Raw genomic sequence first — 104290 nt, 5'->3', positions numbered from 1 at the left:
TTATACTTCTAATGGTTACCAACAAACTACTATCATTATTGCGTATTGCAAATACAAGCGTAACAATAGTTTACTTATGCTATTTTAATTTTATAAATACTTTGAAATTTTATGATATCTAAAGTCACTATAGCAAGCTTGTAAATGAAAAAATTGACCCTTAAAAAGTTCGATATTACTTCGATGTTTGCGTTTGTAAATATTGGTTATTTGCGTAATAAGAAAAATAGTAATTTTATGCTGCAGCTTTAAGTTTTGGTATATAGGGTTAGAGTATTTAAATACTTGTTTCAAAGAACCGTAAGAATATTAAGAAATTTGGCTAGAAAACCATACGTTTTTAATCTCGAAGATTGACACTAAATACAATAAAAATGTTATTACCTAATAATTAATGATTACTTAACTTTGACAAACGAAATTAAGTCCTGTTCACACGACAAGGTAACGTTGCGCTGCGTTGCTAACTTTACGAGTTCTAGGAATTTTCTTTTTAATTTCAATAAAAAATATCTAATAAAAGTATACAGCTTACGAAATCCTGCGTAAATTTCGTTTTAGCTACAAAACTTTACGAAATCTTACGTAACTTTCGTACGTGTGAACGACTGTGTTCATTTTAAATGGTTGCGAAATCTTACAATATGTTACGTTGCGTTGCGTACGCCGTGTGACTTTACCAATTAAAAATTCCTTCATTCTTCTTTTTTTCGCCATATCTGCCACGTGCCACACACTGCAGCTTTTTTATTAATATATCTAAAACGTGTTACAAGTAATAAACATTTCGGTATTTATTTATAAAACAAGTACATAAACTTGATAAACGAGTTTAAGCTAAAAACAAACGATGTGTGAAGAATGTAAACCTCCACCTTAGCTCAAAAAATACAGCAAAAACACAGACTTGACTTAAAAAAAATTTAAATAATAATAATAATGATAACACAATAACAATATAAAAAATTAAAGATTTTGCACAATAAGTAAAAAAAGACAGTTTTTAAAAACACGTAAGAACTAATAAATCAGTATCAGTAAAGCATGTAGAAAATGAACAAGAATAAAATAAAAAAGTGCGTCATACCAATTAAAATTGTTACTACAAAATTTACTCAATTTTTATTTCTAACACTGTCCAATCAAAGTATATGTACCCACGAAGGGCAGATTTTAGTAAGTCTGTGAATGCCTTGAAGAATTCGGAAAAAAATTATATAAATGAATTTAATTTCATTTTGTAAAAATAACTGATTTGGTATGTATGCTAAAGTGAATATAACGTCATAGTCACTACCTTTAGTATACTACACAAGTAAGTACCTATAAGCATGAGATCAGTAAAAATATGTATGTTAAAGGAGTTTTTAAAAAAAATTAAAAGAAAAGGGCAGATTTTATCTCTATTTTTAGACTAAAAAAAAATTGAAAATCACTTCATTAAACCCTTACATCATTATCAAAACCTTCATCATCTTGTATATCAAATATAACTCCATTTCTGTTGATCAACTCTGGTGAAGAACTTGAACTGTCTGTTATTTTACAACCTTTTGTATGATTTTTGGGTCCTATTGGCAGTAGAAACAGGACAGCAGAGGCCATTAAAATATGCCACATACTATGAACAATATAGTAGTTGTCATTTGTCTCAACAAAAGCAAATAATGACAAGCCAGTACCTGCACAAATAACCCCTGGAAGAACTGAAAAGAGGGATTTCTTTTTACCAGGGTAGCATACTTTTCTTTTCCTGCATTTAAAAATCCAAGTCAAAAGAACAAGTATGACACCGAGTGCAGCAGGAACAATCGTAGTCCAAACATTAAATCTATCAAGTGAAACACCCACTGCTAGCCCTAAACATCCGATTACATGACAAAAAGATTCCACTCTATAACTAAACTTAGCTAAGGCTATAAGTGTGACCCAAATTGCAGTGATGGATCCCAGAAAGTCGGAAAATTGAAGAGTATTGTACGGCATAATACAATAAACAGCAACTCCAGGTTGGTCACAAGCATGGTAAAAAGTCGACATAAAAAACACAAAGAAATAAACAAGTGCCTCGGTGTAGAATTTTCGATAGATAGCTAGGACCACGCAGGCAATAAACAAAAGATTACTCAAAGTAAGTAAAAGGGTATGTAATAGCTGCTCTGAATAACTCAAAGCTTCAGTGCCATCAGTACAACCTATTCCCCTCCATCCCACCTTACAAGCACAAGCACTAAATAAAATGTCATCTGTTCTGTACAAACCGCATGAACCTTGTTTTTTAGATGATTGGCAGCCTTCAATACAAGATTGAAGTGAGACTGACAGTGTAATGGTTTGATATATATTAGAGCATAGAGTAGAATTAATGCCTTCACACTGCAATTCAAAATTTATTCTCCAGCGTCCAGATATTGGAAAAGGAATAAATCGAGTTACTGTTAATCCCTTTTCAGTGTTATTGAATAACTCAATATGAAAGCATGTGGAGCTGTTAATTTCATTTTCAGGTGATTTTAAGCAGCTTAAAATGGTCAAGTTTGCACCGGGAGCATCCAGTTTTGCTTTAAAGTTAAGATTTATCATCATAGTGCCTCCTGAGTCAGTGACAGATACAATGTCCCAATAAAATCTTGGTTTTAAGTGTTCAGTTAAATTCTGAGTGTTTTCCTTATAGTTAACGTTAAACAAATTATTAACTTTTCTTTCAAGAAAAAAATTTGTGTGGTTTTCAGGGGAATCTATTAATAAACCTGTTTGAACATTTTCTTCTGTGGTGTTTGTCAAATTTGGCGATAACCGGTAAACCTTTAAGTTCGAATAATACCTACAGTCTTGTGTTAAGCCTTGTACACTTATCTGCTCCTGTCTTTTTGGTAAAAACGCAGAAGTAAAATACTCACTGGATACTAAAGGAGGTGGAATTGTAATATTATGATTAAATTCTTTTTTAGGTGATAATTTATAACTTCCAAAATAAAGATTGTCGGTAAAGTTGACTAAAGTACCTTCTGGAATTGAGGCATTAAGGGGATTTGGTATAGGAATGCCATTTTTTCTTACAATTAAGTGAACGAATTCGTCAGGGCAGTTCACTGCAATTCCTTCAGTTGTTGAATTAACAGTTCCACTCCAGTGCAAAAGCATTGCGCTGTCTGTATTCCAGTGCAATACTTCTTGGCTTCCTATACCTTTAAAGTTAGCTAGTCTTTTATGCCCAAATTCGACTAACAATTCCATTGAAATTGATTTTTCGATAAAACATACTATAAAGCCGAAGCTAAAAAGAGCAATATCCATTTTTCTGACAGAATATATTTATTGATGGTTCGTCTCAGTTAACAACTTCTTTTACTTAATTTTGCTCTTTACTAGAATAGGAGAACTTTTAGCGAAAAATTAGGTAATTTTTTATACACAAAAAAATGACTTTGTTTTCGTTGGGGAAGACTTATAACTTAATATGTTTGGGTCATATGAGCAAAGTTGATTAATAGCATAATTTTTTATTATTTGGTATCTCTTTATCCCCAATATAAAAAAAACTGCGTTTGAGCATTAACATAGTTATTATTCGGTATCCCAACTCGGTCTAAATTTTAATTTTTTAGTTTGAAACATTATTTATTGCAAATACCCGAAAATTAACCTGTCGATTTTTTTCCAGTGTTCATGAAATTACAGCACCCAATGGTTGTATGATCTTTGCAGCACTGGCACTATCAGCATGCATAAAATACTGAGAAAACTATCAGCATGAAATACTGGGAGTCAAACCAACGAGCTTACGTAGTGAGGCCCAGTGTTAAAGATTGGTTTTAAAATAAAGTAATTTTGTGTTATTTTAATTTCAATTAAACGACATGCACACGGAACTAGGATTTTAGGATTGAAAAGATAAAAATTTCGAAAAAAATGTGAATTTTGTACAGTTAAACCAGAAAAACGAGAACTGGTATGGCATTGAATCTGTTAACAATTGTATGCTTACACCAAATGTTTATAAGTTTTTTTTATACTGCTAATTTACGCCTGTCGGTAAGTAATGTTGTTTTTTAAATAACAGAAAAAATATATATAATAACAATTATACATTATACTTCATTACAGAATAAGTTTATGAGTAGTTTTTGGAGGCATTCGTAGCGGGAGAATCGACAGGTAAAATGTACATATAATTTGACTGAACTCCCGGGACCACGTCTTCCAACAAAACATCAGGGCTTTTACATCCACGAAAATTAGGTGATGGCTTAGGCCGATTTGGTGCCCGAATGCAGTCAATCGGGTCGGTATAGTCGTCATCATTATTATTAATTTGAACGTTGATCTTTGATTTGTTCAGAGAATGTGGAGATTCGTGGATGATTTTTACAGGAAGCTCACTACCAAATTGACTTTTGGTGCTTTGAGAGGTTTTATCATTAGAATAAGCTTGCCCGGTTTTAAAACCTTTACCTGTTTTTGATTGGCTTTGTATATCCTGGGCACAATCGTAAATATGGCTTTTAATTTCTAAAGGCCGATTTAGTGTTGGAGAATTGCCATCATCCAGCATTGTTCTGGAAGAATCTTGCGTAATTTGATCATAATCTCGACTTGAAATGTGTGTGTTTTGATAAGTGGGCTTCCCATGAGCTGTGTTGGAACCGGATATTTGGGTTTCGGGACTGTTTCTATGCTTGGTGTAATTTTTCGTCTGTGGTCTTGAAATTCGGCTTCCCCAATGATAAATTGAATTCCATTGAGAATTGGATGGTGAATAAATCCGAGATTGGTCTTCATATTGATTTGCATTAAATTCGAAATTACTTAAAATGTTTGGCGGCGAAGGGGTTAAAGGGGTTTCTGGTAAAGGGTAAGGTAAACGCGAGGAAAATTCTTTTTCTCTCGTTAATATTTCAGCAGTAGTGTCCAAAATGTCCCTGTCTCTGTTAATAAGACTTTGTTGTCGGCGCCTTGAAAACCTTAAGAAAAAATGTTATTAAGATTAAGTGCACAATTTTTTAAACTTTAAAAAATGCCTTTTTTACCTGGTGTTTCGATTATCTGTATTTTTAATACTTCTTGTTCTGGTTTTGTCGAAATCAAAAATACTGCTATGATTTTGGGGACCTAGTAAATTAATATATGTCGTCAAAAAAAAGTTTAAGCAAAAACCCTAAATAAATAAATGATGGTTTTGTTGTAACTAAACCTAAGTACAGCAGCTTAGCCTTGGACAGTTTTATTTAATGATAAATATAATTATTAAAATTTTATTTAATGATAAATATAAACTTGTGAATAGGATTAAACATTTATTCTACTATAAAACTCTTTCAAACAAAGTGCGACATGCTTTAAAGTAAAATTGAAGATCACAATGGGAATAAAAAAAATATCTTTTGTGTAAGTTTAGATATAAAAAGTCGTTTTTACCTTGGGCATAATGTGACGCGTTTGAATAATCCGATGCATCAGACAACCGCCTTGTGACTAGGTTTGGTGAATTAAAATAAGACCTTGGATGGAAGTAATTTCCAGGTACAATCTTGGATTGGTTTCCGTGTGGGCGTTTATGCTCACTGTTTTGGTTCACTCGACTATGAACAAAAAATATAGCGCTTAGGAATTTAATTTTACAAGCTTTTTTGCCCTTGAATGTAGTATTGACTTACATTGACTTGAACTCCCCGTTTTTGCAAACACTTCTAACGGATGTACCGCGCGAGGAGAGAGTGGGAAAAGGAGAAAGGGAAGAAAGAGAATGGCCCTCGTTTTCTCCACCAGTTCTCATACTTGAATTCCAAAAATATTTTTGGCTATCTGTTCTATACCGATGATTCGTTTCGAACGTGTTGAGATTAACAGGTTGAGTGTTTTCGTTGACGGTTAGCTTTTTATTTCTTTCCAGCATGGCGCTGCGTTCTTCGTCGGTGTGTGCATATACCGGTTTAAAACAAGGAGTTTTGTGTTTTTCTGGGGTTGAATTTTCGAATGCTAGGTTAACTTCACCATGCAAACAAGGGTCGTCAAAGCCTGAACTACGCGACTCTTTAAATTTCGGTGATTCTTGTAACCCATAAAAAGGTATTTTTGAAGTGTTTAAAGGCGAGGTCTCGTTGTTGAAAGACTTTTGGTTTAGCTTAGGCGACGAGTTTGCACTACCTTGTGGACGAACAATCTGGACCTTATTTACAATAACCTCTTTTTTAGGAAAGCCTGTCAAAAATATTAAATTATTTCTATGTTAAATATTACAGCGCCATGTTGTCAGTTTAATTGTGCAAAAACGGAAAATTACAAATAACTTATAAATTAAATTGCGTGGTTAGTTAACAAAACCTACTCATCCATACCATCATGTAGCTTTGGATATGTCCTGTTTATATTTTCTGAAAATCGACTCTTAGGTTTAACCGTTGATATCGGACGATTCGGTAAACGTATTTCATGATCGCGTGGGCGTTGACTGTTAATATCTCTTTCGTCGTCTTTAACAGAAATTTATGGGTATGTATTAAATTAAAGGTCAACCGAACTGAACAAAAAAGGTATGTAACGCTGTCGACAGGTTGGTGCCAAAACGTATATTACCTTAAGTGGCGTCATAAAAGAACGCAGTTAGTTTACTTAGGCCATGTTTATAAATTCGGCACCTTTTATATGATTAAAGGAGATAGCCGATTTTTTAAGTTGGCTTCCCCTTTAAGCCTAACATTACTATAAATATAATAACCTCCATGTATCATAGAGTTCCAATTTGTTCCTCGTTCCTGGTGTATGACTAGATCTTGCTGTCTAGTAGATTGACTTATCTGGATTCTAAACACACAATTTTAATTTATTTTGTTTTTATTTTTGTGTTTAACAAAACAATAAAAATATATCAAAAACACAAAAGATAAACTCATTGCGTTTTTTTATTTTAAAATTTATCGATTTTATCAAGTAAAAATTATGTATTTGATTGTAAAGGTTAAAATTTCATATAATTTTGCTTACGCGGATTGACTTTTTACTCCCCTTCCACAGAAAGAACAAAATACGAACCAAGTAATAGAGGTAGCAATCATTGCCAATAATATAACGCCAAATCCCAACCATTGCGAAAGTTGATTAATTGAATCGAAAATCATCATTTAAATACGAAGCCTTGTCAAGTCATTAACACATCCGGTTGCCCTATATACTCCTAAGCGAAACTGAACACAACTTAACGAATTTCTATAAGTTAATTAATGCCAATGGCCTCTTAATAAACTGTTTAAAAATAATATAATATTTATTTAATATCTGAATATAAATTGTATTTTTTATCGTTGCTGTTTGTCTATCTAAACTAAAATAACTTACACGTAAATAAAAGACTAGTTATTTCCTATAGTATATGGTTTGCAACACCTGGAAAGAAAACAAGGAAATTGCGTCATGCGAATTGAGATTGCGTATAAATACATTTTAAACATTGCACCACCTACTCCTAAAGCATTACTTAGTTCTTTAGAGTTCATTATTTAATTTTAAGCTAAAAAAATAATTACGATAATTATACTAACATTCAATTAAAAACAGTTGCTCATAATAAAACAAATGTTAATTGCAAATTCGAAATAAAATTTTAATTAAGGCTATAAATTTTTGAATTACATTGTTGTAAAATTTGCCAATTTAGTCTTGCGGTTAATGTTGCGGTATTATTAATCATCTTTTATGCCATAAGCGTCTGGATTTAATTGGCGAATCACAAAATTGTTAATTCTAGATAAATAAAATTGGTAATAACTTTTTGGTCGTAATATCTACCGCCCATTAATTTAAAAACAAAATAAATTTCCATTAATTTAAAACAAGATATATGTTTAATTTTTTTACTAAGGTTCAATTTTTTTTATTATGCACACTTCCTGCTTGTAAAAAACTAAGATACTTTGTGCTAGTGAAAAGTTAAAAACCCTATTTTGACACAAATATGCCAAAATCACGTTTAAGTTGTTATGAAAATGTTTAGGGGGAATTTTTTAATAACAATTTTAGTTTGGTTAGTTACCAATTGACGGGTGCCTGCATTTCACTGACTTTGCTGTTCATTTTGAATTGCGGCCAGACTTATTCATAAACTGATTGTAGTACATTATAAATTATGGAATATGCAATGCTAGGAGCTAACGCCTCATGTCCAGGTTAGTAAAGTTCAAGTAAAATTGTCATAGCATAAAAGGTCAGAACAGAAAGTTGTATATTAAGGATTAAGGAAAGTGTTAATAATTGTAAGGCAATAATTTTTTTATAACCAATTTGATTTTAAGGTTTTATAAGTTGAAATAAAAAAGTATATACAATTTTAACCGATATCAGAATATTATGTAATTATTCAGACTTTTAACTTTAGTGATCTGATAATGGTATACAGATTAGATTTTAGCCTTAACAGTTTAATAACTTATGTTGGAGTAAGCTAGCACAAGTTTGCTCTTAATTTATGTTAAATAATTAAACGAAAGGTACAATGATAGTACTTATCTACTGAGCAATGCCACAAAACACCTGGCTTATTTCAATAATATTTTTAAATTTTGTAATGCTTTAAGCATTAGTAAATCTTATAAGATACATTGTAATTAGTTATGTCGAATGATTTAGTGGCAACGTGGGAAGTTGCCCTTAGTGATGGAATTCACAAAATCGAATTTGAACATGGAACCACTACTGGAAAAAGATTGGTGTTAATTGATGGAAAAGTACAATTTCCTTTTTTATAAGACATGAATTATGTTAAACAGTTTAGAAAAACAAACTCTAAAAATTACAAAATGTTTATTTTTTAGGTAGTTTTAAGAAAAGATTGGATGTTTAAACTAGTGGGCCGCGAAGAAATTACTATCGGAAAACAAAAAATCAAAGGTATATTTTATGATATCTGCTCATATTATTGAAAACCATATAACTAAATAAACATTCCTTTTAAAAATCAAAATTTTGAAAACATCATTTTACCAGTATTAAGGTCAACATTTATTTTAAAATTTAAGGCACTTTTTAGGGGAGGGTAAGGTAAGTTAAGCAAGGATTATTAAAAATGCATATGATTTCAGTCAAATGTCTGTTCAATAAAATGTTTTTTCGATAATAAGACTGTTATCCATATATAGTGGTTTTATTTAAACTATATATGCTAATATTCATTATTGTTTTTTAGGTACTATAAATATTGAAGCATGTAGTGGATTTGCTTATGAGTACACATTAGATATTCAGGGAAAAAGTTTGAAAAAATTTGTAGAGAATAAAAACAAAACAAGCAAGGCATGGGCCTTGCAATTATCTGGATGTGATACCAGGATTGTTTTGGGTATGGTGTTGTTAAATATTTTCACTTGAAATAAATTGGAAGATTTATGTCTAAAATTGCTAATTAATTTTTTCACAGAAAAAGATACAATGGATGTTTGGTGTAATGGAAATAAACTTGAAACTACAGTAAGCTAAATTTCCTTTTTTAATTATTTTAAACAATTAATATTTAAAAAAAATAAAACCTTGTGCAGGGTGAATTTACTGATGAAGGAACAGAAACACATTTTGAAATTGGTGATCATTCTTGCTTTATTAAAGCAATTTCAAGTGGGAATAGAAAAAGTGGCATAATACATACATTACATATTGATGAACGTCTTATTCCAGAAAAATAATTCTACCAAAATGTTTTTTAAAACATTAATTAGTTGAGCACAGTATTTCCTTGCCAAAGTTTTTAAATTCAAATATTAAAAATGGTGCACATAGATTTCTTACATTTTTATATTGTTCTTATTAGACTTTTTTTGGAGAATATATGAAAATATTTTAATGGCAATTTATTTTTTAAATCAGTATTTTGGTTGTTATCGTGATACACTGTGTTTACTTTTTTAAATCGTGAAATCATAAAGAAGTTTTCTTCATATAACTAAACAAGTTTTTCTTATTTTAATTTAAAGTTTGAAATAAAAGCATTTGTATGGTCAAGTGTATATTCAGAAAAAAATTCAAAACAAGCTGTAACTTAAGGAAATTAAAAATATTCAAAATACGTTAGGCTTAAAATGTGTAAAATAGTAAGTAAATTTAACAAAAAAAACAGAGTCTAAAAAAGATTAAATTATAGGGACCTTTTCTTTATTATTCTTATATCGTTGATCAGGTACACTGTTCAGTTGTATGTTCGTAAACGATAAGTAGGACAAACAAAATTTAAAAAAAGTTGACTGAGAATGGCCAAATTTAATTTGGTCCCCATGTTACTTACTAAACAACTAAAGGCCTACTATTAAGGTTAAGAAAATCTTTGTTACCTGGTTGGGTCTTGAAACAGTTGTATTATTTTCAATCTTATAATGTTGATCATTGCAGATTAAATGTATAGTCTTAGCACCTGCAGATCAAATGTATAGTCTTAGCAATTGTCAAAATCATTCGCATACAAAGCATAACACCAGCAGTCTTAGTGTACCCAAGGTCCGTGGATTGTGATATAAAGTTTTAAATTACAGCACCACAATGCTGGTTAAATATAAAATCTAAACCAAAAACATTTTATTATGATAATATTTATCAACCTATTATCTGAATTAAATTTAGGCTAGTCTAGAAACCGAGCTTTGGACTTTTTACAAATTGGCATAACCGAAGTGTGGGATGTTCCCACCTAATGTGTTTAAAGGATGTTGCTACCTAATGTGTACCTTTCAGTTTGAAATGTAAGTAGGATAGCATTAAATGCCACTAAAGTGCACTCCTTATACTGGTTCATATTTAAACTGTACACAACTATACCTACATATGTAACTTACCAGCAGCATCGTGTCACGGTAAGAACACTTCCTACACCACCATGAGGTCATGGGTTTAATCCCCACTACTCTCATGCTGCAGCACCCTCGAGTAAGGCGCTAAAACTGGTATGAACTCCTGCTGAGCCAGCACTCAATCAGCAGCATAATTATCATGCAATTATAATCTATAATATCTCAAACTGCTAAAGCAATTCAAGACTGGTTTGGAGTAACTGATGTTACTCAATGTTTAGGTCGCGCATTTGGCATTCCCATGTTGAGATAAAGATATATACAAAAAAAAACTTACATTAAGGAACTTAATTTAAAAATAAAAAAGAATCCTAGTTATTGATCTTCCTGTAATTAAATTGTTGAAAAGCATGTAATTATACTAAAAGATTTGTAGTAATTTAAAATATTATAAGATTCTGATAATTTTTTTAGTTTAAAATCCAGTTATCATTAGCTACTACGCCTTGTTAAAGTTGTATGCAGACAAATTTCAATTACCATATTGCGCCACAAACTGCAACGAGGATAAACGAAAATACTCATTTGAATAGGTTTGTTGCAGGCTTTTTAAATAAAAAAATCGATGTTTTTAATAAGATAAATTGCAAAAAAGTTTAAAAACGTAAATTATTTTATTTTTTAATGTCCAATTATTGTTAGAACTGTATAACAAACTTTGCATTTCAGGGAGGTGAAACGCTGAAAAGAAGGGCGTTAGCCAATCACAGGCTTTATATGGAGCGATCACGAGGTCAGTCGTACTGCTATCGTTTTATGTCGCCATTATTTCATCGCTTGCCTGAGAACAACAAAATTAGAATTTTGTAGTTAGCCTAAATGTGTAAATTAGACAAAGATACTCTAACAGGGCGTAGTTGTTAAGTTTATAGCGGATATTAAGATATTTTCAAGTAAAATAGACCGTTAAAACACCATAAAGGTGCGAATATTGTACAGCAAGGTTAAATTAAAGGCGCAGTCAAAATGATGCAACATACGAGACGTGGCTTGAAACTCGCGTACTAAAGTCACGTGATTCCAAGGTTTTTTGTAGAAAATTAGGGAGTGAAATGGCATTTCTATTACGTTTTACAATCATAATAACTAACATGCCATTTCCATGCGGTTTTTGTTGAACCAATCTATTATAAACAATTTATATTATTCAATTAAATAAAATTAGCAATTACACATATAAATTGTTGGGTAATAAAACCTAACATATTTTACGCCAGTAACTCCGCACTTGACACTTAAGATTTAAACTGCTATCGTAACTTTTTTAAAACATTCTTATTGACATTAAAAAGGTTGTCCCGCACCGTTAGTTTTTAAAACAAACAAATAAATAAAAAATCATTGTTTAAGTAATTTATTTGTGCAAAATTAGGTCGTTTATTTGTTGGCGTAATGTATATTTAGCTTGTTTATTAAGTTGAGTTAAAAAATAAAGTTAAAAGAAGTAGTTGTAGTAGTTTGTACCAAAAAAGATTTAGTTCAATAAAAATAAATTTTATAATTTTAAAATATAGAGAGACAAGCTGACAAGACAAGCTGACTATTTAGGGCTTTTATCTGCTTAAAATACAAGATATTTGTTAGTATACTAGTTTGTTTATATTAAAAGCAATAAAGAAAACTGTAATGGCCTTCTGAATAGCTACTACTACGAAGGTTAGTTTCTGTTATTTAACAACCAGATAGGATTTTTTATTTTAGGCCATATTGTATTTTTTGTTGTCGACTGGCGGACATTAAGTTAACTAAAAACTGTACCAAAAACTAACATTTGTTTTGTTGAATACTACAGGCTGTCCTTTTAGTTTTCTTTGTGTTATGGACGAATGGACAATAGTCTAGATGAAAGAATGGCCCCGGCCCTTCATACGAGCGAACATGAAAGAACAGATGTGACAATGAAGGACACCTATCAGCTGAAGGATTCAACTTCGAATTTGGACAAAAAAAATGGACTTCTCTTTAGTGAGGTAATTTTATGTAACGTAACTGGTCGATTGCCCGCCTACTAGTTGCATTTTAATTAATGTAATATGTGTACATAAAAAATTTCCCATGTGCACAAACTACAGTGTTTAAATTAAAAATTATACCTACAAATATATATGGTCTACTAAGCTTTGTTATACATAAGTTGGACCTTGAGTTGTTGCAGTACAATAAAATAACTATTTTGTTGTTGGCTTATTTATTTTATTTATTTATATTTAAATATGTTTTATTGAATAGGCGATTTATAATTTTTCATTCCTTTAAGATTGATGGACCATTTTCAAACACTTTGCCGGAAAACAATCATCACAACAAAAACTTTGAATCCAAACTTAATTCTGTTAATAAATGTTTGAAAGATTATAATCAAAGGGGGCCAACTGGGGATCATCAAATCACAAGTAAGCTGTTTTATGGACTATGTTAGTGAAAATTTGGTTTTAATGGCTGTAATAAATTAGTTTTGTAAACATTAAAATGTATTTCTTTAAGTAAGTTGTTGACATCCTATGTTTCAGATTTAAAGCAAAGTCAGCAGTTGTCCACTGATGGGTCAGGGGATTTTAAAGTTCCTAGGACAAATGGTTGGTCTAATATGGACCACAGCATTAACGAATCTAACTGCTTTAAACAACCAAATGATAGTCAAACACAAACAAAATCTAATGGAACAGGATTACATAAATTGGATTTAGATACAGAAACTTTATTGCCACCTAGTCTTCATTTAGATTTTAATGAAAAATCTAAAACATTTTTAATTAATAGTACAATACCAACAGATACTCAATCAGCAACTACAATAAGCACACTAATAAATTCAATTTCACCAAGTATGTCCTGCCCTGTAATTAGCTCCCAGACTAGCATCAGCATGTCTTCATTTTCAACTAAGACAGTAGAACCAAAGTCAGTAAATAATAATGTTGGCATTGAGGAAAAAGTATTAAAACCATGTGAAAAAGATGCGGTTCAATCTGTTAAACAAGTTAATCTGTCCAGTAAAAATCAAATTTCACTTCCAACTACTGTTGATTCTCACGTAATCAATTTTGTAAATGGTTTTAGTGACATAACCTTGTCAACAGAATCTAAATCTAATAAAACTGGTCCTCTAAATACCAACAATACACCTGTACAGTTTTTAAAAATGGATACAATTTCCTCTACTGAAAATCAACAAAAAGTTGCCAACAATGGATTATCAGATACTTCTACTGGCCAATCTAGTAACACTGCGAAAACTATTTTAACATTTAATACCACTTCTCCAATAAGTTCTCACTGTGAAGTAGATACTGACCAAAAAGGAAATATTTCACCACCGTTAGAAACCAAAACTTTAAATGTACCAGGTTTTCTTGATCTTGCTCATGGACTAGTTTCAGGTGGGCACATGAAAAATTTGTCTGCAAATTTGACCAATACTTTGCAAGAGCTTGCTGCATCTTTGAAAAGTCAAGCTGCTGCCATTGAAAATGACATCAAGCCTGTTAAAAAATCACCATCACCTGAAAAAGTTTTGAAATTTGATTGTTCAATTTCAAATTTAAAAGAAATTGAGTATCAACATAACCTACAGTTAAAGGAACTTGTTATTAGGGATGCAAAACTCAATTTTCAAGTGGCTGAATTACAAAAACGCTTGAACAAAGTTAGGATTGCTGGATTATCTCGTCATGTAAAAACTGAGCTTACCAATATTGCTGCTAACTGCCAAAATGTAAACATAAATGAATCGTTCAGCAGAAATCGTACTTTATGGAGGAATGTTTTATGTCGAAAATCGAATAACAAAAAGCTACAGAGTTCTCGACTTCAAAAATTAAAAGAAAAAAGTTTTGTGCAAAAGGGAAGCACCAAAACAGGTAATCGTAAAGTTTCATATATTTTTTTGTGCCCCTTAACATATTAGGTTTTTGTATTTTTGTGACTATTGGAAGGTGTTTTTAAGCTATCCCTCAACTCTGGACTGAAGTATAAATAAAGTGACATTGGTACAGGTTGAACCCGAAGATTTTTGGCTTAAAGTCTACTAAATGTAACTTCTTGCTAAATAGTGATATATATATATATATATATATATAGCATTCTAGTACAGAAAAATTCACATAAATCTAATTTAAAACATAATATAATATAATTTTGTTGCAACAAAAGTGTTTGTTTTGATCTTGATATTTAAATTACAATGTATAACATTTGTTTTTAGGTGTTTTAAAGAAAGAATTACACTATGCAAAAACACAAATAGACGAGGATTTAACTGATATTAGTTCTGATGAAGAAAGTGTTCATTTTGTGTACTCATCTGGAACTAGATATTCTGTTCCCAACGAACCTCTCAAGAAACCTAATGAATGGCAAAAAGCTAATTCAAAACCAAAATCTATGTAAGTATGTTTATTGACTAAAAATAATATGAGCTTCATATTTGTTTTATTATAATTACCGGTTGATAGCTTGCCCTATGAACTGCATTATAACTGTAATTCGGTTGCAACTAATATATGTCTATGATTAATTACTGGCACACCACAAACTAGTTTTTTTTCTGGCACTCCACAAACTAGGTTTCTTAAAGACCTTTAAGTTAAACGTATTAGCTCCATTTTATATTTATATATATATAGGCTATAGTTTTACTTATAAAAACAAACGCTAGTCAAATTTTATTTGAATATATTAGTCGAATGCCCGTCTTGCAATTGAAATTTAGTTGTTGTAGTATAAGTGAAACTCTTAACTAATGTTTGCCTCGATAATTTACCTGCGCACCACCAACAACAGTGTTTTTGTTCTGCAGGGTTAAAAGTTGGGCAAGCTCCATTATATATTTATAGATGTTTTATAAACCACTAAAAAGTGCTTACGCTTTTATTATATTTTTAGAAAATAAAATTTAAAAATCAAAACCTATAAATTTTCAGAGACAAAAGTGCTGCATGGAAATGGGCATGTGATCGGGCTGAAGTTGCAAAACGTTGGACATGGTTACAAGCCCAAGTTTCCGAGTTAGAATTTAAAATTCGTCATCACAGCGATTTATACAAACAAATAAGGGCATCTAAAGTAAGTGTTTAATAATCCATACTCCAAAAATATTAACATTTTAGTTAATATGGTATATATTAATAATATAGTTCTTTTATAACAAGAAAACTATATTTAATAGCAATCTTTGAAAATAAAACATTTTTTTTTATCTTTAATTAGTAATTGAAGCTTGTTTATTTTTGTATAAAAAATTTTTTGGCATGATCTGACTCAGTTTTTGTATCTAGTCTTTGTTCTAACCAAAGCATAATACTATGAAAACCTTTCTATTTATTTTTAGGATAAAGTGATATTAGGAAACCTACCAGAATCTTCTGTGACAACTAACAACAAGGTAAAGATATTTTGCAGACCTATATTTTATTATAAAACAGAAGTTTGAACATTTATTAAGGTTTTGGCCTGTTATATTTTGGGAGTTTTTACCCCAAGGTTTTGAAATGTTCTATGCTGTGTTTTTTTTACTTAAACTGTATACAGTACGATTAACCAATTAATTAGGGGAATTATGCTTTCATAAAATAAAATGTCAGACCACAAAATTTATACAATTTTTTTGATTACTCAATAGCCATAAATAGTTAATTAACAACCTTATATATATATATGGACTTTAGTTTAAAATTTGAACTATATTTTTAGGCTTGGGATGTAAAAACGGAACAAACATCACCCTTAAGTAATTCTTCATCCTCACCACAATCGAACATTAAACAACTAGTTAAAAACGTCGAAAAACAAACCAGCAGGTAATTTTTTGCATAGTCATCGATTTATAATGCTTTTGTTAAGCACTTTTTTATAAGCCAGTGTTTAAATGTGTTTATTTATTTATGCTGCCTTGGAAATTGCATATTGTATTTCCGTTGCATGTTTACACACCCCAGGGCTGTGCACATTACTTTTTTGTTTTCTTGTGGAATTGTAGAGCACTGTTTATTTTCATTTTAGTTTTTTGGACACTTTTTTACCATTATCTGGCACCACTTCACCTGTTCCTAAATCTAACTCCTCACCACCAACCAGGTTTTAAGTTATTTTATTTATTTCTTGCTCTGTTTAAGTTTGCAACACTATATGACTGTCTAAAATTCTGTTTAAGTTTGCAATACCATATGCCTGCATGAAAAAGATTATTTGAATAGTTTGGGCATTTTTATAAGTCTTATAATTTTGCTGGGCTGTTGATTAGTTTACGGTTAATCTCGTCAAAGTTTATTTATGGGTAATGATTGACTTGAATATAAAGGGTTGACTGAGACCTTTCTGTAAAAAAGTTAACCAATAAACCGCTTTTTGACAGTAACTTTGCAGATAATTAAAAGATACACATATATACAATTGCATGCTATTTTATGCATGTTTTATACTTATAATAAGCAAGTCACGTTATCGTTATTCTAATGTAAGTGCACATCAGAATAACTATTTAATTCTATTTAGTTTGGGGTCTTCGGCATTAATTCAAGACCCGCAATTTGTTGTTCCATCAAACGTTACTATCGCTTCTGCAGCTCGATGTCGACCACTTCGTTACAGTTTAAGACGCAGAAGATTGGTCAGGGTGTCCGATCTACCTTTCCAAAACAAAAAGGTAAATTTGTTATATTGTGTATGGTCTTATAAAATAAACAAAATCAAATGGGCCGAATGTATATTAAATGGTTATTGAATGGACATGTGTTAAGTTTGTTATGAATGAGTGAGGGTTAGGGTTTAATTTATGTGATCTTTTAGTTCCATTTGGTCCATTCCATATCCATTTACTTATACATTTGATCCATTCTATTTTATATTATTTATATTCACCCGTATTATAGAAATATTATTGTTACTTATTTCATTTTTGTATTTAAACCTTGGTTTTTGTAGTTTAAATTATAACATTTTAGACTTTTATGGGATCTATTTATGTATAATAAGGTCAGGAGTCAAATCACAATCAAATGTGTAATGTTTAAAACTAAATAACAAGCATGTTATCTAATGTGAATAATTTTCATACAATACAGCCATCCACAATATCCAACAATAGCAGCATTATGAAATCACAATGTAACCAACAGACCCCTTTCACCCGGCGTGATGGCAGACATCTCGATAGTTTACAAATGATGAGCGATACAAAGGCAGCCACGCACGACCATTCCTACCACCGAGTTCTTTCATTTGACGAAGGTAAATAAAAAATAAAAAAAAAAATTTATAAAAAAAAAATAAGACTAAAATATTAATCTAAAAACCAGAATAACTAAATTAAATTTAAATACCTAACAACTTTATATTTAATTAAATTGTTTATATTAATTTAATTGCCCTTGGCTAGGTTACTTGAACAAAATAAATAAATTGGTGTGCTTAAGGCATTATCAAATATTGGGTAAAATATGAAAATTTATTATTTATTATATAATTTTGTTAAAACTGATATTTTATGTGTGTTTTTGTAGATGTATCTTTGTCAGTCAGGATGAATGCTTTTATGGGCAGTAATTCTAAATGGTGTAAAGACCACTCAACCAGGCGTCATAACATTAGTGAAAGCAAGTAAGTTAACATTTTGTAAAATTTTACTAAAATAAAATATAAATAATTATAAAGAGTTTTAACGTAATTTTAACTAAATGACATATTTAAGTATTAGATCATAATAACTATATATATAATAATACACCATAATTATTCCTAATACTATAATGGCCACAATAAGATTTTTTTTAAAAAATGTCAAAAATAATATTTTGAAAATTGTTGCTTTAAATAAAGAAATTTAATCTGTTTAATACCCTTTGCAACATAGCAGTAAAACTTAATTACTTTCCCTTCAAGAAATTGTATAGGGTCACATGAGGGGGAATGAGTATAATTTGAAGTTTGATGAATTGTAATTTTTTAAACTGTTGCTATAGAAAATTTTTTTTAGTTTAAAAATGACATTGGGTATGTAGACAATATATATGTGTAATTTTACTTCCTTGCTACAATTAAATTAGGTAGTTTTATTAATTTTTTTTTAAAATATTGAGTATACTCATAGGTTTTAAACTTGGACACATATGCAATAACTTACAGCAGTAAAAAATCATCTGCAGGACATAAGTGTTTCCGGAAAATTAGATTGATTTTTGCATGAAATTTTTTTTTTTTTTTTGTATGTTAAAAAATATTATAGGAAACATATATAAAGAAATAATTATTGTTTATTTATTTTATTATTATAACTTATCGTACACATTGCTAAAAAGAAAAGTTTGTATCAACACAGAAAAAAAATTAAGATAGGTTTTTATGTAACATACTCATATCCCCCATACACTCATCTCACCCTATGTGACCCTATACAAAAAATGTGTTACAACTTGTTTAAGAGATTTGCTAACCTTAAAAATTTTACTTTCAAATAAAAACTTATGTTGCCATTTAAAGCTCTATTACTATGTATAAATATATATGTCTATAAATATATTTATAAATTATTTTTTTTTAGGTTCCGAAGTAAAAAGAAAGAATTGAAGAGAAAATTAGCAAAAGCCGAAAAGCTTATGAGATCAGTCTCAGCTCTCCAGAGGAACAGTTCTGTTGACTCGACTTCCTCCGAGAAGAGAAAAAGAAGAGGAAGTGCACAGGTGATTTGTTTTTCTAATTTTAGGGATGCGAATATTTCAAAAATTGAAATCTGAAATTTTTGTAAAAGAAAATTTTACAATTTTTTTAGATTGGTGATTCCAACAAGAGAAGTAGAATGATGTCTGTTGATTCGGATATTGAAACATCTTCTTTAAACAGGAGTGGATCTTCTGATATGCTAAATAACTCAGGGAACGGTTACACCCATTATCAGGTAAAGTATTCAAATGTTCTAAAATTTTTTTTTCTATTTTTAAAAATAAAATGTTTAGAAAAAAAAACTTTTTCGGGTCCAATTTTACAATATTTACAATTGTTTTTTTGTTCAGGCCATGTTAAAACGCAAGAGACAAGCGGACCAATCTTATGACATTAACAATATAGTTATACCTCTTGGACTCACTGCTACTAGAATAGAGAAACTTCAATATAAAGAAATCTTAACACCTGGGTAATCATTAATAAAATTTTTGTTTACGCCACTTAAAGGTTGTTCACTTTTCCTTTCTATATGGAAAGACCGTTTGTGTTACATAGTGGATGTGAAGTCCTGAACATGGATGTAAAGTCCTGGGTTTATTGCTCCTTATTTAAAGTGCTATAAACCGCATTAACTTCTGCAGTGCCAAAAACCTATCGGCAACTTAATTAATGAGCAATTGTGAATATTAAGATTACTAATTGCCAAAGTTAACTCAATACTGAGTTGAGGTTACAATTGTTATCTTAAGTAAAACATTTCATTTGTGAGTGACCCTTAACACTTAACTTCATTGTGTGAAATACTTTTATTGGGTAACATTTAATAATATTTTTGTATTTGTGAACTGTATTGACATAAAAGAAAATCTTTTGTAAATTTAGTTTTTTTTATTTCAGTTGGAGAACAACCGATGAAGAACCTACAAAAAAGAAATCTCTATCTCCACGTAAGTTAATTTAATCAATCTACCCAAATTTAAATTAATTTCTTTACATTAAACCCATATTTTGTTAACAGTACCTGAATATGTATTGGAAGAACAGAAAAACATGACGGACATGGCATATCAAATACGACACGATAATTACGAGGTTATGGAGAAAAAGAAATATGTGGCTTATATCCAGTGGACCATGAACAAAAAAAACGGGGCGAGGTAAATATAGATTTTTTTAGAATTTATTTTTAGATAAAAAAAAAATTTTGGAGCAAATTTTTAATAATAATTTGACTTCAGATCCATGGGAAGAGCTAATCTTCCTCCCCAGGTGGATGCAATGTTAGCATCCACTGCTTCGAGTCCAACTTTTCTTTCTCCCTCTTCCCCATCCAGTCCTGATCCCTATCCCTCTGCATCCGGGCGCACGCGACGATCGTCCTCCGACCAGTACAACTTCCATGTCCACGCTTCCATCTCGGACGTGGGAAACGTCTCACGTGATCAACACTCGAGGCTGCGCGAGAGACTATCCTCGGAGCAGCATCCAAGTGTCACGTGGGAGTGCCGTAAGTTCCCTTTGAGTGATGCGGATTACGTTGATCTGATGAAGGAGCCTGTCTTGGAGTCCCCCAAACCTAAGTTCCAACCCATTCACACGCACGACACAAACACGGCGCCTAAGTACAAAAACTCGCGATCGTCGGACACCAAGTCGTACATGATCGTATCTCGATCACGTGATGACGACCATTACAGCGACGGATCGACCGCGTCGTCGACGTCACGGCGCAAGTCATCTGCCACGACCAGGACCAATTCTCCGGTGACGTCATCGTTGCTACCTCGACGTCACAAACCGACCGCCACGAAAGACGATTTTTACTACTACAGTGACATAGACACTGAGGACGATTCAGCGACGTCATCGGCTTGTAGTGACGCGATGTTAAACAGCGACGAAGAACGGGCCCGCAAAACTTTCGACCACAGCGATCGCTGGACCTCAAAATCCCTGATCTCCGAGACTTACTCGAAGTCACATGACTCGGAGGCGAACGTCGTTCCTCCACTTCTTCTTAAAATTAAAAAGCGGTAATTTTTTTTTCACTGTCCTGACTTTTTCGTTTTTTTTTTTGTAAAACTGCCATTCGTCTTTTGATAAGCTTGTATACCAATAATCTTTTATATAAAAAATAGGGCGTGTAACCAATTACAGTTTCGATTTTGCATATTTTTGTGTCTTAAAATACTTGATTTGCCATATCATTATATCGTACATATAAATAGCGTTCCGATACTTTAGCTAAAAAAGCGTTTTGTTCAATTTAAAAAAAATGATAGTTAATTATTCTATATAAAAAGCTCTTAAGTAAAACGAAGAAAAAAATTAAAAATTTAGTTAATTTTTGTATCTAGTGTAGAGTTGTTCGTTTTTTAACGTTATTCGATTGTGTTTATTATTTTTCAACGTTAAAATGTTCGTAGTGGTTTTGTTCGCTCGGCAGAAGTAACGCGCTGAGCTTCGAAGAATTTTCTCCCGTTTCAAATTACAACAATTTCATTGGAAAATAAACCGTGTATTTGCTATAAATAGATAAAAACATTCCGAAAATTGATATCATTTCATAATACCGAAACCTATTTACCGAATGAAAAAATCTTAAATTTTGACAGACTTTTTACTTTAAGAATTTAGAATCATTTTAAAAAAAGGCTTAATTTTAAGGGTTTTATTAGAAAATGTGTAATTTTAGGCAAAACGGCTTCTCGGGCATATTGTTTTTGGACATATGTCAGTACCGTAACCTAATACTTACTCTCGGAACGATATATTATTCCTAAACAATTTTTAAATAGTTACGGTGTTACTATTTTTAGATAAATATTAATAACATTCCAAGGCAAAATTTATTGCTATGAGAAAAAACTATTAATAATATTTTGTTTGATTTGGGCCGAAACGGCAGTTTAATTTATCGCCCAATTGTCATCGATTTTATGCTAAATAGTTATTAAACGATACCACATGATATAAAATATAGCAATTTTGTGTGCACTGGGTTGGGTCGAGGCACACCCGAAACTGAAGATAAAACATATCATCAAAATTTTGACTTGTTTATTAATTTAATTTCTTATAGCTTGTTGTCCTTGGACAAATAACGTTAGCGGATCGGTCCACAGTTCGTTTGTAGTGACCAAATTAATCTGTCTTAAAACAGGTCAGTTTAATTTCAATTATACTGGAAGCTTTTTCAGTGTAGTTACTATCAAATATGAACAGGTTTGTGGGTTATGCTTTATTTCCATGGAACGTGTTGTGCTTGTTTTTAAATGTTTTATCAGTTGCAACTGCAAATTGGATTAACTCTGGAACCAGCACGCAAATTTCAATAGGTTTATGGGAAGAGTGCGTAAAAAACGAGTGCACCCCGCACGAAAATGGTTAGTGATTAATTAAAGTAAACTAATATAAAAGTGTTTTTTTTTTGCAAGTTATCATTGCTAGACCTATAATCAGTATAGTTTTATAATTATTACCGCCCGGTGACCAGTCATTTTAAACTGAGGACAGATCTAGCCTAGATAACTAAACTTCAAATTAAAGTTATAAGGTTGATTTGTTGTATGTTTCTTTTTTGTTGTTGGTTTAAATTGCATCTGACTGCCGGTATAACTGACAAGAAATCTAATCGTACAAATATATGTAAAAAATATTACATTTTTACAGATCTACCATATTATCTGCTAACCGTACGTGTTTTAATGGTCATTGGCAGTTGTCTTTTATTTATCTCATCGGCAGTGGCATTTTGGTTGGCTATATCGGTCGAAGAAAATTCAATTCGGGTTAAAATATTAGGAGTTGTATTATTTCTTTCGGGTAAGTGTAGGGCCTATTTTGTGATTCTATTTTTTTGAAAATAATTTTACAATATCTGTATTTTTTTGCTAGTGGTTATCCAAGTTGCTGGAATGTCGTTATTCACTTCAAATGCGATAGTAATATATCCAACCAGGTTTGGTTGGTCCTATATACTTGGATGGGCTGCTACTGCTTGCACTCTTTTGGCATTTTCTGTTTCTCTGTTTATTATCGTATCTAACCATCGAAAAATCTAGAGCAAAACAACAAATGTTAGTTTTCTAGCGTAGGCGTTGGTAACGTGTTAGTTTTGGAAATAAATCAATATAAGAGGGTGGAAATTTCTGTTTTTGCCTAACTAATGAGTTATTTTTGAACAAACCTAGATAGAAAGTACAGTTTTTGACTCGTTTTACCCATTTTTTAGGATTTTTATAAGCTTAAACCGTGTGTACAGCAATTTGATTTTATTAACAATATTATCTTTTTTAGTGATACGCATTTCAAATAAACAATGAACCGTAAGACGATACAAAATCCAAAAAAAAAATATGGACCACAGTACGCTTTTGCTCGTTTCAAGTTAAAGTATAAACTTTTAAGGATTGTTTGTCATAAAAGCAGCATGTAGAATGTACTGTAAAAATAAAGTATTATCCAAATGTAAATTGAACGAAAATTAATGGTAACAGTGTATAGGCACTTAGAGAAAAATGGCGGCCAGAGAGTAAGAACCAAAAATAAAGTTCAATTCAATAATACTTTTAATAAACAAATTAAAATGTGCAACAAACAGAAATAAATAAAACATAAAATTTAACTATTTCATTTAAATTTGTTAAAAAAAAAATTTATAAAAATCTTTGGTTTAAAATATAAGATTGAAGATATATACAACATTGAATTTTAAAAGGTAAAAACTAGTAAGACGGTCTAAAAACGACAAAAAAAACAAAATATTGTATTAAATACTAAAAACATAAAAAAAATAATAAAAGTTTGTTAATAATAATCAACTGGCTCGCCTTTCTTTTTCTTTTTTCGACTTTTCGTGGAGGAATTTTGTTTTTGAAATTGGAGCGATTCCAATTTTCGCGGCCTTCTCGAAACGTCGTCCATCGTGGGGAAGCCCCCGAGGCTCGACAAAGTTTGGTTGGAGTTGGTGCTGTGAGGGTAATGGCCCCCTACGGGTGAAGTCATCCCCCCGTTATGGCTGCTGTATCCGTTTCCGTTGACTAGAGGCGATATTCGTCCAGCACTAGGGCTACTTGCTAAATATTGTGCTAAAATAAATAAAAATGAGTTATAAACGAACCGAAATTTAAAAAAGTGTCCTATATTTCTTTCCTAAAAAAATTAATGAACCTTGTATTTGCTTTTATTTGTTAGGTAAAGATTGTTATTCAATGATTTAAATAAAGTGTTATTACTATAACGCAGTGAAACGAGACGGCAATGAATATTGCCGAAGCTTTTGCCGGAAGCTCTTTGCCAAACACAGCAACGAAATGTAAACAACACAACTCAAGAATATTAACAACGTTAATAAAGGCAATATACCTAAGGCACAGCTATGGATTCTTACACAAATTTAAGTTGTACGGCTTAAAAATCAAGTTAATGTTTGTTACCAATGTATATATGCGTAAAAAATTGCATAAAATAGATTTTTCATGTGCTGTGGGTAAGGTAAATTGCTGAATCGTATAGCGGATAGCGCTTGTAAAAGGTACGCCCACTTTTTGCAACGCACGATTAGTCAAGCATTGACGTGTGCAAAACGACAGTCAACAAAAAATTTCAAGTCATCGCGTGTTGTATCCACTAACGTTACGTTTACTCATTAAAAAAAGCAGTTTGAATTGTTCAAAATGAGAAAATTAATCGAATGCGTGCCCAATTTTTCAGAAGGAAAGGACGAAAAGGTCATACAAGCAATAGCACTAAGTATAAAAGACACTAAAGGCTGTAAATTATTGGACATAGAAAGCGATGGTTCAACTAATAGAACTGTTTACACGTTTATTGGCGATGTTGAATCTGTGGTACATGGTGCAGTTAACGCTGCTAGTGTGGCCTATAACTTAATAGATATGACGAAACACAAGGGTGAACACCCGCGTTTTGGTGCACTGGACGTTTGCCCATTTATACCGCTTTGTGATTCAACAATGGAGGACGCTATTCAGTGTGCAAATCGGTGTGCTAAGTTGATTTCAGAGAAACACGATGTTCCGATTTATTTGTATGGGTTAGCTGCGAGTAAAGACGGTCGAGTTCGTCTTCCAAATATACGTAAAGGGGAATACGAAGGCTTGCCTGAAAAATTGACTAGCGACAAATGGAAACCCGATTACGGGCCTGCTAAATTTGTTCCCAAATGGGGAGCTTCGGCAGTAGGCGCGCGCAAATTCCTGATTGCCGTGAACGTGAACTTACTAAGCACTAAGGAACAAGCGCATAAGATTGCATTAAATATTCGGGAGAGTGGACGCGGGCCGTCTAAACCGGGTCGACTTAAGGCAGTACAGGGCATAGGATGGTACTTAGATGACCATCGAATCGCGCAAGTATCAGCGAATATAGTAGATTGTGACGTCACGAAAGTTCACCAACTTTACGACGAAGTTTCTAAAGACGCTAAAGAGCTTAATTTGCCAGTTATTGGAACTCAAATTGTAGGTCTTGTGCCACTTGATATGATTTTAGATGCTGCTAACTATTACATCAAAAAGGAAGGGTTGTTTATACTGGAAGAATCTGCTAAAGTGCAACTGGCAATTCATCGACTTGGGTTGTCAAACATATGGGGGTTTGATCCCCAAAAAAAGATTATCGAATATCTGATAAAAGATGAAGCAACAGACAGCCCTTTATCTAGCCTACCACTTAATAAATTTATCACGAGTGTTGCAGAAAGGACCCCGACTCCTGGAGGGGGTTCAGTTTCAGCCGCTGTGTCTGCACTTGGGGCAGCTTTATGTGTAATGTCTGGTAATCTGTCATATGGTCGCAAACAATTCGAATCTATCGAAGGAATAATGAGGAAAAATATTCCACCGATATATGATCAGATGACAAAGCTAATACCTTTGATCGACGAAGATGCTAATGCATTTAGTTCGTTTATGAAAGCACTAAAGTTACCGAAAAATACTTCAGAAGAACAAGAGATCAAGAATAAAGCAATGCACACTGGGATTTTAGAAGCAATATCTATTCCGCTGCGTGTAATCGAACTCGCAAACCTAACTTGGCCATATTTAAAGGAAGTTGCTAAGCGGTGTAACATGAACTGTATATCTGATATACAGGTTGGGGCAAAGTGTTTAGAGACTGGAGTATGGGGCGCCTATCAAAACGTAATCATAAATTTAAACCAAATTAAAGATGAAGAAGAAAAAGAAAAGATCAAGACAGATGTAGAGAAAAGTCTTGCACAAGCTGTAGATGAATGCAAGGAAGTTTTAAGACTTATTAAGGAAAGGGAATAGGTGTGAATGGCAGTAATATATTTTTGCCAAAATTTTATAACATTTTAGTTACAGCATAACAATTAGTTTTTTTTCTTTCGATTTACCTGATTTATGAACTACTAAAATATGCAAAAAAAAGTTTTTTTTAATTTTATAGAAGTCAAATTGTTAACCAAGTTTAATGTTGTTTTGTTTTTTGTAAGGATAAATTAATTTCTGGTCAAAATTGCAATTTTAGTTATCTACAAAAATGTTGTCTTACCTCTCATGTTATTGTCAGAATGAGATGATGAAATAATGTGCTTAACTTGTCTTTTTGGCAAGAAGTAGTTGCTGGCAATACTGTCATTGTTGTTTCGATTTAACTTGGCTAAATATTTGTCTTCTTCACTTCTCTGAAAACAAAAATAATGTTTTAAAATAGTGGCAATAACTTGGTTCAGAATAGTATTTATATTTAATGGATCTAAGTAAACAACATATATATGTGTGTATGTTATATTAACATAAGTAAAACTGCCACAAAACATAAGTAAAACTGCCATTTGTGGTACACAGGGTAAATTATCACTTGCATATATTACTTGTGTCCACGTTACGACAAATAAAATCTTGACCATAGAATTAGTTTTTAATAATACTTTAAATTTGGTGTGTATTTTTATAAACTAATATGTTATATTATTGTATTTTTTTGTTATTTAAATATTGTACATTTTAGTAAACAAATTGTTGCAATTTAAGAAAAGGCACTTAGTAATGATGAGCATATAATTAATTGTTTTTACAAAAAACATCTTTGCAATTGTTAAAAAAATAATTTAACGCTAAAAAATAAATGAGTGTATATATATAAATTTTTTTTTAATTAATTAAAACTTGATAATAAAATTATTATTGAAAAAAATAGAATTTTTTTATTTCTAACTTGTGAATAACTTTCTGTACTAGAAGGAGGAGAAAATCCAAAATTTCTGTCTGAAACTTGAGACCGACTTCCATTTTGTGGACCTTGAAAAACAGTTTTCTTTATATAACAATAATTTTAACTTTGTATTCAAGGTTTGCCATTACATGTTAAAAAAAAAAAATATATGGTAACATTTATAATGAATAGAGTATGTACAGGCCTAAATAACACTCATTTAATGAAATTAAGTATATTGAACTAGGTTAGGTGACTATATCATGTTATACTGTAAAATCATGTATAAATATTTAATTATTTAGGCAAGTTTTAGATCATAATTTTAGTTTTGCCAATTTTTTTCCTCACATTAATGTAAAGTTGATTGCATATCTTTTTTCTTATTTAATTAGGCTTACAGTGGGTATTAAGTTCGCGGTGCTATAAGTACAATTACCTGGACTTGGCAAGGTTGTTTTGATAATTAATAATTCAGGTAAAATCCATTGTTCTCTGTCTTCGTCATACTTGGCTTCAGATTTAACTCTATCCAGGTTACTATAGTTACAATCCCTTCTGATGGTTGGTTGAACTTTTAACAACAAACCCTGATATAAAAATACAAATTATTAAAAAAAATTGCAAATCAAAATCTAATAAAAGTAAGAATGGAAAACGTCTTAGTCAGGGGGCTATAAGGCATGAAAGCAATTGGGATCAAACCCAGAACGCCATTATGTAAGCCCAAGTATGTTAATCACTTTACTATGCTTCAATTTTGAAAGAAAGATTTAATATATTTAAATTTAAAGGTTTCCCGATTTAGTTGTTGATCATTTATGTACTTGTAATAATTCTAAATCTCTTTGTTGTCTTCTTATTGTGGCAAGATATTCGCTTCTGTCAGATTCAAACTCATAACTTAAATCCTCTATTTCCATTTTTAAACTCTCGTTCTATATATATAGCAAAAAAATAATATGGCAAATTGAACAAAATATCAAAACTGTTTCAAAATAAAAAACTGGGATAAATTAAAACAATTTTTAACTTACATTTCTTTTTTGTTTATTAATCATTTTGTCTCTTGCTTTTACTTCATCTTGCAAACTGTCATAGACATCTAATATTACTTCATCATCTTCACGCACGGCTGCATCCGCAAGTCTTCGCTTTCTCTCGTCAACGTGTTTTGTCCGAGACTGTTTTTTCTTTTTTGCTTCCTCGTCAGCGGCCTTTTCACCGCCCACCATGTTTTGTTGCAGCATTTGTAAACTGATGATTAAATAAAAGTTTTAACATGACAAATGCATCTTTAAAAATTTCAGGATAATTACTTTAACACCTATTTAGGATGTAAAGACGACCTTTTTACATTAAGGATAAATAAATGTAAAAAATATATGTAAATATTTGCCTTTATAAATCAAGGATAAATAATTGTTTAAAAAAATTAACCTAACAGTCTAAATCACAAGATTGCTGTCATTAATAACAGATATTTTGAAAGACTTATTCCAATGTTAAAAACTATTTGATTTTGTTTTTTACCGTTTTAATGCTTCTTCATGTTGTTTCATAACAGCATCTTCATTTAATTCTTCTTCATTTGGTAGCTCCTCCAATATGGCTGTTGATTTCACCTCTTGTTTACTTCCAATATACTGAGCAATCTAATAAAACAATAAAATTTGAATAACTGATTTGTACTAACTTGATTGCTTGTTAGTATTAATATGTAATGGAACTTGCCTGTTCAGGCTGTTGTCCTTGCGGTATTACTGGTCCTGTGTCAGAAATCTAAAAGAAAAAATAATTTTATAAATGGCTAATTTTAAAAATATAGTACAAAATTTTTTGACATGAATTTTACATGCTAGAACATGCAGTTACACTCAGGGTGGACTATTTATTTTGTTGCATTAAACATTGTAAAGTCACTAATTAAGGCTATTAACTTGGCTTCGAATGACAATAAATATTATAAATTTGTACTGCTTAATTATAACAGAAAAAGGGAAATAAAAGTAAATAATGTTGTAAGGTTTAAATTTCAATAATTTTTTTAAAAATAAATAGAAAAAAATCCAAAATAGAAAGTAAGAAAACACCAAATAACAACAAAGACACAGCGTGCACAAGTATATTTATGCACCTCCACCGATGTTTCAGAAAAGCCCGACGATGACGTTGTAGAAGCAAGCTTGCAAAATAATGGGTAAATAAAAAAGCGGTAATGCTGTTATATTAACTGCAGCATTCATAACAAATTTTAAACCAAAACATTTTATTGAATTTTTAAACAGAATAAAAAGGGTCAAATTTGGTATGTGTAATTCAAAACATCACCAAAATTACTCTTGAAAAGCAAAATTCCATTTATGTTTTAAAAACCTTGCCCAACCAAATAAATTTTTTTATATACACACTGTTGTCAACATAATTGTTTGCTCATGAACCATTTGTCTTCAAAAATTTTTCATTTTGAAAAATCACAAAACACCCACAAAACAACAACAAAGAAACAACATCGAGTTTAAACATACTGAGATTCGATTTGCAGCATTGGCAATACTCGGAAGCTTATGAATGGATCGTCTAACCGAAACCTCAAATGCATGGTTGTAAATTATCTCAGAAAGTTTTAGCATAAAATTTGCGGACTGACGGTAGACCATTAGGTCTGTGTCATTGTTGCTATGACATGGGTCGTTAATGGCAACTTCATTATCGATGATGTCATCGCTTTCGTCAGCAGAAAAGTCCGACAGGGAAGCAGAAGAAGAGGAAAGATCGGATGAAAAGTTTTCAGGAAATGGAGAAATGTGTGACAACTGTTGCCAAGTGGAGATAAATATTCACAAATAAAAAATTAATTTTCATAAATGAAGAAAACTAAAACTTACTCAAAATAAAACTACAACAATTTAAAGAAAAATTACTTACCTCATGAGAAATTCGATCGATGGACAAAGATTTTTCTGTTGCAAGACCTAAAACAACAACAATACTATACTTACATACAAAAATAAAAACAATTTTTAAATTTTTAGAAAAATGTGTCAGTCTTTTATCTGTTTTTATAGTTATTTCGCCAGTTACCCATCCATTGCTTGCAAAAAATGTTTGCAAATAAAATTTGCCTTGTGTAATTTACTGCAAACTACAAACTGCATTTTTTTGTTTTTAAGGGCTGCGTATATATTTTATGTACATGGCCTACAAATATAGATAATTTTTAATTTATATTTTTACCAGCTTGTGACATATGTTGTTCATATTGACTTTTAAGTTTGTTCATGTCTTCCTGCAGTTTGGCATTACTCATTTGTTCAGCTTCATATTGTTGTTTTAATTCTAACAATTTTTCCTCATATTCCTATTTAACCATTAACACAATTTTTTAATTTCATTGCAGATTAAAATGGATAAAAATGTAAAAATCTAAAATAATGTAAAAATAGTTTACTGTTTTAACTTGCTCTGCCGCCATATTATCTATTTCTGAAGCTTTCTTTTTCTCAATGACATCACTCGACTCCGACTTGATTTGGGATGATTTGGGAAGTGGAGATTGGCCTTCAAGAAGTGCTGAATCAAAAATATTACGTAAGTTAGTTACTTATCAATTAAATAAGTATTGAAATAGGTTAACATAAATACAATAGCTTTAAACAATTTTTACCTGTAGAGATATTAATTGTAAAAATGAGCATTATTTATGCGTAAATAGGTTTAAAAAAGCAGTTCTCTTTATTATGTTTAAAGAAAATATAAACCTAAATATTTATTGGCTGTACAACAAGCCTATACAACTACTAAATATGCAAAAAAATTAAGTGTGTCTTAATTTTCACAAGTTGTAATATCTTAATAAGAAGTTCTTTTTACTATAATTTAAAAGCTCTTTTTGCATTTAAAAAGCTATTTAAAGCTTTTTTGGCCTAAATTTTAACCAACCAACAGCATGATCACCATCACCATCTTCTTCACCAAATATTGCTGTGATAATTAGACAAAATAAAAGGTAACGTAAAGTATAAAAATATAGTCTCCAGTAACTGACAAATAATATGCCAGTAATACAGTTTAAGCGTTAACCTGTGATACTTAATTATACAACCTTACCGTTAAGCATATATATTTAAAATGGAAAAAAGGTTAAAAAATGGGTTCAAATTACCTTTAATTCCATCTGGTCCAAGCTGTCCTGCTAAAAGTCCTCTTAGCTTCTTGATTTCTTCTTGGTACTCGCGCAGAAGAGCATCCTTGGGATCCTCATTAATGTGGGGCTTGTTCTTGATGTTCTTCGCTCGATTTGCATATCTGAAAATTTCAAAAAAATATTTTAAGTTGTGTTTACATATACATTATATAAAAACCATGAGACATTTTGTTATGTTAAAAATGATGTAATTTGGGTATTTTCTACATTCAAGTTGCACCTTAAAAATTCCCTTTAAAATTTCTTTAAAAACAACACAATGATAAAATAAGTTTTTTATTTTTCTTATCAAGTTTTTTTTTTGATAAAAATTAAGTTGCTTTTTTTAAATTATACCTTTTTTAAAACTTACACAACAGCATTCTTGTTATTTAACATGCAAAACACCCTTAATTTGATTTACCTTAAGGTGCTTAAAGTTTCATCATAATTATTATCAGCTGGTGATAAGCAAGCGACCATTAAAGTTTTAGTATTCCCACCGAGTGAATCTTGTAGAAGTCTTGTTAATTTTGAATCACGATAAGGAATATGTTTTGATTTTCCATCAACCAGGGCAGATATCACATTACCTAAAATCCAATTTTGTCAGTTTCTAATATTTGTAAAAAATACACAAATTACTATGGTCAATACTATATTTAATCTATAATGGAGCTAAGTGGACAATTATTTGTTTGTCATACTTAAAAGGTTTTAAAAATTGTATTTAAAGGTTTTTAAAATTGCCAAAATTTACCATTAGCATATTAATTGCGAGTTGCAATCATATTACGGAAAACAAAATTTGGCCAATAAGCCTTGGAATTACCTAGTTTAAACAACGACATTATGGCTTAAATTGACAGAACATAAATAAACCTAACAATGTCACATTAACTAAATTAACTGGTTGTTAAAAAGTGTCTAATTAAAGATTTTAATTCAATTAGTCATTTAATTAAGAATCATCCACAACTTACCCAGTGCAGACAGTGAAAGATTAATTTTAGTTGCTTCTTTAAGTCGTTCCCCAGTAGCTCCTGTTTTAGATTGTCTTTCACTTCCAGCTAAATCTACAAGATTTAATTTTCCAGCTCTTATATGATCCCCACCATCAATTCCTATTTAAAAACAACAAAATTTCACTTTAGAATAAGTCAAAGACATTGATATATACAAAATTTCCAATTTTTATATCAGATTTCTGTCTAAAGTAGCAGATAATTAGTGTTATTATGGAACAGTTTTATAAATAATTTAAAAAATAAATAAATGGAATACTTTACACCAAATTCTTGTTTTTATACAATTATAACCATGCAATAAAGAATTAAAATATATTTATAACAAATTTTAGCTTTTAACACCTAAAATAATAGTGAATAATAGGGTTGACATTTAAAAAGACAACAAACCAAAATACAAAAACACCTTAAAAATTACATTTATCATGTAGTAATAACACATAACCATATTTATTTATTTTGCAAGATATCTGTTTGTTCTATCAGTGTGATCTAGTCAGGTGATTTTGTCTGTATTGTTAAACCAATACATCTTGTGTTCTTTGAGGTTTTGTTGAAATAATTGATTTAACAAAGACCTAGCAACCATATTGGTAAACAGCGGGTTTATTGTGTCAACTGTTCACACGTTTTATTACACACCATGACATACATGCTTTTACTTTATTTCTGATTAACTAATACCTGCTAGTATATTTCCTAATCCGAGGTAATAAAATTTACAATAAAGGAGTTAGAAATGTGCTAAACAAAAAAGTAAACCCAAAAATATAATAGTATATACAATATATACATTTACTTTAAATCAATTTTTGTATACTCTTCACAAAAAAATTTGGGACAAGATATTTAAAAAAATTATTTACCTCAATGTGAGTCTCGAGTTGCCATTGGCAGTATGGGATATTATAGATTAAAGTAGCCGATAATTAAGGTAGTGATTAGGTGTTGGGTCAGCACTAGTTTATAGTACCTTACTCAAGGGCGGTACAGCATAAAAGCAGTGGAAATTAAAACCAGGATCATCCTGCTGCCGGTTTAAAATTTTTTTATTCTCACCTGTGTCACAAGCCTCCAGGTAGATTGTAAATATAGAATGAGACCGTGAAGAGTCAGCGTTCATCAAAGTTGATCCCGTTGTTCTATTACTCCAACCCTCTGCCATCATCCTTTCACATTCAGAAACATTACCAACTCTTTTCATGCTGAGATCTTTGACGTAAACTCCTCGATCTGGGTGTTCTTTTAACTAATAAAACACATGGTATATAGGCTTAAAATATAAGACAGAATTTAAAGAAGCTTTTGGCTAAAATTTTTCATTTAAAGAACATATTATTTTTGTCACTTATTGGCTACCTTTTTATAATTTAATTTTTAGAAAATTTGATTTTTACCTCTAGTTTATCTTTAATATTTTTGCTAAGCAGATCCCTTACATCTTCATTATAAATTTCTAGGTAGGAGGCATGTACCAAGTATTTGGTATTTTCGGCAACCTTGAAAAAGAAAACAAATCTCATAGGGAACCTTAATATACAAAATATTGGATGTTTAAAAAACATCCAAGTTTTCATATTGTATTAATATTTCTTTGTGTTTATACTACAGAAAATAAATTATTAATCTGATAACAATTAACTAACAGCAATGCTTTCAAAGATATGCTGAAAAGCTCTTGGAATGATTCCACGTTGACTGACAGGAGTTTCTATTCCCTGCATGCTGAATGACTTTCCACACCCTGTTTGTCCATAAGCAAACACAGTACCATTATATCCTTCTACAACACCCTGAAAAATAAATATACAATATAAACTACGTCTGATACACCAAAAAAGGAATTAAAGGCAAACATATAAAAAAGTATGACTTTTTTAATTTTATGTATATACATTAAACAAAAAGTAAATAGGCCTATGTTGCTAATAGGTCAATTTTAAAAGAAATATTTTTATTTTATCAGCAGATTAAATTTATGTGATTATCATAAAAAATATATTTAATGAAATACACAAATTAATAAAATTTAAATAAAAAAGACAAGTACTATCTTCTTTTAAATAGAGAAGACAACAGAACGCATCAAGTGTGTTTTTCTATTAGTTTACTTACCGCAAAGTTATTGTATTAAAAATTAAATTGATTTTTTCCTCTTACCAGCTGTATGGTGTTTTTATACAAGTGTGCAATAGAGGGCTCTTAATTTGAGGGTACTTATAGGCAAAGGCGTGTTAGAATTTTACAAAAACTTTACTAATTATGATCAATCATTTTTAAGGGATTTAAAACATAAACTAGTATTAATTTGATTTAGGAAATATAATAAAAAAGGCTTGACAATTACATTTCTGTAATGGAGATAATTTAAACGATTATTATTACTTTTGAAGATTGTAGATTTAGTATGTTACAGTATACCTGTTTTACAATATTATTACTTATTAATTGCCCGGGCTACAGGTTTTATTTTAATTGTTGTAATAACTAATAACTTCCATAGCAATTTCCCTGCACGTACTGCAGTTTTTTTTCTTATAAAGGCCATTAAACTATATACAAGTATTTTTATGCATTGTTCACTAAGCTCCATTATATATAGATTTGCTTACCAGCACCAAAGCAATAGCAAATTTGTTGCATAGTTTTTACATAACAGATAACAATTTGTTGCATAGACATTATAATAACAATGACATAGCATAGATCTGTTTAGATAATACCTACCACAAAGTAATTTGAGAAGGAAACTGTTCCTATCACATTTGATAAAATATTAATGACAAAAAGATAATGTCAAACTCAATTGTTTTGCAATTTTGTTACAGGTTAATTACATAAATAATTTAAAAAATTTTAATTCAGTAATATAATTAAAATTTGAAAAATTTAGTTAATGGATCTGCTGCTATAATTTGTAAAAAAACAAGTTGGGCGTTTTTTGCCATATGTTAGCACTAAATTGTGCTTAAATTTAACTAAATTATTGTAAGCAATTATAACATCATTAAAACAGTGTCATGTATTGTCAGAGAAAAGGAATAAACTAAATAAATAATTAAAAGATCTGACTCAAAAAAGATATAGAAACAACCCAATTGCCAAACCGTTTAATCATAAATTTTTTTCGATATTTAATTTAAAAAAAATTTAATAATATAAATTTGATATACGAAATAGTTGATCCAATACTGTCTCTTGAATAAAATAATTTATTCAGTTATGGTTTGGTCACCAATTATCAATATTTAAATAATTTATAATCCGAAAGGTGGTGGACAACAGAATATTTTAAATATTTACAACATTGGTAACAGATTTCATAGATTTTTAGCATAAACAAAAACAACTACATATAAATCTAAAATCTATGTATAAAGAAGCTGAATGGACAATATATTTTATAAATTTATGTGTTAAAAAATAAAAAACAGCCGTTTTTTATAGGCCTGCAATTTAAGATAAACGATTATTTGTTTTGATCATATTGCGGCAAGTAGTTTAATGGGCTAATTAGGTAAAAAATGCAGCCCCTTACATGGGACATTAAACTATATTTTTTTAAAAAGCTACATCTTTACATCATAGACACACATAGGTTAATAAAATAAATAAACTATCCTAAGGCATTAAATTATAAGTAGTCTCTTTTCAATTTGAATTCTAAATATATAACATAAGAAACTCTTTTATTAAAAAATATCAACTAAAAGTTACCTCAACCAACGGATAAGCAATGTCGTTGTATATTTGTTCAGTTGTGGAGTCAACATAGTAAGCTCCATCGAAAGTGAATTGTTTAGGGGGTTGGTCGGGATTCTGGTTTGGTTTTCGAATTGTACACGACCCTCTGTCCTCTTCCATACCAACTATGGTCTAATTTACAAAAATAATGTTTAAAAATTTAGGATGAGCAAATATGTAGCAACAGTATTAACATAACAATTTTAAAATTAGAAATTATTTTATTTAATTTTTTTACACGCTAACAATGACATTAAAATCCTTTAAAATACTAAGAAACTGTGAAACGAAAACCAATTTGTTAATTTAAACGGAAACCTTTTTTTAAGATAGTTAACCATGTCATGTGTTTAAAATGTTGATTTGTTAATTTTTTAAGGCCTTATTTTATTTATATAAACGAGGAAATAAATTAACTGATTTACCTTGCATTTTAAATTCTTTTCCCTATCGTTTAAAGGTCGACATCTTACAATTACTTTAACAGCTTCAGCCATTTTGCTGGAGAAAAACTGGGCAGATTTCTAAAAAAAATCGAATAAAAAATGTTTTAAGATATATATCTTGAATACTGTCGTATCAGTAGATACCTCTAAATTTACATTACAAATGTTTAAGTTTTTAGGCAAATGATACCTTATCAATACCAGATAAAAATAATTCATTTATTTATTGTTTTAAATAAAAATCACACATTTTTATTATACAATTTAGAAATTAAAATTAAATTCTTATACCTCTGAGGGCCTTATATTTAACGACATTTTGCCTCAAATAAATCTGTCCTAGCAAGTAAAATAATATTCTAACAACTTAGTTAATAATCAATAAACAAGTAATCCATATCTCCAACAAAATTTGATTCCATTCTAGCAACTATCATATCAACCCAATTCAATTTATTCTAGATTCAGAACTTATAACTCCATTGGACACATAATAGTTTATACTTTAAAAGGGTTTATTCTTCAAAGATACTTTGTAGTAATAAAAGGCAATTTGCTAGCTTAAGTGACCAGTTTAACAAATTACGAGCTTATCTTTACTCATTAATATTAATTCGCGGCAATAAAGGAATTTAAGCGTCTTATTTTCTTCCAAATTTCTAGTCATTTAGTTAAACTGTGTTTGTATGCGATACTGTTTCTGTGACAACTAATGCTATATTTAAACAGTGATGAAGAAGGGTTAGTTTAATATTTTTTTAACAAATATAATCAGACCCCTACAGATAAATAACTATAGTTACTATTTGTACAATGCCCTCCATCTGTAGACTTTGTACATAGTAGAGTACCACACTTAATTGATTAATAAAATATATTCAAGTGTTTTAAAGTACACTTTGAATTAATAATTGATTGGATATTAATGGCATTAAATAAAACAGTTTTTGTCGAGACAAGTTAGTGTTGAGTATCAAGCAGCAAGCGAAAATATCAATTTCACAACTTTTTAGATTAATAAAAAGGTTTTGTTAGAAGTTCTTGATAATGAGGTTTCTGTTGGTTAATATTACAACAGCCTTATGACCATGAGTGAAATATAATTTAAAAGTGGTGCATGGTGTGGTGGTTAAAACACCATACTTTACCACATAATGTTTTTAGTTCGATCCCTGCTTTATTTTATGCTGTAGCAACCTGGGGTAATGCGCTACAAATGATATAAATTTTTGCTTTTAATTAATAATATCTCAAACTGCTACAGTCAGCATTAGATTGTTTAGGGTAACTAACATTACTCTATGCTTAATTCGTAAAGTCAGCCTTCCCACTGTGTTTCGGCATATATATATACAAAAAAGGTAATAAAATTAATTGTGTTTTAAATAAATATATATGGAAATTAGTAGTTTTTAATTTCAACCAACCTCGTATGATTTATACAGCACTTAAAAATTAACTAATATGGTAAATATAGTTTACATGGGTAAAAATATACAAAACAGAAAATATTTTTGTTTAAGTTGTACAGTTTTTAAAATATCTTACTACATAAAATGTAGATTTCCTTTTAGAGGTAATATTTATAGCCTATAGGCTTGTCATAATTTTTTTTAACCACCCAATCTTTTTTTTTATGTATTTTTAAACATATATACAAAGAAAATACAAAAAAATTGATATACGAAACTAATAAGTTTTTATTCAAAAAACATTTACACATTAACTTATGGTTTGAGACTAAGTAAATAATTTTAGTACCTTTCACATAACTGGGGGCATTTGTCTTCTTGGATTATTAATGGTCGATAATCATTAAAAATTTTATTGTTTAACTACAATGTACTATACTCAACTTACAAAATCAGCTTCTATGATCTGATGATTTTTTTAAATTTTAAAACTTTGTACTTTTTCTTAAATAACCATAATTAGCTTTTTTCTGTCAGTCTTATATCTTTTCTTCAATAAGCCATTTTAATTGATCAGCGTGGAAAAACAATTAAGCCAAATACAGATACTAATTTATTAAAAATTATTTTACTGAATGCGAAATTTAACAAACTTTTTTTAACAGTAAATTAAATTCATTTTTAGTTTTTTTTAAGTTAAGCTGATTAAGTGAAATTACATAAAATGAAAATAAAATATTCTTACCACGTAGTATCTTAAAACAAGTCCATAAATTTGGTGTTCACATATAAAGACAAAAACAAAAGGTTAGAAATGGTTAATCAAATATTTTAAAATTTTTAATGCAACATTTTCGTGGCTTGTGGTTCCCAGCAACAAAATTCCAATTGGAATGTAGAACACGATCACCACCAAGCGGAAAACCACAATAATTAAAAGAAATGGAGGACAAACATTTTGCAATTTAGCGTTTATGGCCTTTGTGGGCAAATAAAATTAGAAATCTATTAGTAAGAAAATATTTGATTAAGTAAAAATTGTGCTCATTTAATAAAATTTACTTCAAAAACGTGTTAAAATAAACTAGTTAATATGCACTATATAAACAATGCACGTTTATCATCTCTTTATTCAAGAACACTTCAGGTAATTAAACGCGATGAGACATAAAGACACATGTGTAATATTAGAAAATATAACGTAAGCTTCGCGCCTGTTTATTCATTTAGCCAGTTGCTGTTAATTGGTAAATAAATCATGAGAAAAAGCATAGCGTTAAGTTTTGTTTGTTTGGCAAAATATTTATGTGTTCTTTTGATCATTTGTCAGGTAAGATTAAGGTAAATTAAGTTAGTAAATTCGCTAGTTCGGAATTAAAAACAAAAATAACTGCAAAGTATTGATATTTAGGAAGTTGAGTCATGTAGACGTTGGGGTTTAAGGGTTAAAGCAATATTTGGTACGGGGTGGGACTCCATAAAGGCAACGTCTAGAAACGAAAATGACCAAACCCATACACGAGGTGGTGCTAAGTTTTTCCATGCAGATGATCATGATCATCCATTTTTCAATTCGTTTTTTAGCATGTACACAGACGAAGGCGGCTGTTACGAAGAAGGTAAAGTATATAATGAGATACCTTATAACGAAAATGCAGCAAGCACAATACTGGCATAAACTTTAAGTAGGTTTGCATTTGCTTTTCAGGTGACTCTATAAATTACAAAGGACGTGTTCACACCACGAATACTGGAATGCAATGTGCTCCATGGACGACATTTACAAAGTGGCTTAGGCAGCGCATAAACTCTTCAATGCAAAAACTAGAAAAAAATCACCAAAATCTTATTTGGGGCAAACCACAACACTACGAACAAGTGGCAAAATTAGAAGCTGAGATCAGGGCAACAAATTATACTTTAATAGAGTTTGAACAAGCAGGTATGTTAAAACATAAACTTTCACTGTATCTTTTATTGTGATATTATTTTTACAGGTTTGATAGATCATTCTTACTGCAGAGACCCTGACCAGTCAGGACGACCCTGGTGCTTTGTAGAAAGTCCAAGTCATATAAACTGGCAAACCTGTGGAGTACCTAAATGTGTAAGTAAAAACAAAAACAAAAAACTCGGTCAAAATGTTAAAAATTGAAAAAAAAGTGACGTTGTAAATTAAACCATTAAGGTTAAAAGTTTGATAATTTTATGTTAATGTTAGACCGCATGTTGGCGTATTCGACAACGTTCGTACAAATACATGATGCTACCTGAAACAACAGAAATTTGGATACCTGAGTGCGATTTTGAAGGCTCATTTAAACGACTCCAGGTAGTTTATAAACTTTTGTTCTTTAGGTGACAAAATCAATTCCAATTTTTTTGTTTTCTGGTACCTGATTCAGATCTATAGACCACTATAGTGGTGTGTTGTTTCTTTTTAAAACTACTAGATTTAAAAAACTCGACATAAAGTATAAAGTTTACTGTGCAAAACGAATTTATGATTGGGAAATTGAAAATTCGTAACTGAAAACCTTTAACCCTTAAAACTTTAAATTTAATTTAACCCCTATTTAAATTTAAATTACGTTTGTTATTAGTGCTGGAGCAAGTATTGTTGGTGCTCTGATAAATTGGGAGGAATTATAAAGGGAACTTTAACCAGAAAAACTGACGGAGTTCCACTATGTAGTAAGAGTTTTTTTTAAAAACTTAACCTCAGGATATCGTTAACGTTTGCCTATTGTTAGCTTTAAAAAATGACAAAAAACGTTTTTGTTTAGACAATATAAAGCCTGGTGGTCGACGATTAAGAAAAAGGCTAAAAGAATCGAAAATGAAGGTTACAACCAAATCAATTGGTGTTGAAAACAAAAAAGACGATAAAATATTACACAATCGTCATGTCAAAAGTGTTGGCAAACAAAATAACAAACAAAATACAAAACTGGGCTTACTTCGGACCTTATTCTTTAAAAAGAAATCAAATTTAGTAAAGCGGTCAACAAATATGCCGATGACAACGCCACCCAAAGTAAAAGCTAGATCCCAAAGCAAGCACATTTACGGCCCTAACTATTTTACAAAATACGGTCACAAGCAATCATATCAAAAATCCAGAAAGTTTAAATCAAGAAATTCAAACTACAACTGCGAGTATCAATATTTGAACGTCGAAACCTTAAAATGTGAAAACGTAAAATCCAGTATTAAAAATAAAAACGGGACGAAACTGCGTCGGTGTTTTGTCGTCCGACGAAAAGTGCTTAAAAGCTGGATGTGTGTACGCAAGCTCGAAAAAGGAAACTGTCACGTGATTCGATTCAACAAATATCTGAAAAATTCCGCAAATAAGTTCGACGTTTTTCGAGGTGTTAAGTATATCTGTCGTCGGGCGGGAATGAAAAATGGAAAAACAGTAATGATGTAAATATTTTTATTTTTTGTTACGTCACTCGAAAATTAATTTCCCTTCATTATTTTTAGGTGTGACCCAGTGCATGCTAATTCTTATATTCTGGTTTACAATGTTATGATCAACGAAAAAAAACACAAATGTTTCGAAACTTGGAAAAATGACAAAATGTTAAAGTCCAAATGTGTTCGAAACAAAAAATAAAAATGTCTTGTCATTTCTATGTAAAAGTAATGCGGGTTTTAGACTAGATTAAATACTAGTAGTTTGTTTGCGTTTATGACCATTTCTAAGATATTTACAATATTTTGAAAGTCATTTACATTTAAAATTTAGTATTTACTTTGCTCAATTCGACAAATTAAGCCTCGCCCTGTTGTATGTACTTTGCTGGATTAGAAGGGAAATCTTAGGTTAAGAAAAGAAAAATACCGTGACGCTTCCAACCTAGCACCGCGCAGTTTCCAAAAACGACTTTACTTTGCGCTTGAATAAGCAACAACGATTCCTGTTGCGCAAAAAACCGCCTGTTGAGCGACTGCAAAACAGCAGGTGATGTTTTTAAGTCAAGAAGTGACGTCAGCAGTCACGTGTCCACTTGTCAGCACTGCGACCTCGTGTCACAGTAGAAAAATAAAAAGTCCACAGCGGCTTGTCATATTGTTTGAGTTTGCTTTTTTCTGCTATTGGGTCATTACATTAAGTCTGTGCTTTACTTAAATGGCTTAAAATACACGTGGTTTGGTGAAAGCTGGTGTCTTGATTTGGAACAGATGTTTTAAAAGGTATATTTCTGATTTTCCATTTGTCATTAAAGCTGTAAAGTAAAAGTAAGCTATTCTCTTAAAATAGGCTTACTTACGTTAATGGGCCTTACAAAATGGCAGATCAATCAACGCTTAATATATAATATTATTGACGTATCATCAGATGTACGTCTGTACTCCATTGTTTATTTTTTTGTAGCGACTTGTTATTAATAAAACACACATTAGTGATTTCATTATGATACTGCGTCATACACTAAAGACATTTAAAAAGAACTCCTGAAATAGCAAGTGACTTTTATACAACTGATCAAATATTTGGCAAAGGTTCTGTTGTCGTAACAGTAATATATATTTGCACAACTAGTGCATACTAACCGCTTTACCTCTTTATACATGAGTGCGGGTTTGCTATCGTCTCTAATATATGTCTTGATATATCATCATGCGTTAACCATTAACTGGCTGTAATTATTGTACAAGCTTTACATAGCAAAGGTATTAAAAAGCGTGTCATATTACCCAAGTATTCTCAACGATAAGACTATTATTTGAGGGGAATTTCCTGAACTTTTTAATAAAATTTCCAGCCTAAAAAGAAGTTTTTTGTTATGTTGTAGTTCGGTTTTATAAAATATTTTCAATATTTCTATAGTACCCAAGTGTAGTTTTAGCGATTTAGTGCTTGCTAGTTTATGTTTTTAAGGGCAAAAGAAATAAAATTTGATCTATGCGGCATCTGTCTTAAGTGGCAGTGTGAATTTTCACGAAATAGACATACGCGTGCCAGCATAGCACTTAGATTAGAATGTTGTTCATATAGCGAAACAAGCGATTCAATGAAGGGCTTACTATCATCTTTCTTTGTCGCAGTTTTGTGCGATTAGAAGTGTCGTCAGGTAACCATGAAATAATTACGGAAATATAAATTGGTAAGCGAAGAACTGTGTTATTTAGACGAATTAGGATTAATTTGTTATTATAACATTTTAAAAGGCTCTTTTAGCAAGTAAAAACAACATGATATTGTTTTTTTATATTACTTCGAGGTTTTGCTGAAACTAGAGTTCGGTCTAAATCTAATTAATGAACCCAGCAGGCTAGAGAGAGTTAGATAATCAAAGGCTATGACGTATTGGCTTTGTACAAATTAACATTAAGGCCGAGACGCAGTCAAATCTCATTAGGGCGACCGTAGGGTACCACGCTTAGTAAACATAAAACAAGTAGTAGTTTTAACGGAGAGCTATATTCAGTTCATGTCCACAAAGCAGTTCTACTAACTACCCGTGTAGTTTTAGCACTTGATATTCGCACTAGATGATTTAAATAAAAAGGGAGGCGAAGTATCGAATAACTTGTCATTTGTTTTTAAAAAACCAAGTCAGTAAGACCCATTTAAAGGTGCATTTAGTTACAATTGAATACAGGCAGACTAGGTTTTAATTCAAAATTTTAACAGCCTTACTATTCAGTTAAATTTAAATTTCAGATTTCACCATTTAACGACATCAGTAACGTCACAGTTATATCAGTTCTGCTTACCAGTAATTTGATTCCACCACAGTAAGCAAGTGTATATTACATTATTTATACGCGTAATCAAATAAAAAAACACGAGTATTTTCTTCAAGGGCATTTTTACAGCACATTTTACAACATGTTTTACAAACTACGGTATATGTCTTAACAGGTATACTTTTCTAATTAAATTTTACGGCACTTTTTAACGACTTAAGACCAGTAAAAAAGACCTTAAATGAGCTATTTTGTTTGTGCAAACTGTAAAAACTCGTACCTTATTACCGGTAACGAATATAAATATTGTGAACCCCCTTAGGTATAATGTGTTAACAAACTATTAGAAAGTCACTTTGGTGTTCAAGCAATTATTTATTTCCTTATATCAGTTTCCTTTTTTGCTTTAGAATGGCTAGGCAACAGGTTTATTTATAAGCTTTCACGTGGGAGATATTGGCATCGATTGGCTCATTAAGTAAATACTGACGAGGTGAATGCGTACATGCTCGAACGAAAATGAGTCGATTCTCAGACGAGCGCTACGGTCGTGACAATGTGGATTATATTCGAAGGTCTAATCAATACGATCGAAGGGACTTGCGCTATGACAACTTCGACCAAAGACCGCGAAGGGTGCCGGGACTTGTTATGGACCCAAACAAAGAAGGCTCCCTTGTGGAATACGCAATATTAAGGGGCCAAAAATCGACATTGGACAGTCAAGCTGGCGACTCGATCGACAGTTCATATTTTACTAGAGGGCCAAATAGAGACAATATAAGTTATGTCACGCGTTGTGATTCAGGGTTGCCTGCGCTGTCACCAGCTTTCCGACCTTCGTCAGGAAGGGATCTTGCCAATATGGAAAAAAGACACTACCAGTTAAATCACGACCTTTTGGCGCTTCTACCAGCCCTTTCAGGCTTGGCATTATTAATAACAGCAATTGTGCTGACAAGTTGGACCTCGGAAGTTATCGTATCAATGCAAACCAATGACGTAACGGTAACTATAGTAACAATATAATCGATTTATTTTTTTATATTCGCGAATATTTAACGGAAAATTTTCCTTTTATGTAGGTAATATATCGAGGTTTATTTAAAGAATGTTGGGAAGTTAAAAACATTGGCTCCGCTAGTCAACCGATAAAGTGCGGCTTTCTTGGTATATCTTCGAAAAAAAGTAAGTCCCTTGTTTAACCACTGTTGCTTTATTTTAAAACCCTGTGTTTATAATATGAAGATAAAAGTAATTAGTTTATTTAAAATGCTACTTTATTATTTTTATAAATACATTTTACCCTAACTTTTTAGTTTAACAAACGCGATATTTCCAAATAAAACGTCTGTAATTATTTTATTTAATTTTTATACAGAAATAAACGATTTAGAGCAAGCGGCACGCGGATTAATCATTATTTCAACAATCATAAGTTTTGCTGCCATTATAACTTGTATATATTTAAGTTTTACGAAACGTTATGCTCACAGAGGTTCCTTAATCAACGCTGCCGTATTTGCTCTTGCGGGTAAGTTCAAATTTTTACGGGTTTAACGGGTCATAGATTTTGCCCTCCGACGTTTTTTTGGTTAAGTTTTTAAGGTAGGTCTGTTAGCAGACAATGTCGGTGTTCTTTACAAAACCACTTACGCAATATATACAATAAACAACTTGAAATATTGTTGGAAAAGCATCCATCACGCAAGCCCAGTGTTTGTGTCAGGTTAAAACTAAAAGGTTGTGGCTTTATAAAGTTTCAAAACTGTCTGACCGTGTTTCTGAATTTTATAAAAACATTGACTTACTGAAGGTGGCAAAGGTTAAAAACGATGATGTAATAAAAATAACGTTGGTTTATTGAAAAATACTTACAAAATTGTTATTTTGAGCCTAGGAAAAATGCTTGGCATAGCTTAAAATTCCAGTGTAGTTAACTTTGCATACAATTTCAATGGAAAACCCATACTTTAAATACACACTTCAGAAAACAGCAGCCAATCAAAACATACCAAAATTGTTTAGTTGTTTACAGTACTATTTTGGTATTATGTAATTGGCTACTTTCCAATTAGAAGTAAATTGTGAGACTTGCAAAACGTAGGGAATTTTACTAGTACTTCACAATTTAACTGAAACATGATATTTCAAAGTAAAGGTTAACAGTTTATCTTTTATTGAATTTAGGTGTGTGTGCGGTTTGTGCATTAGGCTGCTATTCAGCTGCTGTTTCTCAATTAATCCAATCCACAAAAGCCCTAAACGTGTCATCAGCGAGCACTTCGTTTTACTTAGGCTGGATGGGAACTGCTTGTATTTTATTAGCCTCGCTTACTTCGTTTTTAGGCCAATGTGTTAAACAAAAATATGCCAGTTAGAAATTGAATGTTGTTTCCGCTTTCTTGCTTTCAAGTTTTGAATTTAAAAATGACAACTTGTGCTTTTTTTGCTATCTATCCATTTCCACACCTTTTGCACTTCTCTTAAATGTTTTTTTCAGTTTCAGCGAAGCGGCCTTTTTGATATTATTTGCTGATTTAAAGTTGCCATAACTACACAAAACAAAAGATGTATTTTTGCTTGTTGTTGCACGAAAAGAAATAAAGGGCGCTTTTGTGATAAAAATTTTAAGTTAATTAAACGTTTATACACAAGTTTGATCCGACAGCTTGAACTATCTATTTGTCAGCTTATGCGATGCCCATATTTTCTCTTGACGTTAATGTTCACGTGAAACTTGATCTTACAGGTTGTTTAAGTTAGTTTTTTGCCGTTTTACTGTAACAATATTTGCAAATCGCCGTCATATTACAGAATGGACAAATGACCAAAAATCCATATGACCCAAAACGCCATTTTTACCGACAACGAAACATTTTTCGTTACTCTTTTTTTACCCTAACTCTCCGGCCTTCACATTTAAAAAAAAATTGTCGAATTTTTGGTTTTTGGATAGATTTCCATTCGACAAATGGTTTTTGGTAATATGGCTATAGATAACTTATTTCGTAATTAATGAAATTAATTAATTAAAGTGTCCTTTCTTATTTTTATTTTCCTTTTCAAGCGAATAATGACCCTTTATGTTTCATAGGGCGAATACGCGAGTATATGTTAGTGTTTTTTTTTTAAATTACTTTTACAGCTTATTCTTGTTGCATAAAATGCATATCATATATAAAACTTGTACATATATTTCTCTTGTTTCATTTCATACAAAAATACTTCATTAAAAATGTTGTTTATTTTGAAAGAAAAGGGCGTTTTTGTAAGAAAAAAAACAAAGTTGTCAGCTTTTGTGTATTTCAAAATTTTTATATAATTACACAAACAAATTATCGAGGTTGCAAATATAGAAATAATTTCTCATTCACATGGGTAATATGCATTTCCATCTGAAACAACAAAGTAAAAAAAAAGTTTTGTTAATATAGTTGCGTTACTCAAGGATTTTATTAAACGTTTAATGTATCACAAAGTTGCATGGGTCAGATTAGAATGTCTGAAACCACCAAAGACAACCTGAAACTAGGTCGTAAATGCTGTTACTCCATGTTAAGGCCGTGAAGTTGACCTTCCACATCAAGGATGAATAAATTAAAAAAAAGTACGTTTTAATGTGGTCAATTTAAGTATAGTTATAGCATAAACTACCTCTAAAGATGTATCTCTGCTTCTTACATGCATCAGGCCATTATCAAGAGTTTGGTCTGAAACAATAAGTGTGTATGGAACCCCACTAGTGTCCAAATCATTATTAGTTAATTCCATTTGATGGGCATTCCAGCAGGTCACTCCCATATTGCGAGTATATAAGCATAACTCATCTGCTAACTATTAAGTGTAGAAAAAAGATTTAAGGTAAAACATTTAAATTTCAGATAAAACTCGAGGTGGGGGTTAGAGCAATTGGCTTAACTTCATGAGGCCAGGGTTTGATCCCCACTGCTTTTATGCTGTAGTACCTTTGAGTAAGGCGCTATAAGCGGTATAATCTCCTACTAAGCCAAAAACCATGTGCAGTTTAATTATTGGGCAATTATCATCAATAATATCACAAATTGCCAAAGTTACCTTGAGACTGGGTTGGGGTAACTGATGTAACTCTATGTTCATGCTGTAAAGTCGACCTTTCGGCAACAACGATAAATTATTTAAATATATCCAACTTTAACATTTTTGGGGGAAATTCATTCTTTTACCTGAGTAAGTTTTTCTATATTTTCAGAATTAGTTGAGTTAATTTGAACAGCAGTTTTAACAGGGGCAAGAAAGGGATGAATACACATCATTTCATGATGGTAGTTGTCAAATCTAAAAGACACAGAAAAAGTTAATCAACAATTTCTTACTTTTTTAAATGGTAAATCCTAATAGACTATGTATAATTCTGGTAATGTATTTATGTATGCCGAACACTTTGCTTTAATATATAAGGTTCTCGGTTTGATTCCAACTGCTTCTATGTCAGTCCAATGAGTAGGGAGCTATAACTGGTTTCCTATGTTTATTGTAGATAAATAAAGACAAAAAAAGTATGTTATGTATTTAAACTCAGTGTGAAATTGTAACGCTAAATTATTTTAGTTCTAAAAAAAACATTAAAACTTTATTAAATTATATATTACTTACTGAACAATGTGATGCGAGTCAGCAAAAATTGAAGCCAGTAAGTTGTTGACACATATTCTAACCATCAATAAGTTGGGAGTGTAATCAAACATTTTTTTAACATTGTTCTAAAAATACATAAAAGATGTTTCATTAAACAATACAAGGTCAAGTTTAATGTCTTTTATTATTGGCAGTAGATTGCATGACCTGCAGGCTGTATTTTAATTGGTTTAATTTGGACACAAATTGTAACTAGTATATGCTTCTTGCGATAATTCACCCATGCACCACAAACATCAGTTTTTTACACCAAATGCCCTAAAATAGGACATACAAATATGTACATATATTTTTATATAAAATATTTTTTGTTCAACTGTTAATTTAATTGGTATCGGCATAAAAATATAGTACTACCATTTATAACAGCTGTTCTTAAAAATAATTTTATTTTTAACTTACCCAATCAGAACATTTTTCAAGATCATTGGCTTCCATCAGAACAGATTTAAACACACGAAAACTATTATCTTCATATTTATACGAACCAGTTTCACAAATCTTGTTGTCTTTAGAGGATTTTTCTCCAGCAGAAATCAACATCGCAGGCTTTCTAAGGTACTAAAAAGTTAACAAAATAGGTCTATTAGATTATGTAATAAAATATAAACTAGTTTATGTATGCAAAAACACTATATTTCAATGCTAATTTTTCTGAGCTTTAAATCAAAAAGTAATTTATAGAAAAGTTATAAATTGTTTTTTTTTTATAAAAAATTACTTGTTAATTTAGCTTATATTTAAAAAAAGCAAAAAATATTATTTTTAATATTTCTTTTTTTCTGATGCATTAAATTTTTTTATCAACAAACTAACTTTTAACGAAACAGCATTTTACCTTTTTTAACCATTTTAAACAATCTGAATGAAAACTTTCCAAATCAAAATCTGAATTTTTCTTCATAAAAATTCCTAAAACTAATTCATCTTTTTCAAATCTACACAAAAAGTGATTTTTAATTAAAAGAATAAATAATCAACATTGTAATTTAACTTACTGGTGTTTTTTGTTTGTTATAAAATTTTGCAAGAAATTAAATGAAACTGCTTTTGGTATTTTCTCGTTCTTTTTATAATCTTGAAGAAATTGCTGCAATATTTGTATTGAAACGTCTTGATTTTTGTCCAAACTGTAAAGCAAATTAGGTTACTGAAACAAACCGAAAAAAGTAGGCCTTTTATTTAAAACTGTCAAAATTTAATCTAAGCAAATTTATAAAAAAAAGTATTTTAACAGCCCATTTATATTTTTGTATTTATTTATCCTAGATGTGGGGAAAATAAGTATATAGCCTTAACATAAGGGTTACCAAGTTTGATTTGCCTTTTGGAATATTATTTAATATAATTGTCCAATATTTAATCTACTGATTGGTGTTAGACAGGAGTTTATACCATATCTTAAGCCTCATACCCAAGGGCACCACAGCATGAAAGCAGTGGTAGTTGAACCTCGAATCGCATGTAGTAAAGTCAAGTGTTATGTATATTAAAGTTATAGTTTAAATGCCACAAAAACCTCAAAATCTTGTCATCTTTTTCAGGTACTTGCTTTATTTCAACATTTGCATTGTAGTTGTCCAAAATGTGCCTAGTCCACTCTGACTTGCAATTATTTACCAATTCTACACCTAAAAGTCCCCAAGTTGTGTTTTGATTCTGGGTTCCAGAGCAAATAAATTGTCTTTCTTCCAAAATTTGTAAAACCCCCGGTTTAAAAGCTTTAAAAATGTCTTTTGAGATCTCAGGCTTGGGTATGGCAGCTTTTAATTTGTTGTGTTTTTGTGAAAATATACTTATTGATGCTATTGGTATTTGCAATATTTTAAAGGCCGAAAAGTGTAGTACATACCTACTTTTATTACTTAATACAGACATCTAAACAAAGAAAATCAAAATAACAATTTAAAAAATGCAACAGAATATTTTTTATTTCTTTAAAGATCTTGAGACCAAAATTTTGTGCATCTTGTTTTTTTAAAGCTTTATTTTAAATCACTAAAAAAATGTTGTACATAAAATCACAAATGGATTATTTTATCAACAGGTGGTTTGTGTGTTACTTCTGGTAACCCAGAAACGTTAATGGCAATTTTTCCTTTTGTGTGACCCTCGCTCAGTTTCTTAAAAGCGTCAATAACTTTATCATAGCTATAAATATTCTCAGGGTGAAGAACAGGTTTAATAAGACCCGAATCGATAAAACGTGCAACTTCGAGTAAAGCTAATCGGTCGGGCTTAAAAAATCCCCACACGAGGTTGTATTTTCCATAGTCGAAAAGTTTCATTTTTGCAAATAAGGTAGCGGCTGAAGATAACCCTATCACTGTCCCATATTTATCAGTTTGTTCAAGTGCAGGACTTTTTAAAGTAACATAAGTTCCGTTATCGCATAAAAATTCTTTTGCCCAGGTGGGGTAAACAGCACCGACAGCGTCGAATATAATGCTGAATTTTGGCATTTTTGCCACAGAAAGATTAACATCTTCGGTCTTGTAATCGATGCATTCTGCACCGAGCTTGTTGCACAAACCTACACCTTCTGTTGAACAAGTAACAGTGACGGAGTACCCATGAGCCTTTAAATACTGTATGGCAAATGTACCAACGCCCCCACTTCCACCCAAAAGCAATGCATTTTTAACTAACTTTTTATTTTTGTTTCGGGCTAATGTTCCCTTTAAAGAGGACGCAACAGTTAGAGCAACATATGGTATGGTTGCAGCTTGAATGTGACTTAAAGTGGCAGGTTTTTGAACCACATGGTCTAATGTGATTTTAACATATTCGGATAGTGTTCCATTTTGGTATAAGCTCGGTGTCCCATAAACATCATCACCAGGTTCCAAATCGAAAACACCTGTACCAACATCTAAGATGGTTCCAGAAAAATCTCTCCCCAAAATTAAGGGAAATTCGCTGTTTTTACCTATGCCGCCACCCATTGGAAACTTATTAAATGTATTAGTGATTATATCACGCCGAAAATTAAACAACCGAGAACCATAACCTTCGCATATTCTAATGTCAATTGGGTTAAGGCTAGCAGCATGTACTTTTACTAGTATGTCATTCGGATTCCTAACCTGTTGGTCCAGATAATCCCTTCTGGCATCTGATCGTGTCTTCCATCTATCCTCCGGAGTATTCACTGTTTCTAGATTTAAAACCTCTTCCGGAGGTCCATACTCGGTTGTCACCCAGGACCTCATGTACTCCGGTTTGATAAAGCCACGGTTTTCGAATTCTGCCCATGATTGGAAAGAATTGTCATGAACCTCTTTCTTTTTCTTTAGTTTATCTTTTATAAACTTCGATATAAATCGACGTTGACTGTAAAAAATTACTATTTGCCTAAAAGAGGGAGCTTGATAAATGCTTTTCATGGTTTTCTTAAATTTTTTTAAGGATTCTTATGATTTATCTAAAGTAAAAAAAAAATCGGTAATTATTATCAAATTAAAAATTGTCTCATTTTATGTTTTACCAGACTATGTTAAAATTTATTATTATTTAAAGTGTACATAATACTAAGCATGGTAAAACATATGTTTCAGAAATGTTTATTTTACCGCAGAAGTCTATGAAAAAAACAGCAAGTACAATTAAACTCATTACATTCCAAAAAAAAAGTGTTTTATCGTTGGGATTTATCGATAATCGCTTGCAAAGAAATTGGTACAAATGAGTTTCCATTTTTCTGGAAAATAACTCTTTTGTCAATATAAACAACCTCATTTCCGAATCTGTAAAGAGTTTGTCCATCCTGTTTAGGAACCGGGAAAAACAAAATACCACATTCCTCCGCTCGCTTTTGAACAAGGTCCTTAAAGCTAGTAGGTATTGCTGACGAGTGCTGCTTAGATGAAGCTAGTTTTTGGTAATTAAGATTTTGTGGTGGTTGGTTCGGTTGATAGATTTCAGAATCGTCTTCATTTTCAACCTGGATATTTTCTCTGGACAACTTTTGATGGCCATCCACCGCTCTATTCATTATCTCAAGAGCGTGTTTAAATCTATCCTTAACAAATGAATTCTGCAGTAAGGTTGGGGGAAATATTGATTTCCAACCAGTATACCAGGCAGTAACCTCGTCGAAATCTGGGTTTTTGTTCAACCACAACGTTAAGGCCTTCATCCATTTCGGGAAGAAATGTTTCTCTAGCATTGTTACCATGGTCACTGTAGGCATTAGACTCTGCCATGATATTACACACTCAAAATCTTTAATCTCCTGTTGTCTAGGATCAATTATCATCTCCATAAGGCAATTGGAAAGTTTTGGCAAGATAGTTTTGCTTATAAATGCATCCCAACTACCGGTATTGAACACTTTAAACCAGGGTTCGAGTATAATTCGAGCTGAAGGGTCATGTGGGTGCCACATCTGTAAGGCAGCTGTTAATTTATGCCGTATAGGCCCATATAACAGTTCCAAACTATCATTCATATATGGTAACCAAGGGTGAATCCACGAATGAAGGGGGACTGGGTCAGTCAGGGGATTCCAGCGATCTACTTGTTGCTGCAACTGGGGAAGTATTAGTTGGGTAAGGATATTTTCCAGCATCCATGGGGGTAGAAGTGGAGCCCAAAGCTCAATAAACTCCAGGAGGAAATCACAATTATGAGGATCCCACTTCGATATTGTTGTTCGAACAAATGGCATCCATGCATCCCATAATAGATGCTGGTAACAATCCTTATCTTCTCCCACATTTTGCCCTGGGGGATTCCCCTTGCTTGGTTCTAAAATTAGTTTCCACCTTTTTATTTCTAAAATACCGAAACCTGGATTTTTTAGAAGATCCCAGTTCTGAAAGTATTTTTGAAGAAGAGGACTGATCATTACTTTTATTAAATCGTTCAGTTCAAACATTTTGTATTCGGCAAAGTATTTTTCTTGCAGATCTTCCAAAACATCAGCAAAATAATTTAAAAGGTCTTCATAATCATCTTCATGACATTGAGCTAATTTTTCTTCGCAATGAGTGATGGTTCTTAACAAAGTCTCAACCCTGTTTATCTCCTTTGTTTCATTGAGAATTGTTTCCTCGAGTTTTTGCTCTTGATGTTTGAGAGTAACCAACCTATCGCTTTCATACCGCTTTTGGCGATCATTAGACAGGATTTTTTGTTCGGTTTCTTCGATTAAAGTGTCCAGGTTGTGAAGTAATTCTGGACAAGAAAACATCTCGGCTTGTCTCTCATATTCTTCAGGATCAAGTTCGTCTTGATATTGTTCGTTTATATTTGCTGTACGACCCGCAATTGCATGGTAACCTGTAAACACCTTTTTCTCCTTGCCGGTTAAGTCAATCACCTTTATGTTGGACCCCACACCAGATACATCACCACCAGTTTGGGACGTCATTTCAGCTTTTGATTTTGGCACTTTTCCAGATTTTTTTAACTCGTCTAAAGTTTTGTATTTGTACTTGGGTTTTTTTTGTTTAGCTTCGCCACCTTTTCTCCATTGCGATACATGTTCTTCCTGTCCTTCTTCTTTATCACTGTCTTGCGTTGGAAAATGAATAAAAGATTGTTTTGTCCTTTCTGTGCCAGCAGCTCCAAGACCAGCTTTTCTAGTTCGCTTGTGTGCCTCAATTGGGTTAACAATACCCTGACCACTTTTACCCAGACCCTTTCCAAACTGATAACCCATTTTTTGTAGCAGTTTTGTGCCAATGCCTTTAGTGTGACGCTCAAACCCACCAAATGATGAGTCGAGTTTTTCTTTTTTACCACGAGACTGGAGGCTGTAACTTGGACCCTTAGTTGAAACAGAAGTTACATTTGCCATAAGGTTTTTGGATTTGACCATATTAATATTGGTTTCTGTCTGTGTTTTTTCTTCTTCATCTGCCTTTGAAGAACTCCCTTCCTTCACTCCACCACTCACAAAACTAACTGGCTCAGAATATTTGCTTGATTTTTTCTTCTTTAAATTCCCCCATCCGCTCTCTTCTTCTGTAGCCCAAATTCCATACAAGGCATCTTGTTTGGTTTGTTTGTAAGTTGGTCGATTTGGATTAAATTCGTTTATCAAATCCTCATTGCTTAGTTTAAAACTTTCCAAGTCTTCTCCTTCCTCCGAGTCATATACTCCAGACATTGTTTTTGTATTAACCTATTTCTATAAAAATAAGAAACACAAAACTGACTTTAAAAAATAGCCTCACAAGTTTTTTTTTTAATATTTTTATCCTCTTATAGAGTATAACCCGATAATTATGCTGCTGATTAAGTGCTGGCTCAGCAGGAGTTTATACTGTTTATAGCGCCTTCCTCAAGGGCGCTACAGCATGAGAGCAGTGGGGATTGGATTAAACCCACGACCTTATGGTCTAATGGTGGTGTAGCAAGTGTTCTTACCACTACACCACGCTGCCGGTAAAGTTACTTTTGCAGATACTTTTGCAAACTCTGGTTTTGCTGTCAGGCGGTGCTCACCTTTATTAAGATTGCAAGATTGATGATAGACAACTTATCACGTTTTGATTACGTCAATGCGTAAACAAAAGGGGGAACCACCTTCTCGCAATTTTAAAAATTTGGCCAAATTCCAACGCAAGGTACAGGACAAAAATAAAACTACTTTTAACTAAGAAAATACACAAAACCTTATTTTATATTTTTGACATGCCTTTTTACTAAAAAGTTTGATTTATAGGCGTACGTATCTCCCCGAATAGGAATAGCTTGGCGAGGGCAATCATTACGGATATGCACCATTTCGTTCAACTGTTAATTTTCATATACTCCTACGTGTCTTTTAAATAATGTTGGACTTTCTTTGTTGGACTTTCTTTTTATTGTGCAATAACCAAAGTGGATAGTTAAGAAAGCAACAAATATACCCTTTTTATGACATATATTACAAAGCTTGGGGATCGGGACCGGATAGTACCCGGTTACCCTTTTTTAGCGACTTTACCAGTAACTTGATCGTTTGTAAACAGAGTAAGTTAGTTTTCGCGATCTCCTGATCCTACCTTTATTTTTCAAGTCAAGACATTTAAGTAACTTCTTTAAGGCAAAGATTTATTATTTATTTAAATATTATACGATAATTTATTTAACAATTTAGGATCGATTAGTAAATGTATGAATGACTTGTTCGCTTTGCATGAGATAACGTTTTGCTTTTTTGGATGAGTTAAAACAGAACTTCAAAAGAATCGACGCGTTTTTGCGTTAGCTAAAACATGGGAAGTTTAATTTCCAGATGGCGGGTAAATAAGTAGTCCTACAGTTACATTTTAGTTATTTTATTTTTAGGCCAATTAGCCTTTTTTTTAATTTAGTTAATTTCTGTAATAATTAGTTGTTTTTTTTTAATTTATTTCAAACTATTTTGTTTTTTAAGGAAAATAAATCAACAATTGAAATTCTAGAAGAAATTGATAAAGATATATCTCGATTAGAAAAGTTTTCAAGGTCAAATCAAGAACTTCGATCCAGGGTAATAATGAATTTTCTTAACGATTAAATTAAAAATTTTTGGACTGAGATTGTTGCGCTGATATATACCTATAAGGTGTATAAATTAAAATGCCTGTCTTCACAACAGAGGTCATTGGTTTTAACCTTGCTAATATCATGTCAATGCTTAACTCTAACCTAACCGGCAGGATAATTACTATATTTTATGGTCAATAAGCTAAATGCAACCTAAGACTGAGTTAAACAAATGTTATGTTTAGTCTATAAACTTAGCCTTTCAATGTTTACTTTTTCAATGTTTACTTTTTAAATTAATATATATATATTATATGGTTGCAAGTTAAATATAAATTTATATTCCAGGCTTTTAAAAGCATTACTTTTCTGTAACAAAGTAAAGGGCTAATAATTAAATTAACAAACCTTGTTTAAATTCGGTTAAAATGTTTTAAATTAAATTGTTTTTACTATAATCTTGTTTTTTTTTTAAAGCAAGTTAATTATTTTTTGGTATCTGTTTTAGAATTTGGTTACTTGATGAAGAATAAAAAAGGAATAAATTTAAAATTATCTTTTTTTAGGTTATTGGAAACTGGGTTTTGTATTCTGTATTGGCTTATATTATCGCTTGTGTTATGCTATATTTTCTATTTATACCAAAGGATTTAATGCAAAGATGTCTGCAAATTCTTCCATTTTTATGTTTTCCTGTTTTGTAAGTCAAATTTTTTCTGTTTTTAAGTCAAAATGTATAGCCTATAGGCCTATATAATTTATAAAAAAAATTATAATATTTTGCTAAGGCATATTTTATTAAATTTAATGTCTAGTTTAAATTAAAATTACACATAGATTATTAAAACATTTTAACATTTTTTTAGGGTTATACTATTAGGTTTAATATTAACTTATACTTAAAACTTATATAATAATGTAACTAAACGGTAATATTTATGTGTTGGTTAAGTATTTAAAATATTGATTTTTATTTTATTTTTATGGTTAAGCTTAGTTTTGTATTAAACTAATTGTATTGTTTAATTAAGTAAAATTACCAGCAGTTATGTTAAAATAATCACATTAATGTAGGTGTAAAAATTAATTAGTTTTTATTTTAAATAAGGGTCATTACAATTTCCTGTGTAAAAATATGTTATTTAATTTAATGTAACTATGTTTAATCTGTGGTGTTTAATACCTTGTTTTTTTTTGTAACAGAATATATTTAATGAAACGATTTCTTCATTGGTGGTTTGTGCGAAAAATTTCAAGAAATGGTAAGTAAATAAAATTAACTTAACTGTGTATGCAATATTACTATTGAACAATTCTTTCATATAGGCTATAAGTAGTTATTCATCATTTTGTTAAATATATTTTTGTTTAGAATATGAACTAAGGTCTTTGAAAGAACAAAAAAAGGACATAGTAAGTTTAAAATGTGTATACTGTTTGGTTACTAACACAACTCTGTGGTATTTTAAATTTTTGTGAAAAAGGCTGATTTCATAACCTAAAAATAGGGTAACTTGTGTTACCCAGACCTAGTCTCAAATTGCTTGTAGCAGTTTGAAATTTTTGAAAGATTGGGGTGCGGGAGGGGGGGGGGCTTCTGAAGGGGCTACAATATGAAAATATGATAGCAGTGGGAACTAAATCTATTTACTTTTGTTGAGAAGCAAATTGTTAAAACAACTACACCCTGCGACCTTGTTGCTATTACCATTTAAATTATTTTAGTTTTATTTGCTGCTTGTAATCTGTTAAACAAATATTGTCCTGTTTAAAATGGATTTTTATACTGTTTTTTGTTAATGCAGAATTTATATTTTTAGTTGGAAAATGTAATGGAAACTGAGACCTACAAAAAAGCAAAAGAAATTCTGGAGAAATTTGATCCTGAAACAAAAAAGAAGTTAGAAGAGGAAAGGAATCAAAGAATCAATCCAACTTCTCAGCCTTCTCCAGGAACAGGTTGATCAAGTTATACCAGTTTATTTAGTGACACTACACAGCTTTTAATTAAATAAATTAAATCTAAAGCAACTAAAAAAACTTATTTTGTTTTTATCTTGCATTTAACCTTTTCTAAAGTACAAAAGACTTTATTTTAAGTCAATTGTTTTTATATTACAGCATTTAAGTACGATAATATGATTTTTAGCTGCATTTTGACCCATTTTCAAAACAATATCAGTTTAATTAAATGTTTGCATTTTGTTTTAGAAATGCGCAGAAGAGTGCCAATACCTGGACCTTCTATGATGGTACTCCAACCTCCAAATTCCCCCAGGTCACAACAATCTGTTCAGCCTACCCCTCTCTCAACTCCTCATAACAACATGCAACAAGGAGGTAATTTAAACTCTAAATTTTTTTAATTGTAAACATTTTATTGGTAGTGTGTGTATCATTGATAATAATAAAGGTCAATGAAACCCATTTAAAATTAACATAAGTGTAAATTTTTTTTTATAAGAAAATATTTGGAGAATTTTTAAAAAGTAGTTACTAAAATCTAAAAAGTAGTTACTAAACCCAAATCAAAATTTAGCTAACAAGTTAATTTTATTTAAAAATAGTTCCAATAATATTTTTTTTTATTTTTCAAAAAATTATATTTAGGTCGAATTTTAGCAACTCCTTCCCTTCCACGGCCAATACTTCAACAAAATCGTTCAGCTATGGAAAAATTGGTGGAATATTTTGTAGGAGATGGCCCTGGAAACAGGTAAAAAACATGTTCAGAACAACAACAATATTTGATTGACTAACATTGTGTTGTTGATAGTAGATTGTATCAAAATTTTAAGGCTTAATAAAGATGAATACATTTATTATTTTTCTTTCTTTTGTAAATTTAGGTATGCTTTGATTTGTAAAAATTGTTTTTCACACAATGGAATGGCTCTAAAAGAAGAATTTGAATTTATTGGTAAATTTTTCATTTGGTTCAATTTTATAAACCAAGATTCAGTTTTAAAAATATTAACGTACTTTTATTTTATCTCTAAATTAAAACAACTTTTTAAGTAAATAATTAAACTGGCTTAGATTACCAAGAGTTAATAACAGTTTGTTTTTAAGAATATCGATGTGCCTACTGCCAGGCATTTAATGGTGCCCGAAAACAGCGACCTAATGCACCAAAGTTGCCTGAACGCTCGCCACGCCGCAGGCTGTCATCGAAAGACTCTTCTGTTGAACAAGAGCAGGATAGTGGAAATGATGGTTCTGCTACCCCATCTCCATCTTCTAAATCTTCAGAAAATAGTAATTTTTTTATTTTGAAATTTATTTTTTACCTGTTTAACAGTAAAAATATTTAAAAGTGTTACCCTGTTTGTGAGTTTTTTTTTAAAAATTCTAAATAATTTTGTTTTAACTGAAACCGTATTTTGTTAAATTTATCTTCATTGTAAAAAAGTGACATTTTTAGCTAACAATTTTATAAAACCTAGTGTTATAAGTTTTCTTTTTTAGTTAAACTATTACTAATAATACTGTCCCTTAATTAAACTGCTTATTTGGTTTTTTGTTTGGCAAAAGTTCATAATGTTTATTGTGCTTTACTTAAAAATGCCGCAAAACAAAAATGGCGGTAATCGAACCCAAAGTCTCATGTGGTTTATGTCAATTTTACTAAGACTCTACAATGTCATTTTAACTTGCTATTTTGTTGTTCAGATATTATAGCAAATCAATCGGAAGACCCTATAATGGAAGTTGATAATTCGAATCAAAATAATTTGAATCAAAATTACCAACCAAAAAAGCTAGATTTCGCTCAGAGTGACGAAGTACAAGAAAACGACACGGAAACAGAACCAACCGTTGTTGAAAAATCTACAGATCATATTAAGGAAGAATGACAGCTTACTGTTGTTTTTGTCAAAACTATATTGAAGCTAGTACAAAAGTCAAATTTAACACAAGGCTTTATTGAATTAATTGTTGTCATAACGATAAGCTTAAAGCTGCCCGCTGCGTTTTACATAGCATAGCTAGGCTACATTTGTTTCACTGTTTTTTGTTTTTTTTGTTCAACTTTTAAAATAACGACGTTTTTTTCGGTATTTATTTACGTATGTTATTGTTTTGACATATTGTAAAATATTTGCTTGGTGTTCTTTTTTGTTTTTGAGGTTTCTATATATTTGATTATGATTCGTTTATTATATTTTTTCAAATTACAGCACAATATATATTGTTGCAAATTTACTTAAATATTTATGCGTGTATTAAAATTTTTAAAGGTACTATAAGTTAGATAAAACATGAACATGAAAAAATTGATTAAGGTTTGGACTTCGGTTATAAATTTTCCTTAGAAAAGTTTAGCTATTTTTGAAAATTTAAATTAAGTTTTCTGGGAAAAAACAAATTATCTACGATTACTTTTGGTATTATACTTTGCCTAACATATTTAAGTTATTTTAACATTGTTGCAATTCGAATAAACTCGTGAAATCTAATTAAACGTTATTTTATACAAACCAGTGACCAAAGGTGGGCACCAAATCGTTAATGCGTTAAACGTTAAATAACGAAGTTAATTTTTTTGTTAAAATTTAACTTAAGTTAATTTTAAAAATCGTTATCGGACCTGTTAGCTTTCGTTAAATTGTGCTTCCGTTAAATTAAGCCCGTTAACTCAATATTTTACAAGTAAATCCATGGTAATACAAGGAATATATATGTTTAAAATCGCCGTTTATCGGGTTTAATCGTCGCAATTTTTAAACGATGTAAGTAATTACACTGTTATTTGGGCATTAGGCCTATGCCAGTTTTAAAAACTTCTTCTAAACCATTTTCGTCTAGTTAAAACATCGATTACGAAAAAAACTATTTTTTTTAAATCTTTTTTTATAAAAAAGGTAATTTCTTTGTTTGTTTTAATTAAATTTTAACGTTAACGTTTAACGATAACTTCCGTTACACTTGGTTTAATTTACCGAAAAAACGTTAGCGAAGTTACTGTTATGTGTAACAAATAACCATTTAACGAAGTTGCTTATGCCAGTGACCATTAGCCGCAAATAAAAATAACTTGGTTATGATTTTTGTCCTCGCAACACTCGCCGTGTGAATAAGTGTGAATTTAATTTCACGATACATGTTGCTTAAAACATCCGGGTCTTTTCTTTTGACTGTATAGGTAATCAACAGTCATGAGGTAGGCCATGAAACCAATATTTTAAATTTGTTTTTTTGCTCTAATAACCAAATTATTCTTTTATTAACAATGATTATCATTTTTTTTATTGTGCAGTACCCTTCGGTTGCAGAAGCGGCTGGCCGCCACGGTCATGAAATGTGGACAAAATAAAATTTGGCTCGACCCTAATGAAACGTCTATGATTTCAAATGCGAATTCAAGTAGGATAACTTTGTGTTTTTGTTATTTATTTATGTTCCATGAATTTTTATGTTTGTGATTGTGTATTCTTGGATTGGATTTACCTTAAGATTGTATGTGTGACGATACATAAACGGATAATACTAAAATATAAACTACGAAATGCGGAATAGTGCAGAAACACATGTAAACTAAAACAAAAAATTATGAAACGTGTGGACAGAATTTTTGCACTTTGCTGTAAATTATGGGGATTTTTATTTACATAAATTACTAAGGGGTGTTGCGGAAAATTTTCTTTTCTTATTGCGCTGTGTGAATTTTTGTTAATGTTTACATACAGCTCTTCTGTTTAAGATGTTAAGTTTTTGCACAATTCCACAAGTTTCTGCATTCCCTACTTTAGTATAATTCTACTTTAACTATTTCGATAAGTACAATTGTACATGTATATATTGTTGATCACAAAACCACACTGTAGTTACATACTTGGTTTTTCTAGTGGCATAGTACCAAGTACTAAAAATGTAGATGCATAAAAGCTGCTTTTATATCTGAAATTAAATAGGCTATTATTTTTTTTTATATATATACATCGCCTTTAACTTATAATTATTGTTAGGTTTTTAGTTTAAATCTATTACCTCTGTTGTTTTTTTTGATATTTTTGTTAAAGTAATAATCTTTTGCAGGACAAAATGTGCGAAAATTGATAAAGGATGGACTTATTATTCGCAAACCAGTTGCAGTGCATTCTCGAGCAAGAGTACGAAAAAACACCATTGCTAGAAGAAAGGGACGCCACACTGGAAGAGGTATAGTGACTGCTTGTTTTTAATGCTTTCACTAATATTGTGAATGTGAATATATTTTGGGCTATATTTTTTCTCAATTTTGCGAGTTTTCGATTATGTTAAATTGTTTAACCATTTTAACTTATAATTGGTTGTGTAGTGTATAATGATAGTCTTTGACAAAAATCTAAACCCAAGTTAATTTAATATGTGAAAATTTTGTTTAACATGATCTTGTAATTTATGCAAATAGGAAAGAGGTTTCCAGCTTTTTATTATTTATTTTTTTACTTTTTATACCAAAAAGAAATCTTTTACAAATTTTTGACTTAAATTTAAGTTCCCTTGATGTATTTGTTTGGGTTTAATGTTACAAAAGTATCTCTATTTAAATTTACTATAACTAGTTGTCAATTTTTGTGAATGTTTAAATGATCTAGTATATGCCCCCTTATTACCTGTTTGAAATTGAAATATTATTATTATAATGTAAAAAAATCAATCTTTGTGTTATATAATGTATATATATTTGTATATATATTTAACAATTTTTTAAATGCAATATTTATTTAGGGTAACACTAAAAGTCCCTCCTCCCCTCCTTTAAGGGCTTTCCTCCCTCTCTGTCTTCCCTTTAATCCCCTTCTATTCGTATTGCCCATTTATTTGTTAATTGTTTCATCAACCCAAATTAAGCTTAGTACACAAAATTCATTTTGATTAATCAATTTTTTTAGGTAAGCGAAAGGGTACAGCTAACGCTCGTATGCCAGAGAAGATTATCTGGATGAGAAGAATGAGGGTTCTTCGACGATTACTTCGCAAATACCGGGAAGCCAAGAAAATCGACAAACACATGTACCATACTCTTTACCTTAAGGCCAAGGGTAACGGTTTCAAAAATAAGAAAAATCTCATGGAACATATTCACAAACAAAAGGCCAAACAAGCTCGAGCAAAGATGTTCAGGTATAATTTGATATTATTTTGTACTTTATTAAAATGGCTTGGACAAAATGAACCAAGAAATCTATAAAATATCAAAATATTAATGTAGACTTAGTTTTTGAAAATATTTTTTGTGCCTCATTAGATCATGAAAAGATTTAATAACTTATCCTTAACAAAGCATATAATGTTGCATTAGACACATAAATTTAAAATTAATACTAAAAGAATTTTAAATTAATAAAATTAATAGATACATTTTGATATTTAAAATTAAAAAAAAATTAAAACATGTTATTGTTATATTGGTATTTTGGCATCTAAAACTGTAAAATGCTGTCTAGCAGTTATAATATTTTAATCTTTATCTTTTTTGTTTAGTGACCAAGCCAGTGCCCGTCGTCTCAAGAACAAGGAAACTCGTAAGCGCCGTGAAGAAAGAATTGCGCTCAAGAAGAAGGAAATGTTGTCTGCACTTGCGAAAGAAGACGAAGCAGCAAAGAAAGAATAATTTATTCGGAATAAACTTCTTACATTTCCCTGACAGTGTGTTGTCTTTGCTTTGTAACTAGTTAACAATATACCAATTTGGCCCCATAATTTTACTTCCTTATTTATTTGGATTTAAAACTAAAATAAAGTCAGTGTAGAGCAGATTGAAAATGCTGGCTTGGCAGCCTAAACACACTGGTAAAGTTTTTTTTATATCAAATAGTCTTGTTTAGTTACCTTCACCAGTTTTATATAAATCACACTTTGTAAGAAATAGTGCGCACTGTTGGTTTATAGTTCCTGGTTTATTACTTCTAAAATATGGAATTGAACCAACTACTTTAAAGTAGTGAAACCAGGTGTTTCAACTGCCCACTGTATCATTTTGTCTGGTTGAAATTGTTACACTTCCCAGTTGGTTAAACTAATCAATGTACAATGAAGAGCACCAAAAAAGTTCTTTGGTAACACAAGGTGCTAATTTTATCCTCAAAATTTAAAAATTTGGATTTTAAGTTAAGAATAGTTTTAGTTTAAGTTAAAAAATTAAATTTAAGTTAATGTAGGTGGGAGTGTGCAGTTAGTTTTGGTGTAGGCAGTAGAGTTGACTATTGGTTACAGTTTTTGGTTAAAACTAATAATTAGTTTAACTATAAAATTGACGACTCTTGAATTTGTCTTATTCTTATATGTAAATCATTTTTGTGAATGTGTTATATAATAATAGAGAAATAATTCAGTAAATACATAAAAACGAATTGGTGCTCAAAAAAACGATTTGTTTCAATAAAAAAATTCAATTAATATTTATGAATTTATAAGACTTTTAATTAATAGTATATTTTTTAACTGTTCATTTAAAGTTTATTGTGGGGTTTTATCCTATGAATAAAATTTAAAAAACAAAAGGTTAGGTAAATAGAAAAAATAATCAATTTCTATGAAGCGTGCAACCGAATGACGTCATAATTCAGTATTCCCTAATGACTCCAAAAAAGTGTAAGGTACAATAAAGAAGAAATTTTGTTTTTACTGCGCTTCGCAAAATGTTGTTATACAGCAGCATTTAACGACATTTGTTAAACTGTATTGCAAAAGTAGCGATAACACAGCCGTAAAATCTTTTAAGATAGTCAAAAAATTTACAGGCTTTTTTTGCTACTAGGTTGGCAATATTATCTGTTGTAAATAGTTAAGTTAGATGAAAACAAATATATTTATTAATTAAGGTAAATGTCTAGGTAATCAACGCAGGGTATAGCCCTAAGTTGTTAAAGAATAAACAATTACCCATATTACAATTTTATTAAAAATTTTCTGTTTTTTTATAGGTTTTTAAAATGTTTTAGCAATTCAAATTGTCATGTAGCCATTCAAATCCTGTAGAAATTAATTAAGTGACTTTGAAAACAGGAATATGAACCACAATAATGTACAAACACCATCATCAAATAAACCAACCAACAAGGGTCATGCATCTAACAGAGTGGGGTGTTATGATATTGAAAGAACCATTGGCAAAGGAAATTTTGCTGTGGTTAAACTGGCAACACATATTTATACCAGAGCAAAGGTAAATTAAAAATTTAAATATTTTTTGACTTTTTATTTAAACTTAGCCAACACTAAACAATTACAAAATGCATTGAAATGGTGTAAAAATAATAAATGGAGGAAGAAAGCAGGACAATTATTTTTTATTTTTGATATTTTGTCATTTTACTTTTTTTTAAAATTATTTTTACTTAATTTAAAGTTGCTTAAAATGTTAAAAATGTTGAGAGTAATATAAAAATGGTTCTCAGTTTTATTAAATTTGTTTATATTAGTTTTTCTAATTGGTACCACTTTATAACATCTAACTAATTACAAAGAAAGTCTAATGTTTAATATTTGCAAGGAGTTAGTTTTTAAAAAAAAATCGTTAACATTGGCGTATGGAAAACTAATTAGAGTGTGTTGCTCTTTATATTGTAAACATTTTAAGATGACTCAAAACTTCTCTTTAATTTTTTAAACTTTTACTAATTGAACTGAGTCAGTATTTTAGCATGCTTAAGCAGCCAAACAACTAATTAACTTTTTTTTTTTTTTAAATGTATATACATTGAAATTTGTATGTATGTTTATTTAAATAATTTTCTTTTTAGGTTGCAATTAAAATTGTTGACAAGAAGCAACTAGACTCGGATAATTTGTCGAAAATTTATAGAGAAATTGAAATTATGAAAAAGCTGCAGCATCCCCATATCATCAAATTATATCAAGTAAGCCTTTTTTGTATTATTTAAATCGAAACCTATATAATTTTTTGTTAAATAGCCAACAACATTTTTTAAACTAGTTAGCTTTTTATCAAGTGTGGTTATTTAAGAGTTATAAGGGAGATTAGAGGACGATATTTGTTTGTTAATACTTTTATTGTAAGTAGTGCAAAGGTAAGTTATCATGGCATATATACGTTGCAACTATACTGCCACAATTAAAATGCAGTCTGTACGGCTAGCAACCAGCTATTGTGATAAATTTAGTAAAAAATTGTAAATTTTTATGTGTTTTTTTAAAACAAAAATAAACAACATTTTTTTGTGATGATTTTTTTCTTATATTTTATTTTTTTTAAACAGGTTATGCAATCAGATCGAATGCTTTACCTTGTAACAGAATACGCCAGCAGTGGAGAAATATTTGGTAGGGTTTTATTTTAAAAAAAATATATTGATTATTGCTAATTGTCTGATATCTGTCACATTTATTTTACCGGCACAACTAAAATGCAAATTAAAAAAAAACATGTTGCTTGGTAATTAGGCTATGACGTTACTAGCTTTTGTAATTGGTAATCTTGGAAAAAATGTCAACTATTATGAAACATGATATCATGTTATGATAGATTTTCTTTTAAAAACCCATTGTAAACAAAATGATGACCTTAATGCAAAAAATGTAAATAAAAGATAACTTTAAATTACTTACTTTAAAAAAATTATATCTATAGTTTTTGTTTGTAAATTAAATATTTTAAGTATTTAATAAAACTTAGTGGACAATGTTTACGTGTATGTATGTCTAATTTATGGGCCTACAAAATAAATAAAACTGCTGTTTGTGGTGTGTGGATAAATTATCGTAATTCGTAACCAAGTATATGTTAAGAGTTTTGACCACATTGTAACACTTAAAATGCAAGGCTAAGGGCAGGCCATCAATCACCATTTTGTCTAAAAATTGTATATATATATAGTACATTTTTAATAAGAAATATTAACCATCAATATTCACAAGATTTACAATAGATTAATTATTTGTAGATCATTTGGTTGAGCATGGTCGAATGTCTGAAAACGAGGCTCGTGTTAAATTTAAGCAAATACTATCGGCGGTTTATTACTGCCACTCACGACATGTGGTACATCGAGATTTGAAAGCCGAAAACCTCTTGTTAGATGCTGGAAAAAATATCAAAATAATAGGTAGAAATTTTTTTTATTTTATCTTATATATATAACACACTATAATCTTAGGGGTAAGTGAATGTATGTCCAATTTATAGGCCTAAAAAAATAAAACTGATGAAATTTTTATGGACAAATATAAGTTAAGAGCTGTGACTATATTTTGACAATTAAAATCCTAACTGTGAGGCTGGCTATTGACTAATTAGACTAACCAAAATAATGTTACCTTTAAATGTTAGAATTTCATTTTGAGTTAATAATGTTTTATGGTTTATGTATTTTATTAAATATTTTATTATAAAATTGACTAAAAAGGCTACCCAATAAAGGAGAGTATTGTACAGTAATAAAATATTTTCTATCATCTTTTAAAAAAATAATTGCCATTATTCCTTAAAATATTAAAAATAATTGGCATTATTTCTTATTTACTGTTAGTAACATTTTTAAAATTTTTATGTATATTTAGACTTTGGCTTTGCAAATTATTATAATGATGGTGAGTTATTAAAAACTTGGTGTGGGAGCCCACCTTATGCAGCACCGGAATTATTTGAGGGAAAGGAATATGTTGGACCGAAAGTAGATGTTTGGGTATGGGTTGAACAAATTTATTAACTTGTTTATTTTATTATAAACTGTTAGTTTTTTAAAGTTTTAAAATTTTTAGGCTATTTATTTTAAAATCTAAGTCATTTTTTTTTATCTTTTTTAAAGTTTAAATATATATAGTTTTGTTAACTCCGTTAATTTATAAATTTGGTTAGGGGATTTTTTATACAAGGAAAAACAAATTTGTGGAAATTTAAGTTGATTGTTTAATTTTTTTAATCATTTTAAAAAATGTGAATACGTATATAGGCTATAAAAATTTTCTTTAAAAAATTCATGTATAAGACAAATACTGTGAATATAAATGCGCAGATATAATTGTAAAAATCCGTCAACATTACTATTGCTAGTTGTGGTTAGGCCTTTTAACAAATGCATTTAAATTCAAAGATAGATCACGTAACCCTAACCTTTACATTTTAGTCAATAATATTGATTGAAACAATTTTAAGATGCTATCAATTAACAGATGTTCTTATTCAGATTGATTAATAATAGACAAAAATTGTATTTTTTCTAAAAGATATGTTTTTCGGTGATACATTTTTGGTACGTAGTTGATAATTTTAGGCCTACGCATTTTATTGGCAAACATTTGCTCTGTGATGTAACTTAATGTGAACTGTAGTTCAATATACTAGACAGAATTTTGAGTAAATAACCTTGGGCATTTGTCTAAAGGCCTTAAGCAGTTTTTTTACTAGGTCATTTTGTGTTCAGCATTACTTAGAATTTTTAAATAAAATTGTAAACAATATTCATATTTTAAAACTGCTTAATTTAAATACACTCACTCATTTAATAAGGCCATGTTTCATGTGTGGCTAATTGATAGATAGCCATTAAATATTTTTGTGCTAAATTTTAAATTTAATTCATTTATGGAAGTAGTCCTAAATTGTAAGTAGTTTTTTTGACGTTTCTTAATGTGACGTGCACATTCAATTATAACTTAAACATGCTTCAGGCTAAAATGAACGCCTCAGACCTATAACTAACATGCTATTATTTTCTTTCATCTTGGCCTATTGAAAGGCAGTTAGGTAAACCCTGGTATTAACAGATGTACGTATTTTATCTTGATTGCCACCTTTTTTACGGGATGTTTATTGTTATAATTCTCGCTCTTATTTTAAGATTGTTTTTCAGAATTGAATTTTTTTGTAAAATAATACTAATGACGTGTGATTCCTATTTCTCCCAAAGCATTTAAAATTTGTTTTTATATTCTTAATACCAATTAGCCTAATAAACTTTTACTTTGCTGTAGATTTCTAAAAGCCTCATAAAACATGTTTTAACCTTTTTTAAATAATTTTGTAAATTAAAGTTTGTTGTTATTTGTTGATACAGAGTTTAGGAGTTGTGCTGTATGTTTTGGTTTGCGGTTCTCTGCCCTTTGATGATTCAAGCCTACCAGCTTTAAGGCAGCGTGTCGTCAGTGGAAAGTTTAGAATACCATTCTACATGACAACAGGTGAAATTTAATATCACTTATGCATATTATTGTTTTTATTTTTTTTTTGTTTTTTAATCAGAGTTATGTTAATTTTTTTTGTGTAAGATTTTCCTTGAGAAATACGATTCGATTATTTTTTAAACTTTTATTACCTTTGGCCTAGTGCTAACATTGCGGCCAACCAGGCTAAAAGCCTTTTCACATTTGATTCTGGTTAATCTTTAATCCCTTTATGATAAAAGTAACTTTAACTTGTTTTAGATTGCGAGAACCTGGTTAGAAACATGTTGCTGGTCAATCCTTTGCGCAGATATTCCTTAAAGCATGTTTGTAACCATAAGTGGGTTAAAATGGGGGAACCTGACCCTGCCTTTGATGCAATGGTAAATGAATGTCAGCAAACCCAGGTTATTATTATCAAATTTAATTTTAATATTTAAAGGTGAAAAAATAAATAAATTTGCTTTTTATGTTAAACAAAATTAAATAAATTGAAACAAATTAAATAGTAGTTTATATTTCTGTTATTTTTTTATATGTTTCAAAATTTTTGTTGGTTGTTTAGTATTTTAAGGAGACATTGTTTTATTTTTTCGATGATAAAGCACTTTTTAATGTTTATTTCTCTAATGTTACTAAATTGTTTTTTATTTATCAAACCTATGTGATCTTGAACAAAAATATTATGTTTTGCCTAAAAAATAACAAACTTGTTTAAATTTACGACAACTTTTTAAACTGTTTTAATGTCAAACGACGCTCTGATTAAAGTAAATAACTGGGGGCTACTTTAACATCGCTGTTATTGACTTAGCCAAAACAGAGATAAACACTGTATCCACATAACACAGACATAGACAAACAAATAAATAAACAAACAAAAAAGTTATTTACTTTGAAAATGCGGTTTTTTTGTATTGACCTAGCGCTGTTTTTTTTTGTTTAATCTATATCGTCTTGGTTTATTTACTATAACAACAATTTCTTTAAATTTATTTTTTTAATAATTTTAGGATTTGAATGAAAGGACTCCATTGAATGAGGTCATTTTAGAAGAAATGGTTGCTGCTGGGATTGAAAAAGAAAAAGTTGTCAACGTAAGTGTTTTTTAAATATGCAGTTTTAAAATTCTTTATTATTAAATCTAAGTATTAATTATGGCATTTTTTTTTAGTGATTTAGCAAATTTTTAATGGCACTTTTTTGCTATTTTTTTAGTTTTGTAAACTAATAATTGACTATATACTGCTTACAAGTATGTCATTATAAAACAGGACTTAACATTCATATTAACATTTTTTAAACAAAATATTATTTTTTTCTAAATTTATATTTTCATAAATTATTATTTCTTTTTTTTAATAAATAAATTTATGTATTTTTTTGATTTTATAATTTTTATAATTTTTGTTAAAATTTTAACATTAATTTAAAATTTTGTTTTGCAGTCAATTAATAATAACGAGTATGACAACTACAGCGCAATATATTATTTACTCTTGGAGAAAAGAAAACACAAGGTCTCCAGAGCTGCAATGTATACACAAAATAACTTAAAAGATACTCATCCCATGCAGGTTATTAAATATTGTACGGCAGCTTTAAAAAAAAATTATTTAAAAAAATAGTGTGATTTTTTTTTCGAAAGTTATCTTGATTTTAAACCGCTCAAATTATCACATTTTTCGTAAAAGTTACTCCCAAAAAAATTCAAATGATAAGAAAAAAATATGATTAAAAAGATTTAAGTAATCTGTTATTGCAAATCGAAAGATTTCTTGTTATTAATTATTCATAATAGGTTTTAATATTAATCGAAATTTATTCCGCCAAATTAAAAAGTTTTTTTTTAAATATTTTTTTAAAAATTTATTAACTTTTCAAGATAAACAATTTTTCAAATACATTCGTCCGCCCACCTGTCCAACCCATACCACAACGGGAATTTCCTTTTTATCCCTTAATGAATGGGGCTGAACCTATGTATAACCCGTCGTTGATTCCTAACATGCCAAGACCAGTAGTGGGGATGGGCTCAGCGGGAATTGAACCTCATGAGGTAAGCTTCAATTTTAAAATTAAATTTTTAAAAAAATTTTTTTTATTAAAAATTGCAAATTATTTTAAAGATTGGTATTTGGTTTTAGTTGTATTTATTTAAAAAAAATTATTCTAGAATGTCACGGGTATTGATCCTAGAGCAAGGGCAGTGTTAAATATACCCCACCTACAATTAATTAATGAAAACAACCAAATCGTTCAGGTAAATCGTAAATAATTTATTAAGGACAAACAGAGTACACAACTTAAAAAATATTACACGTCAAAAGAATTTTGAATTATTTGAATATTTTTATTTTTTTTTCATTTTTTTTCTGAAAATATGTAAATTTTTTGTTAAATTGTTTAGGAGGACGGTGATGAGTCTTTTGATGATTCCGAAGGTGAAGAGCCGCAACCGGAAATGCTAGCTCGCTATTTGTCCACTAGGAGGCACACTGTTGGAGTTTCAAACACAAGGTAAAAACTTTAAAATCTCACTAAAAGGGATAGTTGTGTCATTTATAGATTTGAAATAATAATTTCTTCCTAAAACAATAGGTTTTATGAACATTAAATTTACATCATAATAATCTGTAAGCTCTAAAGTTCCATGTGTTAAAAAATTTAAGTTTTTATAAACTAATATTTTTCTTAAAGTTACTCTAATTTGTAAACTTGATATTGTTTTTTATTTTAGACCCCCAGTTTTTATACCTCCAGATGATAGACTAGGTAGTCCGGTACCTCAGGAGGAAACAATCGGTTTGCTGCAGCATGCAAACATGTTTCCTTCTATTAGACCTCCTTTTACTTTGCCCAACTTCTCACCTAATCTTCCTTTTATGACCAACCAACCATTACAATATAAGGTAAAGTTTTGAAAATTTGAAAATTATACTTTTTTGGATCAGTTTTTTTTTTTTTCTTGAATATTCATTTTTACATTAGTTCTTGCCGATTTTTTCTTTCTAAGTTATAATTTTTCTTATTTCGTTCTTATATTTTACGTTCATTTACAGTTCTTGCCAATTTATTTTACTTTATCTTTGTCGTCAGCTCTCTTTTATACTTTACACTTCTAGTAAAATTTTTTTTGATTCTTTACTTTTCAGTTCCTTCTGTGGTAATAACAAAGTTAAAATTATCATACTTAAAATTATCATACTTTTATACTTGCAAAGTCTTCTAATTAACAATAACAACTAGGATATTTAAAAACAAAAATGAGATATTATTTTTCTGTATTTAAGCTATAAATATTTCTGTTTGTTTAGGAACAAGGTTTGTTAAAACCTCCACTACATCTTGCTTCTCCCAATCCAATGGGAAGAAGAGCATCAGATGGAGGAGCCAACATCCAACTCTTGATGCAAGAGATGAGCAGAAAGCTTGCATCAACGAGGATGCAATCGCATCTTGCTCGACCTACTCCAACTATGATCAACCAATTTGTTCCAGAACAGGCACCGGTAAATATTGATTTGTTGAATATATGTTAATTTGTTAATAAATTGTTAGTTTGTTAATTAAATTTAATTTGTTGAAGAAAGGTTGTTTTGTTGATTGAATTTAATTTGTTGAAGAAAAGTTGTTTTGTTGATTTGTATCATTTGTTGATTCATGTAAATTTGTTTTTAAAGTTGTTGGTTTAGAATTTTGACTTATTTAAATTTGTTGACTAAAATTGGTTTGTTTACATAAAATATTTTATCAAGTTTGTTATTAAAAAAGCAATGATATTTAATTACCAAGCACAAAAAATTTTTGAAAAAACTTAATAGTTGTGTAACTAAAAATGATGTTCTGCTATATAAAAATTCACTACAGCAAGTGCTTAACATAATATAGTTCTATCATAAAATAAATTTAAAAATAATTTTGTACTGAAATTGTGATTACGTTGTTGTAGACATCAAGCAACAATTCACCAACTTATGAGGCCGATGATTCTGACGAAGCTCCTGATGCTGAGGAAGTTAGAAGGTGAATGTTTGTTTATTATCTCATTCGAGAGTGTTAAATATTTTAAAGACTAGTTGTCAGAATGTTTGTTGTCAAAAAGAACAAACATTCCTGTTTTTCATTAAATTAGTCAATAGCCCTTCCTATGGTTGGGTTTTTATATATTGTAATAATAATATGTTTGCAACTTTTAACTAATATTTGCTTGCGATAATTTATCTGCAGATACTTATTTTGAAATGCAGTTAATTGAATAAATATACATTTACTGTCTACTAAGCCTCATTATTTATAGATAGTTGAAGTTTTTATAATATTGATTTTGTACAATGAACAGGTAGAATTTTCATAATTATTTTGAATTAAGTACCTGTGGTCTGGGGATATTTAAATCTATATATTTATTCAAACATATCTTGTTTTATGCTCAAAACACTACTTTTTGTTTTACACGAGAAAATGTGTGACTATTCTACAACAAGCGATTTATTAGTAAAACTAAATTGGTAAAAATTCAGCTTGTTGTGTAACTACTTGACTAGTTTTACTCAATAAAAAATTAAATAAACTAAAAATTATTTCAACAGGTACATGGCTGGAAGAGGAGGAGGTAAAAGACACACGATTCATGTGATGGATGATGCGGAGGAGCAATATGTTCCTCCGAGTGAGTCTTCTCAGCATAAAGTTCAACCGATCAGACCCTCAAGGTCTCGGACGAGTTTTCTTTGCCCTCCAGAAAGGTAATGATTTAGTTTTTAATTGTTTGTGTCCAATTTGTTTCTTTATTATTTTTTTTTTATTAAACTGGTTATGTTGCATTTAAACAGTTATATCATGGGCACAACAGAAATTGGCCCCATGCTAATTTACCACAAACTTTCTTTTTTTTTATTGAAAGACTTTTAAATTAGACAGATATTCTTTTCATTAAGCTTTAGTATACGTAAGTAACTTAAAAAAAACAATTTTATAGCATTATACATTAGCCATGGCATTAAATTATATTTCAAAAGGTATTAGATTTGAGTCACACCAGTGCACACTAACAGGGGACAACAGTATACCCTTTTTCGAAAAATTATAAAATCTTTAAAAAAAATAATGTTTTGGCCTTAAATACCACAATCTTATTATTATTTCTGTAAGAAGAAATTTATTTTAACTATAAAAGTTGGTAAAAAAATTTTCAATTAATTTTTTAGTGAATGTAGTGGTGTGCAACCTTATCCATCGTCTGACAGATACCGACGACGAGCTTCTGATGGATCTGCCAGTCTGCTTGCCTTCCGTAATCAACTGGAATCTGGTCGCAGTCAAATAGATTGCGTAAAGCAGGTAAGTAATTTCACAATTTTTATGTTGATTTTAATGTTCTTATTTATTTTTTTATTTTTCATTTTTTCTAAAAAAATTTTTGTTATACATGATCTCTTATTTTATTTTAGATTAACATGATTACCTTTATTATGGGTTTTATTTTTAACTCTTAACTTTTTGGTGTTTTAATTACATCTTTTATCTTTTAATTCTGATGATTAGTTTTGCCTACAGCCATGTTAAATTACTTAAATTAGAATGTAATTATATTTATCACCATTTAAAATGTACAGTCAACTGTAAAAACAATTAAATATTTTTTATCAATTTTGATTAAAAGACATATGTTAATTAATTTAACAGTTTGTGAGTAATCTTTTGTTTGAAAAATTAGGTGTTGGGTATAATAATATATAGGTATCTATTTTACAGTTTTTATAAATTTTTTAAAATTTAAGAAAAAAAAAATTTTTAGTGATATAATTATTATTTTTTTCTATTATTTAAGTGTTTTACAAATCAAAAAAGTGATATATTTAACGAAACAATAATGTAATAGGAAAAATGACAAAATTAAATTCATAATTTAAAACATGCCAAAATTATCTAATATTTAAATTTAATTTTACACTTACATGACATGGTCGCTAAAACCCATAAAAATATTTCATTGGTCATTTAAATCCCTAACCAAAGTACAATTCTAAATTAACAATTTTTTGTGTTGTTTAAAGGAGCATCAGCAACTAACGAAACATTTTATGAAACAAAATAACGACTCAAGTTTTCCTTATCAACACAGGCATGCACGAGATATTCAAGGCATCAAACATTTCCAGGTATTTTAAAAATCTTTTATGCGTAATCTTTTTTTTTTTGTGTGAATTTTTTGATATAACACGAAATAAAATTTTTTTTGCACAAATGTAAATTATTGATTGCCATATTATAAAATATTTAAAAAAAAAATCAGCTACTATTAATTAATAAAATATAGGTAGAGAAATTAACCTTTTTTAATTAAAAACAAAAAATTTTAGATATTAAAAATTAGAAATATTTTTTTACTCAAATTTTACTTTTATTAAAAAAGTTTTCAATTTTTTTATTGTTGAAAAAAATTTAGATGCTTCATCAGACAGGGGTTTCCCCACATGCCTCCCCTCCCATTCCATCAAGTCCTGTAACACACACAAATAATATTGACCAGGGACATCACCAAGCGTTATTACACCATTTACAGAGGTACTAATATTTATAAACAAAAAACTTTTGTTGTTCTGGACCAAATTTTTATCGGTTAACTTTTTAATTTTCATGTATTTAATATCATCGATGTGGGAAGGCCAAATTTACACCTTAAACATAAGGTTGCACCAGTTACCCAACCCAGTCTTGAGTTGACTTTGGCAGTTTTGAGATTTTATTTATAATTAAGTCTTATAATTAACCTGTTGATATAATTAACCTGCTGATCGTTTTACCTAAAGTGGGAATCATACTCAAGACCTTTTCTAGTGAAGCCAAGTATATAATATGTGTCATTTTTAAAAACCTAAAATCTAATTAACTTAAAAAATGAGCTAAGGCTGTCAAGCGTATTAAAAAAATCAGCTTATAACATTAGACGCAGTTTGTGAATAAAATTTTGTTAGATTTTGATTTCTTAGTTATTTTTTTGTTTAGAATTTTTTATCACTATTGCTTAAAATTTAGATTGCATCTTCAAAATAATCAAGGAAGTCCACCGCCAGCTTTACAACAATATTTAAATTCCCAATCCATGTACAATCAAACTCATTTACAATCACCTGAGAATTTAACAAACAGTGTGGTAGGTCCTGCATGTACTTTAAAACATAAAGTAGATGGTCAATTTCATATGTTTTATATTTATTTATACTTGATGTAGAAAGGCCAACTTAAGGTTAAACATAGGTCAACTTTAAAAACCCTGACTCAGTATCTAATTAGCTTTCGCAGTTTGGGGTATTATTAAATATAAATGCCTAATATTTAATCTACTGATGATTTTAAGCTAGGCTAGAGTTGTGATGTTTATAGTGCCTTAGACAAGGGCGCTACAGTAAGAAAGCAGTGGGGATCGATCCCTTGACCTTATGTAGTGAATATTATTCTATTGATTAAGTCCTCATCATTTTACAAAGCTTGTGTAAAAAGTAAAGCTAAAAAGTATTATTTAGACAACATAAACAACAAAAATAAGGTTAACTAACATAAACTGTGGTTTATGTAAATATTATCCAATTTTGATACCATTTCAAAATTTTTTATTTTGTATAAATCTATTTTTTTTCTACCCAACAGTTGCTGCAAGGTGGCAGCACAGAAAATGTTCCAGTAACAAATAATTCATTTTATTCTCAAATGGTGGCTGGCACTTCTGTGCAACAACAGGTATAAAATTGTAGCAATTGTTTTTTTTAAATTTTTTTAAAGATTTTTAGAATTTGTTGCAAATTTTAAGCTAACCATTTAAAAATTGATATAAGGTTTACCAGTGAATTTGATATAGTTTAGCATACTAATCTAGTTTGTGATAATGTTTAGATTTTATTTAAATGTACTAATTATTATACTAACAAGTTTTATAGAGGTAGTTTAAGTTTTATAAAGAAAAGTTTTGGTTAAAATATATGATGTGACCAGACTAGTGTTATTATTTGCAAACTAAAAGTGAACCGGGGTATTTAGAACACTTAAGTATACAAGGTTCTGTGTTAAATCTCCACTTTTCATTTTATAGCGCATTAAGTTTGTTATATTAAATACTGACTTATGCTAAGCCAGGAATCAACCAATAAGGTAATCGAAAATATACAAAACTGCTAAAGGCAATTTAAAACAGGTTCTTGGTAACTACTGTTACCTTATGTTTAGGCCTTGATTTTGAGCTTCCAACATTAAGGATATCTAAATATGAAGTTTAAGTAAGTTAAAATACAATCTTTGTAAAAAAATACATTAGAAAGATTTGTTTAATTATTAAAAAAAGGAATAAATATTATAAGAAATTGACATAGTTTGTTAGTATTTCAGTGATTTTGATGATAATTCAAGTTTAAGCGAGGAAGATAGCATAGAAGAAAGTACAGACAATTTGTTGCAAAATTTAAAGGATTTTTTAAGTGATGATATAGATAGTGTAAGTCTTAAAACGGTAGTTACTTTATATGTACTTATAGTAATATTTAAAATTATACTTTTATTAGTTTTAGTTACTATAAGTATTATTAGTTCCTGCAAGAATTCTAAAAATGCTGTCAGTTTTTTTTATTTATTGTTTTTAATGCGTATTAAAAATATGGTAACCGTTTTTCGCTTTATTTAGTTACTTTATTTTATTATTTTTTATTTTTTTAAAGGATTTTCCAGTAATTCCACCATCTTCGTTTTTAGCAGGTCAGTAAATAATCAAAACTTTTCATCAATTTGATATTAATTCTATATAAATTAGAACTTTGAAAAAATCAGTTATTTTTACGTATCCTAAAAAAAAATTACAAAGTTTTTTCACTTGGTAAGATTTTTGTTCGATTTTTCAACTCGATTTTTTTTATATAGGCAACCTACAGTCTGATGAAATGCAACAATACGGTTACAAGTATCAACCCGGTATGCCGAACAACTATCCAGTTGCCCAACAAAACAATAGCAACAACGCTCTACTAGAACACCAGATAAACTTAGTGAAGAAAAACAGCGTTTTACAAGGCGCTGAAATGGACGAAAACGACTCCGAAATGTGCGATATTAACCAGCAGCAGATTCATAAGAAGGCGGCAGATTTTAGCGATTTTCACCACACCGCGTCCTACAGTCCCCCTATTCATTATATTCCCCAGACCCGACGCATGACGTCAAATCTTGCCTACCCCCCATTTTCGAATACTGTCGCCCGGTACAGCACCTCCCGCTACTCCCACGCGCCTTTGCCCGTCGTGGGCGAGGAGGACCTGACCCGTCACGAACACTTCTCGAAAAAGGTGTCGCCGAACCGGTCCCTCTCCCCCGGGGAAGTCCCGTTGTATCGGGGCGATAGCGGTGACGTCATGTTTCCTTCGGAGGCGATCCGAACTCAGCATTCGAACAGTATTACGTTGCCCGTTGCCATGGACGACCTCGACTCAAGCTCGCCCACCGTTTCCACGGTGACTATTACGTCATCTTCGACACAAAATGAACCTACTCAACTTTCTGTACCTCATCCTAGAAGCTCCCCCCTTTACGAACAATGTAAAACCTCCAGTTTCGATACAAAAAAAATTTAGAAAAAAAATTAAAAAAAAAAATTTAATTTTTTTTAAACAATTCAAAATTTTTTTTTAGAAAAAATTGTCCAAGTTAATCAGTATAAAATGTAGTAGTGCCACATTATTTTCCTATTTACTTTTTACCTTTAGCTTCTTCACATTCCAGTGTTAACTTAAGTATTGCAAAACCAACGGAAGAGGTTATTAACAACATTAGACGAATCGTCCAATCTCATTCGCATGTTATCGACTGCAAGCAGGAATCCGATTTTAAATTTGCGTTTAGAAAAAGCAACGTTCATTTAGAAATTGAAGTAAATGAAACTTTTTTTGTAACTATTATAAATTTTTATTAATAATTTTTTTTTATACAGTTTTTTTTTTTTTTGGTTCTTGATGTGGATAGGTCGACTTTACAGCCCAAACATAAAAGTAACACTTATCACCCCAACCTAGTCTTGAGTTGCCTTTTCAATTTTTAAATATAATCAATTCTTGTGCCTGATAATTCCCTGCCAAAGAGTTTTTGACTCTGCTGGAGTTAGTATCGTTTATAGCGCCTTAACCCAAAAGCGATAAGACCTGGAGGTGGTGGGAATCGAACCAGAGGCCCCATCTGCTTTTAGTTGGGTTAAAAAAATAGCCGAAAAGTTATTTTTATTTTACTTTAAACTGATTTACTGACCATTTAAACCTATTTTTTCTTATTGTTAAGGTAATAAATGGAGGTTCACAAAGTGCTTTAAAATTTCGACAATTGTCTGGCGACCTAAACGAATATAAAAATTTCTGCCAGCAATTAATATCAGGTAAGTTAACTTAACTTAATTTTTTTTTAATTTTTTGTGTTTGTGTATATGTATGGTTATTAATGATGAATAATGTTTTTTTTAGAAATAGACTAGCGATACTTTCAAATTAATAGTGGAACACTTTGCACTTATAAGCGGAATCATGCTATTTCGGTCTTTCTAGAACGTTTAGAATTATTATCTAAAGTTTAAAAGGAATTTCAAATTGAAGTTTGGTTAATAATATATAGAAAAAGGTTCTAAACAGCATACAATTTTCATGGATTTATTTTAGAAGCATTCCTTGCCAAAAAACGAGACTTTATGTAAAAATGTGATTTTACTTAGTTTTAAATTACCGTTATAGTACATCATTGTTTGCTGCTAGGCTATTATTTAACGTTTGTTTTAAATGAAAATGTTTGGTAGGATTTTTGGATTTTTTTAAACCTTTTTCGCTGTATTGGGCTAAGTGTTGTTTTTTGGGGGCTTTTGTTGGTCATTTTTTTAACGAGTCTAATTCCGCATTTTTTCTAAGTTTATGAACTTCTAGTCCATATCCAAAGGTGTAAAATTTTGTTTGTTTTTTCTCTTTTTCGGCGGAAGTCGTAAGCGCGGAATGGGTAACACTAAATACAGAACGGAAAAGGCGGAATTACGGTAAAGGCGGAAAATGGAAATAACCCTTTAAATCGAAAAACAGATAAGCTCCATTTTTAAAGGGTGTATATTTAACCAGGATTTACAATTAATTTTTATTTTATTTTTTTATTCCGAGTTTTCAACCTTCCTCTTTTTTCCGCTTTTTTGTTGCCCACACGGATAGCTTTATGCCAAACTTTCCATGCATTATACGAAACGCCACTTCTTGTTATTTCTTCTTTTCACACACACACAAAAAAGCGCGCCATAAAATTCCCTTTTTATATTGTTTCTTTACAAAGAGCAGAGTATTTATGTATTTGTTTTATATTACTAGTTGCTGTGCGACTCTATTAATGTTGATCCGCGTTTCTGTAAATCCGCAGTGTTTTAGTGTATTGAAGTACTTTAGGGCACCGTCTCGGCGCCGTCGTGATATTTTAGCCGAAATTTCAAGATTTTATCTTTTATTTTTTTTATTAAACTGCCATGCACTGTCAATTCATCTTCGCACATTTGAAATTTTCTCCGAAAGACAATACTGTCCGGTATAAGTCCAAGAGAGACAAATCTTTTTATAAATATTATTATGACTTCGTTTTAAATGAAATAAATTACAACCAATAACGAACTGAAATTTTTTTCTGTTTGGTGCCTTTTAAAAAGACCCAAACACGGTCTAATAAAAATTAAACAAAAAATAAAACAGGTTTATATGAAATGCCAATATACTTAAAGCCAACTACTTGCAAAGCTAGCTAAATATTTAAAAGTAAAAAAGGTTTAAATTTAAATTAAAAAGTTATTTAACAAATATAACTGCATGCTCTTTTCTTCTGCAATATAAACAAGTTCTGTAGATCAAGTAAATAAAAATTGCGAATAAAGATAACGCCCATGCTGCCAGTCCCATTCCTAGAACGAACATCAGTGCGTTCGAGAGTTTCTCTTTTTCGGGGAATTCTGGAATTTTATTGATAAAGGATAATCTACAAAATGTAAAAAAAAAGAATTTGTAAAAATAATTAATCTCTTACACAAACAAATAGTTAGCATATGTGTCTACTTAAAAACCTACTAGGTAAACATAGAGTACGGCATATTGTTTATAAGTTATAAATACCTGAATGCTGCTACAGCCGGAGTAATAAGCAGTAACGCAGATACACAATGACAGAGAAAAAACGATAAAATTAAAAGAAGAGCTCGTCCTAACTTCCACCAAAACATTACATGTCTTCTTCGACCTTTTAACAACTTTCTGGTCATAACCTTTAAGTTAAAAAAATACTGTATTAAATGTGCTAAAAGTCGTGCTTAGTGTTTTTAATATACATTTTTCTTAATGTGGCAACGCCCGATTTCAAGTCCAGACAATTAAGGGGATCATTTGTTACCCCGACTTAGTTTTAAATTACCTTTCAGTTTTAAATAATGGTAATGTAATCATATTGATGATTAATCTGAAGATTTTTTGGCCCTAAGAGAGTTTAATGTGTTGAGGCCTACCTCTGTGATTTAATGAGGCCTACCTCTATGTTTTTTTAGGCAGTTATATATGCTTGAGGGGGTAGTTTTTAAATACGGGATGCGGGAAGTTAAGGGGTACGGGAAATACCGACTGACCGAGGCAGTATGTAAACGTTAACAAAAAATCGCTGAATGCGGAAAAGGACAGAACTTTTATACCCGTTCCTAAACTTCCCTTAATCTTTAACCTCGATTCTACATCATCTCTTGACTTTTAAAATCAATCCCGCATCATCCCTTAGACTTTTAGGTAAAGACTGCATTCATCCCGCAGTAACGTACAACAATGCCGTTCGTCCCGCATTCCGAGAACTTTTGTTATCGTTCACATACGGTCCCGCACTAGGTTTAGGAATTATAACCTAGTAAAACTGTATTTATATATCGTAACACTTACGATGAACAATACCGAGCCGCCAGCCAAACCGTCCATAAACTTCGTCGCAGTTGCAACAATTAACGCCACATTGACGTCATCATGTAACCATGACGTCGGCCCCACTTTCGAGCAATCTCCGTTTAAAGTACATTCCCAACATCTGGAAAAAATGTTTTTTTTAAAGTTCAATTTGATTTTGCCACGTTATTTTTTATGATAAAAATAAGAACACTTGTATTTTACGGTTCTCGAAACTCAGAGCTGTAAAGTACGGGAGAGAATTAGCAAGAACCGTAAAGTACAAGAGAAAATTATCAGGGACCGTAAAGTACGCAAAATTATCTAAGAACTGTAAAGTACTAATTAGAATTAGCAAGGACCATAAATGATAAAAAAGAATTAGTGAGAACCGTAGAGTACAAGAGAGAATTAGTGAGGACCGTAAAGTACGAAAGATTATCTGGAACCGTAAAGTACAAGTGATCTTAAAATGATATATTCTGTAACAGCTTACTCGAAGCCTTCTTTTCCTAAATGAAAGGATGCCGAATAAACGCCCAAAGCCCCCGTGGTCAGACCGAGCGACATGCTTGCCATATTGATGACGTAAGCAGAAAGAAAGTCGTCGTGCATGGTCACCATTATAACGATTCTGTAAAATAAACATTTATTATAACGAGATTTAAAAGCAAATGTGTTGTTGACAAAATCTGATAGGTGTATTATTTTTGACTTATTGACTATATTATATTTAAATGTCATTTAATGGCACGGTTGATTTACTATAAATTAAGTTGGGTAACTGACCTTTCTTAAGTTAGTTAACTGAACAATAATTTTAAAAATTGTTTTTGTGGGACGATTTTTGGCACATTAACAAGTTATAAAAATAATTGCCTTTCCAATATACAAAGAACAAGCGATGGGAAGGAGCCTATGATGAAAATTGGTTCAAAAACATCTTGGGTAAGATGCCGATGTTCAGCTAACATTTCTTCCGCTGTTTTGTTTCTCATATACATAATCATTTCAGATGAGTTTAAACATGCTGTAATGTGTAAGAACAAACTCCAGTCAATACTTAAAAAGCACAATTGGGGGATTTCAAAATAAGAGTTGTAACGAAATTTCAACAATTTATAAAAGGGTTTTTATGGGTATTTAGTTAATTAAACTTAACCCTGACTTTTAATTAAAGGACTAAAAGGGTTCTAACTCTTTCAACAAAGGTTTTGTTTTTGTACCAAAGGTTTTTACTAAAGATCGTATGCGTGTACTTTAGTAATGTATAGGCAAGTTTTCTAAGATTTACTAACTGGGTATATGCCCAAAAAATTAACTTAAAAAATGTCGTTGAAATTTTACAAACTTGATTACTGTTTGTTATTACCTGATTGAGTTGTTTGGTTTGTTTTTACATCTTCGAATATCGTCGAAGCTACATCAAAAGCAGTATCACTGAAGTTGCTTCTCGAGCGATTGTTGTTCACAAAACTCTTTCGAATAATAGGAGAAGTGTAAATGTTTTTCGTTCCCAACGTTTGAACATCAAAATTAAGGCTGCGTTTTTTGTAACCCGTGCCGGACGAGGAGCTGTCGTGACGCCGATGTGATTTTCTAACAACTTGAACCTCGTTGCGTTGTTGAGTTGTTTCTGTGGTTTGAACGTTTTCGTAATTTGGGCCCAAGTCGCGTACCTCGGTTAAAAGGTTTGCAGTTTCGTTGTAATGGTCTGCACACATGACGTAAAATGCAACGTCAGCTGAGAACGAAGTCAAGGGTGAAATGACGCATATAAAAAGGGTGAACATCGTGAAAGTCCAAGCGGAGGCGTTATAGTTTCGTTCAGATTTCTTCTGACATATGCAGTAAGGAGTAATTTCAATTCCTAAAAAAAGTCAATCAACTTGTTAAATTTAGCACAAAGTTTTAAACACTGCACCGGCAGCTATGTGTTGTAGCCTAAACACTTGCTACACTACATGAGGTCGTGGGTTCGATCTTCACTGCTGTCATGCTGTAGCGCCCCTGAATAAAGCGTTTTAAAGGGTGTGAATTCCTGCTAAGCCAGTACTTTATCAGCAGCTTAATTATCGGGCAGTTATATTTAAGAATATTCCAAACTACTAAAGGCAACTCAAAACTGGGTCGGGGTAACTGATGGGACTCTATGTTTAGGTCGTAAAGTCGACCATACCACATCGAGGATAAAGATATACAAAAAAATCAGCAATTCAGATGTCGCTTGTGTGACTCCATTACAAGAAAATTGCCTGATATGCATTACGATAATTGAATTAGAGAATCAATCTCATTGTTTTTATCAAGATTATGAACAATTGAGATAGCATGTTATATCACCGACCGCAGAGAAAGTTCGCCTCGTTAAAGGTGACTTTGAATTCGTCATTATTCCATTATTTATTTATGCGCTTTGTATCAAGTCGTTCAAATTTTTACATGCTCCGATTATCTCGTCCACCAACGTTTAAAAGATTACAAAGATAATTAAATGCGCAGCTGACAAGAAATATTAAATAAGTTGCAATGTAGCGTTTACCACCCTTGATTTCTATGTGTCATTAGGTATTTTATAAACTTAAAGAGAGGCAAACTCTATTGAAATCTAATTGTTACCCAATATTTATGCGTTGTGTTATAAAATGGTTATTTGCTGTAAACTTACTTCAACCTTATTATAGCCATGTTTTATTCATCGTGCAGTCGTTTATTTCGGGAATGTTTTGCTATTGTATACAATGTCTGCAATGACGTCAGTTACACTTTAAAATTTAATGAATTTACTATTCTAGAAGTTATTTCATATCCGAAATGCGTCTATATTTAACCTGGTTTATTTTGCTCGACTGCCTTGCGGTCGTTCAAAAATGACATAACATTTTATGTACGTTAAAATTCACTCCCACCTCTGGCCTTGATGTATTTCACCTTCCGGCCCTTGTCGTCTTCGGCCAAGTCCCGGGGAATTCCCTTTCGTATGGACTTGATTTGGTAATTTCTGGAAGGCTTGTTTGTGGAGTCGTCTGCTGTCGTGGCGGGGTAGGTGTTTCTGGTCTGGTTCATATTTGTCTGGATCACGTGATCCGGAACGCCGTAGATTCCGTTTGTGCCTAAAATAGCAAAACACCTAAAAAATCGCCCAAAACGAAAAATTGGACTTTATAAATATTATGTGAATCCTTTTCTTGGTTAAAGTTTTGTTATTTGAATTTTATGTTTCCTACCTGTTATTGTGCTCATTGAGATTGGGTTTTGTACCACTTGCAGAGTGTTGTTATTCCCCCTGCTTGCTACCATAGCACATTCTTCAAAAGTAGGAGTCAATCTTCTGCTGCGGAAGTTTTGTCTCTTCACAAAAAGTCCTCTTACTTTCTCATCTTCCCTTTCTTCTTCCTCCTTATTCAACTCTACATTTGCTTCTTTTGGATTTTCCATTTTTTACATAAAGATAAAATATTGGTTGAAAACACCTAATCCCAAAAAATACAAACGTTAGAAAATCAAACAACAACCAGTTCTCCAACTCTTACTAACTTATCTAATAAACTAACTTTTTCATGGATAAAAGGCTTTTAAAATATCCAAAAAATAACCAAATAGATATTTTTGTTTTTTTCACGCTCGTTTTAACGCAAAACGCAAACATTTGCTTGAACGTGCTACAGCGCAGAAAGAAGAACCGCACGTTACTTTATTATGCACCCGACCGTTATTTATCTCTGTAGAAAAGTGAGTGGTCCACTTTTTTTAGGCCAAATTGAATTCTTAAACATTTATTACACAGAGGTATCACTAAATTAGACAACTAACGCACGTAGGCTCGTAAAATTTAAGATGACGTTTTGGATCAGGCATGTATAATCAATATCATTAAAATGGAGATTTATATGTCATTCTTGGGGCATTTTTAAATCAATAATCCAGCTACTTATTACTTGTAAAGTTCATAAAAATTGTATTTTATGGCTCTTTGTTTAGCTGAATTACAAATAATAAAGGGGGTTTTAACGGTCTATTTATCAGTCAAATGCACATGATAAAATATAAATTATTGCAAAACCATACTATTTCTTTATATATTAATCATGCTTTTTATTTATATATGACACTAACGCATATTTATTACATGTGAATTGGACATATATATACCCATGGGAAATCGATTTTTTATGTCAAAAACACTTTTATGTCCGGATCGTATGTTAGCGTCCATCACAGTAATGGAATCAAAACAAGAATGGTATGTTGTCTGTCCACCATAGCATGTGTTTGTGCACTACTTTTTTTATTAAAACGCGATAGGATTACGCCTGGAAATAAAACATGTAGATTACCTTGTTTTAACAACTAACTTAACAGCTAAAATCACTAGTAAACAATCCTCGCCAAATTTTTTATTCATTTTACGATTTTTTAAATATAATTATAAACTTTATTCCTATATATATATATTCATTTTTATATTCTTAACTTAATAGTCACTTTATACCTTTTGGTATGGGTTATCAGTATTTTATAATCGCGCTACTTATTATATACTGTTATTTCTATCTTTTACTTTAACGATCCTTTTCTTAAGGGACCGTAAACTACAAGTCACCAAACTTTTTGTAAACACATGGTTTTAACACATTAAGTTATCTATACTTTACAAGAAAAGAAAAGCAAAAAGTCGTAAATTTCGCAAAAGCTTTTAACGCGATGTGCCGCAGGTCATATGTATGCACACGCATGGTTAACTTTATTTGATAATAATTCAAACAAATCAATATCGGATTTATTATGGTTTATTGCACCTAAAGTCGATGAAATTTTTGTTTTTATTTACATTACACTTTTTTAAATATTTGCATCGAAATTAATATTTAATTTTTTTACAAAAGTGTTTAGAAACAGCTTCAGTGTACAAGATTTTAACTTAATATGTGCTTTAAAAAGATAGGTTTAAGAAATTAGGCAGTTTAAAAAAAATTCTCACAAACAAAATTTGAAATTAAATAAATTAAACTTGTTATTAGTAATATTTTCTTCACTTAATTTTACATATTTTAAAATGCTTTAAGTAATTAATGTCAGAGAAAAATATTTAAATGTGATTTTCCCATTAGAATCAAAGCTTGTATGCAATACTAACACTCTATCAGGATAGGATCACTTGTAACATACGGTCTTTGACAAATTTTTTATTAATTTTACAGTTAGTTTATTTTCGCAATATTTATACGAATTGTTTTGCTGTTTTAACGGTTTTCACATCTCATTACTTCTACGGTCCCGAATTGTTTGCCGGACTGTAAACTTTAAAAGATCCGCCGTATAGTTTATTACCGATATTGTCTGACATAAACTCGAACATCCTCTGCGTTTTGCGATGGTTGATAAATTCCATTTCATAATTTCTGCACCATTAGAAATGTTATTGCACTATCTTGTATTTTGATGTTGCTAACATCAAAACCTAATAAATGCAAAAAAATAAAAAATAAAAAAACTTTGTCAAATAAAAGGTGAGTGTTAACAACTATAACTTAAATGTAAATAGATATCTTATTAACACAACTTTTTCAGGTTATTAGTAAGCAACTGATTGCATTGAAACAGATATTGATGACATTAATCGATTCTAAACGGGTTGAAAAATGCGATTTTTCTTGTCGGGTATTTTAAATAATATTTAGGTTTTTTGACGTTGCCTTTTTTATTTCTGTAAATTATATTTAAAAGCATTTTAATAAATAATCTTATCAGTATATTTAAAGAATTTCAGAGTTCAAGTTAATTTATGATTGTAATTTCCTAAACTATGTATTAATTGATGAAAACTATTTGGTCATTATTTTATTTGCAATACAAGCAACACCAAAAAAAGCAATACGTTTTGTGTTAAATGCAAAAAAAACAACTTATGCACGTTTTAGGTCTCTATTTATTTAAACATTTGTTAGTAAAACGAAAAATAGTATACAAAAATAAGTAAAATAAACAATAATAATATGTTACAACGAAAAATTAATTAAAAGAGAAAGAATAAGAGTAGAAAAAACAAAGTTTATTAACAAAAACAATCTTAGCAATTTAGGCACAACAACAATGTGTTCTTCGGCTGTTTGAAATTAACATTTTACAGTCATGCTAATGTATATAAAAACATTGTTTTAATTTAAATGGCTATGTAAAGCTTTCATTAAAAAAAAGGAAAGCATTTTGATAAGCGAGTAAATTTATTTAACATTTAAAGCGTTGGATTATCTATAGTTTATGGTTCTTTTTCTCGCAAACTAGACATAATTTAAATTAGATATAATTAAAATCTGTTAAATAGGTGGATTTTAAGCGTGTTTGTTTTTTGTTTGTTTATGTATTTTTATCAATTTTGAGTTATTTGCATAGAAAGTTATAAATAGTTCCTCTACAGTTTGAGTTTGCCCGGCGAGAACTTGAAATCGAGGAGATTTGACTTGCATTGAATAAGTCGGAAGCTTTTATTTTGGATTTCGTAAACAATTCGTCCTGACTTTTCTAAAAATTTCACTAGTCAAAATTTCGATATTTAATAACAAAAATTATTGCGTAACAGACAACAAAGAAAATCAAAACATTTTTAATAAAAGAAAAACAACACACATGCACCATAAATGACGTCGGATAGTGAAAAATCTCCCGCATCTGGGATTAAGTCGAATAATTCAGCATTTATAGTTGAAGTTAAGATTTTCATTTTGCCTTTAGTCAAAATCTATAAAAACATATTAAAACAATAATAAACATAACATAACAAACAAATTAAAAAAGCTGTAAGGTTAAAAAGTTTTTTTTGGTGATTGGTTTTTAGCGTTTTTGAAGCATCGTTGTACAACTGTTACGACTTAAGCTACTAGAGTTGCGTTGATTCGCGTTTTAAAAAAACTTGAATTACAGCCGATTTATAAAGAGTTGAGTTATAATTTTTAATGCGTTTTTTAAGCGTAATTTTTTACATGTTTTAAAATCAAAAGGAAAGCATAGACGGAAAAAAGTTTATTGTTTTATCTCGCTACGAGGTCTGTGATAACTTACAAAATGATAAAAGAAAAATATAGAAATGTGCATAACACAACGCATAATACAGACGTTACAAGGGACAAAGTAATAATTTAAATCAACAGTAGCCTACAAAACTATTATTAAAAAAATAAGAACACAAAACTGTGACTTTTTATTAACTCTTTTGCTTAAATTAAACCCACCGGATATTAATTAACCCAAAAAAATTATACTACACAAATTTAGTATTGTAATTTAGTTTCTTATTTTACAAACTGAAGATAATAATCTAGATTACATTTTGTAAATAATATTTAAATAGCAATCGAATAGAATATTAAATTTTTCCGTTAGTTTTTTGCTTTAAAATAAATTGTAAACTTACTTTCACATGATGAATAACCAAACCATCGCCCTGACGACCGACAAATAGCATTACCTGATCCAATAAGAAAATACCCCGAATTGCATGTAATTTTAACACTCTCCCCTACCTCAGCAAGATTTCCTGATCCGCTATAATGTATTTCTCCGTTCTCAAACCATGAGCTAACAAAACAGGTGGCTACAGAATTTAAAAATGTGATTTTTAGTAAGGCATTTGAAAAATTTATTATTTTATCTAATACCTTTGTTCGCCTTGATAGCAATGATGTTTTAGGTTATTTTTATAAATAATTTAAAACTTCGATAAAACAATAAAATTTACCTGTACAGGTTGGTCCGGGTGAAGATAACATTTCGCTTTCGATGCACCTAGATTTTCTTTCTCCCTTTAGAACGTATTTTTGATTACATGCATAAGTTACGTCTTGACCAACAGAAATCAAATCACCAGTTGTCAGCTCGACCAATTTTCCATTAACAGGTGGTTGAGGTACAGTACAAGCTAAACAAAATGCGTTGCCTTACATAAAAACTGCAAATGGTTTTTGAAATTGTAACATTAAAATACATTAACCCCCAAACCACTTTTATTTAAGTTTTTGTATTAATATTTTTGGTATGGTTTTTATTAGGTGTAATTAAAAACAACTGATATTTGTTATTGTTCCTATCACATACAGTAAACGTTATAGAAACCAAGCTCTTAAGGTATACTTAAAACAATTTACTGTGAAAATGCGATCAGTGCTGTTTTTCCATAACATTCTAAAGAGCCAAAGTAATGTAAGCTATACAACAGTATACAAAATAATTCGCGTTTGTAAGTTGGTTTAAAGATAGCATTTTTTACTTAGTAAACATGGCGATAAACTACAAGGATCTAATTTTGTATTTTCTCCTTTGCAAAATGCAGCTCCAACCAAATTAGATCCTAGACATCTCCTTGTTCTCCTAATTACTCCAGTCCCACAAGTAACTGAACAAGTATTTCCAACCCAGCTACTCCATTCTCCTAATAAAACAATAAATAAATTAAGTAAAACGTGACATTAAAGTTTTAATATTATTTTTTTTTCTTTTAGGTTTTTATTAGGTGTTGTAGGGTTTTATTAGATTTTTAACACTTTTAAATATGTTCAATTATCAATAAATTGTGTATTTATGGTTAAAAAATATAACGTAAAAAGCAATTTTTAATTTTATGTATTTGTTTAATTTATAAATATGTTTTACTGCAAGATTATTATAACTTTTAATTAATTGAAAAATAAACTCACGTATAGGACATGCACCTAGGTTACATTGTTTCTGTTCTCTTGAACTTCCAGGACATAAATTTCTTTCAACTCCATTTTGGTCGCGACAAACTCTACTTCTAGTCTGTGTACCACTTGCACATGATACACTGCAACTCCACAGTGTCCATTCAGCCCAATTTCCTATTAGTCATAAAAATATAACAATGATCTCAGTAAGTTAATTCATATTTATTTTAATTGTTTATGTGTAGATTATTTTTATAGATTCGTTTATGTGTAGATTATTTTTATAAAAATTAAGAAAAAATTGTTGTAAATAAAAGCATTTTTTATCCTGTTTGTTACAAGATAAGTTGGATCGTCTCGTAATTTAGCCTAACGTTTAGGTGGCGATATAATAAAGGTCCTAATTGTATTAAACCCTCACCCTTAACTGTTTATTAGGACGAGACGATCTCCCTAATTTAGTAAAGCCTAGGATACCCCGCTTTAACGGTCCACCGTAAAAACCAAGTTGGCTAACTCTGTTATTTATATTAACACGTGCGGTAGGTGTGTAAACTTACTTTTAATATTCGATAAAAACTACCAAAACAATACTTGCAATAAAAACATAAGAGTAATAAAACAGTATAAAAACAATACGACTACACCTAACCGCACCCAGGTCAGAACTAACCTTTTGGTAGGCGCTACATACAACATTCGGCGCTACATTTACGTTTAGGGCAAGAAATCCCGATAAGGTTAATTAATTAGATATACTAGGGCATATACAGACTATCAGGTGCCAGGAGCCACCGACGCATGACCAAACATATATGTTACATGTTCAATAAAATTCTCTACAGAAGAATTAAGAGAACCCATTTGTAGTTATATTCGATTTGGTATTTTCAGTAAAGTATTTTAAGCATTAAAATGTCGGCGGTCCGACTGGTTTTACATTAATAACTGTGACAACTGTGTTTTGTGATTAGTAAAATACCTTATAATATTATATAGCCTTCCGTAATATCAATACATAATTTTGTTTAAAAGATTGTTACTAAAAAAACAAACAATAGCATAGCATTCTTTGATTTAACATATAAAATTCTGCAGACTAGTAATTGTTCGTTTTTTTTTGTAAGACTCGTAAAGTAGAATCCTGTTAACTAAACTAATGTCAACAAACATATGTAACGAATCCGCCATCTTATTGTTTACGCCAAGGTCTTATCTATTCTGCAGATCACGTGTTTACACCTATTGCCGATCTGTTACTCCTTATCTCTATCACGTGGCTTAATCACGTGATGTATTAGTTTAACTGTTTCGGATGTATTTGTATTTAGTATTCGTGGTACAAGCTTGTGAAAGGTTGTATGTGTATCTTTCCGCAATAATAAACTATAAATTATAATACGGCTTTTCTTACAAAAGACAATCAGACTCGATTGTTACATTGGAGGTCCTGCCGAGGTACTTTGAAGTCGTAAAGAATTTTAAAGAAATATTGCTGCAAGAAATTACAATCGTGTGTTTCACACTTGTCGAATATAAAAATAGAAAATATTTATTCAAAATGGACCAATTTCTAACAACATCAATATCTATAGAAATTAAGCGCGTAGTTGAACGCGAGCTTTGGGAAATTAAACGGGAACTAGCGTCTCTGAAAAATAAATTAGATTCAAAGATGTTGTACCAATCAACAGAGCTATCAAGATCTAATCAAGAGCTAGAAAAATATACCGGCGAAACCGACGTCGAAGATTATTTAATGAAATTTGACCTTATGCCAAAGGCCAATGGTTGGGATTCACGGGAAAGCGGCTATAGACTAGCGCTAAGTTTATATGGTAAGGCTGCTAGTATCGTCACCAACTTATCTGGAAGTGACCGTACATCAGTAGCAGTTTTAAAAGATAAACTGCGTAAACGTTTTTCTTCCCCGAAGTTAAATTTATTGAACGAGCTACATAGCCGAAAAAGAAGAATGAACGAATCCTTAGATTCACTTTCAACCGACATTGCCAACATGGTTCGGCAATGTCCGATTTATACCAATTCAAGCACAAAAGAACTAGAAAAATTAAAGATGAATTGTTTCATGAATGCCATAAAACACGATGAAGAATTGCACTCCGCAATTTATCACCATTTACCATCTACAATCGAAAGTGCCCTGGAAACTGGACAACTTTACGAACAGCTGTATCGAATGGATTTAAGCCTTAACTCAATGTCGTGTACCAGCACTAAAGACTACATTACAAAATCAAGCCGTTCTAATTTACCATGTGCGTTTGATCCTATTTCCAGTCCGACAAAACCTTTTTCTTGTACAGAAATAAACACAATTCAACAACCAAAGGCGATTACTATCAAAAAGAAACTAGTTCAGGAAAATGAAACTTCTTATATGCCTATTCGTTCAATATCAAAATCAAATGACGATGATACTATTGAAAAGGAAATTGCCCAGGCCCAATTAGAAGACCCTGATATAATAAATGTAAAACTTTATCTTCGTTCTAAGCCAACTCATAATATAATTTCCACAAAGTTTGATGGCCAGCTATCTTCATTCGTGATCAAAGATGATGTTCTATTTCGAAAATGGGAGTCGGCATCGGGGTCAAAATTCCACTTACAAATGGTTGTTCCAGCATCGCTGCAGGCAGGGATTTTAAAGAAGGCGAATGAAGGCCATAAGGGGGTTATGTCGACGCTGAAGAGATTACGACGACGTTTTTATTGGACATCATTAAAAGCTGATGTGATTAAATACAAAAGGCAGTGTGCGGGGTGCAAGAAAAGAAAAAGAGATAAAAATGGAGAATTGCGAAGTTTTGTTCCCGGAGAGACGGTCTGGCTTCGTAACAAAAGTTCGGGTGGAAATTTACAAAAAGACATTTGCGCAGCTTTTGTAATTACGCAAAAGCTCAATGACAATACCTATCGCATAAAAAAACCAAAATGTTCAAACAAACCTATGGTCGTTAGCAGAGCAAGGCTTCATAAACTCTGTTAGTTTCATGGTGAATTCGTTTCTTATTTTTGTTGTATATTTTCTGCTTTCATCGGGAAGGGAGGAATGTAACGAATCCGCCATCTTATTGTTTACGCCAAGGTCTTATCTATTCTGCAGATCACGTGTTTACACCTATTGCCGATCTGTTACTCCTTATCTCTATCACGTGGCTTAATCACGTGATGTATTAGTTTAACTGTTTCGAATGTATTTGTATTTAGTATTCGTGGTACAAGCTTGTGAACGGTTGTATGTGTATCTTTCCGCAATAATAAACTATAAATTATAATACGGCTTTTCTTACAAAAGACAATCAGACTCGATTGTTACACATAGCATTAACTTTATTTTTTATTGCTTGTTAGTTGGTATACTATTTGGATAACCTAAACTAATGCTATGAAGTTCTATTTTAAAACACGTCTGCACGAATGAATACTCGCTCGCCTTAATTACAAAATTCTCGCCTTAATTACAAAATTCTCGCCTTAATTACAAAATTCCACTGGTAAAATTAGGTCTTAATGTTACGTCAAGGTGAAATTTGTTATTATGCCCATCACATAACAGTAAACTTTATTTTTGAAATAAACTAATCAGACCCAAAGACACTCAAGTTATACTTAAACAATTTACCATGAATATGCGATCGGTGCTGTTTTACTATCAATGTGAGAAGGTCGAATGCGCGACCTAAACATGGAGCAGTAACTCCGACCCAGTCACGAGTTGCCTGTGGCAGTTTGAGATATTATAGATTTATATTTGGCAGTTAATTATGCTGCTAATTGAGTGCTGGCGCAGCAGGAATTCTACCGTTTATAACGCCTCACTCAAGGGCGCCATAGCGAGAGCAGTGGGGATTTAATCTACGACCTTATGTGGTGTAGCAAATTTTCTTACCAGTGCACCATGCTGCCGTTTAATTTCTTTACCTATTAAACAAAGCGACAAACTACAAGGATCTGATTTCGTATTTTTCCCTTCACAAAATGCAGCTCCGACTAAATTAGATTCTAGACAGCTTCTTGTTCTTCGAATTACTCCAGATCCACAAGTAACTGAACAAGTATTTCCAACCCAGTTACTCCATGCTCCTAATAACACAATAAATTAATTAAGTAAAACCATAATACCACAGTTTTAATATTAATCTTTTTCTAGTATGGTCTTTATAGCTGTTATAGAGATGTATGTAAGCAATTCCTAACTCTATGTATTTGTTTAATTTTTAATATGTTTTACTGCAAGATTATTTATTAACTTTTAACATTTGAAAAATAAACTTACGTTTAGGACATGCTTCTAGGTTACATTGTTTCTGTTCTCTTAAACTTCCAGGACATAAATTCTTTTCAACTCCACTTTGGTTACGACAAATTCTATTTCTAGTCTGTGTTCCACTTCCACACGAAACACTGCAACTCCACTTTGTCCATTTATTCCAATTTCCTATATGTCATAAAATAGAGACAATAGTCTCAGCGAGTCAAATTATATTTTCTCTTTTTTTATTCATATAAAATATTTTTACAAATTTTAAATAAATATTACCGAATACATCAATTTCCACCTCAACTTTAATCCCGAATCCTTGTATAAAGTCTTTGTCAGAATTCCAAATATTTTTAACATTTTGAGGGTATGTTTGGTCAGAGAAAATAAAAAGAAAATTCGTTATATCAGTAGCCCACGGAGCAGACCCCAGTCGATAAAAATACCCTGGTTAATCAATGTTATCAATCAGTAAACAGTTATTATTTATATAAAGTAAAAATACTACTGTTTTAAACAGACTTACGGCCTTTAAAGTATCCTCGACACAAAAAGAATTTTTTGCTATTAGATTGCAATTCATAAACCGGCGCATTGTTGTAAAGTGCCCCTGAAATTGGGTTGTAAACACCAGAAGCAGAATTTAAACTCGTGCCATTAACTATTGTAAAATTTACAGGTGTAACTGAATTTTCAAATTTAATACACACAAAGGTACTTGGTTGAGTACATATTGAATGGTCCCATTTTCCAACTCCTTCCGCCTCTCTCGATGAAATAGTTTGCGATGATATTACAGCACAGTCAATATATTTCAGTGTTTTCACATTTGATACAAAATTTGAAAATTGTGAGTTGTCAAGTTCACGGCCATCATTCCACACAAGATTTCCTTCTTCCGAAATATCACTGAGACCAAGCCAGTTTCTACCCCTGTCTTCTTGTAAAATGTAAGACAACACCTTGTCCTGCATTTGTTGACTACGAATTATAGCGAGTCTTGCTTTTTGTTTGAAACAAGTTCTTTGTGCAGATAGATAGTTTTTACTTTCGTTATAAAATTTGTAACAAATTGGCGAATCAGAAACATAACCAGTTGGACATGACAAATCATCTAAGGCAATTCTTTCTAAAATTTTTAATTTTTTTGGTATTAATTGATATTCATAATGGCAAGGTTTCAAATGCTTGGTATTAACCATAATTTTTTTTAAACAAACAAACACGAAGTTTAACTAATGCTTTTGTACCTGTATGAAACTAGTTTCAGTTTTTTTCAAAACAAAAAATATATCTTTTTTAACTTACTTGTAAGGACCAAACATGGCAACAAACGACATAAATCTAGTTTTCTATTTGGCCCCTTGCATGTTCCAACTAAATTAGATCCGAAACAGCTTCTTGTTTTTCGAATTACTCCCGATCCACAAGTAACTGAACAAGTATTTCCAACCCAGTTACTCCATTCTCCTAATACATGTTAAAACACTGATATTAAAAAACTTTTAAACATTAAATATTTTAAAATATTTACATACTACTAAACATCGACAGCTTCTATTTACCATTGCATTATGAATTTTAAATTTATAAAAGTGAGTGCTTATAAAGATAATTGTTAACTTTAAATGCTTAAGCTATTAGAAAAATATATAGACGTGAAATGAATTTGAAAATTACCTTTAAAGATATTAAGACAAGTAATTATGTTTAAAAAAATTGTTTTATAAAAAATATAACTAAGTAATAAAATTGAGTTTAAAGTAAATATTTGTTTATTTCTATATTTAGAAAATAAAAAATATTTATATAGAAGTTAATAAACCCATAATATTTCTATAAAGTAGCTTGTTTAATATCCTAATTTAAGTTGTCTTACACTAAGATAAAGTATCACTTACTTTTAGGACATGTTTCTAAGTTACATTGTTTCTGTTGTGTTGAGCTTCCAGGGCATAAAAGAATTCCAAATTCATTCTGCTCGGGACAAATTCTATTTCTAGTTTGTGTTCCACTTCCACACGAAACACTGCAACTCCACTTTGTCCATTCAGCCCAATTTTTTAACTTTTCTAAAACAATAAAAATAATCTTTTCACTGTGGCAATATGATAATGATATTGCAGGGCGAAAAGCTTCTGCTGAGATGTTACCTTCGCAGGTTGGTCTTGCTGATGAAAAAGTTTCTCCCCAAATGCAAGTAGATGTTTTCTCCCCACTAAGAACATAGTCTTGATCGCATGTATAAGTTAAATCTTGACCCACAGAAATTAAACTACCAGCTAACAATTCAACAAGGTCTCCGTTAACAGGTGGTTCAGGTACAGTACAAGCAAGTCCTAAACAAATATATATATATTTTTTATAAAATATTATTAAGATTTTAATTCTTAAAAAATAGTACATACTTGTCTGACAACGGTCTCCAATGTAGTTGATATCACAAATACATTCCTTTCTGTCAATTCTGTTTCGACATATTCCATTTCTTCCACAAGTATTCTCTAAACATCTTGTCTCTATAGATTGTAACAAATTTGTTAAAACAAACAATTAACTTGCACGAAACAGGCCTCTAAAAATTGTAGGACATTACTATATAAAAAAGGAATTGACAAGGACAATAAAGTACAATAAGGGGTCCAAATATATAAATTTATTGTTAAAGGAATCAAAATTGCAAATAAACTTAAAAATTACCACAATTTTGATCTTCATCAATTGTTATATCATCCAGAACAATAGCTGAGGGGGTTGATCTGGTTTCACGGTTTGCATTAAATTCAATCTTATAATTATTTATTTTGTTAACTATTATGACAGAATTTAACCAAGTTTCTTCTGGTTCGTGTTCATATGACGCCCATATTTCCCTCCTGCGAAAATAATATATCAACAAAAAAATTGTTTTAAAGCTTTTATTGGTGCTTTTACTAAACAACACATACCTTTCTCCATTGGTAACTTCGTTCACGACAAACTTATCACCTTTGCGTAATCGATTTAACTTGTAAAAAAATTTAATGCATTTTCGTCCTGTTAGAACCGTTGAAAGAAGAGTGGAAATTGTGTTTGTTCTTGCATTTCGAAAATTTGTTTTTAAAACAAATCCTGTAAAACAATTATAATGACTTACACCTAAATAATTTAAACGAAACAATCTCTTGTAGTTGACGGTTCTAAAATATACTTATTGCATTTATGGTCTTCATCAAATTTCTGATTGGTTACGGTTCCTTGAAATATATATTTACATACACTAATCAAAAACTCTTAATCTCTAACCTAATACTCTTTTTTTAAATAAATCACAAGCTTACACTATAATCACTTTATATCTAGTGATGCTATTAGGATAATATATAATCGCGATAGTTAATGCATGTACTGTTTATATTATTTTTACGGTTGTTGCATCTACTCAAATTGCCTTTAATTTTTTTTTCAGTAAAATATTGGTGGTAAAATTTACTTTCATTATGCCAAAGCAAGTGTTTTTAAAAAATAGTGATTAACTAATCTTAATTTAACTTATATAACCGTTTTCCTAGAGTATCACTAAGATCATTGATATCAATAAATATTAATAAGATTTCTTTACGGCGCTTAAATTTATCCGAACAGTTTTCGTACGCGTTTAACTGTACATGTTTGAATTACTAAAAAAAATTAAATACCCTTACCCTAAGTAACTAAAAAAAATTTGCACAAATTCCGTAGAAAAATCTTCATTAAATAATATTGATTAAATTCAAATTGGTAATAGATGTTTTATAGTAATTTTATTTTAAACCAGTTTAACAAAAAGTTTTATTAGATTTTTCAATTAAGTTTTACCTTTCGCTCTTAAGTCATTAGGAATATCTCTGGTGAATTCTCGAATCCAGTCATGATTTTCACTGATAAAACTGCAAGTCGAATCAGAACCTCCACTTTCAAAATCACAACTGCTGTCTTTAATAAAAAATACTTATTACTAAATAAGTGTGATTGAATTTACAATAACAATATTTACAAATAACTTATAATATCGGTTTCATGTTAAGTTAAAAACAGAAATCATTACAACGCATCGTTTAAATTGGTTTCCTGGTGTATCTCTAAGCTTATGGCAATTTAACGGAATTAAACTTTAAGTTACTTATGGGCAAAATATCTTGAGAAAAACTCGGTTTGCATGAAATCGTTTTTATTATTGGTATATTTTAATGCCTTATTTTTAAATTATACAACGTTTTATAAAATGTAACTTACAAATGCATTCTGGTGCTTCGCCACTCCAACGTCTTGTAGACAAACAAATTCTTTGATTTCTTCCTTCTAGGATATATCCTGGTTTGCAAGTATATGTTATAACTTGGTTGTAGGTTCGTTCGCCTGTTATTATTCCATTTGGAAAATACTCTAAATTGCTACAGGCTGCATCTAAAAAATATTAAAAGTTAAATATATGCAACAAAATTAGAATATAAAATCAAACTTTACCGCGTATAAAACAATATAATGGGGTTTAAAATTGATAAAGTGCAAAAAAGTATTTTTTTTAGAAAATCATGCATCTTTTTTGATAAGGCGAGTGTAATTTTTTTCAAGTTTAAAATCAACCAGGGCAAAATTTTTATCACTTAATTGGGAAAAATAAAACACTTGGATTAAAGCAGCTCAGTCCGCATCCTGGGTCGCAAAAACATCCTTTAAGTACTCCTCTACACTCTGCATCAGTCGTACATCTTTTCCTACAAGTATGTCCTTCTGGAATCCTAGATGCATCGTAAGGACATTCTTCTCGTCCGTTAATGACTGTTAATAGGCAGACATAAATAATAATATTACTACTCAAACGAGGTAATGTTCTTAAAATTATTAATAGCAACTCAAGACTGGGTTACTCAATATTATACTATATGTTTAGGCTAAATGCACTCGACAGAATTTAATAACAAAAGCAAAAATGCTTACCTGGTATTATTAATATCAAAACGAAAGTAAAAATAAATATTTTCATTTAGATTTTTTTTTAACTTTTAACATAGGCTATAAAACTAAAAAATATTAGGTTATCATTCGTTTTTAACTTATCGCTATAGCGTTATAATATTATAGTCAAACCAGCAATACTGGTCTCTGTGCTGCAAAGTCAATTGCCTAAAGCTAAAACACATACCCGAAATATACACTTGCTTTTAAACAAATCAAACCAGGTTAAATTTTTAAAAACGCCTTACCACAAAAATGCCTATAAAATTTAAGACTACTTTTAAAGAAAATATTAATATTATTTATCCAAAGTCACATCTACTTGGGATATTTTTAAATTTTTAAAACACAAAATGCTATTCTTATACCGCATACCCAAAAAAGATAAAAATAATTTTACCAATTTTTGTCAACCATCTACACAAAAGCTTTTGGCCTCTGGCAAAATAATTAAACTTCAATTTTTTGCAAGTGCCAGTGTTTTTTTGCAGATTTTTTGCAAATTTTTTGCAAGTCTATATCTAATGCATCATAAGCCCGTTCAGTATTTACATAATAAAACAACCATAACTATTGTTAACCAAAAAGAATTAACATGATGACAATAAATACATTTTTGCTTGTATTAAATGTGGTTGAAATACTAACGGTTAAACCTTTTAAATAAACTTGGAATGTATTTAAAAATCTTGATTTTTTTTGTTGTGAAATTGTTGAAGAATACTTAGTCGTAAAAAATACTTACTTTATATTGTTTGGTATTTTAATACTATGTTGATTAATTTGGTTTAAAAAAGTAGTTTTATTTATGAACTGACGAAAGTTTGTTTTAAACAAAATGTAATTTTTGTTATAAGTTTACGGCAATAAAAGTGCTGATTACATTTTTAACGTTTAAAGTGCCTGGTTCGAAGTTGTTTTAAATTGCCTAAATGAATCCGTATCAAAACACAGGTCTGCCGTGTTGTTAGTTAAAGTATATTAAAACTTAGAAAGATAGGTAGCTGTGCACAATTATATAAATATTTATAAATGCCAAACAAATGACATACAGATAAATGCATCAGTCAGTAATTTAAAAAATGTGACTTTGGATAAATAATGTATAACTTAAAAATTAAAGGTAAGTTTAATTATGTAAACACATTAAACTGATAGCCCAGCTTATATAAAATAGTAGTATTAGTTTAGCTGTATATTAAAGTTACTTTAATAATATACATTTTTTTGTTAAATGTTTGATTCTGAGGTTTGTAAATGACAGGGCTATAGTATTTCCTGTACGTTTTTAAATAACAGTATAAATGAACGTTTAATTATAACCATGCGTAGTACAAATTACACCCAAATTTGATTTTCTATACTTTTTTTAGGCTATTAAGAAAGCATGACAAAAATATATTTTAACAAAATTTGAGGTTATTTTTCGACTGTATGTATTTTTTAAACATTTGATATTTCGGTCAGCAACAGATAAAATACGCGTAATCCTAAATCCCTGATAAAACACAGATAAAATGTGATTTTGTAAGCATAGAATTAAATTTACAATTAAAAGCTTGACATGAATGTTGTTAAAAGCTTAATAAGGTGTTTTAATAAGGTGCATTTCATAATAACAATAAGGTGCATTCATAATAAGGTGCATTTATAAAAACAATTTTCAGCAAATATTTGTTTCCTAATGCCAAAATGTAATTGTTAATTGCAAGGGAACCAAACAGGCTATATATATTAAGCTCTATATCTGGGTTTTATTATTCAAGAAGTTAACTCTCGCGCAATCATTTTAAGAAGGCACTACAAACGTTTTACTTTTATAATTTTTTTGCCAAAGGCCTTAGGCTTTCAAAAAGATGATAAACAAAAACCTGTAATTTTTTTTCTGCTTTTTGGGTATGCGGTAAATAAAAAACTCTTTATAAAGATTTGTGTATGAAAATTAAAATCAAAAGTAATCTAAATAAAAGTGATCTCGGTTAAATAATAACAATATTGTTTTTTTGGCATTGTACTTAAGTTTAACATTTTTTTTCTGATAAAGCGTTTTAAAAATTTTGCCATTCTGGTTTTGTTCAAAAATGTCTTTTTTGGGTATGTGTAATAGCTTTGGGCAATTGACTGCAGAAAACATAAAAACCAGTATTGCTGGATTTTTTGCGCTTATAACGTTGAGTTTAAAGAAACGTAGAAAACTGATGATAGCCCATTATTTTCAAATTTAATATAGAAATAGAAAAAGGGCCTAATGAAAATACGAATTGTTGCCATTGTTTTAATATTAATAATACTAGGTAAGCCTATATTTATTTTTTTATTTTTAAATCTTCTCCGTATCAAAAAGGCAGTCTACTTGGTCTAAACATAGAGTCACGCCAAAACCTAAGTTTTTTTAATTTCTAAGACTTTCTTAATCTTAATCTTATGGTTTTTAAAAACGCCTAAAATAAAGTGCCCTTTTGAAATATTTTAAAATTAGAAAAGATGATGATATATAATAAAGCACATTAATCCCAATATTTAATGCAACTTTATTTTTAGTTATTAACGGACAAGAAAAATGCCTCCGTGATTTGTCTAAAGTTCCAGAAGGACATACTTGTAGAAAAAGATGTACGACTGATGCAGAGTGTAGAGGGGTACTTAAAGAATGTTTTTGCGACGGAGGATGTGGACTTAGCTGTTTTAATCCAAGTATTTTATTTTACGCAATTTAATTGGTTGTTTTTAAATTTTAAAAATATAAAAATGAAACTAACTCTTGTAAAATTATTAAAAAAATTAACAAAAAAGTTTTTTTCTTAAAATTTAAATTAATTGTAACCCTTATTTACTTTTTTGTGTTACTTAAGTTGTGTTCAATATCTATACATTTAAAATTGTTTTTTTTTTTAAATTTTATTTACTTGAAATTTTTTTTGTTTATTTCTATTTATAACATTTAAAAGTTTTTAAGATGCAGCCTGTAACGAATTAGAGCCATTTCCAAATGGAATGATATCAGGCGAGCGAACCTATAACCAAGTTATAACCTATACTTGCAATCCTGGATATATCCTTGAAGGAATAAATCAAAGAATTTGTTTATCAACGAGACGTTGGAGTGGCAAAGCACCAGTATGCATTTGTAAGTTAAAATTTATACAACACTTTCTAATTTTACAGTATAGACATCCGGTTAAACTAATATTAACTACAAAGCAAGTTTTTTTAAGCTATGTGCCCTGTAGCATTTTAAAAATGAATATGCAATAATATTTAATATAAAGAAAATGCTATACAGACATAAGTGATACCCCAAGAGATCGGGTAAACAATGCAAAGCATAGATACAGTTTTTAGGTTAACAAAAAAGCTTTTATTTGCACATAGTTTCATATCATAACTAGATTTACTAAATTATGTTTAATATTTAAGACAGCAGTTGTGATTTTGAAAGAGGAGGTTCTGATTCGACTTGCGGTTTTATCAGTAAAAATTATGACTGGATTCGAGAATTTACCAGAGATGTTCCAAATGACTCAAGAGGTAATATATTTAAACTAATGATTTTTTGTGTAGTTGTACTTAATCAACACGACATTTTTTTAGAATAGTTTCTTTTTTAATCTAGTAGATAAATTGCTTTCTTATTTTGATCTTTGTTGATTATATGTAACGCAAAGTAAAATGCTGTGAGTAAAAAGTGTTTAGTTATTGTTGCGACATTAAATGCTTCTTGTAGATTTATGTGTGTTTTTGCAAAGTTACTACTGACTGGATTACTACATTTTTTATATATTTTTCTCTAAATTTAATAATTGTAAAAAAACATGACCCTTATATTGCAACAAGAAAATTAACAAGAACAAAACATTTTAAATTTTTTACAGGATTTGTATTGAAAACAAACTTTCAAAATGTCGGAACAAACACAATTTCCACCCTTC

At 30.5% G+C, this 104290-nt stretch overlaps 15 protein-coding genes across 19 annotated transcripts; 8 read left to right on the top strand and 7 right to left on the bottom strand.

Moving 5' to 3' along the window:
• Positions 1 to 786: 786 nt before the first annotated feature.
• LOC145742113 (transmembrane protein 8B-like) lies at positions 787 to 3431 on the bottom strand. Its single transcript, XM_082559874.1, has one exon. It carries the CDS (start codon positions 3295 to 3297, stop codon positions 1441 to 1443), a length of 1857 nt encoding a protein of 618 aa, XP_082416000.1. The 5' UTR covers positions 3298 to 3431; the 3' UTR covers positions 787 to 1440.
• Positions 3432 to 3846: 415 nt separating this feature from the next.
• LOC145743187 (uncharacterized) lies at positions 3847 to 7235 on the bottom strand. Its single transcript, XM_082561098.1, has 7 exons — positions 6985 to 7235; positions 6719 to 6804; positions 6339 to 6473; positions 5658 to 6201; positions 5419 to 5582; positions 5031 to 5112; positions 3847 to 4964 (listed from the first exon to the last, which is right to left on the bottom strand). Exons 1-7 carry the CDS (start codon positions 7119 to 7121, stop codon positions 4115 to 4117), a joined length of 1998 nt encoding a protein of 665 aa, XP_082417224.1. The 5' UTR covers positions 7122 to 7235; the 3' UTR covers positions 3847 to 4114.
• A 763-nt stretch (positions 7236 to 7998) lies between these two features.
• On the top strand, positions 7999 to 9980 carry LOC145741654 (fas apoptotic inhibitory molecule 1-like). Of its 2 annotated transcripts, none has more exons than XM_082559272.1 (6): positions 7999 to 8162; positions 8605 to 8720; positions 8808 to 8883; positions 9179 to 9331; positions 9410 to 9459; positions 9528 to 9980. In XM_082559272.1, exons 1-6 carry the CDS (start codon positions 8123 to 8125, stop codon positions 9669 to 9671), a joined length of 579 nt encoding a protein of 192 aa, XP_082415398.1. In that variant the 5' UTR covers positions 7999 to 8122; the 3' UTR covers positions 9672 to 9980. The 2 variants fall into 2 exon arrangements, with proteins under 2 accessions (XP_082415398.1, XP_082415399.1); XM_082559273.1 differs by having other exon boundaries at positions 8000 to 8162; positions 8623 to 8720.
• Positions 9981 to 12344: 2364 nt separating this feature from the next.
• Positions 12345 to 22601, top strand: LOC145741367 (uncharacterized). Of its 2 annotated transcripts, XM_082558948.1 has the most exons (18): positions 12345 to 12482; positions 12619 to 12796; positions 13084 to 13219; positions 13337 to 14686; positions 15031 to 15211; positions 15749 to 15890; positions 16156 to 16209; positions 16518 to 16624; positions 16827 to 16901; positions 17319 to 17469; positions 17888 to 18053; positions 18326 to 18422; positions 19363 to 19501; positions 19591 to 19716; positions 19832 to 19953; positions 20382 to 20431; positions 20503 to 20641; positions 20723 to 22601. In XM_082558948.1, the coding sequence occupies exons 2-18, from the start codon at positions 12653 to 12655 to the stop codon at positions 21519 to 21521; spliced, it is 3978 nt and encodes a 1325-aa protein (XP_082415074.1). In that variant the 5' UTR covers positions 12345 to 12482; positions 12619 to 12652; the 3' UTR covers positions 21522 to 22601. The 2 variants fall into 2 exon arrangements, with proteins under 2 accessions (XP_082415074.1, XP_082415075.1); XM_082558949.1 differs by lacking the exon at positions 16827 to 16901.
• A 1186-nt stretch (positions 22602 to 23787) lies between these two features.
• Positions 23788 to 37436, bottom strand: LOC145743474 (osmotic avoidance abnormal protein 3-like). Its single transcript, XM_082561438.1, has 20 exons — positions 37388 to 37436; positions 37076 to 37174; positions 36624 to 36782; positions 34553 to 34699; positions 34304 to 34405; positions 33966 to 34155; positions 32862 to 33002; positions 32303 to 32471; positions 31858 to 32000; positions 31144 to 31265; positions 30930 to 31053; positions 30621 to 30667; positions 29427 to 29474; positions 29226 to 29347; positions 28730 to 28949; positions 28520 to 28630; positions 28132 to 28282; positions 27696 to 27778; positions 27030 to 27162; positions 23788 to 24574 (listed from the first exon to the last, which is right to left on the bottom strand). Exons 1-20 carry the CDS (start codon positions 37412 to 37414, stop codon positions 24294 to 24296), a joined length of 2619 nt encoding a protein of 872 aa, XP_082417564.1. The 5' UTR covers positions 37415 to 37436; the 3' UTR covers positions 23788 to 24293.
• On the top strand, positions 25120 to 27588 carry LOC145743476 (formimidoyltransferase-cyclodeaminase-like). Its single transcript, XM_082561442.1, has one exon. The coding sequence runs from the start codon at positions 25163 to 25165 to the stop codon at positions 26783 to 26785; it is 1623 nt and encodes a 540-aa protein (XP_082417568.1). The 5' UTR covers positions 25120 to 25162; the 3' UTR covers positions 26786 to 27588.
• A 2273-nt stretch (positions 37437 to 39709) lies between the features above and the next one.
• LOC145743282 (uncharacterized) lies at positions 39710 to 42502 on the top strand. Its single transcript, XM_082561206.1, has 8 exons — positions 39710 to 39838; positions 39920 to 40127; positions 40217 to 40450; positions 40506 to 40615; positions 40730 to 40840; positions 41112 to 41202; positions 41295 to 41937; positions 41998 to 42502. The coding sequence occupies exons 1-8, from the start codon at positions 39767 to 39769 to the stop codon at positions 42128 to 42130; spliced, it is 1602 nt and encodes a 533-aa protein (XP_082417332.1). The 5' UTR covers positions 39710 to 39766; the 3' UTR covers positions 42131 to 42502.
• Positions 42503 to 43018: 516 nt separating this feature from the next.
• Positions 43019 to 47506, top strand: LOC145744093 (uncharacterized). Of its 2 annotated transcripts, XM_082562194.1 has the most exons (5): positions 43019 to 44386; positions 44622 to 45219; positions 45297 to 45399; positions 45593 to 45745; positions 46402 to 47506. In XM_082562194.1, exons 2-5 carry the CDS (start codon positions 44731 to 44733, stop codon positions 46590 to 46592), a joined length of 936 nt encoding a protein of 311 aa, XP_082418320.1. In that variant the 5' UTR covers positions 43019 to 44386; positions 44622 to 44730; the 3' UTR covers positions 46593 to 47506. The 2 variants fall into 2 exon arrangements, with proteins under 2 accessions (XP_082418320.1, XP_082418319.1); XM_082562193.1 differs by having other exon boundaries at positions 43019 to 45219.
• Positions 47446 to 50880, bottom strand: LOC145744091 (uncharacterized). The gene is made up of 8 exons (XM_082562192.1): positions 50408 to 50880; positions 49887 to 50018; positions 49727 to 49826; positions 49291 to 49449; positions 48847 to 48953; positions 48417 to 48528; positions 47869 to 48048; positions 47446 to 47609 (listed from the first exon to the last, which is right to left on the bottom strand). The coding sequence occupies exons 1-8, from the start codon at positions 50764 to 50766 to the stop codon at positions 47550 to 47552; spliced, it is 1209 nt and encodes a 402-aa protein (XP_082418318.1). The 5' UTR covers positions 50767 to 50880; the 3' UTR covers positions 47446 to 47549.
• LOC145744090 (NAD(P)H oxidoreductase RTN4IP1, mitochondrial-like) lies at positions 50766 to 52308 on the bottom strand. The gene has a single exon (XM_082562191.1). The coding sequence runs from the start codon at positions 52272 to 52274 to the stop codon at positions 50910 to 50912; it is 1365 nt and encodes a 454-aa protein (XP_082418317.1). The 5' UTR covers positions 52275 to 52308; the 3' UTR covers positions 50766 to 50909.
• Positions 52309 to 52525: 217 nt separating this feature from the next.
• On the bottom strand, positions 52526 to 55013 carry LOC145744089 (tuftelin-interacting protein 11-like). Its single transcript, XM_082562190.1, has one exon. It carries the CDS (start codon positions 55001 to 55003, stop codon positions 52526 to 52528), a length of 2478 nt encoding a protein of 825 aa, XP_082418316.1. The 5' UTR covers positions 55004 to 55013.
• Positions 55014 to 55881: 868 nt separating this feature from the next.
• On the top strand, positions 55882 to 60537 carry LOC145742713 (endoplasmic reticulum junction formation protein lunapark-B-like). Its single transcript, XM_082560496.1, has 11 exons — positions 55882 to 56123; positions 56258 to 56353; positions 56916 to 57049; positions 57553 to 57611; positions 57722 to 57762; positions 58170 to 58308; positions 58561 to 58689; positions 58960 to 59065; positions 59199 to 59269; positions 59422 to 59607; positions 60022 to 60537. The coding sequence occupies exons 1-11, from the start codon at positions 56097 to 56099 to the stop codon at positions 60204 to 60206; spliced, it is 1173 nt and encodes a 390-aa protein (XP_082416622.1). The 5' UTR covers positions 55882 to 56096; the 3' UTR covers positions 60207 to 60537.
• A 932-nt stretch (positions 60538 to 61469) lies between these two features.
• On the top strand, positions 61470 to 63982 carry LOC145741467 (large ribosomal subunit protein eL19-like). Its single transcript, XM_082559061.1, has 5 exons — positions 61470 to 61513; positions 61610 to 61716; positions 62389 to 62511; positions 63228 to 63459; positions 63820 to 63982. The coding sequence occupies exons 1-5, from the start codon at positions 61509 to 61511 to the stop codon at positions 63947 to 63949; spliced, it is 597 nt and encodes a 198-aa protein (XP_082415187.1). The 5' UTR covers positions 61470 to 61508; the 3' UTR covers positions 63950 to 63982.
• Positions 63983 to 65265: 1283 nt separating this feature from the next.
• Positions 65266 to 81190, top strand: LOC145741881 (serine/threonine-protein kinase SIK3-like). The gene is made up of 26 exons (XM_082559556.1): positions 65266 to 65503; positions 66081 to 66197; positions 66558 to 66621; positions 67242 to 67403; positions 67858 to 67982; positions 69354 to 69477; positions 69721 to 69866; positions 70473 to 70556; positions 70908 to 71036; positions 71345 to 71518; positions 71636 to 71722; positions 71870 to 71979; positions 72200 to 72371; positions 72777 to 72971; positions 73412 to 73485; positions 74052 to 74207; positions 74670 to 74802; positions 75519 to 75623; positions 75911 to 76029; positions 76501 to 76618; positions 77113 to 77202; positions 78171 to 78207; positions 78370 to 79041; positions 79209 to 79372; positions 79774 to 79867; positions 79953 to 81190. The coding sequence occupies exons 1-26, from the start codon at positions 65348 to 65350 to the stop codon at positions 79961 to 79963; spliced, it is 3618 nt and encodes a 1205-aa protein (XP_082415682.1). The 5' UTR covers positions 65266 to 65347; the 3' UTR covers positions 79964 to 81190.
• Positions 80923 to 85937, bottom strand: LOC145741884 (uncharacterized). 2 transcript variants are annotated; one of them, XM_082559558.1, is made up of 8 exons: positions 85646 to 85778; positions 85328 to 85548; positions 83791 to 84288; positions 83298 to 83448; positions 82915 to 83052; positions 82419 to 82560; positions 81615 to 81763; positions 80923 to 81480 (listed from the first exon to the last, which is right to left on the bottom strand). In XM_082559558.1, the coding sequence occupies exons 2-8, from the start codon at positions 85482 to 85484 to the stop codon at positions 81294 to 81296; spliced, it is 1422 nt and encodes a 473-aa protein (XP_082415684.1). In that variant the 5' UTR covers positions 85485 to 85548; positions 85646 to 85778; the 3' UTR covers positions 80923 to 81293. The 2 variants fall into 2 exon arrangements, with proteins under 2 accessions (XP_082415684.1, XP_082415683.1); XM_082559557.1 differs by having other exon boundaries at positions 80924 to 81480; positions 85328 to 85531; positions 85646 to 85937.
• Between the last annotated feature and the right edge of the window lie 18353 nt (positions 85938 to 104290).

The sequence above is a fragment of the Corella eumyota genome, chromosome 2 (genome assembly GCF_963082875.1).
Source record: "Corella eumyota chromosome 2, kaCorEumy4.1, whole genome shotgun sequence".
NCBI lineage: Eukaryota > Metazoa > Chordata > Ascidiacea > Phlebobranchia > Corellidae > Corella > Corella eumyota.
The sequence above is the reverse complement of the archived record's forward strand: the minus strand, read 5'-3'. Positions and strand labels throughout refer to the sequence as shown.

Excerpts from the sequence above, each read along its gene's own strand:
- LOC145742113 (XM_082559874.1), bottom strand. The coding sequence starts at position 3,297 with ATGGATATTGCTCTTTTTAGCTTCGGCTTTATAGTATGTTTTATCGAA.
- LOC145743187 (XM_082561098.1), bottom strand. The coding sequence starts at position 7,121 with ATGATGATTTTCGATTCAATTAATCAACTTTCGCAATGGTTGGGATTT. Across the intron at positions 6,202-6,338 it reads ATATCCAAAGCTACATGATG|GCTTTCCTAAAAAAGAGGTT; the intron begins GTATGGATGAGT and ends TATTTTTGACAG. Across the intron at positions 4,965-5,030 it reads ACAGATAATCGAAACACCAG|GTTTTCAAGGCGCCGACAAC; the intron begins GTAAAAAAGGCA and ends TTTTTTCTTAAG.
- LOC145741654 (XM_082559272.1), top strand. The coding sequence starts at position 8,123 with ATGGAATATGCAATGCTAGGAGCTAACGCCTCATGTCCAG. Across the intron at positions 8,884-9,178 it reads CGGAAAACAAAAAATCAAAG|GTACTATAAATATTGAAGCA; the intron begins GTATATTTTATG and ends ATTGTTTTTTAG. Across the intron at positions 9,460-9,527 it reads GAAATAAACTTGAAACTACA|GGTGAATTTACTGATGAAGG; the intron begins GTAAGCTAAATT and ends AACCTTGTGCAG.
- LOC145741367 (XM_082558948.1), top strand. The coding sequence starts at position 12,653 with ATGGACAATAGTCTAGATGAAAGAATGGCCCCGGCCCTTCATACGAGC. Across the intron at positions 18,423-19,362 it reads CATAACATTAGTGAAAGCAA|GTTCCGAAGTAAAAAGAAAG; the intron begins GTAAGTTAACAT and ends ATTTTTTTTTAG. Across the intron at positions 20,642-20,722 it reads AACAAAAAAAACGGGGCGAG|ATCCATGGGAAGAGCTAATC; the intron begins GTAAATATAGAT and ends ATTTGACTTCAG.
- LOC145743476 (XM_082561442.1), top strand. The coding sequence starts at position 25,163 with ATGAGAAAATTAATCGAATGCGTGCCCAATTTTTCAGAAGGAAAGGAC.
- LOC145743474 (XM_082561438.1), bottom strand. The coding sequence starts at position 37,414 with ATGTCGTTAAATATAAGGCCCTCAGAG. Across the intron at positions 28,631-28,729 it reads TTAATAAACAAAAAAGAAAT|AACGAGAGTTTAAAAATGGA; the intron begins GTAAGTTAAAAA and ends CTATATATATAG. Across the intron at positions 27,163-27,695 it reads GTACAGAAAGTTATTCACAA|AGAAGTGAAGAAGACAAATA; the intron begins GTTAGAAATAAA and ends TTTTGTTTTCAG.
- LOC145743282 (XM_082561206.1), top strand. The coding sequence starts at position 39,767 with ATGAGAAAAAGCATAGCGTTAAGTTTTGTTTGTTTGGCAAAATATTTA. Across the intron at positions 40,616-40,729 it reads CCTGTGGAGTACCTAAATGT|ACCGCATGTTGGCGTATTCG; the intron begins GTAAGTAAAAAC and ends TGTTAATGTTAG. Across the intron at positions 41,203-41,294 it reads TGACGGAGTTCCACTATGTA|ACAATATAAAGCCTGGTGGT; the intron begins GTAAGAGTTTTT and ends GTTTTTGTTTAG.
- LOC145744093 (XM_082562194.1), top strand. The coding sequence starts at position 44,731 with ATGAGTCGATTCTCAGACGAGCGCTACGGTCGTGACAATGTGGATTAT. Across the intron at positions 45,220-45,296 it reads TGCAAACCAATGACGTAACG|GTAATATATCGAGGTTTATT; the intron begins GTAACTATAGTA and ends CCTTTTATGTAG. Across the intron at positions 45,746-46,401 it reads TGCCGTATTTGCTCTTGCGG|GTGTGTGTGCGGTTTGTGCA; the intron begins GTAAGTTCAAAT and ends TATTGAATTTAG.
- LOC145744091 (XM_082562192.1), bottom strand. The coding sequence starts at position 50,766 with ATGTCTGTATTAAGTAATAAAAGTAGGTATGTACTACACTTTTCGGCC. Across the intron at positions 48,954-49,290 it reads TTGAAAAATGTTCTGATTGG|AACAATGTTAAAAAAATGTT; the intron begins GTAAGTTAAAAA and ends ATGTATTTTTAG. Across the intron at positions 48,529-48,846 it reads GACTCGCATCACATTGTTCA|ATTTGACAACTACCATCATG; the intron begins GTAAGTAATATA and ends TGTGTCTTTTAG.
- LOC145744090 (XM_082562191.1), bottom strand. The coding sequence starts at position 52,274 with ATGAAAAGCATTTATCAAGCTCCCTCTTTTAGGCAAATAGTAATTTTT.
- LOC145744089 (XM_082562190.1), bottom strand. The coding sequence starts at position 55,003 with ATGTCTGGAGTATATGACTCGGAGGAAGGAGAAGACTTGGAAAGTTTT.
- LOC145742713 (XM_082560496.1), top strand. The coding sequence starts at position 56,097 with ATGGGAAGTTTAATTTCCAGATGGCGG. Across the intron at positions 56,354-56,915 it reads ATCAAGAACTTCGATCCAGG|GTTATTGGAAACTGGGTTTT; the intron begins GTAATAATGAAT and ends ATCTTTTTTTAG. Across the intron at positions 57,050-57,552 it reads TTTTTATGTTTTCCTGTTTT|AATATATTTAATGAAACGAT; the intron begins GTAAGTCAAATT and ends TTTTTGTAACAG.
- LOC145741467 (XM_082559061.1), top strand. Across the intron at positions 62,512-63,227 it reads GGGACGCCACACTGGAAGAG|GTAAGCGAAAGGGTACAGCT; the intron begins GTATAGTGACTG and ends CAATTTTTTTAG. Across the intron at positions 63,460-63,819 it reads GCTCGAGCAAAGATGTTCAG|TGACCAAGCCAGTGCCCGTC; the intron begins GTATAATTTGAT and ends TTTTTTGTTTAG.
- LOC145741881 (XM_082559556.1), top strand. The coding sequence starts at position 65,348 with ATGAACCACAATAATGTACAAACACCATCATCAAATAAACCAACCAAC. Across the intron at positions 67,983-69,353 it reads GACCGAAAGTAGATGTTTGG|AGTTTAGGAGTTGTGCTGTA; the intron begins GTATGGGTTGAA and ends TTGTTGATACAG. Across the intron at positions 77,203-78,170 it reads GCACTTCTGTGCAACAACAG|GATTTTCCAGTAATTCCACC; the intron begins GTATAAAATTGT and ends ATTTTTTTAAAG.
- LOC145741884 (XM_082559557.1), bottom strand. The coding sequence starts at position 85,856 with ATGGAAAATCCAAAAGAAGCAAATGTAGAGTTGAATAAGGAGGAAGAA. Across the intron at positions 83,053-83,297 it reads GTTCTTTGTATATTGGAAAG|AATCGTTATAATGGTGACCA; the intron begins GCAATTATTTTT and ends TTTATTTTACAG. Across the intron at positions 81,764-82,418 it reads GCGGCTCGGTATTGTTCATC|GTTATGACCAGAAAGTTGTT; the intron begins GTAAGTGTTACG and ends TTTAACTTAAAG.